The 144,179-nt window shown below is 40.9% G+C and overlaps 2 protein-coding genes across 4 annotated transcripts; both read left to right on the top strand.

The window, feature by feature from the left end:
* Positions 1-71,116: 71,116 nt before the first annotated feature.
* BOD1L1 (biorientation of chromosomes in cell division 1 like 1) lies at positions 71,117-124,349 on the top strand. 3 transcript variants are annotated; one of them, XR_010024433.1, is made up of 27 exons: positions 71,117-71,449; positions 77,834-77,958; positions 82,399-82,589; positions 83,051-83,662; positions 84,281-84,430; positions 86,737-86,903; positions 88,152-88,263; positions 88,887-89,025; positions 90,068-90,140; positions 92,371-98,458; positions 100,380-100,444; positions 101,610-101,694; positions 105,109-105,146; positions 106,445-106,505; positions 108,253-108,323; positions 108,988-109,060; positions 110,216-110,295; positions 111,564-111,648; positions 112,001-112,074; positions 113,113-113,188; positions 113,268-113,302; positions 114,327-114,372; positions 117,494-117,543; positions 117,641-117,725; positions 118,116-118,269; positions 119,479-119,576; positions 123,744-123,826. XR_010024433.1 is itself a non-coding variant. In XM_063107698.1 (26 exons), exons 1-26 carry the CDS (start codon positions 71,216-71,218, stop codon positions 123,859-123,861), a joined length of 9,087 nt encoding a protein of 3,028 aa, XP_062963768.1. In that variant the 5' UTR covers positions 71,117-71,215; the 3' UTR covers positions 123,862-124,349. The 3 variants fall into 3 exon arrangements, 2 of the variants coding, with proteins under 2 accessions (XP_062963768.1, XP_062963769.1); XM_063107698.1 differs by lacking the exon at positions 119,479-119,576 and having other exon boundaries at positions 123,744-124,349; XM_063107699.1 differs by lacking the exons at positions 113,113-113,188; positions 113,268-113,302; positions 119,479-119,576 and having other exon boundaries at positions 123,744-124,349.
* A 16,058-nt stretch (positions 124,350-140,407) lies between these two features.
* NKX3-2 (NK3 homeobox 2) lies at positions 140,408-142,839 on the top strand. Its single transcript, XM_063107216.1, has 2 exons — positions 140,408-140,873; positions 142,304-142,839. Exons 1-2 carry the CDS (start codon positions 140,408-140,410, stop codon positions 142,837-142,839), a joined length of 1,002 nt encoding a protein of 333 aa, XP_062963286.1.
* The last annotated feature ends 1,340 nt before the right edge of the window (positions 142,840-144,179 follow it).

Genomic DNA, 144,179 nt, shown 5'->3' with positions numbered 1-144,179 from the left:
TATTTGGCCTGTAGGTTTACATAACTCCTGCCATGTCCTCATGTGTCTAGATGTAGTCATATCTCGGTGGAAAGAACCCCAAATTTAAGTTTACAAATTAAAGACAGCAACCCTGCCACACACTTGGCACAACACAGAAATAGGGCTCAGCCCCTCCCACATTGCTGACAGCCTTATTTCTAAACTCTTCATCAAGACCCAGCTTACTCTCTGCTTGCCAACCTATCCACAATTTAATCCATTTCTGATTCATCATTTCTCATCCTTTCATGACTTCATCCTAACCCAATCCTTGGAACTGTTTTCTGGCTTTGACCTTTAGCTTGCCCCTTCATCCGCATTTTGGAAACTCCCTCTGGCTACATTGTTGTTCAACACCCTTTGGTCACTCCCAAAACTGTCGCTACCTTTGCTGAGACCATCAGCTCTCTCTAGACTCAGGTTCTCCCTAGACCCAAGAGTGAGTTCTAGGAGAAAAAAAAAAATTAATATTTGTCTCCCAAAGTATTAAAAAGACCAAGATTAGCTCAAGTATATATCCATGGTATTAGTTTTTCCTATGCTCTCATAACAAATTACCACAAATGGGGTGGTTTGAAATAACAGAAATTTATTTTCTCACAGTTCTGGAGCTAGAAGCCCAGAATCAAGGTGTCAGTCAGGCCATGTTCCCTCCAAATGCTCTAGAGGAGAATCCTCCCTTGTCTCTTCTAACTTCTGGTGGTTGCAAGTAATCTTTGGTGTTCATGGACCTGAATAACTGCATGGTTCCAATCTTTGCCTCAAACTTCACATGTTCTCCATGGATGTCTGTCTGTGTCTCTGTTTTCTCTCCTTGCAAGGACACCAGTCATAGGGTTAGAGCCCATCCTAACCAAATATGACTTTATGTTAACTTATTACATCAACAAAGACCCTATTTCCAAATAAGGTCATTGATGAGGTTGCAGGTGGACATAAATTTGGGAGTATATTATTGGGCCCAGTATCCTAATAAGTGCTGATTCCTTTCCTTATAATGTCAGGAGAAATGATGGGCTACATGATGTGTATTAGAATCAGGTTTCTTTAAATACTGTTTGATAAGTCAGTGAAGTTCTTCAACTCTGGTGCCCTGAGACACCCTCTTGTCAATACATATTGTATATGCTTTGGGGTACCTGAGGCAATCACCCCAATTTGCAAGTCCCAGAATTGATTCTGGCAGCATCATCTCTTGCATTTGTTGTGAAAATATGGTCTGTGCCAATCACACCCCAGAGTTCTAGGGTGAATCAAACCCTACATACTCCTCATTGCTTTGCCTTAGCTAGACTTTAAGCACCTCGAGGGCAGATACTCCATCAGATCAATGATTGATGTTTATCCCCCTCATAGCAAATGCTCACTAATGGCTCTTGAATTAAATATGTTACATAATACCAATAACAACATTCTAACATTCACTGAGAGCTTACTATGTTCTAGGTTAAAATTGTCCCATATAAATATAATGCAAGGCACATATGTTGTTTTCAAATATTTTAGTAGCCACATTTAAGAAGAGTAAAAAGAAACAGGTAAAGCTAAGTGATAGGTAGGGCAAAGAGCATAAAGAAATATCACGATTTGTAAGAATGAATATGCTAATAATAAATTTAAAAATTTTAAATAAAAGAAACAGGTAAAGCTTATTTTAATAATATATTTTTAACCCAATATCTCTAAAATATCATTTCAACCCAATATATTCAAAATATTATGATTTCAATATTTTAAAATTCTTAATGAGACATTTTACATTATTTTTTTTTTTTATACTAAGATTTCAAAATCCAGTATGTGTTGTATATTTGCAGCACATCTCACTTTGGACTACCACATTTTAAGCACTCAGTAGCGACATATAACCAGTGACTGTCATACTGGACAATGCAGTTCTAGACACTATATCAAACACTTTACAAGTATTACTTATTTAAACATCATGACAACATGAAAGAAAATATTATGTATGTCTCAATTTTTCAGATGAAGAAACTGGGATTGAGAGAGGTTACATAATTTGCCCAACATGACAGAATCCATGATTGTTACAACCAGGATTCAAATGTATTTTTTTGGTAGAACCTATGCTCTTAACTACTGCACTACATTACCACCCAACCTGGGTAGATGGATGAGTAGATAAATGTAAAGTTATTTTGAGGCTTTTCCTTGTATTCGGTGTTCTTTATTCCCTTTCTCCCTGGTCCTTCCACTTCAACAAGAAAGCACACACACACATACACCCATGCACTGAACCAATATTTTTCAACCATCCTCAAATTAGTACTACCTTTTTCAGAATCACCTGGACTCCCCAGTTTCCTGGACCTACCCTAATATGATTCTCATCCAGTAGGTCAAAAAGAGATCAGGAATCTATGCTATTAATTTCCCAGATTAGGATTCCCATTAAACCAGTGCTCACAACTTTGGCTAATGTTAGGCTACCTAGAGCTTTAAAAATCCCATGCCCAAGCCCCATCCACAAAAAGTCTGATATGCATAGTCTGGAATGGAACCTGAGCATCAGTATTTTAAAATGGACAGCTGGGACTGAGAATTTGCACTGAGGTTTAAAATCTACTCTGAGCCATGCTTCTCCATTCCTACCCAGTCTAGATAATTATGCATGACAATGTCTAGAAGAATCCAGAGGAATGAATTTAAAACTGTTAAGCTGCCAGGTGTCCAGGTGGTCAGTTAGGACAATGAGCCAAACTGAGAGTAACAATCAATTCTTTATTCACTCACTACCCAATGCAAGCAAGAGGAAAAAAGAGGTGCTAGCTCCCTGGTGGTCCATTTCTTCCCACAGAATGGCACCAGGTGGGGGGAAAGTGGATGTAGCCCAGATGACAGAGATGGTCTCACTACTGAGAAGCCCTGAACAAAAGTCTCCTTTCTCAAATGGACATATCAGCTAGGAAAAGAAAGCAGGAAGGACTAGGAGTAGAAAGGTATTGAGTCAAAGCACAGAAAGTCCCTCAGCCAAGGCTCTCAACAAGGAGGCTTCAGAATGGAGGCGCCTCTTAGGAATGCAGACATGGCTGGCCCAGGGGGAATGAGTCCTCAACTGCATCTGTCTCCAGAAAACTACAATGCATAGGTTGTGTACCAAGTCTGATGTGGGGAGGGCAGCTTGTCCCCATGAGGCCTGCCAGGCAAAGCCTTGTAACTGCCCGGTGGTCAGGCCTGAAATATCACACATAACATTTTGGGCTGAACTTAGACTCTTCAAAAAGTCAATAGTCCAACTGTATTGGACACCAGGAGTCAATTTGTAAGCCCTGAATTCTCTATGCAAATCTGTTTTGAAAAGCAAGCCTGCATCTGACTATTGTGATAAGGCAAAGCTGGTCATCATCGATCCACTTTAACACCTTGACTGCCTTTTACAGAGACAATTGACTCCTTAAACACCCAGGACAATTGACTCCTCTACTTACTCCAAGTACCCATTAGGGTTTTGGTTTTTTGTTTGTTTGTTTGTTTTTGTGACAAAAGACAGAAAACCGATTTAAACTAACTAAGACCATAAAGGAAGTTCTCGTCTCAAGGAAATAAGTAGTCAGACCAAAGGCAAGGCTGCCTTTAAGCATGCTCAAATAGATACAGAGGTTCAAATATGGCATAAAGAGTCTTTCAAAAGTTCTTTTTGTGCTGCATCATGGGGCTTCATCTACAGGAGAGCCTTTCTACAAGGCATCAAAGACAGCCATCAGAGCTGGCCGGTTATCTCAGTTGGTTAGAGCATGGTGCGGATATCACCAAGGTCCAGGGTTTGATCCCTGTACCAGCCAGCTGACAAAAAAATAAATAAATAAAAGACAGCCACCAGCAGTCCAGGCTCAACCTTGTGCACAGGTAACAGTCTCAGAGAAGAGTGCCACTCTTTATCTACTAGTGACCACAGAAAATTCAAACAAAGACTGTGATTGTCTCCTCTAGGGTCACATGTTTATTGCTGACCAATCACTGTGGCATAGAAGGCAGAACCACATCATTGTCAACCCACCAGAAATACATGGAGAGAGGGAGGATAGTTCCCAGAAGGAAGAGATACAGAAAATAAAAAAAGAGACAATTAGACTACACGCCATTAAAGCTATATGTGAGAAAATAACTTTAAAAACTTGTTTTAAAACAAAAACTGCTGTATTTGCAGACCCTGTGCTCCCGAAGAGCACAAATCACTTCAAAAAAATGGTTTTTTATCCCAGAATATTTTAACTAGAATCAAGTCATTAACTCAAAAGACAGATGAAAAGAAAGAGAAGCTTCTTCTCCAGTACTGACTATAGAAAAGACCCAAGCACTAGATCAACTCATTGAAACCTCAAGACCATGGTCAGGCAAGATGGGAAAAATGGAGCCCAAGAAGATAAGGTACATGTCCAAGAACCCAGAACTAGCACATAGCAGGACAGCTCTTGCACCCCAAATCCATTGTCTCATGAAAACATGATGTTGTTATCTTACTATGGCCAGTTGGCTGTGTTTCCATAACACAATCACATCATTATCTCATTTCATCCTCACAACAGCCAGTGAGGAAAATGAGACAGAGACTATTCATAGCTATTTGACAATACTTCCTTGAGGTCAGTCCCTACAGATATCTGCTGTAGACTGGATGCCCCACCCCCACCCTCAACCTCATTGTATAATCCTCACTGTAACTGTCGAGGGTGGGAAAACCTATTGTGGTAATTGAAAGGAGGGGCCTTGAAGAGGTGATTAGATTGTAGGACCATGCCCTAGTGAGTGGATTAAAAATAGTGGTCATGGTGTGGTTCTGACGGCTTTAAAAGGACAGTGCATGAAGAACTGTTTCTCTCTGCTCCATCATTTTTGTAATGTGATACCCTGCCATCACTGAAGTCACCACCAAAGAAAGCCTCGCCAGTTATGTTCCCTGGACTTTGGACTCCCCAGCCTCAGAAAGTGTAAGTAATAAATTTCATTTTCCTTCTAAGTCACCCAGTTCCATGTATTTTGTTATAAGCAACAGAAATGGACTAATACAATATCATTGTAGTCCCAGCCATCAGGGGAGAAAGATTTAAGAGCACTTACAAAACATTCCTGGCACCTCTGTACATCGTACCAGCCATTCAGGAGAGAGGGCAGTGACATTACTGGCTCCTCCATCTTTCAGTGGTATCTCTTAGGGAGAAACAATACATGCCCTAAGCAGCTTCCCTCACTTCCCACTCACCTCCCACAGAATGTCTCTGGAGGACACTACAAGACTGATCGCACCCAGGGCTATTTGCATCCCTAAGCACACTAGCTCATTACACTTGAGAGTGATCAAGTTTCTTGCAAAACCAGACTAATTTGATCTACTTTATGTAACAGAACTTGGTGCTTACATTTTGCTACTAGACATTAAGGAGGAAATACTGGACAATGGAAAGAATTTGATCTTTGGAATCAGATACATGGTGGTTTGAATCCTGTCTAGCTTCCAGCACATAATAGGTATATATGTCAGGGTCTTTCCCTTTCCCGTCTGGTAAGTTCAATTCAAATGTAACATAGTGACAATCACAATAATAAGCTGAATTTTCAAAAAGAGAGAACAGAACTGTGGTTACTAGAGGTGGGAAAGGGGGAGGGGAGGGGAGTTAGCAAGAAATTGGTTAAGGGTCACAAAGAATGATTATGTTTTGTAATGATGAATATACTAATTATCCGATTTAATCATCACGTATTGTACACAGGTATTGATATTCAACTTTGTACACAGGTATTGATATTCAACCCCACAAATATGTATAATCAATTAAGCTTCAATTAAAAAAAAATGTAATGTAATAGAAGGAAACTTGAACTAGAAGCCAGAAAATTTGTATTCCAGTCTTCCCTCTGCCGCTAGATTACTCTGTGACCTTGTTAAGGTGAGGTAGCCTCAGTGTTCCTTGGCTTACTCATTCTTCAAATGAGAATAATAATGCCAGCCTTGCTTACCTCCAGACTATCCTGGGGATTAAATAAATGAATGTTCATGAATTCATTGTGAAAAGTGTAAAGAGGTACACAAATATTAGGGATCACATTGTGCCACACTCCTCATCAATAATCTCTGAAACAGCCTTTGGAGAGCATGCATGCTGGCAGAAAGAAATGCAAAGTGGCTATTTCACTTTGCAAGGTCACTGCTGTGCTACGGGCATTGACAAGCCTGAGGAACGTGGAGGTCGAATACCTAGGAAATCCTTCATGCAACAGAAGATTTTTGTCAGCAGAACTGAGTAGAATGTCAAGTCACAGACGGTTCCTTAAAAGTATGGTTAACTCCCTGGTCAACATTTCGAAGCAATTTAGAAAAGTCATTGCAAACCATAGACTCCTAGAAGTATAGACCTGGAAAAGTCCAAATGCTTCATTTTGCAGTTGAGGAAATTGAGGCCCAAATTCACACAGTTAATTTCAAATCCACAGTTCTTTCTAGTATGCTAAGTATTTCCTTGCAATATAAAAAAGGAATGAAAAATTCCCAAAATTCCAAAACACTTTGTTTAAGTAAAGGTGTTACGGTACAGAACCCTTCAATCTGTACCCAAGAGGTGGCTATACCACTATTGGATTTGGAAATTAGGTAGAAAAGGTGGCAAGATGGAGAAGCCTTATAGACAGCATAATTTATAAAATTAGTGTGGCATATGAGGCCTTTCAGATGAAAGTAACCACAGACATGCCCATCTTTTCATGAAATAAACTAAAAGGAATAGACTGTTTCACATTACAGAACATCTCTTAAGGTTTCCATTAAATTTCAAAGCTGCTCTGCTTATTTAAAAGAGTTCGGGATTTTCTGAAATGACTGACTAATTTGAACTTTCCTGGTACTTTTAATATGACCGTGTAAATATTTTCCTCCAGGCTGGAAACAAGAGTTTTGTCACAGAAGAATTGTCACAAGAATAAGGGAGCTCCTAGAATACGGGCCTTGACTCAGCAAGGAGACGGATGTCTTCTTTTTCTTTATTTGTTGGGACACTATGACCTTATCAGAATACTAAGATGTTTATGTTCACCAAAACAAACAAATGTAGCTCACAGAGGGCATGCTCATAAAACACCTGTGTGCTCTTCCTACCTGCAAAGCAAACACTTAAATTAGCTCCTAACCAGTCTCAGGCCTGATAAATAATTAGGAGTAATGCCCCAAGCTTTCATAAATGAAGCACAATTGGATTTGTTATGTTATAATTTGAATTATGTCCCCCAAAAAGGATGTGTTGAAGTCCTAACCCCCAGTACTTTATAATGTGACCTTATTTGGAAATAGGGTCATTGCAGATGTAATTAGTTAAGATGAGGTCAAAGTGGAGTAGGGTAGGCCCTTAATCCAAAATACCGGTGTCCTTATGTAAGAGAAGAGACACATACAAGGAGAATGCTGTGTGATGACAGAGGCAGAGAAGCAGCTGCCAGCCAAGGAATGCTGAGGATTGCTGGCCACACCAGAAGCTAAGAGAAAAGCATGGAACAGATTTGCCACAGAGCCCTCGGAGGGAGCATAACACTGCCAACACCTTGATTTCAGACTTGCAGCTACCAGAACAGTGAAAGGATACATTTCTGTTGTTTTAAGCCTCCCAGTTTGTGGTACCTTGTTAGGGCAGTCTTAGGAAAATAATACACCTTCTAACTCCAAGAACAAAACCCAGAACCAGGACAAAGAATGCAATTCAGCAGGAACGTTCAGTACCTCAAACGTGGGCTTGAAAAATGGTCTCTCCTGCCACCTGGCTCTGGAGATAGAGAGAAGCAGGAAGGCCACCTTTACTGCTGACCTGGCATCATAAGAATAATTAGCAAATTACCACAAGGTGCTTCCGGAAGGTGATTCAGATGCCGCTGCCGTTCGGCCTGAAAGAGCAGCGCGCCTGGCCAGCCAGGCTGCTAATGCATCACCTTCCGAGGAAATGATGCTGTTTATGAGCAGCTATGACTCCAAATTGTTCTCTACAGCAAAGCACGTCTTTTCTGCACCAGGTACGTTCATATTTGGCTCACAGAGAACAGTCTTAGGTGTGGCATGAAGGTCACATTCATTTGAGTAAGTGGATGTGACAGCTCCAATCTGGTTCCAAAGCCCAAGGGCAGCCGGTCTGCCTGCCTGGAACCAGGAAGCTCAAATATGCAGCCTTCCAGAAAGAGACCAGTATCCAGGAAGTCCAGCGTGCAGGACCCAAACCCTCAACGCTGGTAACCACAGAGCTTCACACACCTGTAAACATCAAGAAAATGAAAAGTTTCTCTAAATATACCTTGTTCTATATATGTCTGTTAAGATGCTCCCAAATTTCATCTTCAGCTCCTCATCAAGTTCTAATAATCAAATGCACCCATTCCTTAATTTAAACCCAAGTATTTTTATTTTGTATAGAAATATGTATGTGTAAGGGATCATCCCGTGGCTATCACTTGAATTTTCATTTTCTATTGTTCATTGAAAAGGTAAACATTGACCTTGAATATAAGAACAACAGGGCAAGCCACGCAGGGTAAATGACAGTCCTCACTACCTTCTGTTGACTCCTTTGACATTCCAGATACCATGCTGAACTCTTCAGATATACTCTGTCTTTTGATTCTTGCCCAGGGTTATGAGTTAGGGCCTATTATTATTATTCCTGAATCACAGATGAAGAATGAGGCTCAGATGGTTTACGTGAATTATCTATCCAAAGTCCCACAATAAGTTAAGGCAAATTGGAGACTCAAGCAGAGGTCTGTTTGCTATCAAAGTCTGAACGCATATCCACTCTACCTACACTGCCTCATCTTTGAAAAAAAAAAAACTCCAAAAACTAAGTCCAATTTGTGGATTTCAACACTGAGGGAATCTCTATGGACCTTAGGGACATCTCTATCCACCTTTCCCAGGGCAGGTAAGGATTTGTAAAATTAAACTATTAAGTGCCATCTTCCAACAATGAACACGCTGCTTCTTTGCCCTCTCTGGCTACGCTTAGCATGTGCTCAGCAGATACTTTTTCTGCTTCAAGAAGATGTTGACCCAGCAAGATAACTGTAGTTAATGATAATGTATTGTATACTTGAAAATTGCTAAGAGATTAGATCTTAAATGTTCTTACTACCAAAAAGGTAATAACTTTGTGAGGTGATGGATATGTTAATTAGCTTGATTGTCATGATCATTTCACAATGTATACAGTTATCAAAACATTACATTGTACACCATAAATATATACAATTTTTATATGTCAATTATACCTCAATAAAGCTGGAGAAAGAAAGAAAAAGAAGGAAGGAAGGAAGGAAGGAAGGAAGGAAGGAAGGAAGGAAGGAAGGAAGGAAGGAAGGAAGGAAGGAAGGAGAGAAAGAAAGAAAGAAAGAAGGAGGAAAGGAAAAGGGGAAGGGAGGGAGGAAGAAAGAAAGAGAGGAAGGGAAGGAGGGAGGAAGGAAGGAAAAGAGGGGAAAGGAGAGAAGGAGAGAGAAGTAACAAAAACTAAAAAAAAAAAAAAAAAAAAAAAGAAGGATGTTGAGTGAAGCCAGTAGGGTGGGTGATAACCTAAGCCAAGCAACGTGAGAAAGTCGTGGGGTTTTTTGTTTGTTTGTTTGTGTGTTTGTTTTTACATACATGTGGCTTACAACATTGACTTTCAATAATTGTGTAGAATGCATGGTTTTTAAGATGAGATTGGTAGCAAGGGGAGGAAGCACCAAATGAGGTGGATTCTGTACCCACTGTGGGAACAAGAGAAGGGCCAAGGAAGCCCCTGGGCAACAGTGGTAATTAAATCAACACAACCAGAGTGCAGAACCATCCTTTATTTCCCTCGGGAGGGTCTGTGACCCACGGGGAGAAAAATCAACTGAGCTTTGAATAAAAAGCAACTCATTTAGGATTGTTGGAGATCTCTCCCCTCCCCTTTGGGACGTATAAAACATCTCATTCACCTGCTTTTAAATAAAAAATGGGGAACTTTATTCAATAAGTGCCACAAAGATTAAACAAGTTTGGGTATAACCATAGTTTGGAATAGTATGTTTCATGACAGTCACATTTCTAAGAACATTTAACGCCATGAGACAATGTTAAAAGGAGAAGTTCAAGCATAAGCAACAGGATTCAAACGTGTCTCTACCATAGATTCCTATTTTTTTAAAAGGAATGTAATTCCTATTCATTTGAATAGAAAAGTGATTGGAAGAAAGTATACCCAAATTATTAACAGTGGTTATCTCTGGGTGAAAAAATAGCAGGTGATTGTTATTTTTTTCCTTTTAGTTTTATATTTCTATACATATTTTACAAGGGCTATGTAATATTTCATAGTGTGAAAAAAATCAATATTTTTAAAAACTTCTCTCAAATACTTAGAATATTGGGCGTTGAATCCCAAGAGCCAAGTTTCTGCTTCGACTCTACTTCAAACCCCTTTCCTAGCCTATGCCTCAGTTTTCTCATTGGTAAAACTCAGAAGTTGCACTTAATATCTAGGGTTCAGTGCTTCCATTGTACATTGCATCCAATTAGTGAATGCAAGTGAAAGGAAGAAATGTGGAAGACATTGAAGGAGTAAGTAGATAGAAAGGAGATCAACAGAAAAGAAGAAAAGATGTAGAAGAGAAAGCTAAGAACAGAGGAATACAGACAAAGCAGGTGTGAGCTCAAGATCTTTGAAATGAATGTAGATTTTAAGTGACTGCCTGCCTGCTATATAACAAGGCTCTGCGTTTAAAAGCCACAGTACTTTGAACCTTCTATTACTCACAGATCTTCATCTGCTTTGTTAAACTTTTAAACATCTCACAGATTGATTTTGCCACATAAGCCCACCAGGATAGAAATTAATCTTTATGCTAAGGCAAGAGTGACCAGAGGAATGTAATGAAATCAAACTGAAATCTAGATCTACTGCCCCAGGCCAGAAATGACTTACCCTTGAAATAAAGCAATTATTCGTGTTATCTGCCCACTTCACCTTTAGCCCTTGGTTTATGTGGAAAACAATTCAGTTAAAGATGGTACTGATTAACTCCATTCCACCAAACACTCACAGGTCCTTTCTCTCCAGACAGCCAGGCACTAGTGACCTGTAGACAAAACTTTCCTCCCATCTAAGCCGACAGCTATCATGGCCTCAATATTCCCAGAGGCGCAAGGCGGGAAACAGTAATTTTCACTCTGCTGATAAAATTGGGATCTCCATTTTCTGTTTTTCTTATGTTCCTCACAACATCCAGCTGTTTGAAACACAGAACACACTCAATAAATACCTTAAATCTAGAATGATCATAATGTTTCAAGCCTAGAGAACTTCATGGAAAATCAAAAGGCCACTCAAAGCAGGAAATGAGGTATAGCAGATCTTTAGAGAAGCCATAGATTGGCTGGGCCATTGTACTATTGAAAGAATATTTTCTTTTCTTTTTTTTTTTTTTTTAAATAAAGATGACTGGTAAGGGGATCTTAACCCTTGACTTGGTGTTGTCAGCACCACACTCAGCCAGTGAGCTAACCGGCCATCCCTATATAGGATCTGAACCTGTGGCCTTGGTGTTATCAGCACCACAGTCTCCTAAGTGAGCCACGGGCCGGCCCCTGAAAGAATATTTTCAATGTCTTACCTGTACAGGCCACTTTAGAGTTTACAACCATCCATAACCTTGGTGTAGGCAGGACAGCACTGATTTTCTAAATATACAGGGGCCACACAGATTTCAATATTATATTCAGGGAAGCTTAAGTTTGAATACTCTCCTCATAAGATTTTGCTTATTTCTGTAAGAGGCATTGAGGGCAGTGGTTGAGAAAGCGGGCTCTGGGGACAGATTGCCTGGGTTCAATTCTGACTCTGGTATATACTAGCTATTTAACTTCCCTATATCTCAATTTTCTCACCTGTTAAATGGGGGATGATGATGGTACCACAAGGCATCATCATGAAAATCAAATAATTAAGCTCTTTATCTAGTCCCTGGCATAGTTCCTGAAATTGTTTTAAGGAAATAGAGCAATCACCAATACCTATTTGAATATAAACATGTGCTCTGGTCTGAATGTTTGTGTCCCCCCAAAATTCATATATTGAAATCCTAATCACCAAGGTGATGGTATTAGGAGCTGAGGCCTTTGGGGAGATAAACAGGTTATGAGGGTAAAGCCCTAATGAATGGGATTAGCCTCCATATAAAATAAGCCCAAGGGAGCTCATTCACCCCTTCTGCCATGTGAGGATACAGTGAGAAGCTGGCAGTTTTACAGCCTGGAAGAGAGCCCTCACCAGAATTCAACCACTCTGGGACCCTGATCTTGGCCTCCAGAACTGTGAGAAATAATTTTCTGTTGTTTATAAGATACTGAGCTTATGGTATTTTGTTGTAGCATCCCAAATGGACTAAGACAATGTGCTTCTAATTTTCCCCTCTTCCTGGTTCCTAAGAATTTGAGAAGACAAGTATGCTTTGCAGACTAGTCAGCATGTTCATTATTCACATAAGAAGGTAGTTGAGTCCAAATGTCTTTCAGTAGGACAATGGACAAATTGAAGTATATTTATACAGTGAAATACTACCCTGCAATAAAATTAAAAAAAAAAAAATACTACCGCTATGTGTAATAATAGGGCTGAAATCACCATGATACAGTGCTACAGGACAAAAGCCAGTTGCAAAAGAGTACATAGTATCTGACTCTGTTAAATGAAGTTCAAATCAAGGCAAAATTAATCAATGATGACTGAAGTCAGAATTGTGGGAACTGGAGTGACCAATTGTCCTGTTTTGCCCAGGACTTTCCCAGTTTTAGCATTGAAAGTTCCACAGTCCCAGGCAACCCCAGTCTCAAACTATAACAACTGGTCACCCTAGTGATTACCCAAGAGGAGGAGGCTATAGACTAGGAAGGGTCACAGGGAAAACTTCTGGGAGTGGTGAGGAGGCTGCAAATGTGGAACTTGATTTGGGAGATGGTTGTATGCTGTATGCAGAAGTAAAATTCATCATGCTGAGCATCAAGGATTAGAGCACTTTATGCACTTTACAGTATGTGCACTATCCCTCATGTCTGGACTAGAGAGGGTGAGCAGTTGTAGGAATTAGAGAGCCAGCAGTGGAACAGATGGGATCCCAAAGGGGTGTTTCCCTCCCAGGCTCCCTCCATCTCCTCCATCTCCACCTTCTCCGTCCTTCCCTCACACCTGACCACCGGACTCCAGGTCTTGGCACCAGACCTGTCCTCAAGGAAGGGAGAGTAGTTAAAGGCACTGGAATTCAGCAATCCATGGCTTTTGTTCATAGTTCAAACCAGTTGTGCACCCTGACAGCAGCACCCTACTCACAAAGCCCCTGGGGCTACACTCCATCCAGACAGGCCATCCAGGACCACCTCCTAAAGTAGTCAACCCTCACTTCTTCTGCCCCTGTTTTCTCTAGCTTCAGTCACCTTTTCATGAATCTCATTTCCACATCTGCCCAGCCCCTACAGACTGACTCTTCAATCAAGCTGTTTTGCTCTCTTAAGCCAGCTTAGCCCCAGGAAGCTTGCAGAACAAATAGAATCTGATCTCTAAAACATTCCCAGTGCTACCATAGCTACTGCTCCCACAACTAGAGAAATTTCTTGGTGGTCTTAAGAATCCATCCCCCATCCTTCTATTTCCTTCAAGTATTGGGCTAGGAGTGGTTAGTAAATATGTGGCATACATGCTTCCAACCCACCCTACCACACCCTCAACAGATATCACTAGTCGATACTGACTTTCCTCTTTGAACATGGATGAGGTCTTGGTATCCTCATTTACTGAAGGCTCCCTGTATGATTCACGGAGAAGAGAAGATGAAGCCTATTTGTTATCCTCACACTGGGTTCTGAGTACACAGGGGGACTTTCTTGCTTTTGTGCCTGGCCAGAGATGCCAAGGCATAGACAGTACTTCCCCTCTGGCCACTCTGACCAGTCTGTCTGCTACTCAGAAATGACCTGGACACCACCCCCAGTGGCATTAAATGAATTTGGCCACTCCTCCAAGCAGTGGGTCCAGTCCTGATAATTCCAGGTCTGATTTGTGATCTGCCCAACTACCCTAGTGGATGTTAATTTGTCACTGGGACAGGGCAAATCAAAGAATGTTTCTTGTTCTTCTTCTTCTTTGATTTTTTTATTATTTATATTATTTTTACTGAGGTACTGATATCAATAAAATGCACTAATCTTAGGTGTTCAGTTTGATGAGTTTTGACAACTGCATACCCTCATGCAACTACCACTAAAAACAAGGCATAGAACAGTTTTCACCTCCCAGAAGTTCCCTTGCTGGTGGAACATTTTTCTTCATGGTGAAAAGCCAACAAAAAGTTATCCCTACATTTCCTGCATACAAATAGAGTCAGATTCCTAGCTGGTTGTTAAATTGCACTCCTGCAAGGAACTACTCCAACTCCAGCTATAAGCTCAAACAGTGCCTTGTAATTTTCTATCTAAAACAAAGAAAACTCCATTCCATTTCTGAACTATTGAGTTTTATCTCCCCAGGCTCCACTGACCTTCTGAAAGTTTTTTATATATTTTCATATATCCTGGTTTCTCCACTTATCTTATTTATTGAAGTACCAGTTTTTCAGAATACACTGTGCAAGTCCTTTTACAGCATTGCACAGCAATCTTATATATTAGTTATCATGGTAGGAGGGCTGTAAACTCAGGAGACAGTGGTTGGTATAGTGCTGGGGACCTGCTGTAATATTTTTTGTCTCATTCTCTATAATATCATGCATTATTATAGTCTGTGACTAAAATCCATGGTTCTTGACCTATAAGATATGAGATATGCTCCTCATAACCTTTTCATTCTACTCCAAATTTGTATCAAATCCATCAACCTCAAGAAAGGAGAACTGTCTGTTAGAAATGTTAAAATATTAAAGTGTAATTTACACATGATAAAGTGCATGGATTTTAAATGTATAGTTCAATAAACTTTGACAAATGTTATCACCATTCCAATCAAGGTATAGACCAGCTCGTCATTCCAAAATGTTCCATTTTGCCCTTTCCAGTCAATTGCATCCCCAAGAGTCAACTGCTGTTCTACTCTTACTACCACAGTTCCGTTTAGCTCATTCTAGAACTGCATGTAAATGAAATCATACCGTATGTCCTCTCTTGTGTCTAATATCTTTCTTTCAACATAATGTTTTTAAGAATCATCTGTGTTGTTTTGTGTACCGGTATCCTGTTCCTTTATATTGCTGCACAGTATTCCATTGGACAAATAAAAGCAATTTGTTTATTGTTCTGTGGATAGATATTTAGGCTTTTTTAAGTTTGGGGCTAATATTAATAAAGCTGCTATAAACATTCCTGTAAAAATGTGCATTATAATATTATCAATAATAGCTAAAAACCAGAAATAAATATTCAACAATAAGGGGTTGGTTAAACCAGTACTAGTATAATAATACAAAAGAAACTATGCCATCATTCAAAATTACATTTACTAAGAAGTTTTTGTGGAATGGAGGCAAGAAACAGAGCACACCCAGGGTCCTAAGGCCAGAGCTGAGGGCCAGCCTCCCCTGCCCAGATCATGCAGGCAAGAAACAGAACATGCCCAGGGTCCTATGGCAGGAGCCAAGAGGCAGCCCTCTCTGCTGGAAAGCAGGCAAGGAGCACGCCCAAAACACCACTTCCTCACAGATGGCCCACCACAGCCACCACCACAGTCATAGCTGCCACAAAAGTGGCTTGACGCCACAGCAGTAGCCACAGCTACCATGCAGGCAGCCCACTAGACACCCGACTGCAGTGACCCAAGGAGAGTCACCAGTGGAGACTGGAGAAAGAAGAGGACGTCTCTCTCCTCAAAGCCCACTCCAGCGTAATAGAAGCAGCAACTGCTCTACCATGCCCCTGCTTTATATCTGACTTTAGTAATTTCTGTCTTCTCTCTTTTTTTCTTGGTAAGCCTAGATAAAGGTTTGCAAATTTTGTTGATTTTTTTAAAGAATCAAAAATATGACTAATAAACAATCAACATTGATGTAAAAATTTTAGTAAAACATTAACTTTACATAATTCTTCTAGGGTATAATAATCTTCATATATATTGTGTAACTTAAATATGTAACTATCATTATTTTCTTTGACAGACTTTGTTATGGGAGATTGAAATCAAGGTCAAAACTCATTTCTCTTTATGAGGTAAGTTTTTTTCCTTTCTTCATTTCTTTTCTGCATCTCTTCTCTTATGACAGTTTTGAATTTTCTAAATCAGGTAGTTAAGGACACTTCTGTTTTCAAGAATTCATCATAATATGTTTCTATATTATTAAATTTTAAAAAAGCATTAGACAAAATTAAACACACTGGCTATTACAGTTCTGTCAAAATATGCATATGAAAGAAGACCCTGACACCCAAAACAATCACTGCTATGTCAGTGTGATGGGATTATGGTGACATTTTTGCCTTGTCTAAATTTACCAACTTATTGTAATATTGTATTTTGCCTTGTACAATTACAATTTTTATAATTAAAAAATTGTATACTCAAAATAATTAAATAAGGTAAGAATTTCAGCAAAGAGAAAAAATTTTTCAAGGAATGGAAAATATTTATAATAGAAGGTTAAGGGAAAAAAGCAGAATGCAAAACACTAAATATAAAAATATAAAAGTAGAATGCAGCATATTCTTAACTCTATTGTTTATATGCATATGAATACATAAATTTTTATTTTTTTAATAAAAATATACCAAGATATTAATGAGGGAAAAAAGAAATGTGTCAGAGTGAACTGGCTCTCACTATGAGAAAGATAGAGTCATTTTGCCAGATGATGAAAAATGTACCAGGTTCTGTTGTTCTAGATATTTGTCAATTTCTGTGCTTAAGCAAATTAAAAAATAAATAATTTCCAGGTATTTCTATGTGCTATCCAGCAGTGACCTCAAGAGCATAAATGTGAAAGATTCATCTGGAAGGAGACAGACCTAGGCAAGAGCATGAAGGAAATAGCTATAAAGACCTGTCCCTGCTGCTTCTCCATCCCCAGTACAGGATCATTATTCAGGCCCTCTTTACTTCTCCATAGACTCCTAACCCTGCCACCAGTCTCTCACCATCTCCACCCTCCATACCATTGACAATGTGATCTTTCTAAATCGTTCTCTGATCAAAGAACCTGATGTGTAATTCTGCAATGGCTTCCCCATGCCTGCAGAATAATGCCCACACTCCACCACGCCGTTGGGGGCTCTCCATGGAGCAGCACCTACCTCTCCACTGCTCCTACCTCTGTACCCAAGTGTTCCCTCCTGTCATTCTACAGGCCATGCCCAAGATGACTCATGTTCTCCCAGATCTCCTTACATTTGCAGCTGCTTTATCCTCTGCCTGAAATTTGCTTCATTCCCTCTCCTCCTAATTGATTGCACATCTTCATTAATTAACTCAAATGTCACCTTCTCTGAAACTCTTCCTGATCACTTCTGAATAGCCTGTGTCTGCTCCTCTGCATCCTGTAATCCTCTGTCATAGCTTCTTTGGTGCTTCTGTGTCCCCCAACTCCAGGGGACACCATTCACATTGAATACAATAAGAGAGGGACTCCCTGCAGTTGTGCACTGAGACTTTGCACCTGAATCATTTGTTCATCTGTCTCTCACCCTTCCTAAGCCCTCTATAGCAAACCTTTCACTTATGGCCACAACCACAGCTCTTTTATAGAGCCCCCTCCTCTGCCTATGAGTCCTCATGGTCTCTTCTGGATCTGCCCATTTTCTTTGAACCAATTCACTCCTTCAAAACAATTCCTTTTAGATTCCTCAAACAACTGCAGATAGAACTGCCATACGATCCATCAATTCTACTGCTGGGTATATACCCCCCAAAATGGAAATCATCATGTCAAAGGGATATCTGCACTGCCATGTTTATCACAGCTCTATTTACAATAGCCAAGAGTTAGAATCAACCTAAATGTCCATCGTCAGACAACTGGATGAGGAAAATGTGGTATATATACACAATGGAATACTATTCTGCCATAAAAAAGAAGGAAATATTGCCATTCACAGCAACATGGATGAACTTAGAGAAAATCATGTTAAGTGAAATAAGGCAGGCACAGAAAGAGAAATACCATATATCCTCACTCTAAGAAAAAGCTAAAAAATAAACATATAAATTTTTTTAAAAAAAAGAAAAGTAAAGTAAAGAAAGAAAGATAGAACAATCATAATAATGCACTGAACCTTCCAAAGGAGAACTGAGGTTACCAGAGGTGGGAAGTGTGGGGGAAGGGAGGAATTGGTAAAGGGTCATGAAAAACGATGACATTGTATATAGTTGAACACAATAATTATTTTGATTTGAGCATCACATATTGCACACAGGTATTTATATTCAACTCTGTAACCCAATCAACTATTTTACAATAAAAATAAAAAATAATAAAATAAAAACTCCCTTTGCGAACCCTATGCTTTGGGATTTGAAAGTTTTCATTTTTCCAGTAGTCCTCAAGTTCAACTTACCTGGGCCACTATCATTGATTCCTACTGGAGCCATCTGACAAGGACAGGCAGAACCACCCCATGGGTGGCCAGAGTCCCAGGCCCCACCGCAGCCATAAGAAGAATTCCACCATACAGTAGGCACTCAAGAAGGGTTAGGGACCCCTTGTCTTAGCTTTATCAACCAGAAGGTAGGGGTCTTTAAAATCTTCTCTTTCCCCAAATTGACTAAGTCATGTGGTTGTGCATCATAAATAGTTATTTAATGTTTTGGGGTGAATGCATTTGTAAATTAATAACTGATATGGAGCTAAGAAATATTATTTATCATTCACTGAAAACCATGCCTTCTTAAAATTATAAACAAAAATTAAACCAAAAGGTTATTTTGAAACAAAGAATCTATGAGCTATTTTTGCTGATATTATGCACTTTCTGCAAACCTGGGAAGAGCTGCTAACCAAAAACCTGGAAGAAGTAATCATATAAATGCCCATTTTGGTGCCTATTAATTAGCAGACACATCTTTTTGACAGGGAGCATTCTCCACAGTGAGTTAGATTGCAACTTTTCTTCAGTTTAGTGTTGTGGATTCTCAGTTTATTTCCAGAGACACAAGGATAGTAAAATTCCAAAACCATGTATTAAAAGCAGATGGACCATTGGAGAGAGGAGGATAGAAAGAGTGGGGTAAGGAGGCTTTGGTTTTGCTCCTGAATGTGGAAGAGCATCATTCTCTGCTCTCGACCTTGGTCCTGCAGCAGCCTTGAGTCTGCAGCTTTCTGGGACAGCCCACAGCCCTAGGGAATCAATCTGCCTGACTGAATTTTTCTTCATTTAAAAAATAAATAAATAAACTTTCCCTTTCGAGACCTCTAATGGCCAAGTGAAATAACTTGTCTCTTGCTTTGGAGTTCACATACTGCCAGGTAATTGTAGGTGGCTATGACATCTGCCCACAATCTTTGGTCAAGTTTCAGATCATATTCAGTTTTTAATCTTTCATCATAAATCAGTTCTTTGGGCCTTTTAATCACTCTTGTTGCTGTGTTCTGAACTGGTTCTAGGGTAATAAATCAATTAAGAAATGTTTGCAGTGTTTTAAATTATAAAAAGTATGGATAAGAGCAGCAGCACATTTAAAAGTGAATCTTGTGTTCTAGGTGTGGCCCTTGTATGTATGGGGGCTTGTCTCTAATAAATTTCTCAGTAATCTCACTGAGGTTGACTGATTGATTTCTCCTTTGATATTTCTCTTATTTCTAAGAAGCAGAAACAAATCATATTTCTTTGAGATACTTGTTCAGGTTGAAGGACAAAAACAACCTTATTTCACTTCAGGAGAGATTGTATTTGGATATAAAAACCTGATGGCTGAAAGAAGAAAACAAAGACATGATTAGCAAAAGGAGACTATGAAAATCAATGAAGACTTTCAGAAAAATAAACAAAGCAGCAAAAAAAGAGTACTCCTGAATTAAGACTAGGGATAGCGAATAGGTCTCATCTTAAGTACCACTTCTGAACAATTGGTGTTAGTTGCCTGTAAAAATAGTTTTAGGAAGTGTGGAGGCATGTCCAGGCTCAGTGGGCAAGCATTTTGATCAATTAACAATGTCTGCCCTGAGTGTGGAGGAGGCATGTGGAGGCATGCATGTTACCTATTTGCTATTAGACATTAGACAATCTGAAGGTAAGATATATAGGTGAAGGTCTGGCACAAGACAGGCCTTCTCCTGCTCTAAAAGATTCCAGATTTTGATTGAAACAACCTCTCTGAATGCTGTACATTCCATACAGGACATATAGCCTATCAGCTGACATCAACCCTCTGCCTACTCTGTATAGATACTAAGCTCTTGGAGGTGGGGAGAACAGAATACACTGCATTTGTATCAGACCGTACATTTACAAACATGTGCATCTGTGCTGTCTTATTTTACACTCATTTATTTTCCAACAACCATTTATTGTACTTACTAGGTGCCAGGTAGCATACTATGAGCTAGATGTAATTGGCAAATTGATAAACAAAATAAATATTGGCCTCTCCGGGGCTTATGTTATCACAGAAGATAGGAGGGAGGAAGTATGGACTCCCTTCTGAAGATGCAAAAACTGATGCTCAGATAACATATACAACTATCCTGTGAAGAAAAATGACACGTGGAGGGACCACAACTCCAGCCAAAGCTCCCAGTATAATTTCTCTCCTTTACTTAGTCCTGGGTTCCTGCTCCATTTTTTCATGTAGATCCTCATCTCAGACTGACTGCTTCCTGATTCCACCGCTCTGATGATTCACTTATCTCCTGGACAGTGTTGACCTTCTGGGGCTCCATCTGACGCCATGAGGGCTTTCCTGTCATGCCCTCCACAACACCACCAACCCCAGACCCCAACAGCTCCTTCAGAGAATGGCACCCTGGGTCTGAAATAGAGAATAGGGCTTCATAAATAATCTTGAGCCAAGTCAGACTTTGACCACTACATAAGAACCAAGGTGGAGAAGAGAGGGAAAGGCATTAACAGGTGGAAGGGGTGGCTGAGTAGGAAGAATGAATGGCATGAGCTACGTGTGAAGGTAGAAAACCATAAAATGTGCATGTTCAGGAAAAATGAGTAGACAGGTTTGGTTAATCCAAAGAAAAACAAAATATTTATTTAGTGCTTATGTGCTAGGTGCTTTATGGAAAAATTATTTCATTCAGTAATCCTCACAATTGTAAGAGCTAAAAAAAAAAAAAAAAAGCATATTTCTTCCCTCTTTATGCACAGAGTAACTAATAGTCACTGCAGTCAAATAACTTGTCCAAGGTCACAGGCTAGTAAACGGGAGAGCCAGGATTCATGCCAGGTCTTTCCATTTCTACATCCAGAGCTCCCTCTGCTCAAAGCATTCCTGGTGGGGTGTACAAGCTACTCAGTGCATAAGAGAATGGGATTTGTGAAAATAGACATCAAAATTAGGCTGGAGAGAAGAAAGACTATGTTTGCAAATTTAACATTGTTGCTTTTACCTGCTCTTGCCTGGCATGTGATATGTTAAAAGCAAGATAGAGCCAACTTCTTATTAACAAAGCCAAGTCTTCTGTCTGCTACAAAAAGGATATCCTTGACTCTTTCTACTTCAAGGAATGTTAAAAACCTGGAGGTTCCTCGTAGGTCTTCTATGTTCTCCTGCTGCCTTTTCTGTATGGCCGTTTCTCTCCCTACCCTTTTGCCTATTGCTGAAGACACTGCTGCTTGGCTTCTCAATCTCGACTCCCCCCCACTCATTTATCCTACAGAACCTCAAATTCATTTATTCACTTCCACCCTCCTCTGTAAAGCCACGTGCATCAGAGAAGATAGAATATTTCCCCAGCCTCAGCAGGTGACTGCTGCTTCATCTAAGCCAATCATGGTGGTCCCATTGCCCTTAGTAGTGTTGACTTAGGTGTGAGCATGTGATGCAATTGTGCCAGCAAGATATGAGGGTGAGTCTTCTAGATAGCCTCTAGGAGAGGCTCTTCACTCTTAAGGAAATACAAGGAAATGGCCTCTACTTCCTCTGGATACTATTTTATCTATTTGTGATGCCTAGAACTGTGGCAGCCATGTTGCAAACATGAGGAGACTAGGCTAAGAACAGACCACCTTTGCCAATTTGACAATGTTGTTCTTGCCTGACATGTTGCATTGGGGGTAAGATGTTGACTGCACTGATTCACTATGCATGATAGAGGCTTTCTTTGGGGGTTTTGGCAACTAGGAGGTTCTGAAATGGGAGTATGGGCTACAAAGGAATGAGACAGAGGGAAAACAGCATAAGAAGTACCACTATGATTACTACATGGGTACTATATAATATCCTTTGAGAGAAAGGATGAAATAATGGAATTAAAACATAATTTTTGATTGTTGAACTATGCTTCTTGAATGTGATAGCATTCAGAACCACAATGATCACAGCTTCAATAGAATTAAAACAAGCCAAAGGGGAATGAGCCACAACACAGGAGACAGCAGTTATTTGCACATTTGTTGATTTTGTGAAACTCTTCACTCTACAAGAGGGGTCAGTGAACTAGAGCCCTAGGGCCAAATAGAGCCTGCTGCTTGTTCTCGAAAATAAAGTTTTATCGGAACACAGTCAAATGCATTTCTTTATCTATTGCCTGTGACTGCTTGTGCGCTGTGTCAGAGTTAAGTAATTGCAGAAGAGACTGTACAGCATGAAAAGCTGAAAATATTTTATATCTGGCCCTTTACAGAAAGTTTGCTGACCTCTGATCTAGAAGAAAGAGAACTAACTGAACCAACAGACTGAATATACGAACAATAGCCAGCTCATATAAAAAGAAAAAGGTCATATGAACCCAAATGAACTCTGTCCTACAACCTGCAGCAATCAGCCCAGGAAATCAACCCACTGTCTACAATAACCAGCCCAGGAAACCAACCCGTTACCGTCAGTAATCAGCCCACGAAGCCATCCTGCTGTCTATGAGTCAGGAAGTCAGACAATTACCTCTAACAATTGATCCCAGAAGTCAAACAATAACCCTTGTAATAGTTGGCCCAAAACAGCCAGGACTTGATTAGTAACTGACAGCTTCCCTAATTTTTGTCCCTGCTTCCAACTTAGGACCAACCAGCAAAAAGCAAAATACACCTCTAACCAATTACTTAGGATGGTGCATCTAGTGTGCCACCTCCAGCTTCCCTAGGCCAACAGCCTCCAATCAAAGCACACCTAAGCCTTCCTTTTTTTTCCACTATGAAGCTTCCCACCCATTTGCCTGCCTTTGAGTCTATGTAAAGTACAGGTGACAGCAGCTGACTTTTTGCTTTAGCAAGCTCTGAGTAAATAGCGTTTGCTTGTTCTCATTTGGTTAGTCTTTATATATCCCCACAGAACTTGGAGTCAAAGGATCTGAGTACTAATCCTGGATCGGCCACATATTCCATATGTAACATGAATAACTCATCTTACCTGTTAAAACAAAAAAATTAAAGAGGCAGTGTCCCTGCCAATAAGTAACTCATGGGCCACATATGCTTTAAGGGTGAGATTATTGCCATAACTGAAGTAGGTGCAAAGGACAGAGTCAGCTCTGTGGAAAGAGTGACAGATTGTATCTGGGTCATGTATCTAGTAAATGTCTGGCATCAATTAATTAATCAGTTATTATCTTTGATCACTATTAATATTGTCATTAAGAAAATGTCTTTCCCTAAATTCACAGATTTCTTCCTTTCCAAGCAAAACTGTAAGCCACTTACTTCAAAATATGGACTAGCCACTTATTTGAAAATCCAATCCCACAAAAGGCTTATCTGTTAAAGTAATGTCTTAATGGATCTCGATTCAAACAGAGCCTTTTACTCAAATTCTTTTCTTAGATTTCCATTAATGGAAGAATTTGAGTTTGTTCAAAGCACTGTCTAGCTTGGTTTGTGGATGCTTAGCAATTTTCACAAATGATACACTTCTGGATGCTTTGAATGTCTATAATCTTTTACTTGATTTACAGAATGCAAAACAAAACACTAATTGTATAGAACTTTCACTTGCAGTCTCGTCAAGTGCCATAAGTAGTACTGTCATAGTTTCATTGTCCATGAGCATTCTATAAATGTCTTTATATAAGTTCTAAGAATGTTCATTATTAAAATGGCCTTTTAAAGCCATGGTTTCCATTTGCTAAAAAAGCAATATACAAATATTTGGTTTGGACTTTTCAGCTTTAATTCAAAAGTTATATTACATATTAGCAAAGCCAACGTTGTAAAATCTATAATATTCCAGGTTGTCTTTCTATATGCAAGTTGAAAAGGACACTGGACACTTGATGTTTACTGTTGGGAGTCCTGGTTTCCAGTCTGGAATCTACCCCTGATTGTTTGGGTAAGCTCCAGAAAGTAACCTCACGTCTTTGGATCCCTATTTCTTCTCTTGTAGGCTATCACTAAGGATAATTTCAAAGCTAAAAATCTATGATTGGTGACCTTCATGAACTTTAAGAATCAGTGGAAAATGACATTTTCCAGATGCTCAACTGGATGGCTTCCATTCTGGAGGAGGCTAAGCTTGTGGAATGTCAGCAAGGTTCACCTCAAGCAAGAAGCATTGGATTGAAACTGGAATCTAGGAAGACTATCCAATTGGTATTCCCAGACAGAACAATGCTTCATTAGCATCATCAGCAAACACTGCAATTATTGAAAAGGTCAGTGAGGAAATGGCCTTGACTCAGCAATTCATTGAAAAGGGCCGAGCTAAATGCTGGGGATTGGGGTAGGACACAGCCCTTCCAGATGCCCACAGGAGGTGGGGAGAGATATGGTTTGCAAATGAACAGAGACCATTGACTTTGCCTTGATCTCATTATATGACCCCTTTGGAAAAGAAATGGGAGTATTCTTGTTCCTTGCAAAAAGTCTACAATCAGGCTTCCTGGGTTCAAATCTCCACTTTGCCACTTGCTGTGTAATTTTGAGAGTTATCTAAATGTCCTGTGCCTCAGGTTTTTCTCATCTGTAAAACAGGGATAAAGGTACATCTTACCTCATGGGTTGTTGGAGTTTGGATGTGTTGTCCCCTCCAAAACTCATGTGGAAATTTGATCCCCAATGTGGCAATGCTGGAAACTAATTGAGTCATGGGGGAGGATCCCTCATGAATGGGTTAATGCTCTCCCTGGGGGAGGGGGGATTAATGAGTGAGTTCTCACTCTTTTAGTTCCCATGAGAGCTCATTGTTTAAAAAGACCCTGGCACCTTTTCTCTCTCTCTTGCTTCCTCTCTCTTGCTTCCTCTCACCATGTGATCTGCTTGTACCTGCTGGCTGCCTGCCACTTTTCCACAATGAGTAGAAACAGCCTGAGGCCCATGCCAGATGCAACTGTCTTAGAATCGTAAACCAAATAAACCTCTTTTCCTTATAAATTACCCAGTCTCGGGTATTCTGTTATAGCAACACAAAACAAACTAAAACATGGGGTTTTCTGAGGATTCGTAAACATATGTAAAGCACTTTTTATAATATCTAGCAAATTATAAGTACTCTTCAAGTGTTAGTAATTATTAACTATTTATTGAGCATTGTTTAAACAGTGTATATGCATGATGTCATTTAATCCTCACTAAGGTAGATCCTATTATTCTCATTTTATAGATTAAAGAAAGTGAGGCTTTAACAGCTTAAGGTTGGATATTCGCACTAGTCAGTCTGCCTATAGTGTAAGCACTAACATGTGTAAAATATTTGGTGATGAATATGATATATAGCTTTGCTTTAACCATAGCAGGTTGCTATTTCACGTTAATATCCACAGTAATACCTATCTTAAGGTATAATTATTGGCGAACTATAGTTTCACAGTATGTGATGTAAATATTTTCATTTCCCACAATAGGGCTAACAAAACACTATAAGGTGTATCTAACAATGTACAGCAATCTAAATTAATAATGATGAAACAAACAAAACAAGCTGCCATTTATGTTTAACAGCTGTGAATAGCAGCATGTGAAAAGCACAACCAACAGTCCACCCTGATGATCTGTAGTAACTAAGAGAACTTCCAGAGAATAGTGGAGTGCTGCAGGCTGGATTCAGTCATGCACAAGAGCTTCATGAGGCTGCCCCACCATTGGCTGAATGCCAATTCCAGTTTTCCACAAATGTCAATCCTGGCAAGTTTCAATTTTTAAATGCTAAATTTAATTTCCCTTAATGATTCACTTAAAAGGTAGAAGTGTATGACAAGGAGGGAGGGAAAGAAGGAAAGCCTGTGGAATGTCGCATTATTCACCAATAGGAACTGAAAAAAGGATGCTCTCTGAATTTTTTTAAATCTGTCCTCCCAAAGTCTAGAGCACAATTCTGACTAAGTTTGGCTTTTCTACCCATGGCACTCATAACCTCTGTAATATCATGTCATCCCAAAAGGAGAAATCCCATGGGCTTTATCTTAAGATTCCTGTCACTTCCACTTCACCAACCAATTAGTAGCTTATAATTAGATCCAAATTATAATTCATAGCTCCCTATGAGATGAAATGGTCAGTAAAGTACGACAAGAACGTGTCAGGTTTTCTTGCTTTCAGCCAGATAAAGCTTGTAGCGGATATGTGGAGAGTTGATGTGAGCCCCCATGTCTTACCCCTGAGCTAGTTTGTAACTTAGGCAAGAGAGACATCAATTTGTCTGGAGGTTCACATGGCTTAGGGCCCATTTAAGAACATCGCTACTGTGCATCTCTCTTTACATCCTCACCCTAAGCCCTGCTGGCCTGCGTCCCCTCTCTGACCCTCTGATTTCCATGAGTCTCTCAGTCTTTTCTTTTTTTAATACAGAATACCTCCCCATGTCATAGGTATATTCCCTTTGTTTCAGCTTATACCAGTATTGAATTCCAGTCCAATTCTTTGTGGCTCTAAAATATCACATCTACCACCTTTTGTCATTAGTTCTTGTTATTTCTTATGTTCTGCTCATTTGGATGGAGATTCTGAGACTATAACTCCTTTAAATTTGTTCTTTCCTCGAAGTCCTCAGGCACCATCTGCACCTCCATTCTTCTCTCAGAGTCATACTTATTGTCATCCAAAACAATTATTTTCATGAGTGTTTCTTGCTTTCCATCTGTATTAGTTTTCTAGGGCTATTCCACAAACCTGGTGACTTAGAATGACAAAAATGTATTGTCTCACAGTTCTGGAAGCTATAAGAACAAAATCAAGATATCAGCAAGTTTGGTTCCTTCGGCAAGCTCTGAGGGACTATCTGTTCTGGGCCCCTCCACCAGCTCCTGGTGGTCACTGGCAATCCTTAGTGTTCTCTGGTGGGTTGATGAACCACTCCAGTCTTTGCCTCCCTCTTTACCTGGTGTTCTTCCTGTGTGTCTCTCTGTGTCTTCACATGGCCTTCTTATAAAGGTGCCAGTCACTGAATTTAAGACTACTCTAACTCACTATGACCTCTTCTTAACTAATTACATCTGCAAAGAATATATTTCCAAATAAAGTCACATTCACGGGACTTCAACATATCTTCTGGAGGGACACAATTCAACCCACACCACTATCCATATCCACTTGATGTCCCTGCATTTTTGATCAGCTGGACTTCAAAATAAAATAACCTGTTCTCCATCCTCAAGAATGAAGCTAGCCCAAGAAGCCAGCACCATCTCCTTCTCTGTTCAGGATACCAAATCCCACTGTTCAACCCCATTTATACAGCCAGCCTTGCTCTCTCAGACCTGCCTCTCCATTCCAAGATCAAAGTGTCTATCAGAAGAATCAAGGAAATCCTGCCTGTGCTCTCAAGCTCTCTAGCTTTCTGAAGACCTTTACCTGATGGTCTGTTCTTCTACACATAATTAGGAGGAACTGATAATAAGTTGCAGTGGGCTCGTGGTCACACCCAAATTTACCCATCGTGAAGACAGCCATATTCCATCTGGCTGGGTTGGGTGGTAAGATGAAGACTCTTATCAGACAGACCTGGTGTCGAGCTAGGGCTGGGTCTGAAGCTCACAGACGCCTCAAGCCTATTGTCCAGACTGGGTCACAAACCCTTCACATGCCAGGCTGGATACCCAGACCCCTCACACACCAGGCTGGGTCACCAGACCCCTCACAGGCAGGTCTATGAGCTAAGTAACTGGCCAAAGGTCCTTAGAAGCCATAGGTTTGAGAGCGTGGCCATACATGGTGGACAACTGAGGCAGACACCAGCCAAGTTGTCAGCACTGCCCGTACGCACTAACTCCACCCACCCACACACAATTTACAAAGAATGCACCATACCACCCCCAACCAGATGGGCAGGCAAGGGGGCCTGATTAAATTATTCTATTTTCCCAACACCTGGGTATTGATAAGTGCTGGCTCTGAATCAGCAGTGCCATGACCTTAAACAAGATATCTAACCTCTTATTGCCTCAGATTTTATATCTGTAAAACAAAATTACTAATAGTACTAATCATGAGATTATTGTAAAACTTAAAAATAACTATGTAAAATGTTTAGCTTTATGTCTTTTATGGACTGCATTGTGTTCCCTTTCCCCAAAAATGTATATGTCAAAACCCTAACCCAGATACTTCAGAATGTGACTATCTTGAAATGGTTTTTAAAGAAGTGAATAAATTAAAACAAAGTCGTTAGAGAGGACCCTAATCCAATCTGAGTGGTGTCTGTACAGGAAAAAGAAATTTGGACACACAGAGAGAAACTAAGGATGTGCTCACACAGAGGGAAGACCATGTGAGGACACAGTGAGAAGATGGCCATCTGCAAGCCGAGGAGAGAGACTTCAGAAGAAATGAGACCTGCCAAAACCTTGATTTGGGTCTTGTCACTTCCAGAACTGTGAGCAATTAAGTTTCTGTTGTTTAAGCCACCCAACCTATGGTCTTTTGTTATGGCAGCCCTAACAAACTAACACCAGGTTCACCACCTAATAATTGCCTGATGATAGTCAGCTATTATTGTTATTGTGATTGTTATAATTAAAGTTTCCTCTAAATCTGTGCTATCCAGAATGTCAGCCACTGGTCAGATGTGTACACAGAGCACTCAAAATGTGGTTAGTTCCAGTAGAGATGTACTGCAAGTATAAAATAGGCACCGGATTTCAGATATTTAATATAAAATATGTAACTATTTCATTAATAACTTTTTTGGCATTGTTTGCTGTTAAATGGTGATATTTTGATTATATTGAGTTAAATTGGGTATATTATGAAAATGAATTCATATGTTTCTTCTTACTTTTTTATGGGGCTAATAGAAAATTTAAACTTGTCTACACGGCTGGCATCACATTTTTAGTGGACAGCAATGCTCTAAAGCCTTCCAGTGGGAACACCACAGTTCCACTCTCACCTTCTGAAGCCAACAGTGGTGTTCTCTTCTCTGTCAGCTCTTGGAAAACCTTCTCCCAGTACCAAAGCGTAGTGAAAGGAGCAGAAGTTTTGAAATCCAACCCAACTCCAGAACTGACTCAGCCTGTGAACTAGAACTTCTGACCTAACTCCTCTGAGCTTCCTGGTTCCTCCCCTGTAAGACGGAAATAATAAACATTGCTTCAAAGATGATGACACACATAAAGTGCTTAGCATTGTCCCTGGCACACAGTAGGTACACACTGCAGACTAAATGTTTGTGTCTCCTAACTCCCAATGTGACAGTATTAGGAGCGTCTTTGGGAAGCCCTCACAAATGGGATTAGTGCCTTTATAAAAGAGACCCCAGAGAACCGCCTTACCCCTTCTTCCATATGCAGTTACAGCAAGAAGGCACCATCTATGACCCAGAAAGAAGGTCCTCCCCAGACACCAAATCTTCTGGTGCCTCGATCTTGGATTTTCCAGCCTCCAAAGCTGTGACAAATAATTTTCTATTGTTTATAAACTACTCAGTCCATGGTATTTTTGTTATAGCAGCCTGAAAAAAAAAGAGACTATACAGTAAATGTTGGACCCTATTGCTGACCTCGTAAGACACAAAGTGTCTGTTCATCTTCTGTGGAGATTTGACAGGCGAAGGCTTTTCATAATGAGCTCAAGTGGAAAGAAGAAAAGTGGTTCCCCATGCTGGGGCCACCCTATTGTGAGAGGATAGTCACCCTTTTCTCCCACTGCAAACACAGACCGAAACTTATCTCAAATGTCTTCTGGGTTCTTCATCTCACCTTGACCTTCTCACCTCCATGCTGTGGCTCAGGTGTTTCAGGCTTTCTGACCTGCACTTCCTTCTCTCTATATCAAAATCCAAGCATCTTTCAAGGCATGGCTGAAATTCTACCTTCTTGATGTGATCTTCTACTGGGAATCATCTGCTTTTCTCTGCCACATCCCAGAAACCTGAAAACAGAGTCTAGACCCCCTCAATTTGCTTTCTCTGTGTTGCTGAGCACAGAACTTGACAGATACAATCTTTGTGGGATGAACTGAAGTGAACACACAACTGCAGCCCAGAGTAGAGACAGGAGAATGCCAGACATTGTCTACTTAGGAAATGGCTTCATGTTTTAAAATTTCGCAAATTCAAAACAGGAAATCCTTACAACTTGAATTTCAAGTCCAGTTGTATTCATGGGGATGGAATTCTACCAACTCTTCTGAGAAACATGTATCCCTCGGTCACCATGGGGAAAAGGCTCCTCCTCCAGGTTCTCAGCCTTTCCTGAGTGAGGGGAAAATAAACAGGTCCCAGAGAGGAATCACAGAGTTGGAGTTGGCTACAGTCCTAAAAGTCTCTGCAGGGAGATCCAAACCTGAAATGGCTCCATACAGCAATTCAAATAAAAAATTGAAGAAACTGTTTCCAGAAACAAGTTGCAAAATCTATACTTCAGCAAGCACTGCCCACAAAACAAACACAGAGGCACTGGGGACGCAACCATGATGCAGACAGGCAACACACATCATGGATGAGAGGAAGACCCCATAACCACACCGCCTGCATTCCAATGTCAGCCCCACTGCTTACTTACTGTGCAACTTTGGACAGGTTACTTAACCTTTCTGGGCCACAGTTGCCCTTTGTCCAAAAATAGAGTCATAAAAGTTAATATTAATTAAGTTATTGCCATGTCCTAGGCACTGTGCCAAATGCTTTCTGTGCAGTACAAAACAGGATTAAATAAGTTAACATATGTGAGAAGCTTTTTGTTCAGAACCTGGCTGCTATAGTCTCGATGTTTGTGTCTCCCCAAAATTCATATGTTGAAACCCTAAGCTCCCAAGGAGATGGTATGAGAAGGTCAGGCCTCTGGAAGGTGATTAGATCGTGGGGGCAGAGCCCTCATGAATAGGATTAGTGCACTTATAAAAGAGGCCCAAGAGAAACCCCTCACCTCTTATACCATGTGCAAACACAGGAAGAAGACTCTATCTATGAACAAGGAAGTGGGCCCTCACCAGACATCAAATCTGCCAGCACCTTGATCTTGGACTTCCCAGCCTCCTGAACTGTAAGAAATAAATTTCTGTTGCTCATAAACTACACAATTTATGGTATTTTTTTAATAGCAGTTTAAATGGACTAAGACAGAAAATTGGTACCAAAAATTGGGGGTGCTGCTGTAGCAAACATCTAAAAATATGAAAGCAGCTTTGGACCTAGGTAATGGGTAAAAACTGGAAGAGTTTTGAGATGCATGCTAGAAAAAGCCTACATTGCTATGAACTGACTGCTAAGGACGATTCTCATGAGGACCCTGGAAGCAAAGAAGAAAGCTACAGAGAGAACCTCAGTATTCCAGGATAATACTTAAGTGGTTGTGAACAGAACATTGGTAGACATATGGATGGTAAAGGCCATTCTGATGAGGTTTCAGATGTAAATGAGGGACATGTTATTGGAAACTGTAGAAAAAGCCACTCTTGTTATAAAGTGGCAAAGAACCTGGCTGAATTGTGTTTGTGTCCTAGTGTTTTGTGGCAGGTAGAACTTGCAAGCAATGTTTGACAAGAAATTTCTAAGCCATGTGTTGAAAGTACAGCTTGGCTTCTCTTGACTGCTTATAGTGAAATACAAGAAAATAAAAAATGATTTAAAGACAGAATTTTTCATCAAAAAAGAAGCAGAACTTAAAGATTTGGAAAATTCACAGCCTATTCTTATTGAAAGAAATGAAAAAGTGGATTCAGGAGAGAATAAGGGTGGGGCCAAACAACCTTTTGGTAATGAGATTGTTGCTATAACAGAACTACCTGAGACTGGGTAATTTATAAAGAAAAGAGGTTTATTTGGCTTACGATTCTGGGACAGTTGCATCTGGCACAGCCTCGGGCTGCTTCTACTCATGGCAGAAAGTGGCAGACAGCCGGTAGGTACAAGCAGATCACATGGTGAGAGGAAGCAAGAGAGAGACAGAGAGGAGGTGCCAGGGTCCTTTAAACAATCAGCTCTCGCAGGAACTAATAGAGTGAAAACTCACTCACTACCCATCTTCCCCCAGGGAGAGCATTAATCCATTCATGAGGGATCTGCCCCATGACCCAATCAGTTTCCAACACTGCCACATTGGAGATCAAATTTCCACATGAGTTGGAGAGGACAACACATCTAAACTCCATCAAAGATGAATATGGATAATCTAAGACCTATTGTCCAAGACCAGGGAAGACTGACCCTGCAGGCATTTCAAAGATCATCAAGGCTCCTCTTCCTTTCTCAGGCCCAGAGCTCCAGTGCCTCGAGGACAGAACAATTTCAAAGAGTCATAGGCCAGCATTCCTAGGCTACCCTAGTTGTGGCTCCAGTGGTCCCTGATATAGCACAGGTCACTATGACCATCCTTCTGGAAGGCACAGATGATGAACCTTGGCAGCATCTACAAGGTACCATCTCTGCCAGCACACTGGGTACAAGAGGAACATGGCTACCTCCCCCTAGATTTTGAAGGATGAAGCTGCCCAGAGCCTCGTGCACATGATCCAGGCAGAGGGCTGCCATAGGAGCAAGGCCACCTCAGAGAGCCCCCACTATGCCAAAGCTCAGTAGACCCATGAGGTAGGGTTGCCCAAAGCCATGGGGACAGGATCACCACCCCAGGGGTCCTAGAGGGCAGAGCCTTGAGTCAAAGAAGATTATTCTCAAGTCTTAAGGTTTTTAGCTTGCTTGGGATCTGACACTCCTTTTTTCTTTCCTATTTCTCACTTTTGGAATGGGAATATCTGTCCTGCGCTTGTTCCACTAATGTATTTTGGAAGTCTTTAACTTGTTTGATTCCACTTAGAGGGGAATTTGTCTCAGGATGAATCATCACTCAAGTCTTAGCCATATCTGATATCTAAATATCATCATATTTAGATAAGACTTTGGAGTTAGACTTTAAAGTTGGTGCTGGAAGAGTTAAGACCCTTGGGGCTATTGGGATGGAATGAATGTATTTTGCATGTAAGGACATGAATTTTGGTGGGGTGGGAAGGAATGCTATGGTCTGAATATTTGTGTCCCCCCCAAATTTATATGTTGATATTCTAGCCCCCCAGGTGATGGTATTGGGAGGTGGGGACCTTGGGAGTTGATTAGGTCACTGGGGCAGAGCCCTCATGAATGGGATTAGTGCTTTTATAAAAAAGCCTAAGAGAGACCCCTCACTCTTCTTATGTGAGGACACAGAGAGAAGGTGCCATCTATGAACCAGAGAGCAGACCTTCTGACCCCACCCCGGGAATTGGAGAGAGCAGGAGATTAACACTTATCAAATTCCAGCTGTATACACAAGGCCCATTGGTTTATCCAGGCTTCTGGTCATTCATTCCACAAATAGGTATTAAGTTCCTGCTCTAGGTCACACACTAGTCTCCCCAGTCCCATCTGCAATGAGAGCTGTCTTAAATTCTGGATTTTATCCCACTTTTGTAAGCACAACATGCCCATAAGAATGCAAGACTCAGAGCAGACCTCACAGTGCCCAAGAGGCAGGGGTACACTGCCCCTGAAGAGTAGGCCCTAAACTGTGGCTGGATCCTTTTTCCCTCTGATGCCTGATTTTCTCATAGACAACTGTCATAGCCAGAATTAAATTGTCCCAGGACCAGGACATCTGGGTTCAGTTTCATCAGCCTGCAAGTGCAGCTTGCAGCTTTGTTCTGATGGGGGTGTTGATAATCATCACCACAGTCAGGATTTGTTGTCCGTGACTTGCCATTCATTTCCTAATCAGTCATCACATTTTGTGCAAGCTGAATGCTGACCTGTTGTATTGAATGCCACATTCGGCAGCAAAAAGCTACTGCTAGGTTTATCAGGGGAAACCAGCCAACTCTTTCTCTGGCTGTTGCAGCAAGTACAGGAAACTCAGATTTCAAGGATTCCCCCTGCCCCGTTATCTAGATTGTTCAAAGATTGTTGTCCCCCTCCTCTTCTGTCTTTCCCTCCATAGTGACAAGATAACCCAAATTCCCTGAAAGCCTATGCAGCTCGATATCTAGGGTATAATTCAGCTCTGCTCCCCTACCATGCACACACTCACACACACGCACACAGAAGATGAGCCAGCAGAACACTGTGTGACCTTGTGCCTGTCGTGTCTTTCTAAGCCTTCATTGCATCTACTATAAAATGAGGAGAGTGGACTTGATTATCCTTTTCTTTTTTAAAATTGTATGACTCTAATTCCCCATGATTCCCAAATGATGGAATTAGAATTATAAAATATCTAAGATAGAAGACAAATTTAGAGATAATCCACTACAATACCCTCAGGTTTCAATCATTTCAGTGTCACTTTCATCATTTTTGCCACATCTACATACCACTATCCTATTATTCACTCAACTATTTTTCTTTAAATTGACTTTTTTTTTTTTTTACTTAGATACCTGTATTGAAAAGGGACACTTTATTAGAACCATAAACAGAGAACCATAATCATGTGCCATAAATATAATCATAACTAAACACAAATAAACAACCTGAAAAAATTCTAGCTGGGTGCTATTGCCTGCCAAAGGCCCCCAGCCTGCTGCTTGTCCCTCCCTATTGGAATGGCAGCATGCAAGTTTTAAAAGGTGCTAAAGTCAGGAAATGCAAATCAAAATCACATTGAGATACCATCTCACTCCAGTTAGGATGGCTAATATCCAAAAGACTGAGAATAAATGCTGGAGAGGTTGTGAAGAAAAAGGAACCTTCATACACTGTTGGTGGGACTGCAAAATGGGGCAGCCTTTATGGAAAATGGAATGGAGGTTCCTCAAACAATTACAGACAGATCTACCATATGACCCAGAGGAATGGAAATCATCATGTCAAAGGGATACCTGCACTCCCATGTTTATTGCAGCACTGTTTACAATAGCCAAGAGTGGAACCAGCCCAAATGTCCATCATCAGGTGAGTGGATAAGAAAAATGTGGTATATCTACACCATGGAATACTACTCTGCCATAAAAAGAATGAAATACTCCCATTTGCAACAACATGGATGAGCTTGGATAAACATATTGAGTGAAATAAGTCAGGCACAGAAAGAGAAATGCCACATGGTCTCACTTATTTATGGGAGCTAAAAATAAATAAATATATAAACAAATAAATGGTGGGGCAGGGAAGAGGACACAACAATCACAACAATTCTTTGAACTTGTTAAGACAAATGAACAGATATGATGCTGATGGGGGAAGCGGGGGAAGAGGAATTGGTAAAGGGACATGAAAATCAACTATACTGTATATTGATAAATTAAAATAAAAAATAAAAAAAAGGTGCTAAAGTCATGCTAGCACCAAAGGAGACTTTCTCCTTGCCCTACTCAGAAATGAAAAATGGCCATACTCTCTCTCCAAGGTTTGAGATGTTGTTTTATAGTGAGGCTGGGTGCCACCCAAGATCACCCCCAAGAACTCCACTTGGAGTGAAATGTCATCATCACTGTTCTTTAGGTTCACTGTTGAAATTAGTCCATCCAGTGCTCCAACTTGCTAATTTCTGCATCTTCACCATCACCATCACCTGCTACCATTGCCAGGAAACTGGGCTGAGAATGCAGGATCACTCAGAAACACACACTCACAAGCACAAAATATTACAATATTTTTAAACATCCCAGTCCCTTCCCTGGCACTTCCCCAAGTCCATGGCTCTAGGAATCTCTGACCGTGGGCAGTTCTACGTTGCTCCCTTTTCTAAAGGAATCGCTGCCCATGTTGAACAAAGAGTAGCTTCCATTGAGCTTTTGGGGGGCTCTTGAGGCAGCTTCTCTTTCTTCCTTTCCTCTCTTTATAGGTGCTATGTGGAGTAGAGAGGAGGTGATACACCCCTGTGAGAAAGCAGGTACAGAGACTGGCAGTGGAGAGATGGACAAGAGAGAGAGAGATGCAGGTAGACACTGCCTTTTGTTTATTTAGTATCTTTTAGGGAGAAAAATGTTTTCACTTTGATACTGTCTGCCTTCCAATTCCAATTCTATCATTTTCCAGCAACATAAAGTTGAGCAAGTTGCTCATCCCCTCTGAGCTTTAATTTCCTCCTTAGCAAAATGGCTCTAGTGACACACACTTCACCGCATTACTGTGAGGATATAAGGAGCTACCGAAGGTACAGTACCAGACCATAGATTAACACTCATCGAACACTCAGTCTCTTTCCCTTTCACCTTTCTTTTTTATTCCATTTTGGCACCATTCATGGATGTCCAAAATCTTCCCTCTTTCTATTTGTTTGTTTTGCCTTCTAAATTCTGAGTCTCATCTGCAAAATGAAAAATAAGCTGTGAATTTCCATAATTTAAGTTTTGTTTTCTATGACTTGATTATGGCAAGTGATGTACGGGAGCTGAGCAGAATGACAAGAGGGGAACAGAAAAGAGGGAAGAACTTTACATCAGCAAACCCAATATTCAGCCCCTTTTGAATAATCATTAGCAGCCTGCTGGAAGTTCCAAGTCCCCTAAAGATTTTTGGGCGGAGAGAGTAACAATATGAATATAGAAAATGCTGTGCATTTTGTGCACAGATTTGAATTAGAGAATTCTTAGCTGGTTTTGCATACAAAGTTGGAGAAGTGAGGAAAGACACCAAGAAAAACGGAGAAACACCTCCCTCTGCTGTCTGCACATCAAATAGTAGCACAGATATTTAAAAAAAAAAAAAAAAAAAAAAAAAAAAAAATTCCATAATCATAGAACACTCACCTCCCAAATGTTTACAAACAATTCAACATGTGATGGTATTTCAATTTGGTGAAATGTATTTTCTCATCTGAAGCTACCTTCAAAAGTTGCAAAAACGATCGTTGAACATTATCACAATTACTATGGGCATTTTATTATTTACTTCTTTATTTCAACAGAAAATATATTGACATGATTTTTAAAATCAAAATGATATAAAAGTTATAAATTGAAAAATCTTTTTTCCCTCCTCACCCATACCCAGATACTTTTATTAGATTATTATATAAATACAAGCAAATGTGACTTTTTTTTTTTTCCTTTTTAGACAATAGTTAGCTACTCAACACTGTTGTACATATTGCTTTCATCACTTAACAATATATCTTGGAGATTTTCCCATTTCCAGACTGAATAAGCTTCCTCGTTCTTTCTTTACTGATAATGTTAAACGTGGAAAGAACACATCCCCAGTAGGAAACCATACAATTCGTTTAAATTATTGCAAAATGTGAATCATTTAAAGGAGGTAGAAATAACCTCCTTTGGTCTTCATTACTCACAGACAGATACTGTCTACGATCCTTTGTAATAAACTTGTCTCCTGCCTATATTTATTTTTTCTGGTGCTCGTGCTGATTGGAATCTCTCGCCATAGTATTCACTGTGTTCCATAGCAGAACAGAGCTTTATCGTCACTGAACTTTAGAAGCTAGTGCTCAGGATTAAAGGTGCTTAATGCCACCAAGATTTCTATTAAAAAGCCCAGGGTGAAAGAAAAAGCCTTTTGCTTCAGCTGAAATGTTCCTGTAAAGGGCAAAATGGAAAATACAAACACCACTGCTTTTTTGCTGGTTGGAAACCACAGCCATTGGCACTTCTTGAAAATGGCAGGCCTGCCAGCTTTTGATGGAAGCCAGGTTTGGCTTATTGTATTAGAGAGAGATAGAAAACGGTGTCTTCCAGTGTGGATAGTGAGCCAGCAAGACTGTCAAGGTCAAAGAAAAATCAAATTATCCATAGCAAACACTGACCGTACAATTAAATTACACCACTCAGGAAAACATTTGATTTTCTGCAACTGACTTTTCCAGAAAATTCACCATCAGATCAATTTAGGCCACTCATCGGCCGTCAGCTGACCAGTTTCATTCTGTGGCCCAGCAGCCTGCAACACTGCAGAAGACACATCATGCCCACCCACATCCCCCTGGCCACCCCAGAGGTCACCTGCAGTTTCCGTGGGCAATTCCCATGCACACAAACATCTTGCCTTCACCAACCTACTTCTCTCCTCCTGAGCGTGTTTTCTAGCCACACAAACAGGCTCTGCACAGTCCAGGCATTCAGGACAACACAGAAGCACCAAGGAGTTATGATCCCCAAGAACAACCCTCAACCAACGAGTTGGTGGCTAAATGCCCAGCTCCCTTGCTTGCTTCTAGCTGGGGCAATGCCGAAGTGTGTGGCACCCAGGCTCTCAGAGGTACATACAGGTGCTCACAGTAGGGACTCACTCATCACCATACAATGTATTGGCTTTTCTCTCTACTCCACTCTCTCATTATCCTCCTGGGAAACTACACAGTATGTTAGATAGAATTTTATACAGAGTCATTAACTATGATAAAGAGTAACTGCAAAATATAAGGAAACTCTATAAAGCACCCTAGGGCTGAGGGAAAGGACCCAGGAAAAGACAAACTGGAGGGGGATTCAGACCTCTTGGGAAAAGGAGTGGTTCAGCCCACTGGATAGCAAAGAAGTGGGCTGCTTTGGCCAGGCCGGAGGTGGCTTGGAGTTGCCGCCACAAGCAAGGGCGAAGGCCAGCCTCTAGAGTGCATGTGGGGAGCAATCAACAATTGACGGTGGGGGCGTTGGCCCTGGAGCCACGGACAGGGGCCCTTCCGAATGCGTGGGCTGCAGGAAGCTGCAGAAGAAGCGGCAACTCAACGTGTGACCCTCCAAGCCAAGAGCTGCTGCGCACCGGCCGTGCGGAAAGAAGCTTAAAAAGGGAGGCTGGCGGGAGAACAGGCGACAAGCCACCGGGGCCAGAGCGTGTGAGAGTCTGGGTACCGGGAAGGGCGCCTGGGAGCCTTCGGAGCGCGCAGGCTGTGCCGGGGCATCTGCTTTCCATGTCGAGGGGGCTGCCCAAAGCTTACCACCAGACCGAGGCTGCAAAGTCACGGAAGGACCACGTTCAGGGCAGTGGCCTGCGTCACCCACCCACACCACTGGGCCCCGTTTCGTGCTGAACCTGCAGGTACCTTCCTCCAGCTGCAAGATCCTGCAGCGCCCTCTCCTGGGAAAGGCTGACATCGTGCTCACTTTAAAGGCGAAATACTTTAAGGAATTCCTTTGTTTATCACAGAGCATCTATTGAAGGGTTACATTCAGAGCTGAGAGGGAAACAAGTGATAACAAATACACCTCCTAAATACAATACACCCAAATCCTTGTCTGACGGTCTGCTTTTGAAAGAACTCAAATCAAGACAATGTCTACCAGCCCTGATTTCAATCTGGGCTCTGTGTGACCTCGAGGAAGGGCCTCAACAGCTCTGTCCCCACTTTCTCCTCTGTAAAATGGAGGTGGTAATAAACAACATCCACCTTACAGGCTGTTGAGAGAATGAAAATAATAGACAATCCACAATTGCATCTGGCACAAGATAAGGGCTCAAAGGATGTTATCTTCTTTCCTCCTTTTCAAACAAAATCGCAGCCCAAAATTCCTTCTTCCTTTCTTTAAGAGCCAAAGTAGGGGGTGCTCTGAGCTACTCTGCCCAAGACATTTATCCTTGAACATAACACCGGACAGCTGGGAGCAGGGGGCTGATTAGAAGGACACATTGCCCCTGAGAGACTGAAGCATTGAAAACAAAGGATAACAATAAACAAGGATTTCTCTGCAGAAAAAAAGTTTAAATGAAGACATTCTTCAGGAATATAATATGATAATTTCTGTTGGCACTTAAATAAATGAGCTTTAAAGAGAAATAAACAGTGTGATAATAGCTACCATTTATTGAGAGCTCACTGCATGCCAGGAATTCACAGTCATAATCTCTCTTAATCCTCACAATTCTTTAAGGTAAATGCTATTTTTAATCTCAATTTTGCAAATGATGAAGCAGACAGAAGCTTAGGAAAATGAAGCAATTTGCCCAAGGTCAGAGCCAGGATTTGAACCCAAGTCTACTTGACTCTAAGCCCCAGCTTCAAATGCTGTGATGGACAGAATTGTGATTTAGTTTGAAGAGTTAGGAGATTGTGCTCCTGGCCCATACTTTACCTCTAAATTCTCATGTTTTCCAGGAGATAATTCTTTCATAACCAAGGGGATGGTCCCCTCATCTGTAACATGAGACAGTTGAGTTAGAACTGTGGCTCTTGTGGGGTGGTACCACCCCCACATCAATCCGTTTCTGCTGCTTACAACAGAATGCCTGAAACTGAGTAACTTATAAAGAAATGAACTTTATTCCTTACAGTTTCAGTGGCTGTGAAGTCCAAAGTCCAGGGAACACATGGGGGGGGGGGCGCTTCTTCTACAGTAACACAGGGTGTAACTTGGCAAGAGTGGGCTGAGCAAGAGTCAGCTAAGCTTCTCACTTGCTTTCTTTATAAAGCCATCATAACCACACCCATGACCACCCATTAAACCATTAATGAGTTAATCCATTCACAGGAGCATAGTCCTCAGGATCCAATCACTTTCTCAAAGGCCACACCTTTCAATTACCATTATAGGATTTCCCACCCTCTTATGGAGATCAAGTCTCCAACACATGCAACTTCGGGGGACACATTCAACCCACAGCAACCCTCAAGGATATTTTGGAAATGTGGGGGGGGGGGGTTGGCAGTAGGGTAAGAGGGTACTCACTGGCATTTCATGATTGAGGAGACAGTCCTACCCAATAAAAAATATGTGTCATGTCCCTTATATCCCACAGGATATTCATATACTTGAAAAAGTCATCTGAACCTAGACCCCAGATCCATTTTACTTCTAAAACAAAGCATTATCATACAGTTGTAATATGCTATGAATTTTCCAGAGTCAATTGAGGAAAGATTGTACTTTATTTTATGAGAAATTTTAACAAGAGTGGGTTGCCATTTGGAAAATCACATCACCTACAACAATACAAAGCATGACATGAGTTAGCAGAACATCACACCTCTCTCATTCTGTATTTGTTCTGATCATGTGTATAGTTGCAAATATCTGTGCATTTCATGGGGTCTTCAAATGCAGTTGTCTTATTCAGTTTTGTGCTGCTACAACAGAATGTCACAGAATGGGTAATTTATAAAAAAAAAAAAAATACATTTATTTGGCTCACTGTTCTGGAGGTTGGGAAGTTCAAGATCAAAGGGCCACATGTAGTGAGGACCTTTTTGCTGCATCATCTCTTGACAGAGGGCAAGAGACCACACACAAGAGAGAGATGGAAGGGGGCTGAACTCATCCTTTATCAGGAGCCCACTCCTGTGATAACTAAACCACTCCCACATAATGGCATTAATTCATTCATGAGGGCAGAGTCCTCATGAGCTAATCACTTCTTGAAGGTCTCATCTCTCAACACTGTTGCACTGGAGATTAAGTTTCTAACACATGAACTTTGAGGGGCACATTCAAACTATAGTAGTAGTAGTCCCTGAGTATTTGTAGGTCGAAATACTCATTACTTACTATTAATTGCTTTTTTCCCCCTCATAGAATGTTTAGGACACCATACTGATAAAAATAAAATACATATACAGACAGGTTGTATTGTCTGTGAACTTCATTTCAAAATGTTTAAGGAAGCATTATAAAATATTTGTTTTAAAAGGGGAGACTCTGAACACAGGGAGAGAGGTTCTGACTTCTCTGTTCACTGAAGTATGACAGCCCCAATACGAAGCCAACAACTAAGATGCACAATCTGCAAATACATTCATTTACTCAAGAAAAATTTATTAGCACTGACTCTGAGCCAGAGTTGTGGATTCTGGGACACAGCAGAAAATAAGAGTACTTGTGTCCCTGATTTTGTGGAGCTTTCCCTGGAAAAAGCAAAGGCCCATGTCTTAGACTATTCCTGCTGCTATAACAAAATACAATAGATTCCCCCATAATTTACAAATAACAGAAATGTATTTCTCACACTTCTGGAGGCTGGGATGTTCAAGACCAAAGCACCAGCAGGTTTGGTGTCTGGTGAGGGCCCATTTTCTCACAGATGGAACCTTCTATGTGTCCTCATGTGGAAGTAAGAGAAAAAGGGCTCCCTCAAACTTCTTTATAAGGGCACTAATTCCATTCATGTGGCCTCCATCCTCATGAACTAATCACCTTCTCAAGGCCCTAGTTCTTAATACTATCACATTGGGGATTAATTTCTTTATTTTTTTTTTTTTTTTTTTTTTAATTTTTAATTTTTTATTTTTTATTTTTTATTTTTTTTAAATTTTATTTTGTCGATATACATTATAGCTGATTAATGCTCCCCATCACCAAAACCTCCCTCCCTTCTCCCTCCCCCTCCCCCCCAACAATGTCCTTTCTGTTTGCTTGTCGTATCAACTTCAAATAATTGTTGTTGTTATATCTTCTTCCCCCCCCCCCCCCGGTTTGTGTGTGTGTGTGTGTATGTGTGTGTGTGTGAATTTATATATTAATTTTTAGCTCCCTCCAATAAGTGAGAACATGTGGTATTTCTCTTTCTGTGCCTGACTTGTTTCACTTAATATAATTCTCTCAAGGTCCATCCATGTTGTTGCAAATGGCAGTATTTCATTCGTTTTTATAGCTGAGTAGTATTCCATTGTGTAGATGTACCACATTTTCCGTATCCACTCATCTGATGATGGGCATTTGGGCTGGTTCCAACTCTTGGCTATTGTAAAGAGTGCTGCGATGAACATTGGGGAACAGGTATACCTTCGACTTGATGATTTCCATTCCTCTGGGTATATTCCCAACAGTGGGATGGCTGGGTCGTATGGTAGATCTATTTGCAATTGTTTAAGGAACCTCCATACCATTTTCCATAGAGGCTGCACCATTTTGCAGTCCCACCAACAATGTATGAGAGTTCCTTTTTCTCCGCAGCCTCGCCAGCATTTATCGTTCATAGTCTTTTGGATTTTTGCCATCCTAACTGGGGTTAGATGGTATCTCAATGTGGTTTTGATTTGCATTTCCCGGATGCTGAGTGATGTTGAGCATTTTTTCATATGTCTGTTGGCCATTTGGATATCTTCCTTAGAGAAATGCCTACTTAGCTCTTTTGCCCATTTTTTAATTGGGTTGCTTGTTTTCTTCTTGTAAAGTTGTTTGAGTTCCTTATATATTCTGGATATTAATCCTTTGTCAGATGTATATTTTGCAAATATTTTCTCCCACTCTGTTGGTTGTCTTTTAACTCTTTTAATTGTTTCTTTTGCTGTGCAGAAGCTTTTTAGTTTGATATAATCCCATTTGTTTATTTTTCCTTTGGTTGCCCGTGCTTTTGGGGTCGTATTCATGAAGTCTGTGCCCAGTCCTATTTCCTGAAGTGTTTCCCCTATGTTTTCTTTAAGAAGTTTTATTGTCTCAGGGTGTATATTTAAATCCTTAATCCATTTTGAGTTGATTTTAGTATACGGTGAGAGGTATGGATCTAGTTTCATTCTCCTGCATATCGATATCCAGTTTTCCCAGCACCACTTGCTGAAGAGGCAGTCCCTTCCCCAGTGAATAGGCTTGGTGCCTTTGTCAAAGATCAGATGGCAGTAAGTGTGTGGGTTGATTTCTGGATTCTCTATTCTATTCCATTGGTCAGTGTGTCTGTTTTTATGCCAGTACCATACTGTTTTGGTTATTATAGCTTTGTAGTATAGCTTAAAGTCAGGTAGTGTTATGCCTCCAGCTTTATTTTTTTTTGCTGAGCATTGCTTTGGCTATTCGTGGTCTTTTATTGTTCCATATAAATGTCTGAATAGTTTTTTCCATTTCTGAGAAAAATGTCTTTGGAATTTTGATGGGGATTGCATTGAATTTGTATATCACTTTGGGTAGTATGGACATTTTCACTATGTTGATTCTTCCAATCCAAGAGCATGGAATATCTTTCCATCTTCTTGTATCCTCTCTAATTTCTCTCAGCAGTGGTTTGTAGTTCTCATTATAGAGATTTTTCACCTCCTTGGTTAACTCAATTCCTAAGTATTTTATTTTTTTGGTGGCTATTGTAAATGGGCAGGCTTTCTTGATTTCTCCTTCTGCATGTTCACTATTGGAGAAAATAAATGCTACTGATTTTTGTGTGTTGATTTTGTATCCTGCTACTGTGCTAAAATCATTTATCAATTCCAACAGTTTTTTTGTAGAGGTTTTAGGCTGTTCGATATATAGGATCATGTCATCTGCAAACAGGGACAGTTTGACTTCATCTTTTCCAATCTGGATGCCCTTTATTTCCTTCTCTTCTCTGATTGCTCTGGCTAGTACTTCCAACACTATGTTGAATAGGAGTGGTGAGAGTGGGCATCCTTGTCTAGTGCCTGTTCTTAAAGGAAAAGCTTTCAGCTTTTCCCCATTCAGGATGATATTGGCAGTGGGTTTGTCATATATGGCTTTAATTATGTTGAGATACTTTCCCTCTATACCTAACTTATAGAGGGTCTTTGTCATGAATGAGTGCTGAACTTTATCAAATGCTTTTTCAGCGTCTATAGAGATGATCATATGGTCCTTGTGTTTGAGTTTATTAATATGGTGTATCACATTTATTGATTTGCGTATGTTGAACCAACCTTGCATCCCTGGGATGAATCCCACTTGATCGTGATGAATAATTTTTCGTATGTGTTGCTGTATTCTGTTTGCTAGTATTTTAGTGAGGATTTTTGCATCTATATTCATCAAGGATATCGGCCTGTAGTTTTCTTTTTTGGTTATATCTTTACCTGGTTTTGGTATCAGGATGATGTTTGCTTCATAGAATGAGTTTGGGAGATTTGCGTCCGTTTCAATCTTTTGGAATAGTTTGTAAAGAATCGGTGTCAATTCCTCTTTGTATGTTTGGTAAAATTCTGCTGTGAATCCATCTGGTCCTGGGCTTTTCTTTGTTGGGAGCCTTCTGATAACAGCTTCAATCTCCTTTATTGTTATTGGTCTGTTCAAATTTTCTACGTCTTCACGGTTCAGTTTTGGGAGCTTGTGTGTGTCCAGAAATTTATCCATTTCCTCCAGATTTTCAAATTTGTTGGCGTATAGTTGTTTATAGTAGTCTCGAATGATTCCTTGTATTTCAGATGAATCAGTTGTAATATCGCCTTTTTCATTTCTAATTTTTGTTATTTGAGTCTTCTCTCTTCTTTTTTTTGTTAGCCAAGCTAATGGTTTGTCAATTTTATTTATCTTTTCAAAAAACCAACTTTTTGATTCGTTGATCTTTTGAATTGTTTTTTGGTTTTCAATTTCATTCAGTTCTGCTCTGATCTTAATGATTTCTTTCCGTCTGCTAACTTTAGGATTGGATTGTTCTTGTTTTTCTAGTTCTTTAAGGTGAAGTGTTAGGTTGTTCACTTGCCATCTTTCCATTCTTCTGAAGTGAGCATTTAATGCAATAAATTTTCCCCTCAATACTGCTTTTGCAGTATCCCACAGGTTTTGGTATGATGTATCATTGTTTTCATTAGCTTCAATAAACTTTTTGATTTCCTGCTTGATTTCTTCTTGGACCCATATGTCATTAAGTAGAATGCTGTTTAATTTCCATGTGTTTGTATAGTTTCCAGAGTTTTGTTTGTTATTAATTTCTAGTTTTAATCCATTGTGGTCTGAGAAGATACATGGGATAATTCCAATTTTTTTGAATTTATTGAGACTTGATTTGTGACCTAATATGTGATCTATCCTGGAGAATGATCCATGTGCTGATGAGAAGAATGAATATTCTGAGGTTGTTGGGTGGAATGTTCTGTAGATATCTGCCAATTCCAATTGGTCTAGAGTCTTGTTTAGATCTTGTGTTTCTCTACTGATTCTTTGCCTAGATGATCTGTCTAATATTGACAGTGGAGTGTTCAGGTCCCCTGCTATTATGGTATTAGTGTCTATTTCCTTCTTTAGGTCTAATAGAGTTTGTTTTATAAATCTGGCTGCTCCAACATTGGGTGCGTACATATTTATGATTGTTATGTCTTCTTGATGGATCAGTCCTTTTATCATTAAGTAGTGTCCCTCATTGTCTCTTTTTATGGTTTTTAGTTTAAAGTCTATTTTGTCAGATATAAGAATAGCCACTCCAGCTCGTTTTTCTTTTCTGTTTGCATGGTAAATCTTTTTCCATCCTTTCACTCTTAGTCTGTGTGAATCTTTATGGGTGAGGTGGGTCTCTTGTAGGCAGCATACAGTTGGGTCCTGCTTTTTGATCCAGTCAGCCAGTCTGTGTCTTTTAATTGGGGAATTTAAGCCTTTAACATTAAGAGTTGTTATTGAAAGGTGTTGATTTATTCCTCGCATTTTATTGGTTGTTTGGTTGTCTTAGGTGTCTTTTGTTCCTTGCTTTCTGATTTACTGTTTGGTTTCTTTGTTTGTTGGTTCCTTAGGTTGTAGATAGTGTTTTTGTTAGCTTGTTTTCTCTTCATGAATGCCATTTTTATTGTACTAGCGGGTTTTGATTTTTCTTGGGTTTTTATGGCAGTGGTAGTTATTTTTCAGGAACCAAACCCAGTACTCCCTTGAGGATTTCTTGTAAGGGTGGTCTTGTGGTAGTGAACTCCCGCAGTTTTTGTTTGTCTGAGAAATATACTATTTGCCCATCATTTCGGAAGGATAGCCTTGCAGGGTAGAGTATTCTTGGCTGGCAATCTTTGTCTTTTAGTATTTTGAAAATATCATCCCATTCCTTTCTAGCTTTTAGGGTTTGTGATGAAAAGTCTGATGTTAACCTGATTGGGGCTCCCTTATAGGTGATTTGACGCTTCTCTCTTGCAGCTTTTAAGATTCTCTCTTTGTCTCTGAGTTTTGCCAATTTGACTATGACATGTCTTGGAGAAGGCCTTTTTGGGTTGAATACGTTTGGAGATCGTTGAGCTTCCTGGATCTGAAGATCAGTGATTTTTCCTATACCTGGGAAGTTTTCTGCCACTATTTTGTTGAATATGTTTTCAATGGAATCTCCATTTTCCTCCCCTTCTGGAATACCCATGACTCGGATATTTGAGCGCTTGAGGTTGTCTGATATCTCTCTCAGATTTTCTTCCATGTCCTTGATTCTTTTTTCTTTCTTTTTGTCTGCTTGTGTTATTTCAAACAGCCCATCTTCAAGTTCAGAGGTTCTCTCTTCAACTTCGACAAGCCTGCTGGTTAAACTCTCCGTTGTGTTTTTTATTTCGCTGAATAACTTCTTCAGTTCAGCAAGTTCTGCTACATTTTTTTTCAGGAAATTGATTTCCTTGTATATTTCCTCTTTCAGATCCTGTATACTTTTCCTCATTTCATCATGATGTCTAGCTGAGTTTTCTTGTATCTCATTCAGTTTCCTTAGAATTATCACTCGAAATTCCTTGTCAGTTATTTCAAGGGCTTCTTGTTCTATAGGATCTAGAGTATGAGATTTATTAACTTTTGGTGGTGTACTTTCTTGATTTTTTGTATTTCTGGTGTCTTTTTTTTGGTGTTTATTCATTGTGGCAGGGGGTTTCACAGTCCACCGGTTTAAGACTAATGACTAACTAGGATGTTGCTGTGGTTGCCAATTTGGTATGGCTCCCGCCGTGACTGCTCAGTTGGCCTCTAGTGTCTTGTGTGTGTGGTTGCCTCGGGTCTTGGGCTTCTCCGGGGAGCCACCTTTCTGGTCAGCTTGTACTCTGCTGGGCTGGTGGATCACGTACCACAGGGTGTGTGATCTCTGTTGAGCTTTCACTTTCTGTACAGGACTTCTCCCCGTTCCGTGTGCTCTGGCCCAGGCTGTTAGATCGTGCAGTGGCGACCCCACCGGGTGTGTGGTTCCTGTCGAGTCTCCGCCTCCCTGGCCGCACGTCTCCCCCCTCTGTGCACACTGTGCTGGGCTGGGGCGTGTCTTCTGCACCCCTCGTCTATCAGCTGGGCCTTCAAGACCCTGCTCAGCACCGCCTCGCCCAGGAAGTCTACCAGGTTTCTGCTAGGCACAGACGACCGGTCTCTCTGGGTGCCTTTGTAGCACTGTGTAGATCTTTCTCGGGTCTTGTTCACCTTTGTATCGCCCCGGTATAAACCGAGTCTAGTGCCCGCCTGCAGCCTGCTCTCCGGCAGGTTCAAGCGGACCTGGGAACTCTCCTACCACACTATTCCCAACCAGAAATTCGTTAGGCTTTTTTCCAAACTGGTGGTCGCAGAGATGGTATCTGCCTCCCAGTAACAGGAAGTTTACCGGGGCGGAGTCCAGGGTGTGGTGGAGTGACAGTCGGCCCGCCCGTACTTCCTAGCCCTCCCAAAACTGGTCGGGACGCCCCACACCCCCAGCCCTGCCAGAGAACCGCGGAGGGAGTGGGAGAGGAGGTCGGCCCGCAGGGTCCGGAAAGCCCCGCGCCAGGCCAAGCAAATGGGCTCAGTGATGGCCGAGCAGGGCGGAGCTGCCCGCACCTGGGAAAATGGAGGCAGCACCGTGGCAGTGAGTGGCCTGGTGGTGCAGGCGGAAGCCGCGTGGGCATCCACCCCCCCGAACAGAGTTGTGCCAGGGATCACTCACAGTGCTGTGCCAGGTCGGGCGCTCGCTCTGTCTCTGGTTTGTTGCCTTCCGTGTTCTCGGCGCTGCCGCCTCGGGCTGTTCAGTCGCGGCGCCGCTCGGGCGCTCCCAGGAATCTTCTTTAATGCCGGCCTGAAACCTCAAATCCTGAATAGGGCAGCTGGCCGCCTTCTTCAGCGCGGCCCCGGTCTCCGGGATCCTGGCTGCATCCACAGCAGCCCTGGCGCCGTGTTCCCTGTTTCAAGACTCACTTTTGCAGCTAAGAATCAGTTCTTTTCCTGCTCCACACTTCAAAGCTGTTGCCTGTAAATGAGGCAGCCTCTCCTGCCGGGGGCAAAGTGGCGTTGAGCCCCCACGACCGGCCAGCAGCAGCAGTCCTCCCTTAAGAGATGGCCAGAGGAAGGTCCACAAGTTTCCCGGCTGCCTGAGGCCCAGTGGCCACCTTTTCCACCTCAGCTACTCCGCGCCAGCCGCTGCAGCCGCCGCCATCTTGAAACCGAAAGCTATGTCGGGGATTAATTTCTAACATATGAATTTTATGGGAACACCAACATTCAGACCATAGCAACTCATATCTAATAAAGTTAAATATTTGCCTAACCTATGGCCCTGTAATTCCACTACTAGGTATATACTAAACACAAATAAGGTCATATACCCACCCAAAGACATTACAAGAATGTGATAGAAGCTTTTTTCATTGTAACTAAAAAAAATACTGCACAACCCAAATGACCCTCAAGAAAGATGGATATTGGGCACGAGTGGTAACAATCAGCTTCGTACCCCATGAATATTTATAACCAATAAAAAAATAAAATAAATAAAAAAAGAAAGATGGATAAGTGAATTATGGTCTATTCATTATTCATACAGTGAAGTACTACACAGTAATAAAAAAATAAAAGAACAAACTACTAATACAAAAACATGGATAATTCTCACAGGCATTATGTTAAACAAAGATACCAGACACAAAGTGAAATTACTATATAATTCCATTTATATAAAATTGAAGAACAGTTAAAACTAATCAATGGTGATAACAGAATAGTAGTTTATCTCTTGGTGGAGAGATTACTAACTTAGAAGTTACACAAGAGAAGTGTCTGGAAGGGTAAGAAAGTTCCATGTCTTGGTCTGAGTGATGGTTATGCAGGTGTATACAGGTAATTAAAAGGACTCCATTGGAACACCACAGTTAAAAATGTACTAGTCAAAAACAAAAGGCCTCTGGAATCAGACAGATCTTGGTTCAAAGCTCATTTCTACTACTTGTTGCTTTGTAAGATCCTGAAAAAATTGCTTAGCTGACCTTACTTTGTAAGACCTTGAGAAAATTACTTACTGAGACTCAATTTCCTCATTTATAAAATGAGAATAGTGTGAAGCAGGTTCACTGTGCACTAGTTACCAACTTGTCTGAGTCCAGTGAGGTAGAACACCTACACACATAAGTTACATTAAGCAAATTTACTACTTACAGATAGGCAGCAAGGGAGAACAGAAACCTAAGATTCATTGTGATCCAGTCCCCTAAGGTTCAGAAAAGCTGCCTGGGGTGGATGGAGTCTCATTTGCATGTGTCCCATTTGCATCGCATCTGAAGGACCCAAGAAAGCAGCTCATCCTGGATTTTCTTCCTCAGGATCCCATGAAACACTGGGCCAATGCACTGAAGGACATCTTGTTTCTTGGGGGATCCAAAACAGAGCTCAGAGTATTCCAGCCATCTCCCCTTGATCTCAAGATGTTGCATTCCTAGCACATGCTACAGTTATTCTTGAGAACTACAATTTAGAAAGTGAGGAGACTTGGGTTGGTCCAAGGCTGCCCAGAGAACTGTCCTGCAAATAGTAATTCATTCCTCTCCAGTTTGCTGAGAGGATTCAAGACATAACACATACAGAAGTGCCCACCACTCTCCTTGTGCTCATTAGCTATTTGTTTCGTCTAGGAGAATTTCACACTCTAAGAGCTTTGACTTCCTCAAATGAAGGCTTGTTTCAGCGATGGCAAATATGTGATATTTGTGTTCTCCACTGCCCCCTCCTGAGCCTTAGAGGACATAGCTAATCAATTATAACTCTTCCCTGCTGACCCTTAAAATCCATCTCAACGCAGTACTCCGAGGCTGCATTACTCCATGAGAGCTGGCACATGAAATAAAACTTATTTGCCATCCTGACCTATGTCATGTTCATCCTTGCCTTGTCTGTAGTATCTACTACAAGGATTTGTCAAGCTTGAAAAAAATGAAAAAAGATCTGATTTTTTTTTTTTTTTTTTTTTGGCAGCTGGCAGGCACAGGGAACCAAACCCTTGGGCTTGGTGTTGCAAGGTGGTGCTCTAACCAGCTGAGCTAACCGGCCAGCCCAAGAACTGATATTTATTTAGCATCTAAAACTCAACACACTCAAGCTGGGGATTTTTTTTATACAGTGCCTCTTAAATCTTCACACACACACACACACACACACACACAAAATCCGATGGGGGGAGAAAACATGATTCTTGTTGAACGATCAAAGAAAGTGAGACTCAATCTTATTTAAGTAAGAAACACCAGTCCACAGTTCATAGATAGCTAAACGAAGTTCAAATCCAGGAGGTCAGTGTGGCCCCTCAGCAAGGTCTATTTACCACAGTATGCCACACTAATCAACTGTAGACATCCAGTGCATGTTTAACATTAGAAAATAGATATGCAATACCAGTGTTTTTCCTCTACAACTACAGTCTAATCATCCAGAACTCAGAGCAAAATAGACATGCATTATACCATTAGGAGTGAGTTAAAAAGATAATACAAGAAATAATTTCATGCCAAGAGGAAATAAAAATAAGAAGTCTGATGGTTAAAAAGGATCAAGACAAAATCAACAGACTGTAGGACAAAATTTACCAGCTACTAATTCTGCAGATTTTCTTTTTCAAACACAAGCACATTAGGTATTCCACTAATGGAGCCAACAGTGCCTTCTCTAATCCCAAATGATGCAGATATGCACTCTCTGCAGGGCCTTGTTTATCTTGTTTTCATTTTGGTTTGTTTCCTACCGGTTGCGTACACCTCATCAGAAACTGAAGGTGGGAAAACAGAGCTGTCCCCTATCAAAATGGAGCTCTCTGGCAGGGAGGATTGAAAAGACCCACTGGACACAGATCCCCATGCCTGTGAAGGTCAGTTTCGAATCTGAAAATACACACTTTAATGCCTTCTCTCCTGGTGAAGGTATGACCACAGAGAGGAAACAGGAGAGAAGACAGGGAGGAGGAAGAATGCTGAAATGTCAGAACCAGGAGGGCCTGTGGAGGTCATTTGACCCATTTTCCCAAATCACATTGGCCATATTCCTATATCATCTGTATTAATTTTTACTTATTCTCTTCTGTCAAATAAGCCCACCGTTTAATTAAATTTAGCCTTATCTTCAGCAATATCAATGAGATCACACATTTGATGTGTTAGTTATACTTTTTCCTAATAAGTATTAAAATGAATATGGTAACTGTTGAAAATTTTAAATGCTCATCCATGTATCACATATCAGCTTTCTAGGCTTCTTTTTTTCTTTAGCAGTGGGAGTGTAGTGGTAATAAGGATTTTAAAGGAAACCCGGTCTATCCAGTACATAAACTGCTCTGATGAAAGCTGGACAGGGTGGCTTGGAAATCCAGTCTCTTAACAGCCACATTGCTGGCCCCCTGCTCCAAGCCCCCAGAGGTCCCTTGGCTTAAGGCTCAACAATAAGCATTTGGAACTCTGTTCTAGCTCCAGCTTTTATTTTACAGAGGAGAAAACTAAGGCACAAAGAAGAGAAATGATGACAAGAGGTTGTACATGAAGTTATTGCAGAAATAGATCTTGAACCTAGGGCCTCTGATGTACATCTGGAGATCTTTGCACTACCCTGTGCCCTGGAAAACATTCAATCTGGGCCAAAAAGATGACACATGGTCTCTCCCTTCATACTTGTTTGTTTAAAGCAACGTTTGAGGTGAGAGAAGAAGAAATCTGTGGCTAGAAAGGAAGGCACTGAAGTGGAATTTGGACAATTATAGCTGGGTTGCTAATTGGTCACCTGCAGTTCTACTCTCACCCCACCCCTGTCCAGTCATCCTCTCCAGCATCTATTCTTGGGACCTTTCTCTCTAGGAGTGTCCAGAATCTATTCCCACATAGAGTAAATTTGCCTCTCTAGCTTCTTTAAATCCCCTCCCCACCCATCCTGTTGCCCCACACAACAGAGGCAGCATAGCCCACCCTGCTGGTGATGAAGTCTTTCTCCTTCAAAGTCTGGATAGAGAGTCATAAATAAAAAATCTTTTGTTTTTTCTTGCCCACCAGATTTTAGCTCAAGATGAGGAATCATTTTACAACAGCCAGAACTTCCCAGAGGTGAGTTGGCCACTCCTGGCAATGGTGTGGCTCCGCCACTAGGGGGTCTCTGGAGGATCTACCATTGGGAGATTATGGTCTCAGATAAGGAATTGTGCTGGCTCACCACTAACACCCCCTTCCAACTGTGACGTTTTCTAATTCTACAGGGGTCTTGTGGCCTTTGGGTTACAATGAGGAGGATTAGGAAATCTGAAGCAGTTTTGCAAAGTATCTTTGATTGAGAAGCATCTTTGACTCTAGAGCAGGAATCTGCAAACTTTTCCTGTAAAGAGCCAGAGAGTACAGAGTTTATGCTTTGCAGGTTGTATGTTCTCCATTGCAATTACTCCATTGCAATGTTCTCCATTGCAATTACTCAGCACGAAACCAACCATAGACAGCATACACACAAATAAGTGTGATTATATTCCAATAAAACTTTATTTCCAAAAGAGGTGGCAGGTGAGTCTTACGTGACGCAAAAATAAGTTAAAAACAAATACTGGTAGCAGGCTAGATTTGACCTGCTGACTATCATTGGCTAACCCCTGCTCTAGAGGAAACCTGCCAGTCTGGATAGCTCCTCCTCCCTTCCTGCTTCATTCACTCAACCCCTGACCCCAATCAGTACCACTTTCTGAATATTTCTCATGGCCACCCATAAGAGAGACAAGACAGCCCCCCTAGGTAATGAAAACCACACTGTCCATGGTTGGCACCTGAGGGAGGATCCCAAAATTGACTTCATGCACACATTTCTTAAAACATCAATGGTCATGAAAACCCCTGGGTGGAAGTGTTCTAGCCTTTCCACCAAAAGAACTGTTGTAGGTTTGGGGGCTGCTAAGTACAAGCCTTCTCCCTTCTAGATTCCTAACTAATAGAGAGCAGACCCAAGGAACCACATGAGAGTCAAGATACACCACTGCACTTTCCTAAGGTAAGGCAAGAACCAAATAACTTCAATATTTAGTGCTTTTGCTTTACTGTGCTGGAGAACGTGGATGAATAGAGACCTTCTCCAATTTTCTCCTAAACTCCTGAAGACCTTTAGGTCTATCCAGAAGAAAACTGGAGCTCAAGAACCAATCCAAAGACCACCTAACCAAGAGCAGCTCTCGTGAATGGCTCTCACAACTGAAGCAGGGGGGAGAGAGAGAGAGAGAGAGAGAGAGAGAGATTGTGACATGGGGCCCATAGCCCTGTATTTCAATCCAGAGCCTCATCGCCCTAGTTAATGTGACTTATCTTACTGGTGATATGGTGAGAGCCTGAAATCCACTGGACTGTACTGACCAGAGGTCAGGGCCACTACACTGAATATAGTACAGGGACAGGAGGAGGTGGCGATGGTACACTCACTGCCCAAAGGGGCATCTCTAAAGAGATGCTGATTAGCTTAATTAGTAACAGTGACAATAATAAGACATTACAAATTGAACTTTTCACATCTTATCTCACATTTTATTCTCAACAACACTGTGAGAATCAATCCTATTTACATATAATGAGTTAACTAGTGAAGACTGAATCCTAAAATTGGTTAAAACTAAGAAAATTTGGGTGTTTTATGTGTTCATGGTGAAAACTGGTACTTACCTTTGGGGCAAGAGGTCCCTTTGTTCTGTACGTAATTATTTCAACAGTCCCTTTTGAGTTAATCCTATGCGAAGTAAGTTTGTTCCTACTCATTGGTTTTGGGATAGAAACTTTTTATTGGAGATGAGACTTGGAAAGAGCCTGGGTTTAGAAGAGGCTGATAGATAAACTAATACTGGATTCTCTCTCATATGCTTTTTTTTCACACACATGACTCTGCACATACATGTAGAAAGAGCCAAGAAGCCTTCTGGGAGAAGTTTGGTATTTACCTATGTATTATGTTTATTAAAACACATCTGGTAGACAAGAGTAGACCCATCTCAGGACAGGTAGTGGGGAGAAAAAGAATAACTTCCAAGAGGAAAATCACCAAGAAGAAGAAGGGGTGTGGACTGGATAACCCAGGCCTAGGTTGTCGGAGTACAGTGTTGGTTTTTGGTGGTGAGTGAATGACGCTGTATGTCATTGTGATACTGCTCCTTGAGTACTGGGTGATGCCTTCACAAACATGGCTGCACTTGTGTGAAGTGAAAGACCTGACCTCTTATGGGCTGTGTCCCCGATAACCCAGGCCAATTCTGAAGAGTATCCTTAACAAGAACCCAAAAGAAAGGCCAGGGTCTGCTGGTCTCTGAGGAACCATTGCAAGGGCTGGCATTTCTCCAGGCCATAGGTGCTGCCCAGCTTCAGCAGGGGGACAGGGTCCCAGGGATTGTTCTTCTCATCTGCAGAGCACTAATAGGGGTTTTGAAGCATTCCATGAAAGGGCTCCTAAAGACAAGGGGTGAGAGGTGACTGCTCTGCTAATCTGAGCAGGTAGAAGATTGGTGTCATAATGTTTCTGTTCGCAAAGTAGACTCATTCTGTATATATGAGTTGCTAAGGTCCAGGAACTTCCAGATTATAAGCATGTGGGCCAACTGAGGCTCAGAGAAACTTAATAAGAGGAGCTCAGCAATTCTTAGCATTTGCTACACACAGAATTACATGGGGAGCCTCTAAAACAGACTAAAGCTTGGGCTGAAACCCAGTCCAATTGAATCCGTCTTCTGGGTTTTTTGTTTTTGTTTTTTTTTTTTGTCTTTTTCGTGACCGGTACTCAGCCAGTGAGTGCACTGGCCATTCCTATATAGGATCCGAACCCGCGGCGGGAGCGTCACTGCACTCCCAGTGCCACACTCTCCCGAGTGCACCACAGGCTCGGCCCTGAATCAGTCTTTTGGAGTGGAGCTCAGGAATCAACTATTTTTGAAAAGCTTCCCAAGTCAATATAATATGTAGCTGGGTTGTGAAGTACAAGACTAGCTCAAGATAGATAAATGAGAGAGAGACTCCAGAGACAGAGACACAGAGAGAGAGAGAGATCCATTTTGTGGATTAGGAAGCTGGGGGTTCAAAATTCAAATGAGTATCCCAAGGTCATTAAGCTGATAAGTAGCAGAATCATATGTCAAATCCAGGTCTATTTGACTGTTGACCCTATATTGATTTTACTTTATAATGTTGTCTTGAGGATTCTGCAAAATGAGGAAAAAGAATCAAGACAGACAAAAGAAAAGAGAGAGATACACATCTCTCTCCCCACCAAGACTTCAGTTTCCTACCTGTTAAAAACATCCTTGCAGTAAATAAAAGGGGAATCTTGCACAAGGACACAAAATACTTTGGGTGTGTGTCAGTGAAAAGCCATCCAGGCCAAATCAAGACATTTCAAGACAGGTTTCTTCCCACACATACCCCTCCTCTCCACCTCCTTTTAGCTGGAAAAAAAAAAAATTGTCAAGCTTGGTACACTTGGGGTATTACTGAGAGGCAAGCACTGGATAAAGGGAGAAAGTCTGTGGCTGGTATGTCTTGGAAGGTAGCAGAATTGCACTCGTATCTGGTGGTGCTTCCAGCCCACATGGAACACAGGCAGAGAGAGAAATTTCCTGAAATTTTAACATGAGTTGATTAAACTGGCTTCAGTACATCTATGGCACTGATTCCATTCTAATAGGGAGTGTGTGTGTGTGTGTGTGTGTGTGTGTGTGTGTGTGTGAGAGAGAGAGAGAGAGAGAGAGAGAGAGAATGAGAGAGCCACCTTGTGGGGTAAATGGTGCCAGCCAGGTTGGTTCAGGGTCTTTAAACATCACCAGAGAGGCCTGCATGAACTAGCACTTTGCAAGTGCCCTCTGAGTGTCTGTGATTATTTAGTAAATGATAACACAATGATAACAAGAGCTAACATTTATGGAGAGCCTATACACCGAATCCTAAGCAAATACAATAATGGGAATCATCTTGTTTAAAACCCTACCTCCATCCCCACATATACATTCACACATGCTGAGATTGGCAGTATTATTCTCATTGTAGTGATGAGGAAACTGAAGCCTAGGGACAAGGATAACTGACCAGCCCAAGTCACAAAGCAAGTAGAGATGGAGCTGGGATTCAACACTAAGGGGGAAAATGATTGTGAGCCTTATTTGCTACTAGGGATGTGGGGTCTGTGTGACTAACAGACTCTTGGCAGTTTGTGCCAAGGGGAGAAAATGCAGGCAGAAAACAAAAGCCTGTCCTGTCAGCCTCCTCTCTGTCTTTCCACGTCTTCTCCTTGACTGTAACTACAAACATGGAGAAACAGGGGCACTTGCAGCAGTATACCACCACGTGTTTAAAAACTGACTCCATGGGGAAAGAAAGCCCTGATTTGTGGCATTTGACAATTTCTGTAGAGTAAATACTTTCACAGTGGCCAATTTGAAGCTGCCAAGTTGGCATCAACTATTTCACAAATTTCCTGAAAATTTGATGAGTTGATTGAACCAACTCCAGTACATCTATGGAATTGATTTCATTCTATGAAAATAATGCTTTTTAGTTAGAAGTAGGGACTTTCCCCATCCTTGAGTCCAAAAGAATCCAAATTGTTTTAGCATCCTTCAGTGATCTCAATCAGGTTTTTTCTAACAAAAGCAATGAGCAATTTACTTCAGTTCAGCAGATCCGCACAATCTGTTTGAGTTGACAAGTGTAAGTCACTAATGAATTAAAGTCCTGGGCTGGACAAACTGAAGACCCAAAGAAGTGACATTCTAGACCATAAGATTTAATGGATCTTGTAAACTGGAGAAAAGGTCCATATAATTCAGGAGTGGGTTCAAATTAGTGAAAGAGAAAATTAGAACTTTTAAAAAGTCGAAAAGCAGAGTGACAGTGAAAATAACTACATATATACACGAGGGTACTTCAAAAAGTTTGTGGAAAAATAGAATTAAAAGATAATGCAAATCTTTCCATGAACTTTTTGAAGACCCCTCATATCTTGGGGAGAGAAAAGGAAACTCACAATAAATTACAGAATATCAGTCTTTAAAAATCAATATAAAATAAAATAGATAATAATGGGGTTGCAATAAAAGAAAGAAGAGTATGATAACTGGAGATTAAGACCTCTTGGGTTCAGATTTTCTCTGTTGTTTCTTAGAATGCTGAGTTAAGTTTGTTCTTCAAGGAGGAAGTATAGTGGAGTGCTTAAATACACAGGCTTTGGATGAAAATCTGTGGCATTATCAAGTTACTCTATTTCTAAGCCTCAGTTTCCTTGTCTGTAGAATGAATTGAGTGGGAACATTTACCCACATTTTATTTCAAGCTTGTTGGCAAGGGAAAAGACTTAAAAATAAATAAATAAATAAATAATAAAATTTAAAAAAACAGTTCAAAGATTTTCTCATGGGAGAAAAACAAAAGTGACTGTGACTGTAGTGGATTGAATTACGTCCCCCCAAAACTCATTGAAGCTTGAATTGTGTCCCCCAAGTTTTATGTATTAGAAACTTGGCCACCACTGTGACTGTTGGAAGGGTGGGAAATCCTTTTATGGTAATTGAAAGGTGCAGCTTTGAAGAGGTGATTAGATTGTAGGACCATGCCATAGTGAATGGATTAAAAATGGTGGTCAGGGATGTGGTTCTGAAGGAAAATGAAGGAGGTTAGTCTCCTTCTCTGTTCTCTCTGCTTCCACCATCTTGCAATGTGAGACCCCTGGAACACTGTCACTACTACAAGATGAACTTTGGACTTCCCAGCCTCAAAAACCGTAAGCAATAAATTTTGTTTTCTTTATAAATCACCCAGTTTCAGGTATTTTGTTACAAGCAACAGAAATGGACTAATACAGTGACTTAATGAAAATATTCAATTAGAGCTTAATAAGAGAAATGTCTAAAGATTATTAGGATAACGTAAGGCTTGAAGAGTACTATACCTTTGAATGTTTGGTTAAAGGTTATAGGACATATCTAAAGACTAACAGCAGAGTGGAGCCAATCTAACTTCCCAGGAGGAATCTAAATCTCATTAAAGTCTGCCAGAAAAATACTCCAGTGCTTTATCAGGAATGCTAGATGCTTCCCAAAGGGGCTGAAAATCACATCAGGCCACAAAGCCTGCCCCAGCTAAGGTTTGGGATGATTTCCTCTCATAGAAATGATCACAAAGGCTGGTGTGAGGATTAAAAGAAATGGTAACAATAGCTAACATACACTGTTTATCCTGTGCCAGGACCCACTGCAAGTACCTTATATGTTATAAAATCATGTCATTCACCAGTTCAAAATTCTCTAGGGGCTTTGGTTGCACTTAGAAAATACATTTCCTATCCTTGTTTTCAAAGCCCTACATAATCTAATTCCATCTGCTACCATCCTACCCCTTGCCCAATATCCTCCAGCTGCAATGACCTTATTTCTGCTCCTCAAACACATCAAGCTGACTCCTGCCCTCAGAACCTTAGCAGTAGCTGTGCTTCCCACCAGGGCTGCTTCTCCTCATTTTCTCATAGCTGACTTTGATGTGACACTGATATCCAAGAAAGACCTACCCTAACCTGCTAGTTGCTAACCAGTTACACTTCATTCTATCACTCTACTTAATTTTCTACAGAGTACTTACCTCTGCCTGACATTTTATTCACACATTTGTCTGTCTGATGACCAGCAGCTCCACTAGAATGGATGCACTGTTAGTGTAAGGGCTTCATCTGTCTTGGTAACCTGCTTTCTCTCCCATGCCTAGTATAGTACCTGGCTCATAGGATCCCAAAACATATTTGTTGAATGAATAAATGATCTCAATCAATCTTCCCTAAAGCCCCATTGTAGCTCTATTATTCTTATAATTTCAAAAGTAAGAAAACAAGGCATAGAGAAGTTGATCAATTTGGCCATGGCTGTAAAGACAGAAAACATCAAAACCGAAATGCAAACCCACTTGTGCCTCCAAAGCCCCCAGGATTCACCTCCTCATCCTCATGCCTCTAAAAATAAACTTCACTCACCCTTCCTGGTTTATACTTCATATTTAGTCTAAGAAATAAAAATAAATGTGCCTTTGCTTTAGACTTCATTCATTTTAGTTCCTCTGCCATTTATTAATCAAGGCATTCTGTTTTATGTAAATTAAAATTAAGAAAACTGCCCACTTGAAGAGTGAACATACCTATGTATGAACATATTTTTTTATGACCAACTCTGAAAATTAATCTGCTTACAACTTGTTCATTCCTTCCTTCCCCTCTGCCCATCCAGTGTTCATCATCTCTATCAAAACCAGGTTCAAGGCCACCCTCCCACAGTGCTTCATTGAGTAACTCAGCCCATCCCAGCCTCACTTCTATAAATGTACACATCATTTTATACTACTTTGCCCTCGTTTCTACTTATCCAACTATTCCTGTTTTATTTTGTATATGTATTGTGTGTGTAATAAGCATGTTTCATCTTTAAAATTAGCATATTGGCTTCCTGAGACTAGGGTCCATGTCCAATGGGCTTCTGCAGTGGACTGAATTATGTACCCCCAAAATTTAATGTGTTGGAGGCTTGGTCCCCACTGTGACAGTGTTAAGAGGGTGGGAAGTCCTATTATGGTAATTGAAAGATTGGGTTTTGAAGAGGTGATCAGATTATGAGCATCCTGGCATAGTGAATGGTTTAAGGGTGGTCATGGATGTGGTTCTGAAGGCTTTAAAAAGGAGAGTGAATGAGAAGGTTAGTGTCTTACCCTGCACTGCTTTAGAGTCACCTCACCAGATGTGTTCCCTGGACTTTGGATTTCCTAGCCTCTGAAACTGTAAGCAATAAATATTGTTTCTTTATAATTTGCCCAGTTTCAGATATTTCTGTTATAAGCAACAGAAATGGACTAACACAGATTCCTATTCTAGGCAAATCTACAAAGGACCAACAAGATAGTACATAAAGCCTGTACAGTTGCCTAATAATAGAGAACATGACTATATAAATAAAAGTTCATTTTCTTCTCTCTTCCTTCCTTGCAGACCTGTTGAAAGGCCTGAATTTGGAGAATAACACAAATACTTTTTCTGATGCAAAACAACTTAACCACCATTGTAATCTGTTCAAAATATGTACCACCTCAAAGTATGCACTTCCAGTGACTTAAAATAGTACATATTCAAATTTATGTTCAATCAAGAAGAAATGTGGCTGTTATTTAGCCTTTTTTTAAAAAAATGGTTATCTAAATCTCGCCTTTCAATCATAGTCTCTTATTCCTGTCACAGAGTGGTGAAAAACATTTAAACATAATCTCCTTACTTAAATCCAGAAAAGTACAATTGTCAATTTAGTATTCATTGTCTCAAATAATTACTTTACTGACAAGTATTTTTATTCAATTTTCTCTCAAGAAGAAGACATATCTTCTTTTTTTCCAACTAACTCTGCTACCTGTTGAGGCACATGGTTCAACTAAATGGAAATCATTCTTGAATCGTATCTTTCTAGCAAGAAAATTCTTTCTTTTAGAATCCTCACCCAGTTCATGGCCCCTCTGGAGTAACAGAGGCACTGATGTCAAGCTAAGTTTCAGTCAGTTTGTTTACCAAAGGGGTAAACATTGATGGACATTGATATTCAATAGGCTCCTGTGCACACTGCACCATTTCTCATAATCCCTTCCCATTTTAGTACCCTCCTGTTGTAACAATGCACATTTCACATTAAACAACAGGACTTTATTACTTTGGATGTTTTTTGGAATTTGTTTCCCATAATCCAATGATGGGAACAAATGTAACTGGGCCTCAGGAATATGTGCAGTACAGGCAGGGCATTTGCTGTCCATCTCTCATCTGTGCTTCACTCTGGGCTGGCAGATACTTTTTTTCTTTTCTTCTGTGAACTGGATCTATCCACATGGCAGAGGATCCAGTTGTTGACTCCCCCAGAATTCTGCTTATAGCATGGCCACCAGAGAGATACCAATTACTTTCAAAAATCCCAAGGAAGGGCTCTAATTGGTCCAGCTTGAGTCAGGTACTCATTTCCAGACTATTTAATCTTGTCAATAAACTTCTGTCTTTTCCTGGTTTTCTACAAGGAACTTGTGTTATCAGTGTAATCACTACAACCTGAGTTAAAAATATGGCCAGTAAAATTAGACGTTACCTGAGATACACTAACTGGTTACCCAAACTGGTCCCCACAGCAATACTGCAATTTGTTGACCACAGTGTGGGACTCAGCCTTCAGTCTTGCAAGGTCAGAAGATGAATATCAGTATACAAAGAACAGATCTGAATCCCAGGTGGCTTCACAATTAACTAAGCTTTTAGAGTCTTAGGCATAAAAGTCATTCATGGGGAGATATATAACCACCAAATATATTTACTGACTAGCACTTTTTCTTCCTACAGGCAAATGCAAATGTGACGCAAAAGTTTCTTAATAATCACACAGCCACAGAGTCAGAAGAGGAGTAAACTAGTTGATCTTAATGGCTGGCACCCAATAGCAAATGCACGCTCTTCGTAGAGACAAGGTCAATTCTTGACACACTGGATCCCTCCCTTTTATAGGTACCATGCCAGCCATTTCCCCTCTGAAAAGATTCTTTCTTCAAATGTAGAATACTATCTTAACTTAGGTACACAAATTGTCGTTTATAATCACTATTTGGCTATCCTTCCCAGACTTTCCATAATGGATTTGGGGAATCAGACAATATCACTCATTTCTACAGAATCTCCTTTCAATTTCTACTTTTCCTGATTTCATTCCTAGAGGTGTTACTCTTAGTTTTCAGAGCATCATGTAACATCTAGAGTATTGAAGAATCACATGTTAAGGCTATTTTTAAAATAAATAATTTTCTTGAAGACTAACTCTTCTAAATGCAAAGTTTCTTTCCATTTTTATAAGTATATAAGGCAATATCTTTTATTTCAAGCTATCTGTAACATTGCCATCCCAATTTTCAAAATAGCTAGCAACTCAGTAACATTAATAGACACTGGCTACCTAACTTCATAATAAATCTTTCATAAATCAGATTGCTATCACTACCAGGAGTTTAAATTTTAAAAGCAAAGAAATATGAAAAAAGTAATGTTACCTGCATAAAAGGACTAGTCTCTTATCCAAAAAAAAAAAAAAAAAAAGTTCAACTAGAAAGCATGGAATAAAAACATTACAAAATGACAATCACTTAAGAAACCATAAATGGCCATCAGGATTCCCCATTGATTTAAAATACCTCCTCCAGCCAGAAGCAATTTTTTACCACTTAGCAAATCTACATGTGTGTTAATGGATAGTTTAATATTAATTAGTGGCTACATCACATGATATTTCTAGCAGAAATGAAATGTATGTGCCCAAATTCCACCCATTCTTAATAGTTCATTTTATCTAGGCGGAATATTACAAATCAATATCATTTATATGACCTGGTTTAGTCTTTCAAAATATCCTGTGATTTGGGTATTATCTCCACTGCTCAGAGAAGCAAATTGTTATCTAGTGTAAGGCAGTTCTCTAATACAGGCTTCCCAACTCCAAGCCACTGCTCTCACAGCCACACTTTTGCTGACTTCTTTGAGTCTGGGGGTTGGCTAACTTCTTCTATAAAAGGCCAGATGGTAGAAATTGTAGGCTTTGCAAGCCATACTCTGTCTTAACTCTGGCATTGCAGCAAAAGCAGCCGTAGACAATAAGCAAACCCAATGAGTGTGGCTGTGTTCCAATAAAACTTTGTTTATTAAAACATACAGACTCGATTAGGTCTGTGGGCCATAGTTTGTCCAGTTTAATGTTTGTCAAATGCTGATTCATTAGCATTTGTTAAATACATTTGTTAAAAACAGAAAGTCTCAGGCCCTGCCCCTGACCTACTAAATCAGAGACTCTCAGGATAAGACCTTGTGCTCTGTGTTTTAACAAGCCCTATAGGAGATTTTTATGCATGCTAAAATTTGAGAACCACTGTTAATCTTCCTGATTACTCTACCCACACAGAACTCTCCTATCACATCAAGTATTAATAATTAAGGTGACTGATACGTCCAACTTCGCCAAAACACCTCCGCCCACCTCCCTCCACACCTACCTCATGATGTCTCTTCTTCTGTGGAGTTCCTACCCCAATATCCTGGGGCTTACATAACCTAGTCCTAGTCCCTGTTGCATTACTGCTATCTTGCTGTCCCAGACCATCTTCCTTTTCCCCACCAGCTAGGACTCTGCAACCTCTTGAATTCTGCAGCTCCTCAGTGTTACACAGGCTCACACAGCCACTACTCCCAAAGCTCCCCTATTCTCAGCCGTTCCCAGACTGGCAGGGAGTGAGGAGGTTTCTGGTCTCTGCCAAATGTCCCAAAATCACACTTCTTCCTCTCCACCTTACCATTCCCCCGTACCACCCTCACTTCCATGCCCTGACTCCAGAGCAAATGACAATTCTTTTCAGTTCTTTCAGGGGAAAAACCAATCCTCCTCCTCACATTAACATTGCATAATGCTCTGCCCAACCACCATGTCCATGTTCACTGGCTATATTATACTACAACAATGACAAAAAAGGAATAGCTGTGACCATGGAGTTTGCTTTGGAAAGGCAAATAATACATCTTCTCCTCTCCCACTCCTCTTAAAAAACTGTTAATGGAGTGTTTGGAACCCTGCCTAAGAATGTGTTCTGATTTCAATGAAAAAATGAACTTCAAAGTTTCTGCTGGACTTTGGATTAATGGAGAGTCATTCAGGAAATGGTATTCATCAGCCTCTTGATTATAAAAGGCCTAGTCAGGAATGGGGAGGCCATGAAGTGGGGATGCTATAGGGATAAGAGGGAAAGGAAATAACTCTGCCTAAAAATCAGATGGGTTCCCAGGGGTTAAGAGATCACCAATGATTTACTTTCATTGGATAAGCCCCCAGAAACAGGATTTGGAGGATTGGGTAGGAGTGGGTGGAGCAGGCTGGACTGTACAAAAGAGAAGAAATCCCAGGGGCCAGCCACTTGGCAGGAATCTGGTACCAAAAGATACAAATAGCTACCAGTAATGACTGCCTTCATAACTCACCATTCCCCTCATTCCAAAAGGGTTTGTAACGTTTGTTTGACTAGACTTGGATATCAAAATGAGAGTCAATCACATTGAGGGAGAAAGTACTTGACTCTTGTTGGGATGTTCTGAATTCAGACATACATACAGTGGGGTAGGACAGTAGAAGAGTGATGGCCTTTATTTGCTTCTTCTTTTGGAAGACCTCATCTCTTTCTTGCCCTAACTATCATCAAAAATTGTATTATTCTTTCTAGAGACTACCAGGAGGAGAGAACCAAGCAAAGAGGTCATGAATAAGAAATGCTGACTGCTTAAAACAGATTTTTAAAAAATATTTAAATGCATATTTTTTGGTTTGGGGTTTTTTGGTTTTTTTTGTTTTTTGTTTTAAGTATTTACAATACTCATCCCTACAGCCTATCTTCAGATGGAAAGAAAAGCACCTTTGAACAGCCAAAGTAGTACAAACCAGTGACCTGGATTCTTTTCAACGTATCTAGAAAGTTTTTTGAGGCTACAAAATTGTTCAAGTTACACTGTATCCAGTATAATGTGTGTACCCCACAGTAACTTAAACAATGGATACAAATATTTGTTATTTCTTTTAGACTCTGTGTGTTGTTCAGTAAGGCAGTTAACACATTGTAGCAAATCAATTATGGATTGTCTATTTAAATTATAATCAATTCTCACCTTACTACATTTTAGAAAATGTTGAGGATTTTCTATAGGCTGTTCATGAAACAAAAGTATTTACTAGCCACTGAATCAATTCATTTTTAGCAGCAAACAAAATATTCATTATTTTTTTTAAAGTTTGGTCATTATGCCTAATCAAATTTGTGGAGTCTTGCACCTTTTATCATACTATACACTTACAAATAAGAACTTATAAGTTGTAAATAAAAACAACTTATAAGTTTGCAAACATATTGTACCGCATTGCTGGTAATTAAGTAAAGGGAAACGTTATATTCTTTTGTTTGTGTGTGTGTGTGTGACCGGTAAGGTAAGGGGATGGTAACCCTTGGCTTTGTGTCGCCCGCACCGTGCTCACCCAGTGAGCGAACCGGCCAGCACTGTATAGGATCCGAACCCGCAGCCTCGGTGCTCCCAGCGTGGCACTCTCCCGAGTGAGCCACAGGGTCGGCCCGAAATGTTATATTCTCATCTGGTGTTTATAACTAATTTTGGAAATGGGTGAAACAACTTATTTCACACCATTTTAATCTTGATCGCTTTTAGTAATAAATCTTTTAAGATTCATTCCATGACTTTATCTCACTGCAGTCTTCAGTTATATTCCTCAAAACACATGACACTTTATTTGAATTGAAACAATGAAGTCAAACTGTTTCTAATGGTAAGTAAATCTGATTTGGCTAGTTTGACAACGAAAACGGTTATATGATAAACATTTTCCATGCTTGACAAAAATTTTCAACTTGAATGAACTAAATCTGCAGCTGCATGGTTTAGACAAAAGCATAATTCACCTATCTGATAACAAAAAAGCATTTTATCCAAAACTACTTACAAAATGAACAATGTTTAGATTTTCCCCAAACTTGGAGTATACCAGGCCAAACAAAGTACATCTCACTTAAAAAAAAAAAAAAAAAGGTCTAATTCATAGTCATTTGATATCCTGATAAAGCCTATCTGATGTATTAAGGATAAGGACTAGATAAACAAATCCTTTGGCAAGTCAGGTGATTTTCAATTCTTTGCTTTCAATAAAATTGAAAGAGGACCTAACTGAAAAGTCAGCTCACATATCATCAAACCGAATTTTTTGAGGTCAAAAATTATATGGCATTGCAACAACTCGTTCATTCGTATAAAAAGAAGAGAGAATATCCAAATTACAAAAATTAGAAATGAAAAAGGTGATATTACAACTGATACATCTGAAATACAAGGAATCATTCGAGACTACTATAAACAACTACATGCCAACAAATTTGAAAATCTGGAGGAAATGGATAAATTTCTGGACACACATAAGCTACCAAAACTGAGCCAAGAAGATGTAGAAAATCTGAACAGACCAATAACAACAAAGGAGATTGAAGCTGTTATGAGAAGGCTCCCAACAAAAAAAGCCCAGGACCAGATGGATTCACAGAAGAATTTTACCAAACATTCAAAGAGGAATTGACACCAATACTTTACAAACTATTCCAAAAGATTGAAACAGAGGCAAATCTCCCAAACTCATTTTATGAAGCAAACATCACCCTGATACCAAAACCAGGTAAAGATACAACTAAAAAAGAAAACTACAGGCCAATATCCTTGATGAACATAGATGCAAAAATCCTCAATAAAATACTAGCTAACAGAATACAGCAACACATACATAAAATTATACACCACGATCAAGTGGGATTCATCCCAGGGATGCAAGGTTGGTTCAACATACGCAAATCAATAAATGTCATACACCATATTAATAAAATCAAACACAAGGACCATATGATCATCTCTATAGATGCTGAAAAAGCATTTGATAAAATTCAACATTCATTCATGGCAAAGACCCTCTATAAGTTAAATATACATGGAAAGTATCTCAACATAATTAAAGCCATATATGATAAACCACTGCCAATATCATCCTGAATGGGGAAAAGCCAAAAGCTTTTCCTTTAAGAAGAGGAACTGGACAAGGATGCCCACTCTTACCACTCCTATTCAACACAGTGTTGGAAGTACTAGCCAGAGCAATCAGAGAAGGGAAGGAAATAAAGTGTATCCAGATTGGAAAAGATGAAGTCAAACTGTCCCTCTTTGCAGATGACATGATCCTATATATCGAACAGCCTAAAGCTTCTACAAAAAAACTCTTGGAGTTGATAAATGATTTCAGCAAAGTAGCAGGATACAAAACCAACACACAAAAATCAGTAGCATTTCTATTCTCCAATAGTGAACATGCAGAAAGAGAAATCAAGAAAGCTTGCCCATTTACAATAGCCAAAAAAAATAGAATACTTAGGAATTGAATTAACCAAGGATGTGAAAAATCTCTATAATGAGAACAACAAACCACTCCTGAGAGAAATTAGAGAGGATACAAGAAGATGGAAGGATATCCCATGCTCTTGGATTGGAAGAATCAACATTGTGAAAATATCCACACTACCCAAAGTGATATACATATTCAATGCAATCCCCATCAAAATTCCAATGACATTTTTCTCAGAAATGGCAAAAAACTATCCAGATATTTATATGGAATAACAAAAGACCACGCATAGCCAAAGCTATGCTGAGCAAAATAAATACATCTGGAGGCATAACACAACCTGACTTTAAACTATACTACAAAGCTGTAATAACCAAAACAGCATCTTACTAGCATAAAAACAGACACACTGATCAATGGAATAGAATAGAGAATCCAGAAATCAACCCACACACCTACAGCCATCTGATCTTTGACAAAGGCACCAAGCCTATACACTGGGGAAGAAACTGCCTCTTCAGCAAATGGTGCTGGGATAACTGGATATCAATATGCAGGAGAATTAAACTAGACCCATACCTCTCACCATACACTGAAGTCAACTCAAAATGGATTAAAGAATTAAATATACACCCTGAAACAATAAAACTTCTTAAAGAAAACATAGGAGAAACACTTCTCCTATGTAGGACTGGACACAGACTTCATGAATACAACCCCAAAAGCACAGGCAACCAAAGGAAAAATAAACAAATGGGATTATATCAAACTAAAAAGCTTCTCTGCAGCAAAAGAAACAATTAACAGAGTTAAAAGACAACCAACAGAGTGGGAGAAAATATTTGCAAAATATACATCTGACAAAGGATTAATATCCAGAATATACAAGGAACTGAAACAACTTTACAAGAAAAAAACAAGCCACCCAATTAAAAAATGGGCAAAAGAGCTAAATAGGCATTTCTGTAAGGAAGATATACGAAGGACCAACAGACATATGAAAAAATGCTCAACATCACTCAGCATTCGGGAAATGCAAATCAAAACTGCACTGAAATACCATCTCACCCCAGTTAGGATGGCTAATATCCAAAAGACTGTGAACGATAAATGCTGGCAAGATTGCAGAGAAAAAGGAACTCTCATACATTGCTCGTGGGACTGCAAAATGGTGCAGCCTCTATGGAAAATGGTATGGAGGTTTCTCAAACAATTGCAGATAGATCTACCATATGACCCAGCTATACCACTGCTGCGAATATACCCAGAGGAATGGAAATCATCAAGTCAAAGGTATTATACCTGTTCTCCAATGTTCATCGCAGCACTCTTTACAATAGCTAAGAGCTGGAACCAGCCCAAATGTCCATCATCAGATGAGTGGATATGGAAACTGTGGTATATCTACACAATGGAATACTACTCGGCTATAAAAAAGAATGAAATACTGCCATTTGCAATGACATGGATGGACCTAGAGAGAATTATATTAAGTGAAACAAGTCAGGCACAGAAGAAGAAATATCACATGTTCTCAATTATTTGTGGGAGCTAAAAATAAATAAGTAAATACAAAAAAAACCAGGGGGGGCAGGGAGGGAAGAAGATATAACAATTACAATTCCTTGAAGTTGATATGACAAGCAAACAGAAAGGACGTTGTTGGGAGGGAGGCAGGAGAGGGAGAAGGGAGGGAGGTTTGGGTGATGGGCCACAATAAACAACCACATTGTATACTGACAAAATTTAAAAATAAAAAATAAATTATATGGAATTGCAACAACTCCTCCATTCATATAAAGTAAGTTTGTCAGGGCATGCAGCTACAAAAATAAGAAATAGGCATAGAATTGATGCTCAGCCCTTCTCTTAGTAACGTGACATAGCCATCCATACATGCATGAAATTTAAAAAGCAACAATATCCATTTCACCGACATGCATTTTCCAATAACATTTACATTCTATTTAATAATTTTGAAAATGTGTATAGCATTTATGCTGCTTTGATTGGGTACTAATAATTTTAAAGATAACTCTGTCCAAAATGAGTCGATTTGTCGGCTGTGTAACCTTGTGAAATCTCCTTAGTCGCTCTTCCGAGATTTACAAGTCGGGGACAGTAGTCGGACCTAATTTAGTGTTTTTCCAGAATGAGTTAATTAACGCATGTAAAAGCACTTAACGCCATGCCCCGCACACAGTGCGTGCTATATAAACGTTACCAGTTATTATCACAGTAATCAACAGCAAAACCCTTAAAACCAAAAGCCTGTGAGTTTGTCTTCACAGATAGGAAAAGGGGACTGGAGGGATTGGGGTCTAGTCCGCAGGTGCCCTCGGAAAGTCACACAGGACGTCCAAGGGAAAAAGAAGTAGGTGAGGGGGAGAGAGACAGGACCGCGCGGGAGCTACCTTCTGGGAAGAAAACTGGGCAGGATCATAGGCTGAGAACGGAGGGGGTTGGGAGAGTTTAGAATAGGCAGTTCCACGTTCGGATCACATTACAAAAGTCTACGGATGTCGCCCGCTCCGTGAAACATGAGTAAGAGCGTTACGCCTGAACGCCATTGTGGATGGAACGGAGCCAGCAACTCACTCCCCCGCTCTGGCCTGCGCTCAGCAGGCGCCCAGTCGGCCCTAGGGCCCCGGATGTTGCGCGGGTCGAACCCACGACCGCCCTGGACTGCAGACCTGGGCAGGTGGCCTAGACGCCGCAGCCCCCCTCAACCTTTCTGTCGCCGCTGCCACAGCCGCCGCTTCCGGCTCAGCCCAGCCTCGTGAGGGCGCCCGCGGCCTCAGGCAGCCGGAACTGGCCCCTCGCGGCTCCCGTCGTCGGGCCTTCCATGCTAGTCACCGCCTTTTCCTCCCTTCCCCCGGTTCCCTTTCACTTCCGGTGTTGCTCTGGATTCGCTGGTTCCGGAACAACATCCCGTTGGCTTCCCTCAGGCGGCGGGACCAGTGCAGCCGCCGCCTCCCAGGAGCGCCTCCCCGCCCGGGCTCGCGCCCTCCCCGGCTCAGGCCGCCATGGCCACCAACCCGCAGCCGCAGCCGCCTCCCCCAGCACCACCGCCTCCCCCGCCGCAGCCGCAGCCGCAGCCGCCGCCGCCGCCGCCCGGCCCCGCGGCTGGCCCCGGCGCGGGCGGCGCGGGTGCAGGCGCCGGTGACCCGCAGCTCGTGGCCATGATTGTGAACCACCTCAAGAGCCAGGGGCTCTTCGACCAGTTCCGCAGGGACTGCCTGGCCGACGTGGACACCAAGGTTCGGAGCGCGCGGGGGCCGGGGGTCTCCAGGGGAAGGGGAGACCGCGAGGGCCGCCTTCTCGGGCGGTGTCTTGCATCCGTGGAAGGGCTGGCGGCGCCTCCACTTTCCCAGTCTGGGCGCCTCTTGAGCCTGCCTCTCACCGAGTTCTTTTCGCAGCCGCTTCTCTTTGGGCTGCAGCAATGTGCCAACCCCTGTGCCAGGCACGGTGTGTTCATTCATTCGTCTATCCTTTCGTTCGTTTTAACCGACTAGTGTTTATGAAGTACCTGCTACGTGCCAGGCACTGTTTAGGCGCTGGAATTATACCGGTCTGGCGAGCAAGACTAAGTCATTGTTCTTACGAAGACTGGTTGGGAAACACTAACGTTAACAGCGCTTTTTTGTACCTATTCTCATCTCCCACGACTTTTTTTTCCCGGGTTGACTTTGTATACAAGATATTTTTGCCTTCTCTCTTGAAGGTTCCTGAGCGGTAAGGGCCATGTCCTTGTCCATTGGCGAAATCATGAATTGATCATTGAATGAAATTATTTGCAATGTGTTTTGCTGGACATGGGGGGAGGGGTGCAAAGATAAGGAGGTTAACCTGGGCAGTGAAAAGGTGGGTTGGGAGATCGGGACATGATTTTGGTTTCTAGCAGTGACTGCCTGGTTTAGGTCGCTTAGGCCAAGTCACTTTTCTGAGGTGAGAAAGGAGTAGAGGAAAGGATGGAGAAGAGGTGACTGAAGTAGATGAAGGGCAGGAATGAAGAGCGAGTTCAGGAGAGTAAGGGGGATAGGGGAAAGGCCAGCAAAGCAGTTCCCTGTCCAAAAAGAGTTAGGGGCTGGGAACGGGAAGGGGCTTGTACCAAATGTCAGAGTGAGAGGGGCATTAGCAGGAACAGGTAAACTTAGCCGGTTTGTAAAAGAAAGAGCAAAGGACACCAGGAAGGAGCAATCAGTGAGATGCAAGGAAAACCAGTGGAATCTGGAATTCTGGAAGCGGGTGAAGAGGGGAGCCTGTTGGAAAATTAACTGGGTTTTGTGTGTGTTTTGTTTGGTTTGTGTGTATGTGTATGTGTTCTTTTGGCTTAGATATGGGTAGGTCCATCGATTGGAGTTTGATGGAGTGAGGGTTTTCTCATAGTATGTTTGGCTATTCTGAGGAGCCTTGTTTCTTTGAGAAAGGGGTGTTTACAGCATCCACAGGTTCTTCCCAGGCTTTGAGGTGAACTGCACACTGTTCCACTGTCTTCTTTGGGAAAACTCTCCTGGAAATCTGGAGATATCTTCCCTTATAAGGACTGTAGTACTGGCCCACTATGTAGAATGTGCTTTTTCAGGGTTTTGGAGTTTTTACACCACAGCAAATTCAGTTTACTTTGGGCTGTTTATCTATTTAGGAAGCATATAGTTTTCTTACTTCGTTTTAGGGGATGTGCGCAGTCAAATTTTTAAAAAAAATAATGCCTATTGCCTTTATTATTATTACTATTTCACGGGAAAAGATTAGACATGGCCTGGTAAACATTACTCAAATAAACTGGTTATTTTTATCCAACAAGTAGAGGTTTCACTTTGCTGTTCTCAGAAATCTGTGAATCTGTGTGTTATCATTATGTATGCACATCGAAAATTTTGATATACTCATGGGTGGCTGCAATATTTAAGACTCGACTTTTTCTTCTTCTCATCCCCAGTAAGTATATTGTTGTGTATCTGTAATATCCCTGTCAGACCTTCTCAAAGAGGAGTTTTAAAATCCTTCTTGGGAGAAAGGAGGGAAGCACAATTGCTTTGACACTGTAATGAAAGCTAGGACTTTCTCCCAAGAAAAATGCACATGTACACATTGAAATGCTGTTTTAATAGTTCGAAATGAATGACTGTATGCAATTTCATGTTGTTCATCCTACTACATAGTTTCAGGGAGTTCAGGGACCACAGAATAAGATTCCCTGCTTTAATGTTTGAGGCTAGAGAAAAGTAGAACTGAAATGATATCCTCCTTCCAGACAGAAGCCACCCCTCAGATGCTCACATGAACTCTCCCACAATATCTGCCCATCTCTCTCTCCCCCCCACCTCTGTACCTGCCTCTGTTGTGTTGCTTGTTTTCCTCCATGACTGTCTTCTTCCTTCTTCCCTGCCTTTCTTCCTCTCCCTTAGCTGACAATTATGTATATTTTAATTTAATTTAAAATGTTTGTTCTAGAGTAGTATTTTATTTTTGTTATTATTTGGGGGAGGAAAAGACTAAGTTTTAAAGTCTCAAAAAAAAAAAATGCAAAAGCCAGTTTTCATAGGAGCTTAACATTCATATCAATGTGAATGTTCCAAAGTGGAAATAAGATTCCCTGTTCATACAAAGGGTCATCACTTTAATGGAATCCTTGGATTTCATCTACCGCTTATGGTGTGGTGCTTTTGATAATTGAAAGTCAAGGACTGATCTGCTTTCTTTCAGAAAGTCTTACCTCTAGCATATAGGATTCTAACATTACTTGGATTCTGTCAGTCACATACATATTTAAGAATCAAGACATTTGATACCTACCAGGTGCTCTCCAAGAGCAAAACTGTCATCCAGCCTAGTATGTTTAAACCAGGTTGAGAAGTACCAAAGTCTGCTGCTAATCCAGAAAACCATAGAACCCCCACCCCAAACTGTCCTGTGGTCATTGATAGTCCTTAACCAAGAGAGAGATCCAGCTGTAGCAGACAAGATCAACCCTTCCCATTCAAAGAAGTAGAAACTTGGGCAGCCCCAAGATCCATCTAAGGCTAGGACTCCTCCATTGTTGACTATTAGTTCACAGATCTCTGGAGCAAGTGTAGTGGTTACAAAGCCATTCTGACTCCTTTGCACTGATTAGCACGTGGGCAGTGTGAGGAGGGAAGATGAAGAGGCCCATCATTCTGTTCCAGGCAGGGAGCTCAGCAACGAAGTAAGTATGGCACTTCTCTCCCCAAGTAATAAGTACTGATTTTTGGACACTTTCTCATTTATAAATGACTCCTGGTCAATTTATTCACCCAAAAGACATTCACTGAGTAATTCTTATACTCCAGACTCTATTTTAAATGCCAGGGATGCATACAGCAATGAACCAAAAGATCCACTGTTACCAATGCTACATCCTAGCAGACAAAAACAGGCGATAAATAATGGGTGATGGATTCTATGGAGGGAAAAAAAAAAAAAAAAAAAACCCAGCAAGGTGAGGGGTGGAAAGGATTCCTGTTCTGTTTTGAGTGAGTTGTTCAAGGAAGTTTTAATAAGATGATATTTGAGCCATTACTGAAGGAACTGATGGAGCTCTGCAGCTATCTGGGGTCGGGGCATTGCTGACAGATTCCTAGGAGTGCAGGGGACATGAGGGAGAAACTGCTGAGGTGGAAAGTGATAGAGGTGAGGTAGGACTGTCCCTCCCTTTCTTCACAGATCTGGCAGGCTTTGGAAGGCATCCTAAGAGTTTGGCTTTTACTGGAGCTGAGGAGCCTTTGGCAAGTTTTGAGCAAAAGAAGAATATGATCTGACTTCCATTTCAGCTGGGTTGACCATGTATAATTATTAATGAGGTTCCCTTTTATGCTCAGTCATGATCTGGTTTGGACAATAAATTATATGGCTACCCTAGTTTTAGAAGATTTACTCTAACTACTTTGTTGGGAAATAGACTTCTGGTAAGCAAGAGTAGAAGCAAGGTCAGTTACCGTAATCTAGATAGGACATCAGATTGCCTTGGACCAGAGTGGTAGCAGTAAAAGTAGTAGGAAATGGTCAGATTCTGGGTGTATTTTGATGCTAGAATTTGCTAATGGTTTTTGTGTGGGGTAGAAAGGAAAGGAAGGTGTCAAGGGTGACTGCAAGGCTTTTGACCAAAGCACTGTGTATTAGTCCGTTTTGTGTTGCTTCTAACAAAATATACAGAACTGGGTAATTATAAAGAAAAATGAAATTTGTTGCTTACAGTTTCTGAGGCTGGGAAGTCCAAAGTCCATCTGGTGGTGGTAACAGTGATCCAGGGATCTCACATTGCAAGTTGGTGGAAGCAAAGAGAGCGAGAAAGACAAACTCTCCTCTTCTTTTAAAGCCCTCAGAACCAAACCCCTGACCACCAATTTTTAATCCATTCACTACAGTATGATCCTCCAATCCAATCACCTCTTCAAGGCTTCACCTTTCAATTACCAGAATAGGATTTCCCACCCTCTGAACAGTCACAGTGGGGCTAAGTTTCTAATACATAGAACTTGGGGGACACAATTCAAGCTTCAGGGAGTTTAGGGGGGACATAATTCAATCCACTGCACACTGGAGAAGAAAGAAGGTATATATATTCCTAGAAGAATATTTCTCATTGCATCTCAGTGAATATTTCCTTAGTCACTCTGAAAGGAGAGCTTGGAAAACAAGGAAAATTACCTGTTGGGTACTTCAAATTTGAGCTTGTTATGGGGTTACTGGAATGCTAAATGCATTGTGATGTTTGAGCCTAATAAATGTTTGATAGATTGGAGAATACTGGAAAGAAAAACTATGCTTTAGAATCATTGGGGAGAATTAGTTTTAGTTCACATTTTGGATAAATGGAGAGGGACGTGAAAAATGATCATGAGACTTTTTTTTGTAGGATAGAAAATAGGTATTATCAAAAGTCTAAAAATTAATAGTAAAGAAGGGGCATCACATAGGGATAAACCTTTATCACTCTGTGTTGGAGATAGTTACCCAGTCCTCTAACAACTAAGTTTTAATTGCTTATCTGCTGAGTGGTGTGATAGACTGTGTGAAAAATGATTAAGGGAGGTGGAGAAGCAGGCGTACCCTTAAGAGAGGAGGTATGTATTCCCCCCTTCTCAAAATACAGTGCAATATGAGAGTTATTCAAATAGAAGTAACTATAGAAGACAGTAAACATGGACAAAAGGCACCAGAAGTCTACCTTCGGTGTCAGGATGACTTCACAGATAGGGTGAACTCTGAAGGTAAGAAGTTTGCCCAATGGACAAATGGTAGGTACAGAATATTAAAGACATGAAGATTTATCACTGGAGTATAAACTTAAGGTTTAAGGGTGCAAATGGCAGAAGGTGAGGCTCTACAGCTTTGCTTCAAGTCATTCAAAACTCTCAAGCTCATCTACGTTAAAAGCCATATAAAAGAAAAATATAAAGGACATGAGTGGTGGGTGATGACCTCTGGGAACTAAGTGCAGTTCTGAGTGAGTGGTCACACATTCCTTCTAGGCAGTGTCTTTCTGCATAGATATGATATGTGTCCTCTCTCCCTGCTCCCCCCATATCAGGGGTTCTCAGCCTCAGCACTACTGGCATTTTGAGCTGGATAGTTCTTTGCTGTGGGGGGCTGTCCTGTGTGTTGTAAGATGTTCACCTGCATCCCTGCCCTTTCCCCACTAGATGCCAGTAGCACACCCCTCATTGTGACAACCTAAAATGTCTCCAGCCATTGCCAAGAGTTCCTCTGGGGTGTGGGTGGGGGTGCGGTGGCAGTGAAATCTCTCCTGGTTGAGAATTACTGTCTTACATCAGATTTAATGCCTAGTTCAGGTTGTTGTCTCTCAGTAATTTCTCTTGGATGCATGCCTTTCAGCCCATTTCTGCCACCCCAGTACAGAGCTTCATCACTCTAGGTATTGAATACTTTCCTTAGTATATTTTGTTTCTGTTTACTCTTTCACTGTAGGGTGACTAATCATAAGCTATCGTATCACTCTGCTCAAACATGCAGTGGGTTCTTGTTCTCTACCCCATAATTCCAAACTTCTGGTACAAGTACCCAAAGCCTTCCATTCCAGCACCTGGTCCCAACCTGTGCCTCCAACTCCATTTCTCTGCTTTTTGATATTCTCTTCTCCAACCAAATGGGACTACAAATTTGGAGGCTTCCCAAATGATCCTGACTATGTGTTTTCTCATCCACTTGCTCGTTGCTTATAATTGTATCTGGAAAGCTGGCCATTCACAATCCCAGCTACTTTATGAAACTTTGAAACTGATTTTTCCAGCTCAAATGCCACATTCTTAATGAAGGTTTACTTCCCCTCCTCCTCTCCCTTTCTTGGCTTCAAATCATCCAACAGTATCATTTATATGTATCTTATCTTCTAGTTCTTTGTTTGCAAACAGTATGTGTTCTTTCTTGCCTTGTATTCTTCCTATCTCCAAACACCGTCTCTTAGACAAAATAAGCTGTATTTGAATAAGTTACCCTGAAGCAGGAGTGTCATAAACTGTGAAACTTTGTACTACATTCATCCTATAAGCTAAGAAATGTTAACACTGTTAAAGATACTCAGATTCCTGAGGCTGCCAATATTGATATTGTATAACAGTAAATATTTTTAACACTTATGTTTGTTTGTTTTTTCTTTCTAGCCTGCCTATCAGAATCTGAGACAGCGTGTTGACAACTTTGTTGCAAACCACCTAGCAACCCACACGTGGAGTCCCCATCTCAATAAGAACCAGCTCAGAAACAGTATTAGACAACAAGTCCTGAAGTAAGTCTCAGAATTAGAGTTACTAGGCAGGTTTTATTTAAAATGTCACAACCTACTTTTCCTGAAAGCAGAGACGTTACACAGAAGGTTGTTCACCTAAAGATGTTGGTCGTTTTATCAAGTTTGCTATGGCTACTTCATGGGTGCAGTATAGTTTTGGAGTATCGTCTAATCACTTCACATTCCCCCCATAAATTTTAAGTTTGCTTTTTCCTATAGAGCTCAGGAAATATTTGGAGGAAGGAAATAATAACATAACTTAAAAATATCTATATATAATATTAATAGATGGTAAATACCATAATATCCTGTATGGTTACATTCATAACTATTAAGATCACTGAAATTAAAATATTTCCCTTGATTTGAGGTGCCTTGTATCTTCTAATACAGTCCTCTGCCCTTTTTTTGCATTTTATTGAGACTTTAAACTCTGCTGTTCAGTGATATAAGAAAAAAAAAATGTGCCCTTCTCAGAGCCATTTTGAGTGAACAGAAGATAAAGAGAATGAGAAGAGCTGGAATGTTTAGAGAGGCCTAAAAAATAAATAAATAAATAAATAAAACAATTTACTCCTGTTGACTGAAATTAAGGCCATCAAGGAAAAAATAGTTCGTAAAGTTTTTTGGGAGCCACATGTGAGGATCGACCCAAGATGTACCATCATACTACAGATTCAGAGAATTGCTCCAAAGTTTATTACAAATAAAGGTTTTATAGACAGAAAAAGCTGAAGAAAGTAGAAGCAAAGAACAAAAAGAGGATTGGTCATTTCCTTATAAGGTGGGAACAGAGAGATAGAACAATAGGAAAATAACTGATTAGTTAACATCAGGTTCCTTGTGGCTATCTCTTTTGTGTAAGGATTAAAGCACAGGGAACTTCATTATCATGCCTATTGAAGATTTAAGTTGGCCTGTTTGGGAAATTGGCTGTTACAACCTAAGTGACATGGAACTTAGCAGGGGTGACTCCATTTTGGTTTATAGTCTGTCTGTTGGGGCCTAGTGCAGGAACTTAGTCCAAAACAATGGCCTCCAATAATTTTTATTTAACACTCCAAAAAAACTGATTTACAGTCTTATACTTGTTCTTGAATTTAAATATTTGCCAAGACAAGAAGACCTTCTATCCCTGCTTCACCCCACAAAAAGGGCGACTAAGTTATTTAAAGAGTGCCTGGTCTTCCTCCTTGACAAATATTTACGTTCAAGCACATCTTTGAGAATAAAATGTGGATTTTAAACAGTAAAATAAATCTCTTTTATATCTGCCACTTCTTAATTCCCTCTTGTCCCATAGGAACTGCTCAATCCTTTATAGTGTGATAGTTTCTTTTTTCTTTTTTCTTTTTTTTTTTAAAGATGACCGGTAAGGGGATCTTACCCCTTGACTTGGTGTTGTCAGCAACATGCTCTCCAAAGTGAGTGAACCGGCCATCCCTGTATAGGGATCCGAACCCTTGGCCTTAGTGTTGTCAGCACCACACTCTCTCAAGTGAGCCACGGGCCGGCCCCTCTTGAAACATTTTAAAAGAGGGAAAACAGCCATCTTCTGTCGGGTAATTTAGGCATTACTCTTCCTGAGACATCTGTAAATTTTCTTCTAGCTATGTTATTTATTTTTAAATGAACTATTTTTATTTAAATTCCATTAGTAAAGTTTTATGTTACTAATAATAACATTTAAAAATATCCTTAAACAGATTATTTAGTTGTGTTGAAACTGATGAGTATAGGGGTGGAATAGCCTCTGTAAATATGATTTCAAACAGGTTTTCATGCATATACTTTGAGAAATACTGCATTGTCTGAGTAAGTTTGAGCCATCTGCAACTGCCATTTTTGCAGGACAGAAATGACCTAATATCAGCAATTTCATATGGTTCAACTTAATAGCTAATCTGCTGACTCATTAGAAGGGAAAATTTTATTCTACGAGGCATTCATTTGTACAACAGAATCTGAAAATCCTAGAGAGCTCTGAATAATGATCTTAACTGAACAAAATGTAAAAGGAAGACAAGGAAGTAACTTTAACCAGGAATATGCCAGCTGCTGGCATTTTGGCTTTGTCCTTGAACCAAGGGCTATAACTTCTCCCCACTTTAGTGAGGCAGCTGTGGCCACACCTCAAGGCAGTGAGCCCACTCAGAGTAGTGTGATCATTAGCACTGGATTCCATTTTTATTTAAGATCAGAGCTGACCTTCAGTGTGAGAGAGAAATAAAGGAGAAGTGTTTTGTTTGTTTGTAGGACTAGAGACTGGAACATAGTCAAACAAAGAGATTGAAGCAATAATTTGGGGCAGATGGGTTTGTATTAGTCCATTTTTCTGTTGCTTATAACTGAATCTCTGAAACTGGGTAAGTTATAAGAAAATGAAATTTATTTCTTACAGTTTTGGAGGGTGGGAAGTCCAACATTCTGGGGCACATCTGGTGAGGGCCGCCTTCTTGGTGGGAACTCTGCATAGTCTGTAGGTGACACATATTATCACATGGCAAGAATGGCAAGTTTTATGTGCTCATTTGCTCTCCTTATAAAGTCCCCAGTCTCCTCCCTGATAACCCTTTAATCCATGAATGGATTAATTCATTCATGAGGACATAGTCCTCACAATCCCATCATCTCTTAAAGAACCTACCTTTCAAGTATCATATTGGAGATTAAGTTTCAGCATGAGTTTTGGAGGAGACAAGCATTCAGACTATAACACAGTTTTATTTCTTTTATTTTATGCCTATGCCTTTGTACTTGTGCCTTAAATCAAAACATTTTTAAGATTGTTTTTCCTTATTTTCCACCTGCTACATTTTAGACACCTCTAAGATGTAACAGTGTTCTCAGGATTTGTATTTTCTTTTATCTTAGAACTTTAAAAAGCAGGTAACCTACTTTGTGCCGTGTTGGCTCATTTTTCTCTATGGCCTACATAAGTAGAATTATAATTTCACAAGATCACAAGGTGCCTCAGGAGGTAAAAATCTAATCCATCCTCCACTCCACAGAGCTGCATTCAAAAATAGCATTTGTGAACTGTAGAGCAAGACGCTTCCTCACCTATTCTACAGAGACTGAGGCCTAGAAGCTGGAAATGACTACCACCTGAGTCTTCCAACATTATCTCTGATACTTCGACTTCTCTACTTCTTTTTTTAGGGAAGAAACAAAGTTTAAGTGTGTTTCTTTTTTTTTTTTTTTTTTGTCTTTTTCGTGACCGGTAAGGGGATTGCAACCCTTGGCATGGTGTCGCCCGCACCGTGCTCAGCCAGTGAGCGCATCGGCCATTCCTATATAGGATCCGAACCCACAGCATGAGCGGCGCTGCGCTCCCAGCGCTGCACTCTCCCGAGTGCACCACGGGGCCGGCCCTAAGTGTGTTTCTTAAACAAATTTGTATTCTCTTATTTTGCTCAGATGCCTTTGTGGAGAAGTGCATTTACAGATATTGTCATCATTGCTCATCTTTCTCTTGTTTATGATATTTCTTTGACTTGGAGCATCTTTCTTTTTCTTCTCTTCTATAAAAATCAACACTCACCTCAAATGTCTTTTCTTTTTAATGAAGAATTTCCAAATGACCTTGGACATATCTAATAATTCCTCACTCCTGTCTTTTCCTACAATACATGGTGTGTACTAGTGCCTGTTGTCTTGTATTTCACCTGTTTGCGTCAACCTCCCCAACCAGAACAGGGACCAGGTCTAATTTGTAGCTGCCCAGTGGCCAACATGGTGCCTGTTGCGTAGAAGACACTCATAACATAATTGTTGAATCAATAAATCATCCAGTTTTTATAGCAGGAAGATAATAAAAAGAAAGCCAGAAGTCTGAAGCTTCAGTTTTATTTTCCTAAAGTTTTGTGGGGTTTTTTTTCAATTTGATGAAATTATACTTTGTGTGTGTTCTTCAGTTTTCCTGGAGACATTGATACTTGTAAAAGGCTTACCTTTTTCTTTTTTTTTTTTTTTAAAAAGGTTGCAGAGTCCATAGATTTATTATATACCCAGAACTCAACTTTAGTGATCATTTATTTCTAAATACTGTGGGCAGGGTAGGGTAAGATAAGTATCACCTATATACCTGGGCTTTTGATAGTGTACTGCACCTAGTTCTAAGGGTGTTTTGTTTTGGTTTTGTTTTGTCTGTTTTAGTATTTCCAACAGTGACACAGTGGTGCAAAGTTTACAGACTTTTTTATAGTATGGTATATCTAAATGCCACAGTAGCATGAAACTTATTTTCCATTGCCTATTGTTTCTATGTATCCACATGAACAAATTGGGGCAATTTAAGGTTGAATATATATTTTATATGTGTGTGTGTGTGTGTGTGTGTGTGTGTGTATGTAATAGATACAGTTTTATTTAAAAGGAATTAATGCAAATAATGCAAGATTATTTTTTCACCTTTCTATAAATTACCCTGTGTTTCAGATCAGGAATGTTGGAGTCTGGTATCGACCGAATTATTTCTCAGGTTGTGGATCCAAAGATCAACCACACATTCAGACCTCAGGTGGAGAAAGCTGTGCATGAGTTTTTGGCCACATTGAATCACAAAGAGGAAGCAAGTGGCAGCACAGCTCCTGATGAGGAGAAACCAGACTCTTCCATCATTTCACAAGGTGCTTTGATTTTACTCTTGGTCAGTTCCATTGCTTTTCTTTTTGAACTGAGTACCAAGTTAGAGTTTTTTGGCTCTTTGAAACATTTCTCTATGTGGCTACTCTAGTGAAATTATATTTACTTTAAATATCACCCAAATTTCTCAGCTGGCACAATTAGACTAATGGGGCGTGTGTGTGTGTGTTATAATAGAGGGAATTACTAAAATAATTAGAGAATATATTCTTTATTGGGAACTAGACTATTTTCAGATTTGCATGGTGCCCTTACTAAGATATTGTATTAGAGAGAGAGATTCAGAATATGTATACTAGTTCCTGGTACTTGAAAGTCTAAAAGCATACAAATGGTCTGCACAGCATATATGTTGTATAAAGATGACAGTGGCATATAACATTGATTCCACAGAGGTGTTTATCTTCTGCATGAATTTATTCTAAAACCTGTCTTTTCCTCTAAGGTGTCCCTGCTCCAGGGCCCAGTGCTAATGTGGCCAATGATGCCATGTCAATCTTGGAAACCATAACTTCTCTTAACCAAGAAGCTAATGCTGCCAGGGCTTCTACAGAAATGTTAAATGCCAAGACCAGTGAGAGAGTATCAAAAAAACTCCCATCTCAGCCAGGCAGTGACACCAGTACTGAAAAAGAGAGAACATCAGAGGACATGGCTGATAAAGAAAAATCTGCCCCTGACTCTGGAGGAGAAGGACTTGAAACAGCCCCGAAGTCTGAAGAATTTAGTGATCTCCCTTGTTCAGCTGATGAAATTAAAAATCACACAAAAGAGAATAATAGTTTACTTCTGCTCAGTAAGGATGTTCAACAGGAAAGCAGTGACCAAAAAAATAAAACAGACAAAGGTGAAAAGAAGCTAGACAGCAATGAAAAAGGAGAAAGAAAGAAAGAAAAGAAGGAAAAGACTGAAAAGAAACTTGATCACTCAAAAAAGAGTGAAGATACACAAAAAGTAAAAGATGAAAAACAAGCAAAGGAAAAAGAAGTAGAGAGTTCAAAACTTATATCAGAAAAGAACAACAGTAAAGTTAAAACTGTTGAAGGGACAAAAGAAGGTATATAAATATTTGCAAGAATCTAAAATAGTTTAAAGAACAAAGAGTGTCTATTTTAGGGGGGAGAGAGAGTATCAAATTTTCCTTTAAATTTTTTTTCCTTTTCTTTTTTTTTGTGTGTGTTTTTATTTTTGTCTTCAAATTTTAATAGATTTATTTGATGCTTTTATTTCAAAATCCTGAAAACATTTCTCCTTCGCTAAAAAAAAAGAGCAATAAACATTTGTGTATTTATTTTCTGTACCAATGTATCTGTTCACAGAGTAAATTAACAAACTGTAAACTTTAAGTTATAATTTATTCACATACATTATTCTAAGCAACTTAATTCGTAGTTGTATATCCTAATCATGGAACTATTAGGTAGTAAATATTTCAATTATTTACTTAAAATTTGCTTTTGTATATATCATTTACATTGGAAATTGGTAGTTTAGTTATTTTTATAGGATACCAGTTTATCTTTGTACTTTCTGGAAACAGCTCTACCTTATTTGATAGTTGAACATCTTTGACATGTATTTAAAGCAGAAAATTTTAAATGTAGTTTAGGAATTGGGTTCTGAGTATGTTCTTGTAACAGGATGATTTATTTTCTGTTTTCATTTCTTCTTGAAGATTGCTCTTTGATAGATTCTGATGTGGATGGACTTACAGACATCACAGTTAGCTCTGTCCATACCAGTGACCTTTCATCTTTTGAGGAGGATACCGAGGAGGAAGTTGTAATGTCTGATAGCATGGAAGAAGGAGAGATTACATCAGATGGTAAAACATTTTACTTAATAATGCTTCTGCGAAGCTTCCCGTCAAGCATTATTTGTATATTCAGAGGGCTATATCCTGAAAGACATGTGGTGTAGTGGCAAGAGCATGGGTCTTTGTAGTTGGAAGATTTGTTTCTGAGTCCCAGCTCCAAGGTTGTCTGTCTGAGCAAGCTTGGTAAGTTACTAAACCTCAACAAGCCTTGGTTCTCCATTTCTTAACTCCATCTCCTAGGAGTATTATAAGATTTAGAGGAGATAATGTATATGAAGAAACTTTTTATTTGTGTGACATTTGGGTGAGCATAGTTCATAATACTTCCCTCACTTCTGGCACCAATTATAAATTCAGACGTTCCCAAGATCACCATTACATTCAATAATTCACAAGAAGGACTCACAGAATTCACTGAAAGCTGGTATACTCACAATTACAATTTATTACAGTTAAGGGACACATTAGAATTAGCCAAGGGGAGAGGCACATAGGACAGAGTCCAGGAAAGTTCCCAACAGGAGCTTCCGTTTGTCATCCCCTGTGGAGTTGTGGACAGTGTTGCTTTGTCGGCATTGATGTCTGACAATATGCACAAAGTATTGCCAATTAAGGAAGTTCACTACAGCCTTGGTGTCCAAAGTTCTTATTGGGGCTACAGCATGTCGTCATGGTTAACTACCCTTGTGGCTTATCTCAGTCTTCACCTTCTCTGGAGGTCAAGCTGATACTTCATGACCCAAAGCCCCCACCTTAAACCACGTTGTTAAACTATTTAGCTTGACCCAAGACCCCTAGGTCTCCACTTAGTCATGGCATTCCATAGGCTTAGAGATGATATACCAGAAGCTAAGGGCAAAGACCAGACCTCTTTTTGGGCAAGGTTGAATTCTTTATTATTCAGTTTGTTTTTCAGCTAACCTTTCCTACGCGCTTACTATTTTCAAGCACTTTGCTAAGGCCTTTCTGTGTAATGACTCCTGTAGTCCTCATAACAACCCCAGAAAAAAGGTACAGAGACAAATTCAGAGAGAGAGAGAGACAGAGATAGAGAGTCTTGTCTAAAGTATCTAGTGAACACCAGTGCAGATTTCAAATCCAGGTCTCTTAACCAATACCTCATGCTACTCTTTACCACGTGATTAAAGTTCTGTTTATGACTTTTTTTAAAAACTTAAAAATATTGAATTTTATTCGCAATTGCCTGTAGATAGCACTGTAAATTTGCTGCTGGCTTTTGGATAGGATACTTAGGGAGAAAATCATAGAGGAGAAAAAGTAGAAGCTTTTAACACATACATTTCTCAGTTTCTCTCATCTTTTACTCTTTTCTTTGAATTCATGAAAAACTGAATTACCTACCCCAAAAAGCAATAGTAGCACTGCCTAGGTGGGAAGTAGTAGGAAGTGAAAACCTTGTTTATTTTTTTCTTCTTCACTTTTTGCTATGTCAAAGAAAAACAAATCACCTTCCTAATGTGGAGGGGTTTTAGTGTGTACTTAGCGTGGGACTAGTTATTGATTCCTGCCTTTCCCTAAATGGGAAACTCACAGTTGGTCATTAAAATCTCAGGTTTACTTTAAAGGACAGCTTTGAGTGAATTAGTTCAACTTAACAGTGGTAAAGCACTCATTCACATCAACTTCACTGACAAATGAGAATTATCTGTTTGTTAAGAAAACGTTGTTTAAAAAAATCGGGAGGGGGTAGCATTAGGCTAAGATGGTTCCAGTGCCTTGGGCTCCCACATTAGCAAATTGAAGCCCAGTGTTAACTTAAGCTTAACCAATCAGTGACTGCCAATTAACCTCTAAGTAGGGACTTTCCAGTGGATCATACACAAACAAGATAAACACCTAGCTGTAGCCTGTCCAGTAATTTCAGTAATTTATTTACTTTGCTTCTGTGTTTAGCCTGTAAAAGCCCACTGCTCACTCTGTCTGTGGCTCACTCTGTTAAAGGGGAGCTCTCTGAATCTCTTCTGGTCTGAGAGCTGCCAAATTCATGAATTGCTCTTTGCTTAAATAAACTGTTTAATTGAAGTTTTTTCTGTTAACGACATAAATAACTTTGTCTGATTTTTCTTTGCCTTCTTCCTTTATGGGCAAGAAGCTGATTGTTAAGAAATAAATTAAGATACGGATTAGAGCTTTTAAAAATGTCTGTTTTTGAATTTTCATGTACTGGTATTTCTTCTTTGGGCCTATAAATACACTTGAACTATATTGATACTGCTTTTGCTGCTTGTACAGCGTAATGTTGATTGCATTTCTAATTCACAGAAGCACTCCTTTTTTTATTGACTTTCTTCCAGATGAAGAGAAGAATAAACAGAATAAAACAAAAACTCAAAGTAGTGATTCTAGTGAAGGAAAAGCAAAAAGCGTACGGCATGCTTATGTTCACAAACCATATCTTTACTCGAAGTACTATAGTGATTCTGATGATGAACTTACTGTAGAGCAGCGGCGACAGTCTATTGTAAGTTCAGTTGATCTATTATTATTTTACCTACTACATCAGGTTGAGAAACCTGAATAATTTGTGTGCACAGTACTGGTGTGCATACGAGCATAGATATATAGGCTTTGCCTCAGGAACTTTGTCATTTAACTAGGTTGAACATACATAGACATGTGACAGGGGTGTTTGTGTCATCATTATTAATAATAGTGAAAAACTGGTAACAATCTAAATGTTTGAATCGAGTGTGGATTCGGTCACACAAAGATATGCTATACAGCCATTAACATAATATTAAGAGGGAAATTCAGTCCACATATTTCCTGAATTTAAAAATGCTTCTAATTATAAGATGTGCCACTGAATTAATAACAGCTTTTTAGAGAAAATTACCACCTCATTGTATATGTACATCACTTTCAAGATGGCTTACAATTTCAGAAACATTAAAATTAGAAAAGTATATTTGGTTATGCACCTGCTTATGATTTTTGGCACTTTTACTTTGCACTCTGGCCTGGAAAGGGATGGTGGACGTAAAACAGTGATTGTGAATTCCCCGTGGTTTAAAATATGACAGCAGAAAATCCCAAGTCCGGGCCGAGCCCGTGGCGCACTTGGTAGAGTGCTGCGCTGGGAGCGCGGCGACGCTCCCGCCACGGGTTCGGATCCTATATAGGACTGACCGGTGCACTCACTGGCTGAGTGCCGGTCACGAAAAAACGACAAAAAAAAAAAAAAAAAAAGAAAATCCCAAGTCCAAAGCCTGGGTCCTAAGAGTATACCAGCAAGTCAGATGTGTTATAGGACTAGCCCGTCACTTGAATCTGCATTTCAACTTTTTTCTTTAAGAATAATTGAAAAGTTATGGACATGTATCTATATACATTTGATGTTCACAGATATTTTCATAGCTATCTTTTTAATTGAAGCACCCGGTTTATTATGCCATCTTTTCCCAAAATAATACCTTTTCCATTCTTTAAACTAATGGCATTCTGTGAAAGAGTAATGGAAAATTTTTACATCTTTTTTTTTTTTTTTTTTTTTTTCTGGTAGCTTCTAAATCAAAACACACTCACACAAGGGTGAACACACACACACACACAGAAATGTGTCTATATATAGTGTACATGCACTTTTGCAGAGCCCACTAATTTGTAAGAACATCTGAGGGGCAAACTATTTAAATGTTTTCTTATATATTTTTTTTCAGAGTATTTTTGCTTTTGCCTGATAATCTGTCAGGATATTTTGTGGTTTTAGGCTAAAGAAAAAGAAGAGAGGCTTTTAAGGAGGCAAATTAATAGAGAGAAACTTGAAGAAAAACGAAAGCAGAAAGCGGAAAAGACAAAGTCTTCAAAAGCCAAGACTCAAGGTATAGAAGATGTAAACTTTTAATATTTTAAATTATCTTATTATACTTCATTATTTTCCAGATAGTCTTATATTACTTATGAGATATGAATATAAAATAAAATTATCTGTTCTCATGTGGAAGATTTCCTTTTTAATCTGATATGTTTAGTCATTTTTCTCTCTTATCGTATTGCTATATCTAAATATTCTATCAGGTACCAGCTTATGCGATTTGTGTGTTAGCAACTTATTTTCCAGTGTGGTTGAATGAATTATTACTGGAAAATGGATTGTTAACACATGGGTAATCAAGTATTGCTGGTGATTTTAATGGAATTAATCAATGCTTTATGTTAACTAAAATGTCAAACATTTGTCTGGAATATTGCATTGAATAAGCTGAACTCCCCCTGGGCACTAATCCTGTGTAATATACAAATATACACACATAGATGAGATCATTTGAAATAAAAAAGATAAGATTTCTTTATCTAAAACATTATGTTTATTCCAGCACAACTTAAGTATATTAAAGCCATTTTGCATTTTAGTAACGATTAGAAAATCTTAATGAGGAATAAATACTATACCATTTTTAAAACTCTCTTCTGAAATACAGTTTATTGATTGCTTCTTTCCTAGGCAAAAGTAGTGTGGAATTAGAAGAATCATCAACAAAGAGTTTGGAACCTAAAGCCCCCAGAATTAAAGAAGTCCTTAAAGAACGTAAAGTTTTAGAGAAAAAAGTAGCCTTGAGTAAAAAAAGAAGAAAAGATTCAAGGTACATGTTATATCTGGGTGCGTTTCCATTGTAACACTCTCCTGGCATGATTTCAGAACAGAGGCATTGAAAATGGCAGCAAAGAGTTGTGTCTTGTGTATGTTACTGCATGTTTAGGAAAGACCTTAAGGTTTTATTTTTTAGTATCATAATTCATTGTGTTAATATCTGTAACATTTCAAGGAAGTGTATCTTAATCTCATTTTGGGTCCCAGACTTATTTTGACAATCTGGAAGCTTTAGATCCTCTCCCCCCAAAATGTACATGCATATAAACATAATTATCCCTTGAGTTTCAGAGAGTTTATAGACCCTCTAGAGATGCTCTGCAAGTATTCCTATTCTAAGCATTCAGGAACCACCTATTTACAACGACTGTGTTCATGTTTCAGTCTTCCCACACAGTTCTTTTTACCAGTATCCCATGCCTCTTCCCCTAACCCAGAGTCTGAGCCAAATTCTTTGTTTTAACACTGTATTATTATTGTTAATTCTGTAAGAATTTGAAAGCCAAAGAGACCCTTGAGAGTAGCTATGAAGTCATGTGAGCCATGGGCTACAGTTTTTTTGTTCCATCAAGTTACAATTATGTGAATTTATCACAGACTTTAAGATAACTGAATCAATAACTTGCAGAATTTAGTGAGGGAAATCAGGTCTCAAATTTCTTATTATTATACTTTGTTCCTATTGATCTGAATAAATAAGACTGTCCTGTTTACTGAAAAGATGGTAAGATTTTCAAAATGTAATTATAGTGCATAAAATATTCATCTTCAAGCAATGAATCAGGAATTTTTGTTTCAGTTATATTTTCCTTTAGTAGTTTGTTTCCTTTAGTAGTTTTCAAGAGTAGTTTGTGCCACATTTGGGATAGTGTTCTCTGTTCACTAAGAGTAGGATTTCAATTGAAATGTAACAAGTCTCCATTAAAGAATGGATCAAGTATTTATAGTAAAGGAAAGCATTTTTCTTTTTAACCATCCTGAGAAATTCTTACATTTGATTCAAAGTTCACATTTGACTTTTTTCCCTCTCTTAGGAACATTGAAGAGAATTCCAAAAAGAAACAGCAATCTGAAGAAGATTCTAAAGAATCCTTCAAAACAAATGAGGTGTGTCTTAATCAATAAAATCCCGTGTCAAATGCTGTTTTGTTAGATATAGGCTGTTTAGTCCTTTGGAGTGAAACAGAATGTGATTTGACCTTTTCCAAGTTAAATTTTAAATATCCCTCACATTCAGCATTTTTGAACCTCCCATCCTATTGTGGCCTGAAGTCTCATTTTGGTGAGTCAATTGACATGATTTTTTTTTTTTTATCTAGGTAGTAGCTTCTTTTCTTCTCTTCCTTTCCCCACTTCCACCATTTCTTATACTGCCAATAACAAAATTGCTAGTAATTATAATAAAAAAGGTAAGAAGAAAATACCTAAAATCCCTCCACTGTTAACAAATCATCCATTTTGTTTCTCTTTCATTCCTTGTTCAGGTGTGTACATGTGTACGTAATTTTTTAGAGTAGAAGTAATCTAGCAAAATGTTTTTAACGTTTTATTCATTTCATGTCACCTTGTAAGCTTCTTATTTAATGATCGAATTATGTTATATTGAGTGGATATACCATGATTTATTTAAGCATTTCTTTATATTTGAGCACTTAGGTCATTTCTAAGATTGGACCATTTTAAGTAGTAAAAATGTGTGGAATGAATACATTTCTTTCCCTTTTTGGATTATTTTCTTGGAATAAACTTTGGCTTTCACTGGGTTTAAATCCTTATTTACACAGCCATATTCATAATTCTGTAGCTGAAATAGCTTAATATTTCAAGGGGGAAGCTAATAACTTAGTGATTATTTGTTCATAGCCAGCAAATATTTTTAATTTCTTTATACAGAAATTAGAGGCATATTTAGAAGGAAAACCTGATGAATTATTATGGCATATTTTTAAATATTTAACTTTATTTTGTGATAAATTTCTGTGAGAAATAATCTCATAAAACTTTATTCACATTAATTGTTTGGAATTGTTTATTGTAAAAGTGGGTTGATGCAAACTGCTGTTAGTTTTTTCTTTGAGGAATTTAATTTTAAAGTGTTTATTAAGGTCTTGCTATGTCCTGGCCCCTATATAATCAGTACAAAGATTAATATAGAAGTAATTATTCTCATTCTTTGTGCTCTTAAAACTGCACCTCCTTAAATTTCAATGTAGAAGTACTACATTAATCTTTATATTGTACTACATTAATCTTTGTATTGAAACTTAAGGAGGTACAGTTTCTTTTGTTTTTTTGGTTTTTTTGTGGTTTTTTTTGTCTTTTTCGTGACCGGTACTCAGCCAGTGAGTGCACCGGCCATTCCTATATAGGATCCGAACCCGCAGCGGGGGCATCGCTGTGCTCCCAGCGTCGCACTCTCCCGAGTGCACCACGGGCTCGGCCCAAGGAGGTACAGTTTTAAGTTGTCACAGAGGCACAACGATCTTTCCAAGGCCTTGCTCATTATTTAAATGTGTATAATTATAGATAGCAGTCAGCAAGTCTTTATTAAAGTAGATTTAGTCTGTACCTATTCAATAATATTAATAATCTACTCAGTGCCAAACCATCAGGTGGAGAGGAAGATTTAGATGCTATGTATCAGTATCTTCCCTTGAATATATAAACATACATGCATGTGCGTGTGCACGCACACACATGCACACATTACATATGATATTGTTACTCTTACTATGAGTTATTGTGTTAATTTGAAACTTCATAAATAGAATATCATCTAAGTAGCCTAAATTCATGACACTTCCAGAAATGATTTTGGTTTCTAAATTAAAATATAGGAAACCTTTATTTCAGTATAAAATTTTTAAATTGTCTTCATCATCATGTATTATGATTTTAAACTGAAAGGAACATTGGACTGTCATTCATTCAATTTATTAATGACTACTAGGCATTAGAGGGCTCTGGAGATTCAGAGTCAAATACATAGATGAATCACAGGAAAAATTCATGGATGAATCTCAGGAGGAATAACTAGTCTCTATAAAGCTGCATGTAATATAGTGGGAGGAGTACTAGACATAGAATGAGATCATCTGAACTCAAATCAAGCACAGCTACTGGTTGCCTTGGCATTAACTTATTGGATCATGCTGAGCTTTGATTTGCTGATGCATTAAATGAGGTTAATAATACCTACCATAGGCTGCTTACAAGGATTAAGTGGTGTGTAACATATGTGACAGCACTCAACATATTAAATTGCACCCAAATGTTAAATTTGAATCTAAAAATTGATTTTGGTATTTCTCATATTTTAACATTTATTTTCTTACAGCATTGTGAAAAGGAAAAGGTGTCTTCTTCAAAGGAGCTGAAACATGTTCATGCAAAAAGCGAATCAAGTAAACTTACCCGGAGACTCTCAGAGTGTTTGCATTCTACTGATGAAAACAAAAATGAATCCAAAATAGAAAGAGAACATAAAAGACGGACATCTACCCCTGTTGTGGTGGAAGCGGCACAGGAAGAGACTGACTCAAGAGATGGAAAAAGGCTAGTAGAACGCTCAGAAATTGGCACAGAAGAACCCCAGAAACAGAAGACCACACTTAAAAATGAAAAGCATGTAAAGAAAGATGATTCTGAAACACCACATTTGAAAAGTCTACCTAAGAAAGAGGTAAAATCTTCCAAGGAGAGGACTGAAAAAGAAAAAACTCTGTCAGAAGACAAATTGTCTACAAAACATAAATATAAAGGTGACAGTATGCATAAAACAGGTGACGAGACTGAACTTCACTCTTCTGAGAAAGGATTAAAAGTAGAAAATACTCAGAGGCAGAGTCAACAAACAAAGCTTTCCTCAGATGATAAAGCTGAAAGAAAAAGTAAACATAGGAATGAAAGGAAATTATCAATTTTAGGCAAAGATGGAAAGCCAGTTTCTGAATATATTATAAAAACAGATGAGAATGTTCGTAAAGAAAACAACAAAAAAGAGAGGCACATGTCAACCGAAAAAACTAAGGCAGAACACAAGTCAAGAAGATCAAGTGATTCTAAAATTCAGAAAGATTCTCTAAGTTCCAAGCAACATGGTATCACGTTACAGAGAAGAAGCGAAAGTTATTCAGAAGATAAGTGTGACATGGACTCAACTAATTTAGATAGTAATTTAAAACCAGAAGAAGTTGTTCACAAGGAGAAGCGAAGAACAAAGAGTTTGTTAGAAGAGAAACTTGTGCTGAAGTCTAAATCAAAAAGTCAAAGCAAACAGTTAAAAGTTGGTGAAACAGAATTACAAGAAAGTGTCACAAGACAAGCAGCCACTTCAAAACCAGAGAAGAACCCAGATGAAAATGACTCAGAAAAACAGCGGAAGTCTAAAACTGAAGACAAACCTTTTGAAGAAACTGGTGTGGAACCTGTATCTGAGAGTGCTGCTTCTTCAGCACACGGTACACAGAAAGATTCTAGTCACAGAGCTAAGGTACCATTAGCAAGGGAGAAATGCAGGGGCGATAAAGACTCAAGCTCCTCCAGACCTGAGAGGAGGTTGTCTGATGGGCACAAAAGCAGAAGCTTAAAGCATAGTAGTAAAGATGTGAAAAAGAAGGAAGAAAATAAGTCAGATGACAAGGAGGGTAGAGAAGTTGACAATAGTCATGACAAGGCCAGAGAGAACACTTTAGTCATGGAAAAGAAGTTAAGTAGAAGGTGGTGTGAAAATCGAAGAGGAAGCTTATCTCAAGAAATGACCAAAGGAGAAGAAAAATTAGTAGCAAACACTGCTAGTACTCCAAGTAGTTCATCCCTTCAGAGACCAAAAAAAAGTGGTGATACCACATTGATCCCTGAACAAGAGCCAATGGAAATTGATTCTGAGCCAGCTACTGAAAATGTATTCGAAGTATCTAAAACCCAAGACAGCAGCAATAATAGTTCTCAGCAAGACGTTGACTCTGAAAATGTTATGAAACAAAAAATTACTGCCACAGTTTTAAAGGATGAATTAAAAACTTCCACAGTAGATTCAAAAACAGGAGCCTCAGCCTGTAAATCGTGGCGTGGAACAGGAGTTACTAGCAATCCTGAAAAGCACGCTGACCATAAAAGCACCCTGACCAAGAAAGTGCATATCCAAAATGCTGTGTCCAAACCAAATCCTGGGGAGAAAGAACCCATTCAACGAGGAACTCAAGTGAATGTAGACTCTGAAACTACTCATAGAATGTTACCAAGTGCCTCATCAGAAAATGATAGGGTACAAAAGGATTTGAAAAGCACAACCAAACCTGCCGAAGAATGTGCTGTTCCAGGAGATGCTGCTCTTGAACATTCCACAGATTTAGACCCCTCACCATCCTTAAGTTCAGTGACTGTTGTGCCCCAGAAAGAATCTCATGATTCAGATACTATTCCTCCAGTTGACAAAAGAACTGTGTTGGAAGGTGACACAGCCAGCACCTCCCTTGTGGATCACTCTGACATCCCAAACCAAAGTTTGACTGTTAGAGAATCAGAGGTCCCAAGGACAAGTGACAGCAAAGAAAGTGGTGAAGTTTCCACAATAGATGCACCAGGAAAGGCAAGCATCACCAGCAAAACACACATTCCAGAAGGTTACCAGGTCACTTTACTGGACAGTAAACAAGGAAAAGTAAACACGCCTCTCAGTAGCAAGTTAACAGATATGGTTGAAGAAAATGAGAATGTTAACAAAGAAGCTGGCTTGATGGACATTGCCAAGAAAGAGAGTGACTTCAGTGCAGAAGCCAGTTTAAAGCAGACAGTTGGAGCCACAGTAGAAAATGGCAAGAAGGTTGGCATTGCTCTTGATCGTGTGGTAGGCATGAGTACAGAAAAAGATGCTGAAACTGACGAACTTAAGCATGATAGAGGTCCAGGAGAAATAAAAAGCATATTAATTGGTGTTGAAAGAAGGAACGAGAACAATGAGGTAGATACCAGTGCTGGAGGTGACACTGCATCCTCCATTTTATGCCAAAGGAATGGAGAGACTGAGAATGTGGCAGTTGGGTCTGGTAGAGCCGAAAAGGCTTCTGTTGCCACCAGTACTAAAGGGAAGGACAAGGGTGTCACCTTAAACCCAGTAAAGGCCGGGGATGCCACGACCACATCTTCAGAAACAGGAGAGAGTGAGGTGGCTTTGCCTTGCACCAGCATCGAGGCAGACGAAGGCTTCATGACAGGTGCACGCCTCAGCAAAAAGCCTCTTCGTGTTGGGGCGGAAGCCAGTGAATGCACTGTTTTTGCTGCAGCTGAAGAAGGCGGGGGTGTTGTCACCGAAGGATTTGCTGAAAGTGAAATTTTCCTCACAAGCACCAAGGAAGGAGAAAGTGGGGAGTGTGCTGTGGCTGAATCTGAAGAGCAAGCAGCAGCCCCAGTGGCTGCCCCTGCCATTCAAACCAAAGCCAACGGGAATAATGTTGTGACAGAGGAAAAGGATGATGCTGTCACCAGTGCAGGCTCTGAGGAAAAATGTCATGGCTCTTCAAGTAGAGACTCGGAAATACTTGAAGGAGCTGTTACTTTTATTAGCGAAGTTGAAAGTGATGGAGCGGTTACAAGCGCTGGGACAGAAATAAGAGTGGGATCCATAAGCAGCGAAGAGGTTGATGGGTCCCCAGGAAATATGACAAGAATGGGCCCCAAAAAAGAAACAGAGGGCACTGTGACATGTACAGGAGCAGAAGGCAGAAACAATAACTTTGTTATCTGTTCAGTAACCAGGGCGGGGCCCCAGGAAGAGCGCAGAGTTACAGGTGCAGATGTGGTCCTAGTAGATAACGACGCACCACCAGCAACAAGTGTCAGCCAAGAAGGAGATGGTTCAGTGAATGATGGGACAGAAGGGGAGAGTGCAGTCACCAGCACAGGAATAACGGAAGAAGATGGAGAGGGGCCGGCCAGTTGCACAGGTTCGGAAGACAGCAGCGAAGGCTTTGCTATGAGTTCTGAATCGGAAGAGAATGGAGAGAGTGCCACGGGCAGCATGGTCGCCAAAGAAGTCACTCATGTACCACTGGTGGCCGCTGGGCCATGTGATGACGAAGGCATTGTAACCAGCACAGGTGCCAAGGAGGAGGATGATGAAGGGGAGGGCGTCGTGACTAGCACTGGAAGAGGCACAGGGACCGGAGAAGAAAGTGAAGGGGCACTGATCTGCGAGAGCGCAGAAGAGGACAGTCAGATCGGAACTGCGGTGGAGCATGTGGAAGCTGAGGCTGGAGCCACCACCGTGAATGCAAATGAAAGTAATGTGGATAGCATGAGCAGTGCAGAGAAGGAAATGAAAGACACAGAAATCTGCTCCAGTGCCAAAGGAATTGTAGAAAGCAGCGTGACCAGTGCAGTTTCAAGAGAGGGTGAAGTGGCACCAGTTCTGGAAGGCTGTGAGGGTCCAATGACTAGTGCAGCTTCTGATCAAAGTGACAGTCAGCTTGCTAGGAAAGAAAAAGTTGAAGACACCACTATTTCCACTGGCCTGGTAGGGGGCAGTTGTGTTCTTGTATCGGGTGCAGTCCCAGAGTGTGAAGTTGACCACACATCCCCAAGTGAGAAGGAGGACGAGGGCATCATCACCTCCATAGAAAATGAAGAATGTGATGGCCTCATGGCTAGTACAGCCAGTGATGATATTGCCCACCAAAACAGCTTAGCTGAGGGTGAAAGTCAAGGCAAAGGCTTGATGATTTCCACCAGTACAACAAATGATGACACCCCTCAGGTAAGCGCAATTATAGATGTGGAAGAAGGTCATTCGGGTGCTCTGAGAACAGAAGAAGATGTGAAAGGCACCAGAGTAAACGTGGAAGAGTTTGAGGCCCCCATGCCCAGTGCAGTTTCAGGGGATGAGAGCCAACTCACTGCTAGCAGGAATGAAGAGAAAGATGAGTGCACCATGATCTCCACAAGCATAGGGGAAGAGTTCGAAGTGCCTATTTCCAGTGCAACAACCACCCAGTGTGTGGAGAGTCAGCGGCCAGCTGCAGCTGTTGAAGAAAGTGCTAAAGGTCTGGTCTTGGTCAGCACCATCGACTTCGAGGTGCCTATGCCCAGTGCACCCACAGAAATTGGAAGTCCTCTTGCTTCCACCAGCAAGGAAGAAAAAGATGAGTGTGCTCTCATTTCCACCAGCATAGCAGAAGGATGTGAGGCCTCTGTCTCTGGTGTGGTTGGTGGAAGTGAAAATGAGCGCTCCACTGCAGTCGTGGAAGAGAAAGACGGGAGTGCTGTCATCTCAACAAGCTCCGTGGAAGACTGCGAGGGCCCAGTGTCCAGTGCCGCCCCTCAAGAGGAAGTCCATCCCTCGGTCACACCAGCAGAAGAGATGAGCGACACGGCCATGATCTCCACAAGCACCTCTGAAGGGTGCGAAGCAGTCATGATTGGGGCCGTCCTCCAGTATGAAGATGGGCCTGCTGCTGCAAGACTGGAAGACTTGAATGACGCTGCCGTCATCTCCACCAGCACGGCAGCGTGCCTGCCGGTTGTTGCCAGTCTCAGCAGACGTGAAGACAATCAGATGACTGCAAACAACCCAGAAGGAAATGATGACCTGTCAGCCGCAAGGGTGAGCAAGTGCGAGGTCCCCATGCCCAGCCTGATTGCTGAGAATAACTGTCCTGAGCCATTTACAGGAGACAAAGAAGTGAGTCCCCTGATGGCAGTGGGCACCAAGGAAGTGCATGACAGGCCACCAGCCCACGAGCCCTCTGCGGGGCAATGCCAGCCAAGTGCTATGTATGCAGAAGAGGGAGAGAGACATGGCAAAGACTGCCCTGGCAAAGCACCAATGGGCACTCTGCGCCTCATAAGTACAGAAGAGAAGAATGTTTTGTTGAGCTCCAGTCAGAGAGAAGACCAAAGCCCAGAGGCAGGCATGGCAGCAGGCAGTAGCACAGCAAGTTGTTCATCAGAAAGGAACTTGGAGAGAAGTGCTAACTCATCCGTCCATCTGAGAGGACCAGGACAGAAGTCTGGGCAGGTGGCTGAGGACCCCTCTGTCAGTATTGGCTGTTTGGCAGCAGTAAATACCAATGCTGAAACAGCTGACCACATGCCACCTGTCAAAGATGCTGCAGGTGAGCATTCCTCGATTCCTTCTGACCAGCAGGGGCCTGAGGACAACTTGGAAACTACTACCACCAAATGTATTACTGGCCAAGAGTCAACAAGCGTTCCTTCCCACACAATGGTCCTTCCAGCTGCCTACCACGTAGCTCTGTCAGCTGTGAGATGTAAGCAGGACTTGACTACAAAGAGTGGTCAGAGTAGCAAATGGACTGATCAAGCATCCACTGAAAAAACCGGAGATGGTAATGGCATGGGGAAGCTATTCCACAAAGAAGGAGACCTCGAGGGCACTGTTTCTTCTGAAGAAATTTTGTGTGACATAGGTGAGAATGTTTCTAATTGCAAATTTTAATTTACGAAGATGACTGTCTTAACAGTGCATTTAAGACAATCTTCCAAAAGATTGTTTTGTTTCCAGAATGATAAATCAATATAAGCTTTTTGTGTGTCATAATGTTGCAAAATAGTTCATTGAACTTGAGGGTTGATCTTCTCTAAAAGGTAGTTGTGTGTAAAAGTTTAAAACCATTTCTCATGTGCAAGGAGAGAAGAGGCAAGAGGCTGAGGCGTGGGAAGGCAGCTGCATGCTATCTGTATAACCGTTGCGAGTTACTAGACCTCTTTGACTTAGGTTTCTTGTCAATCAAGATGAAGAATACCTTACCACAACCTTGGAAAATGAGTATTTTTTTATCAACCTCATTTTACAGAGAATTTAAACAATGTGCCTGGCACTTTGGTGACTCTTAGAAAAAATATGTATATATAATTTCTGAGCCTCAGTTTTCTGTTGTATAAAATGGGAATAATAGTACAAAAACAAACATCATTCTGACCCTCATCTGATTTATTAATGATTTGCAGTAGGCATCAGTTCAGTCCGCTGGCTACTTCTAATCAAGGGAGCACATTATTATTATTTCTTTTAACTGAGTTTGTTGTACAGTTAAAATGAATTAGTTTCTGGTTTAAGATATCTGAAAGAGAAGGGAAACAGGTTTCCTTTCGACAGATTTCAGAGTGACGGTCTTTCAGATATAGATAACTTTCAAAGGTATAATCTAAGTCATTCATTATACCATCCAACTTCCTGTACTTATACTAAGTACTACTGTACTAGGCCCTGAGGATGCAACGATAGTCAAGATGGGAAGATAGCTGTGAATCCAGCCATATATTAGAAGTGGACAGTGACACTGTAGGGTGGCAAATGCTTAGGATGTGCTTAAGCACAGGATGCTATGAAAACTCAAAGCACATGGGCTAAACTTGAAGGGGATAGGGCATGTTGACTTCTTTTCCACTCTGACTCTATAAATCAATGGCATCATGGACTTTTAAACTGAAACAGTCTGTAGCTGTCATCTAATGCAGCCTCATGAAGCTGAGGCCAGTAGATATAGTGCTGTTCGTTATAGGGACATAGAAAGAGGAGACATTAAGAAATGTTCCAAAATTGAAATAAGCACCTTTAAGATTTCCCACTGAATTTATTTTGGGGTATATTGAATTTTCTGGAAGTTTTTATGACTTAGTCATTGCTATAGCTTTTTAGTCCACCCTCCCCTCTTTTTCTTCCGGAGGAGCAAAAATAGAAGGGCATTTAACAAGGAGAAGGCTGCATAGTCTTGGAAAAAGGAAGGCTTTTCTTGAGATGCTTATTGTTAGCAGGTGAGGGAAACTGGAAAAGCCACAAGCTGCAGGAGGATGGGAGAAAAAGAAAGAGGCAAGACCAAAGGAGAATTGAGTCTTTCTCTACCTGAGAAAATTCCATTTTCTTTCTGTCCGCCTCACAGTTTTTTAGCTTTATATTCAATTTTGCTGTGTCTCCATGAAGCAAGTAAAGTGAATCTGTTCATAAATCACCTTCTTTATTGAGAATATGCCTCAGTGACTTAGACTATTTTCTTGCAGTCACAAACTTGATGGAGATCCCTGCAGAAAAATACTCGGAAATAAGATGTCTCCACAGACAACATTTTATCTTTCTCTCTGGCCAGCCATTATACTGTGCAAGCAAGAAACAGTTTCACTCCCCAAAAATGAGTAAATGATCTCTGCCTTTTATCCAGATTCTTTTCATACAGCGTATTCCTTTTTATTGTTTTATACTGACAGCAAAGTAAACCAGCAAAGGAAGGTGGCATGGAATGCCAAATTACATTCTATTACCTTTAAATTCAGGATGTACTCATTTTTTGCAATCAAATTCTTAAATTTGTGTAATGGTTTGAATTTCATTAGGCAGTGAAGAGTCTTCATCGAATGTTTTGGCAGGAGTGGAACTAAAAGGCAACTTGAAAACTGAGGTATGGCTGATAATTCAGTTATGTTACTGTAAGTGGTTAAGTATCATTTCATGGTATGTGTGCATATATGTATATTTAAGCAGTAGATAATTCCTTTTCTTATTGTACTTTTGACAGTATTATAATTGCCATATCCTGGGGGAGGCAGGTGGGGTAAAAACCTCAATAATCTTAGTAAATAGTGCCATCATCAATTCCATTTACTCAAGCCAGAAACCAAAGTGTCACTCTCAGTTCTCCATGTCACGCCACATTTAAGCCATCGCCAATTCTTACAGGTTCCATTTCTCAAATATAACAGGAATCCATCTATTTCTGTTTCTACAGCTACCACCTTAGTCTAACGCACTACTTCAATAGCATCCCTATCAGACTTCTGCTGCCCCTTCTTCAGTCTGTGATTCACACAGCTTTGTGGGTAGTCTTCAAAAACATAAGTTTGGTCCTGTCATTGCTCTGCTTAAAATTTCCAGTGGCTTCCCATAACACTTAGAATAAAATCTACTTTTTTAATCATGGCCTGTGTGCCTCACACAATTTAGTTTCCATGCCCCCTGTGCAGCCTGCTTTTCTGGCAACCTCTCAGTGCATGTGACAAGACAGTGGTTACCATGGGGGTTATATGCATGCAGGGGAAGCACAACTTGCCCATCAGGAGCAATGGGCAGACAGACGAGAGGGCTTGCCACAAGGATATTTGTGTGGAATTGTGGAAGCAGAACAGAAGTTTACCAGAAGAGAAAGAAAAGAAGGAGACTTCCAGGCAAAGGGAGTTGTGTGTATTAGACCCAGAGAAGGGAGGGCCCATGGTGTGTCCTGGCACTGCAGTGGTTTAGGGTGAGCTGTGGTGAGACTTGAGCTGGCAAAGCAGTGGGATCTGATCAGGAAGGGCCTTGTGTGTTGTGCTAAATTAGTTTTACTTTTTAAAGCAATGGGAGAGCCACTGATGGATGAAATATGGGATTGGATTGATTTTTCTTTTTTTTTGCTGTGTTTTGATTTTAGAGGCTGATGTATTCATTTTCAAATTTGGTGCACTTAAAAGTAGACTTTTATATTGTTTCAAGATGCTGGGGGTTTTTGTTTAATTTACTTGCGGTTAGTTTTGCCTTCTTATTATAAAAGAATCAGTTAACTTATTTTTATGGTGCTTTGGATTTTTTAGACGTTTGTGCCTTCAGAGGAAGAGAAAAATCATGAAATTCTAGCACCACCAGGAAGTCCATGTGGGGGAAAGCCAAGTGGAACAGGTGAGCTCCTTTTAGCCATTGCTCACATTGTCTTTTCCTTGTGTGTGTTTTTACCTTTCATTGCAGTCTAAAATCAATAGCTATTCATAATAAAACACCAACAGGCTATGTGAATTTGCCTCACACTTTTTAAAATAGGTTAGAGAGAATTCTTTACTATTTCACTTTTAATATATACTTTTTCTCATTAAAAGTCAAACAGTTTTATTATGTAAAGTAGTTGTTCAAATCTGATATCTCCAAATAATAAGGGCAAACAGAGTTGTTTTGGAGCAAGTGTTTGCTGTATCCCAAATATGTTTCTCTGTGCCTTTGCTCCTTCCATGCACTATCACAGCTCATTTCGAAAAGGCTAGTCTGCAGCCCATATGCCCACTTTAAACCATTCCCTTGGCCTCTGGCTTTTGCCCCACAGACAGCAGTGAAACTACTCTCAGCTTGCATAGCCTCTTCTCAGTCTCTCTGTGCAACATTCTTCATTGATTTTTAGGGGAGATCTTTGATATCAGAAGGGATTAGGGCAGCAGCTCTCAAACTTTTGGGTCTCAGGACCACTTCACACTGAAAAATTGTTGAGGACCCCAGAAAACTTTTGTTATATTGATTATATCTGTTGACATCTACTAAATAAGAAATTAAAACTGGGAGAGTTATAAAGTAAATATTAATTTACTATTCAATATAAAACTCACTGTAAGTTAACGTAAATAACACTTTTTTTCATGAACAATAGCTAGATTTTTCCAAAACAACAAAATTTAGTGAGAAAAGTTACATTGTTTTATATTTTTGCAGATCTTTTCAAGTCTGGCTTAATAGAAAACAGTGGGTTTCTCAATCTATCTCCACATTCAGTCTGTTGCTGTTTGTTGGTTGAAGTACGTGAAGAAAATCCAACATTGTAGATACATGTTTGGATTTTAATAGCCTTTTCAGGTACATCATGTGGCCTCTAGAAAACTCCATTGTGCGTTCATGAGTCTGTAAGGCAAATAACATTTTAGTATTAATATAACTTAGTTTGGCTCTTGTGGATCTTTTAATGGAAGGCCTCAAGAACTCCTGTGGGTGGGAGTGCTGGACCATACTTTGGTCCAGTATAATTCACATACTTTGAGAACCACTGGGCTAAGAAAATGGAAGTGAGAAATATTGTGACAATGGAGTATTATTTCTAGTTTGCACTCTAATTTTATTACATTTTTTACTATGTACATTATTACTCTGTTCAGATATATTATTGTATGTTTTCTTCTGTTCACACATTAACTAAGAAAAGAAGTACTAGGAACTTTAGATTATGTGACCAAATTTAAGCCAGTTTTCTTTTTTCTTTCTTTCTTTTTTTTTTTTTTTGGCAATGTTGAAATGTCCATGCAAGTCTGGTGGAAGAGTCAGGGTGATTTTGGTTGCAAGTATCAGAGAATCCTAGAAATATTTGCTTAAAAATGATTTATTAGCTCGTGAAACTGAAAAATTTAGGTAGAGCATCATTCAAGAGCATGCTGATATCCCCAAAGACAATATCTAGTAGAAAACCAATTTCTTATCTTCTCTCTTGTCCTCCCACAGAGGATTGCTTTCATATTCATGGCCTCTAGAAAAATAGCTTTGTCCTATCATTCCTGGCAGAAATCCTGAGACTTCTGATTCAGCTTAGGTACATTTATTCACCATAAACTAATTACTGTGACCAGAGGAATGTAGCTTGCTGGTTGACTTAAATTAAATCAAGTGCTCTGTTCCTGGAACTACATGGTGCCCCAGACCACAGTCTGGGCTCTTGGGGAAGGTGCCAGGAGGGCAGCCATAATGTCTACTGCAGTCAGTTCAGCTCTTTAAATTATTCCCCTGACAAACATCATTAAGCCAGGTGATTACTAGGGAAATCGAGATGGAAATGACTAATAGAAATAAACCAGTCAATCATTGAGATGGATGGCAAATGAACAAGGTTCTGTAATAAAAATACATACATGTCTGTGGGGTCAGCTTTCCTGGATAGGGCCTTGGGGAAGACTTGTGTTAGCTGAATCAATCTCTATTTCTCTCTCTCCTTCAGTTATAGAAAGTAAGATATATAGAAGTGCATAGTAAAGTTTCTCACTTCCCATGAGTAACCGTCTTCAGTACAATTACATATTTTAAACAGAAATGAAATCATAATATTTATATTATTCTGTAATTTTCTTTTTTTCACTTGACCATATATTGCAGGCATACTTCATTGTCAGTGTGTACAGATCAACTTACTTTGTTTTAATAGCTAAATAGTAGTCCATAACATGTTTTCCAGTTTTTTACTATCATAAGTAGAGTTGCAATGAACTTCAGTGATATGAACTAGATATGCATATCACTACATGGGTTTCCCCAAGTATTTCCAAAAACGTGAATGGGGGTGGGGGGGTTAGAGAATATATGTTTTGAATTTCAATAAGCGCTTGTCACTCCCTTTATTTGGAGCCAAATATTGAAGAATGAGAAGGTGTGCATTAGGTGGACAAGGCAAAGAGAAGAGCAGTGGGGTGTGGTCATTCAAATTTGAGGAGTAGTGTATATAAATCCTCACCCCTGACTTTCTAGGAATGATCAGTGAGAGGGGCCTTCTTAAACAAAATCTTCTGAAAGGGCCTCAGTAGCCTCATAAGCGGAAGTATCAGCCGTTCCTGGGAGACCACACCAAGACTTGGTAACTCATCCATGCTGACATGTTAAATTCTCGAAGATGACTATCTATTCAAAACTTGGACAGATACATTATTAGAAATGTTTATGGGGGTTTCATAGTACAGATAACTAATATCTCATTTGTTAACTGTCAAGAAGGTAACAGTTTTGGATTCTGAAGTCCTTTGTTCCCACAGTTATATTTCAGATTGCTTTGCTGTGTTTAGGTACAGTTCAATAAGAGATCTACTTACGTAAAAGGAAGTTGTTTAAAAGAAAAATGTGTGTTCTGTCATTGTTGAGTAGAAACAGTAGACCTTGTACTTCAACTTTCCAAAGATTATAAACAGTCCATTGCTGTTTGAGGAGATAGGATCTAACTTTTCATGTGATGGCATTATTTTTAAATGAACCAGTGTTGTACTGTAGCTTAACAATTACATTAAGGTCTTCCACCTTATTTCTAAGCTTCAGATCACCAACATAGTTAAGTCACTATAGTGATTTAATGGACCCTTGCCATTCTTGTAAAAATGCAGGCAACTTAAATTTCTATTGTTTTTCTGATAGAATGACAGAACACAAATTACAAAAAATAACTGGTAAGAATTTTATAATTCACAAAGTCGACTAAGCCACCTACCAACATAGTCCTATGTAACTATTCTGAGAATCTTTAAATTTGTTTCTCTGGAGTTCAGAAACAACTTTCAGTTCCCTTATATCTCGTTTTGTTTTGAACAGCTGAACTACAGCCTTTGTTGGTGAAGGAATCACTAAATGTAAGTCTTGTAACACATTTGATATTATTGTCGCTGGGTTTTTTTATTTTGTTTTTCTGAGCACCATAGGGGAGGCAAAATCCAGTAGAGGCACTGTCTGTGCATTTCTCTTTAGGAGACAGGAGCCTGCCTGGTAGCATGATGTCCGCTCAAGTTCAGCATACTAACAGCAGCTTTTACTTGCTTTCTTCCATATTCACCTATATCCACTGATGAACTCTGAACTTTCTATTCTTTATTATTATAATGGGATTTGAAAATTGGATTGTGATATCTTAAATCACCCTGGTGCTGTAGACAAAATAGATTTTCATTTGAGAATTAAAGTTTACTTTATGTTTTTACAAAGCTTTTCTGAAGATATATACATATTTTTTCCCAGATGTCTCTCTCATAATCCCTTTTGTGCTTGAAAGAGCATTGTTTTTGATTTTTTGACTTAATGTATATATAGAGAAATATTACATCATATCAGGAATGGACATTTTGTAAAATTTTGCAAATCACAAATGACCACATTCTTTTCAGTGCCCCTTGAGGAATGGGGACACTATTAAGGCAACTGTGGGATTAGAGTGCTTACCTCATCTCATCAAAAGACCCTGTTGTGTAGCTAGAAACTCATATACCATCTGCTGAATAAGGAGGAGAAAAGCCTCACTTGGTGAGGTTCATATTTGCTCTACAGTAGTTAAAAAGATTCTAAATGTGGCTGAAACCTACAGAACCAGCCAGTATGTGCTCCATTTTACCTCATTTCCCTAAAGCCTCCAACAGTTGCCTTTTCCCCAGCCAAGCACAACCATCCTTTCCAAATATGCACACAATTCTGTAGCTAGGACTACAGATACTGTAGAATATTCTGAGACTTTCCACTCAGTTAAGAAGAAAAAAAGTAGGATTGACAAGATTTCTCAAACAGGAAATCTTATGACAGAATCCTTGAGTTTTTAAATAAAATCATGATGGATCTTTGGATGGGAAGGGAACTCATTGAATTCAGAAAATTTTTCTCTCCCTTATTTCTTACTCTTTCACCATCACCATCTTAAAGACAAGGAAAATAAACACAGTGGGTTGATAATTTGTTAAACCTGAGATTTTTTTCAAAAGGAAGATGCTGTATGCTCCTGAGCTTCTGGGTAAAATTAAAAAGAGCATGTACTCTAGTTCTTTTTGGCATTTGCACAGACAGCCAGTTTATGTGAACTACCTTCTCTCTCGCTCTCTTTTTTTTTTCTGCCTTTAAGCTTTTTTGTGAGACTATCCGTAAATAACCTTTTATATTGTATATTTAGGTTGAAAATTCAACCTCAAGAACAAATGAAGAAACTCATAGCAAATTTTATAACGAAGGAGGTAAGTTAATGAATTCATAGTAGTAATTTTAATATTAATTATAACTACCATTTGTTGAGTGCCTTCTGTGTGCCAAGCCCTGTGCTGATTACTTCACAAATTTTCCCTTATTTAATTCATATAATCCAGTAAAGTGAATGTTAACAGCATCACATTTATAGTTGAGGTAACTGAGGCTTAGAGAGGTCTGGTGACTTGTTCAAGGCCATGCAGCTTATAAGTGGTACCATGCTTTAAATAGCTACCAGAACTTTGCCAGTCACCTCACAGCAGACTCAGCTAATGTGAATACAAAATGTGTAGTACCTGGTGATGTGTAACATGTATTGACTTCTGGCAGGCCGTCTCAGTAAGGTAGCAGGTCAGGGCTGTCACATTCATGCAGGTCTTCTCCTAGGGGTTAGGTCTGGCAGCCACACAGCCTGTGCAGGCTACCAACTTCAGACGGCTATTTCTCAGACAGAATGTAGCACTTTGTTGGTTCCTACTATTCTAAGAATCGGGAGAGAGGGAGGCTCTCTTCCTCCCTAGTTGCTCTAACGTATTGCACTACGTTTCAAACAAGAGTGAAGCAGCGATAGCTATATGAGCACCCGTGTACCCACCACCTAGTTTTTCCATGTCTTGAAGTTTAGTATATTGCTTCATATATCTTTTAAAAAATGTTACAAATATATTGAATTCTCATTTACTCCTTCCCAATCCCAATCTCTTTTCCTGTTATTCCACAAACAGTATGTAGTGTATGTTTCCTACTTTTGATAAATTGTATTATATAAACCATCTCCACCTTATTTGCTTATTCAGCAATATGTTAATTGCGATTTAATATTTTATTGTATGATTATGCCACAGTTATAATTGTTTGCTTCTTTTGTTGATGGACATTTAGGTCTTTTGCAACTTCTCCCAATTATCAAGAGCTACTATGTAGGCTCTTGTACCTGTTTCCCGGTGCATGTATAGTGTACCTGAATGTCTAAGTGTGGAGTTGCTAAGTGAAAGCACCTCTTCAACTGAATGTGCCACATTGTCCCCAGGTGCTATACTAGTTGTCACTCCATGCCATCTCCTATATTTAACATTGTTAGACTAATGAATGTTTCCTAATCTCATGACTATTGTTTTAGTCCGTTTTGTGTTGCTGTAACAGAAATACGTGAGACTGGGTGATTTATAAAGAAAAGAGGTTTATTTGGCTTACTATTCTGGGACAGCTGCATCTGGCACGGGCCTCAGGCTGCTTCTACTCATGGCAGAAAGTGGCAGGCAGCTGGCGGGTACAAGCAGATCACATGGTGAGAGGAAGCAAGAGAGAGAGAGAGAGAGAGAGAGAGAGGAGGTGCCAGGGTCCTATAAACAACAAGCTCTCACGGGAACTATGATATAATATTTCATTGTTTTCCTTGGACACTTCTTAATGCTGTGTTGCTACATGTGCTGGGTGTGAAAGGCCTTGATGTCTGCTATCTAAAGTCCAGTGTTGTGACCCAGGACATGCTACTTCCCTCCTTGAACCCCACTTATCACATCTACAAATGGAAAACATGAAACTTACCTGACAGCTTTGTTAGGAGGATCTCATCAAAAATAATTTATGAACTATCTGCTGCAGTGCCTTGTATATAATAATTAGTATTCAATAAAATTACCAATTCAGTTTTCTTCATCCCCTCCACGTTTAAAATTAAGTATTGAAATGAAAAACTATTTAAGATTATTTTCCTTTTTTGTATTTACTACTCAGAGATGTCCAATGATAGAAAAGAGAACACAGAAGCCAAAGGAGGTCACAGTGTTGGAGTAAATCCTAAAGAGGTGAGATTTCATTATAAATACAAGCATTTTATGTTTTATACATAGTATTTTCACTTGTGCACAAAAAAAGACTTTAGAAAGGCGTTACTTCTTTGTATAAATTAAATATTGAACAGATGTATTAAGAGTTCTGCATATCACTTTTACCTTTTTATGTTCTTATAATGTTTGAGTAATTTGGCAGACCCTAGGATTATTGGAAGTGTCCATGTTATACAATCAAAGTGTTTTTTCATGTCCTACCTTTGATCAACTATAACAAGCCCATTTTTAATGGGCCTCTAAGAGTAGAAAAACACTACCAATTAAATTATGACATGCACACATTGTAAGACATAGCTTGACTTCAGAGATGGTAAAATGGAAAAAAAAAAATTTAAAACGTGTGTTTTAGAAATGTTGAGATATAGTTTATAGCCAGGAACAGATTTGGATGTTTTGTATGGATTTACATTCAAATCTAAAAAAAGACTCAAGCTTGCAAAGTTAATCTAATCCAAGTCTAAATGTCAAAAGTGTTATTCTAGATTTTTTTTTAAAATTTATATATCAATTTATTCCAAAGGCTAGAAGGTAGTATAATCTTAGTAGTATAATCTTCCCCCATTTTAGCTGATTTGAATCCAGATTCGATTACCTTTAATATATTCATTCTTAATTCCAGGTTGAAGAAGAAGAGAGGCATATGCCTAAAAGAAAAAGAAAGAAGCATTACCATTCTTCAGAGGATGAACTGGGTATTTAGAATATTATGTTCCTGTTTAGACATCTTTGAAAATCATTATTTTCATATCCAAAGGAGTGGGACAATAACATAATGAATTCCTGAAGATAGTAACTATTTACTCCACAACTCTTAAGGCTAATTTGTTTCCAGACTGGTTTGACACCTCCAGAGTCCTGGACCTCGATCTAGAAACTAGACTGTTTCCTGCAGAAGACCCAACCCCTGTAATTCATACAAACACAGGCTCCATCTGTGAGGGACATGGGCCTGTGACCCAGCCAGGTGCCACTGAGTTCCGTGTTTTATGCCATAAGCAGATGCCCTGCAGAGCTAGTGAAGCACATTTGTCAAGGTGCATAGAATTCTCCTTCTGTGCTTCTTACTGTTTATTTTCTCATGGTTTGTAATCTTGCCATCCAATAGAACTTTCTGCAGTCATGGAAATGTTGTATATTTATTTTGTCAGAACAATAGCTACTAGCCACATGTGGCCAAATGTGGTCAGTGTGAATGAAAGACTGAATTTTTCATTGTGTTTAATTTTAATTATTTTAAATTTCAGTGGCCACATATGGCTGGTGACTATCATATTGGACAGTGCAGGAACCTTTATACTTTAATACCTAACACAAAGTAGAAATTCAATAAATACTGAGTTCATACTATATTTAGATACTATCCATGGTATTTTATATACATACCCATTTAATCTTCACAATTACCCTGTGAGTTAAGTATTGTTACCATTTTATAAGTAAAGAAATTAAGGTTTTGAGAGATTATGACTTTATCTTCACCAAATAAATTGATTCCAAAGCCCATGGTCTCAATCACTAAGCTATACCTCTTAGGTAGTAACTTTGAAGTTAAAATATCTCTGGGAACTCTGTTATGCACTAAGCCCTTTCCATAGTAATTGCTAATTTGTTGGTTTCATGTGAACATTTGGGGATATTTTTTTTATTTTATGTTTTATTTTTTTGTCTTTGTCAGGGCTAATGTTCAGTGCTCAAATCACATGACATTATAAATACATTTAGAATTACTTTTGGCTTCACTGTATCACAAGCCTAAGAATATCTCAAACTGTCTTAAAATAGAACTATGCATTTCATTTTTCATTTAGCTTTTATTCCTTTGTGATTCTGTCCAAACTGATATACAGATGATAACCCAGATGTCCTGGATTCCAGAATAGAAACAGCACAGAGGCAGTGTTCTGAAACTGAGCCACAAGACACAAAGGTATTTTTTCCACATATTAATTTTTTATTTGAGAGTAACCTAATTACATCACTATAAATATTTATTATAATATTTTTTTCATTTTAGTGTCCCTTTTATAAAAGGTGTATATTTTTTAGTCTCCCCCTAAAAAAACAAATGTTGCAGTTTATTATTCTTAAATGACAAGATTGTATTAATATCACAGTTCAGATGGAATCATTATTTAGGTTTTTGTTCAGTGGTATTATTGACTTCTTGAAGTTTCTAGATGCTTTCTTCCAAAGTGTGATATGCTTTATCACAGATATACTTGCACCAAAATATTGACCCGTATTACTTTAAAATGTTAATACTCTATACCTTCTCTCCAGTTTATCTCTTGCCCCTAAAATATAATTAGTTCAAGGATTGGTTTTACTCATTGCCTTTTTTACTGTGGTCTTACTTTTACCTTATGACTCAGGGAAGCACTCACAGATTTGTGTTTCTGTCTCTGCCCTCTCTTTTTATCTAGGCCCAGATTTCCCAATACCTCTTGCATGTTCTTTCATTTCTGAGGCTCTAGTATTAGAGGGGAAGTGGGAGGTGGAGGCATGGCATTATAAACCCTTTTGAATTTTGAACCAGGAGAATATATTTCTATTCAGAAATAAGTAAAATTTAAAATAATAAAAATGGAGATTTACAATTATTTATAATGGGCCATCAAAGAAGTAAATTAAAACTTTAATTTTTTATATCTCATTCTATTTTATCTATTTTTGTTTACATACTATTAGTATTATACTATAAACATTTTGGTATTCTTTGCTCATAACTTTTTTGCAACCAAGGGTAAATAATTTAGCCATTGAGACATCACTGCTTTAAATCAGCCCAGCTGGATACCCAGAAATTCTCTTTGGCAGTTTCTAATCTATCTCTTTCCCCAAAAGGAAAAAATCTGTAGCCAGTTCCTATCAGTTCTTCCTTTGGAGTTTCTCTCAAAAACACAAAGTCCAGGATGAGGGAGAAGAAAGGCAATTTCCATTTTGCAAGAAAAAAAAAATGCCTTTCTACTTTACAGTTGAACCTTTTCTCATGCTTTCTGTCTTCAAAATTTGTATTGCTTTTTATAGTCTCAGTAGCACCAATAATTGTTACTTCTTAAAAACATTTTCCAACAAACTATTCCAAAAGATAGCTAGGAAATTTGTTTCTAAAATAGAAGGGAAAACTTTAGGGAGGGCAAATGGAGGTAGGGTTAGGTTTGAAAAAGAAACTTGTCTTGTTCAATTTCTCTGTAGGAAGAGAACTCTGGAGATTTGGAAGAATTACCTAAAACAAGTTCTAAGGCAAACAGCACAGCTTCAAGGGCCGTGGAAGAAAAGGGTGAGTAAGGTGATCGACCGAGAGGCTGGGCCTTCTGTGCAGCCAGGGTACCCTCTCCGTGCCTCCCCAGCTCCAACTTCTGCTGTGCTCACTTGCTTTCTCTGTATAATACAGTACCTGGTGCTTAATATTAATAGGGCTTGGGACTCATTTTTAATTTGGATCCCATGCTACCCAAAGTGTGCTATTTATCAGTTCACCAAACTCAGGCTTATTAATATTGATGGTGGAGACATGAACATGCAGTGTGTGTACATGTGTGGCTGCGACTGTGCAGGTCACCTGGGTGAGAAATCTTGGTGAAGGCTGACCATGGTTGCCAGCAGTGAACTGAGCTCTGCCTTTTCCACAGATGAATATAGCAGCAGTGAAACTCCTGGTGAAAAGACAGAGCAGAACGAAGAAGACAGCATAAAATCTCAGGAAGTAAGAAATGTTTTTCATATTTATTTGTTCCCAATTATTTAAGTACTAAAACCAAATTAGATGTGTTAAATACTGTTAGCTAAAGTATTTCTTAAGTACTTTTGAAGGAGTTCTTTTCTTTTTTTAGTGCAGTGGAATACCATTATAGACACTGTATTTTATCAGTGTCATTATGATTAATTTTCTTCTCTTCATCTTCGTTTCATCAAAACATTTATATGAGACCTACTTATGTCACGGCCAGATAGGATCAGCCCAAAGCTCTACATCATAGCAATGTTAGGTGCCTAGCCTGGCAGCTTAGCACTGCCAGGGCAGACACCAGGACAGTGCAGTGAACAGGAGGCCACCTGAGCTGTGGTGTCTTGCCAGGATGAAATGGGGGCAACAGCAGCAAGGTGTGCAGAAGGCACACAGGTGGGGAGTGCCCAAGGGGTCCCAGTTTTATGAGGCAAGGTCGTGGATTCTGGGAGGCTGCAGGAGCAGACAGACCATCCTGCCCTGCCCTCTCTGGGCCCGTTTGGATTTGCAGGGACCCCATGGGGCAGAACCTCAGTGGCCTGAGACAGAGCCCCATAAATCAAGGAACATGACCTGTACACCAGCCAGATATTCTAGATAACCATTGCCAAGTTTGCCAGTTTTTTAATGGTTCTTTTTGTTTTCTCATACTTCTGTATGAGAAATTTAGTGGACTCATTTTTTATAAGGGATAACATTTGATCACAAGTAACTGGGACTAAATCCCAATTTAAATGGACATACAAAAAAAGTAACACTTACTTCCATTACCTCATTGTCTTATAATCCTCATGACTATGAATTCATATGACAGTTACCAGTATTTATCAGGTTAGAGAACAGTGGTGAGAGAAATAAAACATTAAGCCTAAAGGCACATATTTTTTAAGTGACAAAGCTGGGATTTGAACCCTTTTGGGAGGGAACTCTAAATCTCATTTTGAGAAAACAAACTATTTGTATAATAGACTATACAATTACTCTTTTATTGCTGGTGTTTTTTCATTTCCCTCTTAGGAAGATCAGCCGATAATTATTAAAAGGAAAAGAGGAAGACCTCGTAAATACCCTGTAGAAACAGCTTTAAAAACGAGTACGTATTTGGTGTGTTTTCAGTTCACACACAGGACATCTTCAAAATGATTTTCTAAGTGAGTTTTTTTTTTTTTTAGAAGAAGACTCCAAAACAGATACTGGCATTGTCACTGTAAGTAACTACAAAAGATGAGAATTCAGTATTTTTGCTCATGACCTGGAAAGGGTATACTGCAATATCTACTATTTTGAACTGCTTTATTTTTTTAAGTACTTGAAAAGCTTTAAAATACTTTGAATAACCATTCAAATGATATTTTGATTAGTAATATTTTCATATAAACAATTATTTTAGTGTTCTTTAGTCTTAGTCCATCTTCAGTGATGAGTTTATGTAAAAATTATCCAGGGATTTACCTTCTTCTGGTCACCCTTGGTTAAAATATAGAAATTAGCTATTTTCGTAATTTTGAGATAGTGGCTTCTTTATGGAGACCTCTGAGTGTCTTGTCATCTTACTACTTTCTGTGGAATTCTTTTTGTACTACAGTGTACACTGATTTTGGTGCAGGAAAATCCTCAGTGATGCTTCATCTTTTTAAACATTATCTTTGACTCTGAAGTATATACCCAATATAATCATTTTTGCATGCATTTCAATAACAGCATTATAAAGAAGAAAAACATATGTCCACTGACCTAACAAAAGCACATAGGATTCAAGCCTCAGCTTTGCCACTTACTCCCAGACCTGTGTGTCGGGGCCAGTCATGTGACCCTCTGGAGACTCAGTTTCCTTGGACATAAAGTAGTATCATGATACCTGCAGAACTTGTAGAGTTATTATGAGGTAACAAACCACACATGAATCTACTTACTGACACGTAAAGTGGTTTGCGAATGTTGGGGAGCATTAACTGTAGTGGCTGAGCTGCCTCGCCTCCTGTGCTCATCCTCCAGCGTCACAGCGTTGCAAGGGGGAAGCTGGGGAAGAGGCTTCCTGGAAAGACCATGTGTTCAGAAGCGTAGGCATCCATGTTTGCTAGGTATACTTAATCATCTGCAGAAAATAGGTCCCAAACATTCTGCCTGTGTAATAAATGGAGGTCCTAAGCCTTTTACATTATTTGTTGCTTTTCTATGTGATGATGATAAACTGCTGATTTTAATCTTTTTGTTTGTTTGTTTAAACTTAGGCAGAACAATCTCCACCCAGCAGCAAACTAAAAGTGATACAAACAGGTACATACAGCATTCCTCTATGTATGATCTCAGGAAGGGGTAGGGGATGCTGGCTGTTGGGGAAGGTTTTATACTTTCATTCTGTTTCTCATTGAAGTGGGTGGCCTCCTCGATAAAAACTGTTGTCCTATAAGATACTATTCCTATTGGCTTTTTCTGTGATCTAATCCATTCGCAGTTTAAGAAGCATGGGAAGCCTTCATAGAGGCAGGTAAAAGCAACAAAAAGCCAAATAACAAAGGCATTCTATTCATGGAAATAATGCACTGCAGTGTCCATGCCATAATTTGCCAGATATGTTTAGGGAAGAAATAGATGAGCCCAGGGATTGGACACTGTTCTCGGGAATGCAGAAATTCAGCTTAAGAGCCTGTTGTTCTCAGAGGAATAATAATTTTGAAAGCACTGTGCAGCTTACAAAGCCCAGGACTCAAGAGATGAAATTGTTTTGAGTGCAGTCATGCGTCCCTTAATGACGGGGGTACGTTCTGATAAATGTGCAAACATCATAGAGTGTGTGTAAACAAACCTAGATGGTCTCGCATATTGCTGCAACACCTGTCTTATATGCAGTTTGTCATATGCCAAAATGTCATTATATGGCACATGACCGCAATTTTCTCCTCATTCCAAGGAAAAAAAAATATTCCAAGATGATAATGATTAGCTCTGTGTGGTGATATGAAGAGAGCATTCCATATTATTTGTTAAGGCTGCTTGCATTTTGTAGATTTTTCACAATATGTAAAAAATGTTCTAGATTTTTTACAATATATTAGTTTCAAGGTTTAAAATGTTTTACATAGAAATAACAAGAGCGAATAGTGGGCTTTAGAGGCTTGATGTATGCAAAAAAGATGAATGTGACAGCTATTTTGTCTCAAATAAATAGCATGGTCAAATCAGGAAAGCACATATTCTTTTTTTTTTTTTTAATTTTATTTATTTATTAAGAATATTCATGAGATACAAAGCTAATTGTCCCCTCTCCTGCCCATGATGTGAGGGCCAGATTGATACTGGGGGCATACCCATTACCAGAAATTACTTTTGTGCCCTTTGTCCCCTCCCAATTATCCCCCAACCTCCTTCCCAGTTTGTAGCCCTAGGAATGTTGCCTCCCTCTGTTAGACCACGGCACTACTGTGGTCTTTCTTTCCTTCCTTCCTTTCTCTCTTAGCTCCCACATATGAGTGAGCACATGTGGTATTTATCCCTCTTTGCTTTGCTTGTTTCACTCAACATAAGTTTCTCCAGGTTCATCCATGTTGTTGCAAATGGGAGTATTTCATTCTTTTTATGGCAGAGTAGTATTCCATAGTGTATATACCATAGTTTCCTTATCCAATCATCCATTGATGGACATTTAAGTAGGTTCCTTATCTTGGCTATTGTAAACAAAGCTGCGATAAACATGGGAGTGCAGGTGTCTCTTCAACATGATGATTTCCGTTCCTCTGGATATATACCCAGAAAAGGGATTGCTGGATCATATGGAAGATCTATCTGTAGTTGTTTGAGAAACCTCCATGTTGTTTTCCAAAGTGGTTGTACTAATTTACAGTCCCACCAACAGTGTAGGAGTGTTCCCTTCCCTCCACACCCTCACCAGCATTTGTTATTCACCATCTTTTTGATTATAGTCAGTCTAACTGGAGTGAGGTGGTATCTCACTGTGGTTTTAATTTGCATTTCCCTGATGACTAGTGATGTTGAGCATTTTTTCATGTATCCGTTGGCCATTCGTATGTCTTCCTTTGAAAAATGTCTATTCAGCTCCTTTGCCTATTTTTTAATTGGGTCATTCATTTTTTTTACTGTATAATTGCTTGAGTTCTACTTATATTCTGGATATTAGTCCCTTGTCGGATGCATAGATAGCAAAAATTTTCTCCCACTCTGTAGGTTGTCTTTTCACTCCGTTGATTGTTTCTTTTAGGAAAGCACATATTCTGATGAACAAGATAAAGCAATTTTTTCCACATTTAGTTATGTTTGATCTTGTGGTCATACTTCAGTTTTTCTTGTCTCTTGGCAAATTTCTTGCCTCTTGGTTTGTTTGTTTTTTAAAAGAGGGGAGATTCTGCTAATGTTTCGTTTTTAAGCAGTTTTTATTCATAACTTTATTTTAAATCCATACAAGAAGAAATCTTTGTAACTAGAGTGCCCTATAAAGACTCCAGTTTAAGCTATGTTATTATGTTTGGGGATTGTTACTTGACAGTAGTTTTCTGAATCTGGGTAAGGTGACCAACTTAAGACAGGTTTATTTGTTGGCCTTTTTGTTTGGTTAACTTTTCCATCTTCATTAATATATTGAATTTGCAGAAAAGGGTAACAACTACAGTGTTTATTATTAGTAAGGACATTTGAGTTTAGGGGTGTGTAACAAGCATCTCCATAATTTTAGCTTCAAATAGTACATTGAAGTAATCTTCATTTTTCTTACCAAGATACATTCTCAGAAAATTATAACATCTACAGAAAGCAAATACTAAAAAAGAATAGGCAAACATGACTTACAAACAAGCTTATAATGTGTATTTTTTTAATACTATGATTTAAGTATTTGGAGTCAAAAGAATTCCAACTGTCACTTTACTTACTATTTACAGGACTCTAAACAAACTACAAAGTTAAGTTTACTCAAGCCTGATTTTTCCAAACTATAGATTGGGATTGTAATACTTAGAGAGCTGCACTGAGATTTAAAAGAAGTATATCATCCTAGCTGGAGATACTGGTGCATCTTGGGGGCTCCCTGCATGCCCCTTTCTGGGTTCAGAGTATTTGAGTTGAAAGAGACCGTAAAGGTGGTCTAACCAACTCATTGTCTTACAGATGAAAAAACCGAGGCTCAGGGAGTTTAAATAATTTGCCCAGCTGACAAAGCTTATTTTTTGCAGATCTGAAATGAGAACTTTGGTTTCCTGACTTGCATTTTGATGTGCTCTCTGCTAGGTATTCTGATTGTTTGCTTGATTGATAGAAAACAATGATAAATTGAATAACAATGTATTAATTAACACTGGTACATTGACAGATAACAAGCCATACTGACTGTCGAAATTTAATTTTGTGGTAATAAAGTGTTAATGCAAAAATTTCCCTTTTCTTAAAGATGAGTCCAATAAAGAAACAGCTAACCTACAAGAAAGAAGTATAAGCAATGTAAGTGTTAATTTCTTATTAAATATATGTCCTTTAGAAATAAACTTAATAAATGCTCAATTGACTACCCTTTTGACTTTAATTTTATTGCTTCTAGGATGATGGTGAAGAAAAAACAGCGGCAAGTGTGCGGCGGCGAGGAAGAAAGCCCAAACGTTCACTCACTCTATCAGATGATGCTGGTGAGTCTTACTATTTCAAAATCACCTTTTTAAGGGTTTTTCTTTGGATGAGGAAAAATCCCGTGGGGTACAGCTAGTATTAATATTACATAAATATGTGTGAAATAGCTCTAATCCCTTGTCAGAAATGGTACATCCCAGATGCTTTTCTCAGCACATGTCAATTTTTTATGAATGCTGGCTGTGAACTGCATAAGTAAACTGTACCAAATGTGTTTGAGATTAAGTTAAACAGTTGTGAATTGCAAGTGCTGAAACAAAAAGGAAGTGGAAAACCACTTCTTCTGCCTCCAAGTCCCTAATATCCTAAGTTTTAAACTCCATGACTCTCTCCTTTGGAAGTGTCTTTGGGAATTGTATAATCCAGGTGTTACCCTTCTATTTAAATAGAATCCTCAGAGCCAGAAAGAAAACGCCAGAAATCAGTTTCCGAAGCAACAGAGGACAAGAAAGACCAAGAGTCTGATGAGGAAGAGGAAGAAGAGGAGGAGGATGAGCCCTCAGGAGCCACCACAAGATCCACCACCAGACTAGAGGCTCAGAGGTAATAGGGGCAACACAGAGCTGCTAATGACCTTCACCAGCTTCTCCGTTAGAAATCAGCTTCTGGTTTCATGGGATTCTCTTTGAACTGAATCGCTCATGCCACAGGGGCAGCTGTTTTTGTTTTTTGGTTTTTGTGGGTTTTTTTTTTTTTTTTCATTTTGTCCTCAGTAGAGGATACGTGCTCTCTGTCCTCTGCCATTCTGTTTCTTCTTGGAGAACCCATGTTCTACCTTAAACCATTTTGAGGGATCATTTCAGTCTTGGCTTTATACGCCTGCTTGGTGGAACCCATTCAATTCTTTCACAAGTATTTTTTGAGCATCTGCTACATCTCAGACATTGTGCTGAGCACCATGAGTGAATACAGAGATACAATACATAAAACACAGTCCCTACATGCAGCTTTACACTAGTGAGCGGGAGAAATCAGACACACACACTGTTGTCACATGCATCTTACCAGCACTATGTAACAGGTGGATCATAGGAAACTGCCCAAATTCAACCATTTTTAACTTACATACATGGTAATTTCATGTTTTCCAAAGCATATTCTCTGAAACCTTAGTATAGCTAGAAGGCTCTGGGGAAAAAAAGAGTTCCATGGTAAAATGAGTTTGGGAATGCCAGTGAATTCTCTGCCCTTCTTGTAAGTCACAGCATACATTAAAATATTAAGTGCTTGGCAAAGTCCTAAAGGAAAGAAACCTGTTTAACTTTGTTTAAACAAGCATTATTTGCTGATTATCCTCCCCCCTCACTACTCCCTCCACCTTGGCCTGTCATTGTACCTGTTAACATCAACCAATGTTCCTTTCCCCACAGCACATTTTGAGAAATGGTGCGTGACGACATAGTCTCATCTTAATGGTTAAAAACTTTTCCAAAGCAAGAATATTTTTCATTTTTAATTTGATTCACAAACTGTTAATTGTGGTATCATCTCCTATAATTTCATTATCTAAGATTAACCAAAAAGTTCAAGAACATTTATTTCAAAAGTATCACATATTAGTACCTGTCACCACAATATAATAGTGTCTTGTATTTACACAAAGACTTAAAAATCAACCTGTTTCTAATTCCTCCAAGCTTGCACATTATTAGCCATATGTGCCATGTTTGATTTCTCAAAAGAATCAGATTTTAGAGCCAAAAGACTCTAAGCTCACATGCTAAAAGTAAGGGAGTCTCATTTGTTTTTTAGGTGGGGCAACTCAGATAAATAGAAGAGAAGTCACAGAGTCAAGATTCCTGCTGATAGGAGAGGGTGGGGGTGCTGGAGGCCAGCACCCCTGCATTCAGGTACAGCACATCCCACCAGTACCACCACCTCCCTCTAAAACAGTCATGGGAATATCATCCAGTACAGGAGGGCTCAACTCAGAGAAAGTTCCATAGGCTTTCTGGCTGTCTTAGAGTGAGTGTCTAAAAATAGCTATCCAGTTTGCCATTTAAAATTAATTCTTTAAAAATAAGTCTTATTTGACTTATATGGTTCTCTCTTTAGTGTAGATTTCTTGGTATCGATTGATTCCAGGGCTGTGGTGTCTTGTTATTTCACAGATTCTCAGGGTTGGATGGGCTCTCGGTCGTCATCTAGTACTGCTGCCCATCAGTGCCTGAACCACTGCACCAGCAGCTCCTCTGAAATGGTCTTCCTGCTTTTGCATGTACCTCCGTGGCAGGAAAAGCCACCTCTTCCTCGCCATTCTCTTTCTTGTGGTCTGTAGAAGCCACTCTTCTTGTAGCTTCTACTCTTAGTTCTAGTTCTACTCTCAGGGCCTTCTATATAATTTTTCCTTAAATATTTGAGGACAGCTTCCAGGTTTTCTTTTCTTCTTTTGAGCCCTCATGATCCCCATTTGATCTCCTCTGTTTATCTATATTCTCTTTAAGAAGCAAATATTCTACACCAAGTGTGGTCTAATGCATCCAGAAGAGGATTGTCCTGCCTTATTTTCTGGATACTATTCTTCAGTATGCATCCAGATCACTGAGTTGACCCAGGTTGAACCATTTACCAGCTAAATAAGCCCTTTTCCTTAGAGTTTTTGCTGGTAAGTCAGATTTTCCCTTATCTGATTCATGTGCAGTTAACAATTTGGACCTTAACATTTAGCCTTTTGAATTATACTTTCATGAATCTTGGTCCCTTATTCTACTTGGATAAGCTATTTTGGGATCTTTATTTTGTCAGCTAGTATATTTTCTATTTTTCACAGATTCATCATTTTCTAAATCATTATAAAATGTTATGAAAATATTATAAAAGCAAATATAGAGTCATGCAAGCAGAGTTAGTCATGGATGACATCAGGGACTACCTATTAGCAACAGTCAAGAAAGCCATCATTTTCTGCTTTTAGTTCCCATTGCTCTGACTTACCCACGAGGAGCCTCATAACTTTCTAAGCAGTCCCAGGGCCTAGAGTATTCAGTGCTATCATTGCCCAGTGTTTCTATAATCTTGTTTCAGAAAGCATCATAGCAAGTCATCTGCACGTGCAACATCCAAACTTGGCAGCCCAGAAACAGTTTCTCCTAGAAATCGCCAAAAATTAGCAAAAGAGAAGTTACCTACCAGCGAAAAAGTTAGTAAATCTCCCCTATTAGGAAGGTAAGTCCCTGCTTACACTTCAAGTCATTTTTAACCCCCGAGACTACTTTTGGCACAGTGATGCTTTCTTCCTAGTTTCCCTTAAGATTTTTGTCTCACCAAATTATTGTTTTGGGGGATCATTGGCTTCCAAGAGACATTAGAAGAGCTGCAGAAGGAGTCTCAGTGACCTCACCACACAGCCCTGCCCCACAGGTTTGTCCTTGACATCTGTGGGCCTTATCTGCTGACTCTTGTCCACTACGACCAACGGTGAAGCATGTTTCTTCCCGAAGGCTCACAGATCGAACGCTTGGTTAAATCATCACAGCATGTTAAAACCTGTAATAGCCCCCAATCATTTCTGTTTTAGCCAGAGCATTGGAGAGGTGACATGGTAACAAAGTCAAGCACCTTCTTTTGGGCCCGGCCACAGCCAGCTTACACTTCCCACTGCAGCCTGATTGATCCCAGTGCTTCCCACAGGCTGAGCTGAGTCCTACTTCCTTGCCTTTGCTTGTGCTGGTGAGGAGTTCCCTCCCACCAGCCCCGCAGTAAACCAGCCCCTGCCGTCCTTCAGGCCCCCCTTCTTCAGGATGCCTTCCCACCTGTCTCAGCACATCTTCATCTCTCGTTCCTGTTGCCCTTCCGGTCAGTACTGGGCAGCTGAGATGGCATATGCCATTGCTTTAGGTATATTCATTTTGTTTCCCGCTCTGAGCTTTAAGTTTCTTTCTTGAGATCAGGAACTTGTCTTACTTTCTGTGCATGACAGCATTCAAAAATAAAAGACTTCACTGTATCCAAAAACTACTTGGACATCTCTTATCACATTTCGATCTTCACAGCATGCTTGTTATTTACGTTTGCATTTTTATCCCCATGTTATAGAGAGGAAGTGAACTAAAGTGCCAAGAACCTCTGCATAGATTCTCTCATTTAATTCTCATTAAGTGAAATGTAGTATTTATCCTTATGTTGTATACAAGGAGAGGAATCTCAGGAAGGTCTGGATGCACACTTCTGAGAATTGAATGTGCAGACAAATCACCTGAGGCTCTTGTTAAAATGCAGATTCTGAGTCTGTAGGTCTAGGGTAGAGCTTGAGAGTCTGCATTTCTAACAAGCTTCCAGGTGACCATTGTCACAAGTCAGAGACCACACTTGTTGGAAGGAAAGGGTCTGGACAACCTACCAAACTCACACAGCTAGGAAGAAGCAGTCTGACTCAAAGTTTCTGTTCTCTGCTATGTGGCTTCTAACACATTGCTGGTTCACAGTAACTCTTCAGTAGATGGATGTTCATCATGTGGCTGAAGGCTACCATAGACACGGTTTGAAATGGGTTCTTAACAGCTCTGCTTTTTAGCCATTCTCAACACATGCATAAGTACATTATGCCAAAACCATATCTTCAATGATATTTAACTCAGTTTGAGTTTATTTACTTCTGCTGTCAAAGGAACAATAAGCAAAAGATGTCTTCATACCAATTACTTCCCATTTTTCGCCTGCAATTTTAGTTTTCCAAGTTTTTTCATTCATTGGTACAATCATACTTCTTGCTTATCATGTGTTGCTTCTTGTTTGCTGTTGTGCTAGGCACTGGTGTTAGAAAAATTAACAAATCTTAGCAGCTGCCCTAGAGAAACATCTTGTTTAATGGGAGAAATATATGTATATAAGACTAACAAACCTTTTGACGGCATCCCACAAGGAGAGTATATTTTACAATATAACCAGTTCTCCCATTCCTGCTGCTGTAACTGAAACAAAATTTTCGAGTCAAAGTTAATAGATGTCATATCAGTGATATTTTCTGTTGTGTTCTATACTAATACGTTATATATATTATAGGTGTTCTATATTAATACATTAATATATGTGGTCTATATTAATCCATTAATGTTGTTTTAAAATACTGACTATAACCTGAAGTTTGGAAAAAAAACACAATGGATAAGTTACAATGGTAAGTGCTGTGGTGAAGATCCAAAGTGCCATGCGGCTTCTGGGAAAGAGCAGCTTTGTGATGCGGAAGGCTTCCCAGAGGAGTGACCTTTGAACTGGGGCTTAAAAATAAGGAAGTTGGTCAGATGGATGGTATAGGGTGATTAAAAAAAAAAAAAAAAAAAGCCAAAGCATGAATATGTAAAAAGACATCATATGTTTAGAAATAGAAAGACTTTGGCAGGACTGTAGTCCAAGATGGTGCAAAAGTAGAGGGCAGATTATAAAAGACTTTGTGTACTGTGCTCTGGATAACTTTATCCTGAAAGCATCAAAGAGCCAAGAGGGATTTTATGAATCTCCAGGACAGTAGTATGATTAATTAGACTGTCTAACAAATAATTCTAATTGCAGACTGGAGAAGAGGGAAATTGGTTAGAATGCTTTTCTAAAATTCCTTTGCCTTTTCTAACATTGTCAGCTATTTTCTGTAATATTGTACTGTGAAACATGATTTTGCACTTAGTCAGTCCTAGGTTACAGTCCTGCTGTGTTCTTGCTGGTTTCCACTTGAGACAGTGTGTATTGGTAGGACTAGCAGTTGACTTCTTTATTTTATAGATAGAAGAACTAGAGCTCAGAGAAGGAAGTTGACTAAGGTTAGCACTAGAGTGTGGTAGAGCTGGAACCACAGCACAGGCCTCCCCTCCCTCCTCCAGGGCTTTGTGTTTGTGTGTGAAGTTGTCTGCAAATAACCAGTTAGCTCAAGCTCTTTGGTAGCTCCTTTTCCTGTATGAATGTTACTGGGGTTTTCTCCTCTTAGCTATTTAGTACAAAACACTTCCATTTTTAAAGGAATGCACAAATTACTTGTAGCAGCTGCATTTAACTCTCACCATTGCTTTGACTTCTGTTTAATGCAGATCAAAGACACAGCTCTCTCCTTCTACCAAGCGCAAGAGAGAAGTCAGCCCTCCTGGGGCCCGAACAAGAGGTCAGCAGAGAGTGGAGGAAGCCCCTGTGAAAAAGGCAAAGCGATAATCCAGACCACCGCTGACTCTGGCTTGTTGAGGAACACAGTGGAGAGAAAAGGGACAAGGCTCAGTGACCAGTCTTTTTTTTTTCAACCAGGAAAAGGATGTGCATGTGCTATAAGTTCCTAGGTGCAAGCTTTTCCTTGTTATGTTTTAAACAGCTTTATAAACTATTGTTCATAGAAGATATGTACATTTATTTCAGATAAATGAAAGTAAGCTTACTTTGTATCTGAATTCAAAACAAAGTAGTTGTATATTTTAACATTTGAAATTGGGATTTCCTGATGTGTCACATCCTAACGCAAACGCTTCCAGCCCATCAGACACCAGGCTGCCCCCTGGTAATCTGTGTATAGTATATAAACATGTAAAAATAGGTTGTATTTTACTCTATGTATGATGCTAATCAATGAACACTTTATTTATTTTACAGAGAAAACTATCTGTGAACTTTACTATATATCTGTTTATTTTATTTTATTATTTTTTTTTTAATAAAAAAAGGGTTTTAAATGCTATGCAGTCATTAGTAGAAACTTTTTTAGGACTCTGCCTGCCCTATAACTATCTGAATATGATCTGGCAGAAATTCTCGCATGTATCCAAGTAAAGTAGTCTAGCTAAAGAAAGGTTCTCCATGGCTTTTCTGTTCACAGTTGTGACTCTGTTTTTTAAGAATGTAACTTGTTTTTAGATTTTACTTGCATCTGTGACTTTACTACCAGCCCCTCTGACATTAGAGATTCTGGTTCAGGTAAAGTTACGTCCTGTCACCTGCAGTAGAAACCCCTCTATTGCTCATTCCTTTCCTCTGTGTATCCCAAAGCTTCTACCAGTACTCTTTCCATATTGTCGTTTTCAGTGAAGAGAAATGCGTTAAAGATTAGGTCACTCCTGTCTGTCTAGCTTCAGGATTTTAAGTTGTTTTATACACAGTTATTTCAGGATACAAACCGGCTTTATTGCCAGGTGTTTTTTTAAACATGTTTTAACTTCCATATGAACAAACTGTCCAACTTAAGTTTTTCATATAAGATTATACTTTTCTTAAGATCAAATTTGTCTCTTGCAGTGCTGTGATGAGTTGCCAAATAACTGAGATTATTTTAAAATGTTTTGTTCATGTTCTTGTTTTATAATTAAAATTTACATTCAGTGTGTGTGGGGTTTATTTTTTGTTGTTGGTTTTCGTTTTTGTTTTTTACTCTTAATGTAAGGTGGATATATCTGTCATTTTACATGGTTTCTTACTGATATTTTATATATAAATTATAAAATGTTTCCCAAAATTTGAGTGGTAAGAATTTTTTTTCCTGTGTTTTAGAATTCCTCCCCATGAAAACTGTTTCCTCTCTCTAAATAATTGGTCTTAGATACATTTTCACATTCAAATATGAGTCAGTGATGGGCTCTCTTGGTAGATTGAACTTTAGATCCAGAAAGGACCTTAGAGACCAGGAATGAGAATTTCTCATTGGTTTTTATATGGATGAGTTTTAAGCAAAGTTTGAAAATCTAAAGTGATGTGTCTTAAAGTCATTTGAGGGTAGGAGCCAGACTAGGTTCCAAGGCTTCGGATCCCTCAAGTAACAGTCTTTGCCCTGGTCAGTTTTAGGTTGGTTCACCAGAGGTACCTGCCTGAAGATGTATTCTCAGTGTGAAACCACCGTCCATTGTTACTCAGATTGGAAATGCTGGCTGTGGGCATGACCCTGCAGGGACTGAGGAGTCGGGGTGTGAGGAAATGCTCCCTCTTAAGAAGATCGGAACTAAATAGTGGCACTGCATAAGGAATTTTCTGGCCAGGAAGTCAGCTAGACCACTTAGTAGCTTCCAGTGGTTCTGAAGCTCTGAGAGGAGATACTGCCTGATCAGTGGCATTGGAACTATGTGGGAGCAATTCTTGGTTGCCACGATGATTTGGTAATACTAGTATTTAGTAGAAGGAAGGAGGTCAAGGACGCAGAACATCCTACAATTCACAGGAGAATCCCCAACTCCAAAAAATTGTTCAGCCCAAAATACCAGTAGCTTCCCCCCACTGAGAAACACTTGCAGAACGTCTCCAAATTTGACATTTCCCTGGTCTCAGTTTAGACACCACTGCCACCACCTCACTGCTTCTCCATGAACACCCTGAACAATAGCTCCTCTTTCCCATCACAGAGCTGAGTCCAGGCCAAGACAATCAGGCAAGATGTAATGAAGGTAGCAGAGCATCCCAGGACTGAGGGTGGCCTGGCTCACAAACAGTGGCTAATTCCAACTCAGTTGAAGTCGACGATGCACAACAGCAGCCCTTCCCTTTCTGCCACCTGACCCCCAGCACCTAGCCTTAAACTGTAGATCTTACTAAGGCTCGCCATAAGCACCCGTTAGGAAGGACCATCAGGTAACCTCCTCTTCCCAGTGAGATCTCACAGTGAGTTGGTTGCAAAGCTGAAACTGAACTCTTCTCACCCCTGACCTGGGTTCCTTCTACTGAAGCCCATAGGAGGGACGCATTGCTCTTTCTGCCTCAGCAGCAGACTCACTGCCCTTGGGACCATAATGCAGTGGAGCACTCCCCCAAACGTCTCTGCCACTGATGAAACCTAGCTGATCTGAGGTCAAGGGGCGATGATTCTAACTGGAAGAAATGCTAGAAAAGGTCACTTTATTTTTTGTTTTGTTTTGTTTTGTTTTTTATTGTTTATCTTATGTGCACCTTCTATTTCGTAAAATTACTGCTTAGCAATCTTTGTATGATTAAATCAAGAACAATATGTTTTTCATAATACACTGACAGGCACTTTTCTCAAGGGAAGAAAATAGTCTTATAGCCAACATTTTTTCCACTGAAACTGCTGTGGTGGGAAAACACACATTTGTCAAGCTCCTACTCTATGCCTAACACTAGGGATGCAAACATGAACTCAAGGCTCAAGGGTTGTCAAAGCTCCAGAAGCAAACAGCTGGGCTGTACTGAGAATGGTGTCTGGTCACAACACAGCAAGGGGAAGAAAATTACCTTCCTGAGAGCTGCAGGGCAAAGGGCTACCTCCTGGCAGACAAGGGAAGGAGTTTATTTTTTAAAGTATAAAATGAAATTTCAAATGAGGTTGGAATGTAGAGAAGAGAGCATTTTAGAAGCTGAGGAGCAGGGAAGACTGGGGACAATGATGGGTGACGTTTTTACCACCAAGTCAACCTTTCAGAAACTTCTGGAGACCTACGCAGACAGTAATAACTATTAACATATCTCTACATTATGTGACACAAAACACTAGTTCCAAGAGATGCTTCCTCACGCTATAGCCCTTCTTGGAAAGTCACTGGGAACATTAGTACACACAAATTTGAAGAAATCATGAGAGGAATATGGCTATCTTTCTTTCACCCAGAATCTTCCAAGGTTATTAAACCTTAGAATCCTGGCTCCCCGCTCTTCCCCCTGCTAACACACACACACAGAGAAACTTAACATTCACAGAAATTAATGTTGCACAAAACTCTGCAAACTCTTGCCTCAGAGTTCCATAACAGCCCTGTGAAGGACTCTCAGACCCCGTTTCATAGCTGGGAGAACTGCAGCTCAGGATGTGGCATAACTTGCCTAAGAACACACACGTGAAGCCTGATGGCACCGGAAGGGTCTCCTCTCCATTGCTAGTGCCCGCAGAGACGCAAGTGAGCCCCAGCTCGCCCTTGACACTCTCTTAGCGGCAAAATCTCACTCTCAGTTTTCCTAAGTAATAATACTTTGGTTATAATAGAAATTAGCAGGAAAAATTAAAAGGAAAAAAAAATCACATGGAGTTCCACAAGTCAGATGTTATCACCATTAGTAGTTCAACGTGTACTTTTTAAAAATATGCCCATCTCTTATCCCAATCACACCTTCATTCCCTAAATACAGGTTTACCATTTGTTGTTTTGTCAGTTTTATTATCTAGATATACACATCCCAAAACAATATTTTAAGTTTTGAATGCTTTTGTGCCTTATATAAATAGAATCATATTTTATGGACCATAAAATATGCTTTTTTCTTTTACACTGTGTTTTGGAACTCATCTTTGTTAACATGTGTGGCTCCAGTTAGTTCGAGCTCACTGCTGTGTAGTACTCCATTGAAGGAATATATCACGATGCACTAAGCCATTCTCCTGTTACTGGTCTTTGGGTTGTTCCCAGGTTAAACGATGCTTCTACGGATGTTTTTGTGAAAATTCTCTAAGGCAGAGTTTCCCAAACTTATTAACTTCTTTGTACATATTATATTTGTAAGCACATTGAAGTAAGTGGAAGAACAAGGCTGGTTTCTGCCTGAGGATTCCATCTGCCTGTGACCCAGAGGACCAGGCTGCCCAGTCACTTTGATACTAGGGCATTAATTTATCTTCCCACCTGTACCCATTTTCTACACTACATCCTGCTTTCTGCTCCAGGATACAATTACTAATTCCTAGGGTAAGCATATTTTCAGCTTTGTGAGGTAATGCCAAAAGGTTTCCCAAATGCTTGTACCACATTGTACTTCTGCCAGCAGTGTTTAAGAATTATTTCTCTTCCTTGACATTTAGTACTATAAGATTTCTTGGTTTTTTCCTGTCTAGCTGGTGTAAAATATCTCCTTGTGTTCCTTGTTTGCACTGGTTATAGGAAGGTTGAGCTTCTCTTCATGTGTTCATTTTCCATTCTTATTTTCTCTTCTGTGAAATGCCCGTTCATTTCTTTGGCCCTCTTTCCCATTTGTTTTTGTATTTTTCTTTTGACTTGTAGGAGTTCTTTATACAAACCTTCATGTATATGCGTTACAAATACACCCCTCCCCCAGACACACACATACACAATATGTGGTTTATCTTTTCAGTCTATTGCACTTTTTTGGTGGGCTGTTTTTAATTTGAATGTAATTGGTATAAATTAATTTTGTGATTTAAGACTTTAGCACTTTTTGTGTCTTAAGACTCAAGATCAAATAGATATTCTCGTAAAAGTTTTAATGTTTTGCCTCACATTTAGGGCATGGAGAGAAAAGCCAGAGCCTTATTAGCACATGATTCTGGCGAGACATGTACACAAAAAAATCTAGGTCAACCTCTCCCAGGCACCTCTATATTTTAAAAGATGGTCCAAGGCCAGAAGGCATCTCACTGAAAACAACAGTCAACCTGCTTCCTGAATCATCGCTCCAGTGTGGACTGGCTGCCATCTCATCCTGGGTTCTCCTCTGACCATTGTCCGCTATACCCTTTACTTCTCTCCTCTCTTGGAGTTCCTAATACCTGTATTCCACATCTTCCTTTTGCTTGTTTACTCTCATATTTTGAGGAAGCATCAGTAGCATTCTGAGAAAGGTCTCTGTTGCATAGAATGAAATAACATAAAGGATCAACTGTCAAATCATACTCATGACTCAGAGATCTTACCCAGCACCAAGCTTTACTAATAATTTCAAGGATATAAGTAGTTGCTAGTTACAGTACAGGCCTAGGACAGCCAAGCTACTTCCCAGGCTCTTTCTCATCAGGATACACATGGGCCCAGATTAACACATGAGGTCTCTAAAAAATTCTGCAGCTCCATTATTTAGAAGGAAGCCATTTCAGTCATGGAATATCTGTACTTAGATGGTCACAAAGCTTGTGTGATATTTACCAGGGAGTCATGCCCCATAAATCAATAGATTCCAGGTTTTTTTGTCTGTTTGTTTGCTGCCATAAGCAATCCTGGACAGAGCAAGGTACGTCTGCTAAAACCATTCCATAAATGGCATCTCCTACTAGCACATACCATTAGTTGTTTGTCTGGAGGCCTGTCATTAGCAAGATTACAAAGATTCGTAAATCTGGTCACCTTTCTTTCCCAGGGGCATCACCTGCTATTGGATAAAAGGCCTGATTTTAACCATATTCTTCCTACCAGATTACAGAAAACAACTTTTAGACCTTGTTTCAGTCATGATTCAGTCAGCTATTAGAAACTGCACCAGTTATTTTAATAAGTAATTGCTATGGTTTGAATGTGTCCCCCAAAGTTCATGTGTTGGAAACTTAATTCCCAATGCAACGTGTAGAGAGGTCGGACCTTTAAGAGGCAATTAGGTCATGTGGCCTCTGCCCTCATGAATAAATTAATGTCATCATGACAATAGTGGGTGTTACAAAGGCACCTTTGACCTTCACTAGCTTGCTCGTGCTCTCTTGCCCTTCTGCATTCCACCATGGGATGACACAGCAGCAAGACCCTCACCAGATGCCAGCCCCTTGGTCCTGGACTTCCCAGCCTCCAGAAGTGTAAGAAATAAATCTCTGTTCTTTATAAATTATCCAGTCTTTGGTGTTCTGTTATAGCCACACCAAATGAACTAAGACCATAATTTAATAATGGGAATTAGCTTAAACAGCTATTAGAGAACTAAAAAGCAAAAGCATTAACACTGAGTAATACAGAGTAACTTCAGAAAGCAGCCAGCACCACCTCTGGGCTTGGGGAACAGAAAAGACTGAGGTTATTAGAAGGTCGAAGGAGAAGCCCTGCAGAGCTGGAACTCAGATCTCTGAGAAGGGATGCTACCCGGTTGGTGCTGGTGTCTCTGAGAGAGAACAATGTGGCCTGTCCTAGGAAGGTGGGAGAAAAATTGGAAACTGGAACCGACTGTAACTGCAATCGGCTGCCATTGCTGGGATGAAGAACCGTTGCTGGGTGATGGTAACAAAAGAGTGACAAAACAGGAAAAAGCAAGACACTTTTCCAACTTCTTCCTTCTAGGCATCCCTTAGTTGTCCTGTTGACAAAACTTAACAGGGAGTCTGCAGGCTAAGGAGAAGTCTGGTTTACAGAGTCCTAGTCCCAACACCAGAAAACAGAATACAGAGGGGTGGACTTGGAGTTAAGAGATGGTAGCTTAATAATAAGCACAAGCCACACTTCTGACTCCTCGCACCCATCCTACCCTTCTATACATATTTAAACTTCAATATAACAAGACCAGCTTTGTGGCTAGTGAATTTCCTTTATTCTCTAGTAAGCTCAGCAATGTACTTTAAGTGTGCAATTCAAGAATGTAATTAATCTAGCATCTTGGTGTTTTGCTGCAATAAGGCCTTTATAAATACCTAATATCCATGCTATCTAAAGCGGAAACTCCAAATACATTTTCTGAATCCTCTGCCGAAATCATTTGTGTCCTCATTTACTCAGTTTATATCTCCTGAAGGATCAGCCCCTCAGTGTTAGCTTTTAATAAATGCATTTCCTATGAACACTAGCAGAATCTGTTCAATGCTTTTGTAAAATGTCATCATTTCAAAATGAGATTATCATTAATGCTCAGAGTTGTTTTTATTTGCAGAAACCAATTTGTCAGTCTTCGACAAATCTTAGTGGAAATAGTCATCTAACTTTTATTTTCAATCGAAAAAGTCTTCAACAAGTACTTGCCTTTTTTATTTTTGGCTCATGTGTCCCCATGTCTCTCAAACATTATTGTTAATTTCATCCCTGTCATTTTGGGTCCTCTGGCCCTTCAAAAATTTCTTTCCCCAGTAAACACTGTTGGAGTCCGAAAAGGGTATATTTGATCATTTTGGATTACTAAAATTAAAAAGTAAATTAAACTTTCAGTGAAAGTTCTGTCTCAATTAATTTGTCCACCCTCCATCCCCAGGGCCCCTACTTCCTTCTGACCTGAATGTGGATTGATTCTAGAGAGGTGACTTGGACTGAAGGTGCCTTTGCTTGTCTTTTTGATACTTTACTAACAAGCCTTTTTGAAGTTACAGGAAACACATGTCTCTATCCCCGGTTCACCTGCATTTGTGTAGGGATTCCTCTGAAGCCTCCTCAACCTTCTTCCTTTGACAGTTCCCAGGACAGCTCGGTCCCATCTGTTCATCTGACATTCCATTAAGCCCGTGAGCTACCACAATATCCTGTTTTCCCCTTCCTGTTTCTAGCCACACTTACTCAGACAGAATGACAGTTTGCTGTAATTCCTTGACATAAATCTCTCCAGTGAGCTTTCTCCCCCTAATTTAAGCCCCTTCCTCTGAAAGCACAGCCCTCTGGCCCTTTCCCTTTCAAAACCCTGTCCAAAATATCCCATAATGGAAACAAACATCTCCAAGTTAGACCTCAGAAGATGATTTAACAACAACAAAAGAAACTAAAATATGTTATTTGTGCTAAAAGGCTGAGGGAACAGCTATGTAACTTAGACTGATGGTGTAACTAACACATGTTTTACAAAGTAGTCTGTTCTAGCAGCCATCTTAATGTAAGTGGCTTTGCTCTGGGTGACCTGGAACAAATCACTTGGCCTCTCTACGTCTCAGGTTCCTCATCTGTAAATACAAATTTTGATATCTGCACTGCTGACCGCATAGTGTTGTGCTGAGGATAAAATGAGATCATTCATTCGATAAATATTGGCTAAGCACCTACCATGTGCCAGGCCCATTCTAGGCACTAGGGACATGACAGTGATGTCACTTAAAACATTGTGTTTAAGAGATTCATCCAAATGACTGCATGCAATTGTAGACTGTTCATTCTCATTGCTGTATAGTGATCTATTGTGTGAATATACCACACTTGATTTATCCATTCTGCTGTTGAGCAGTTGGGTAGTTTCCAGGTTTTTAAATATTACAAAAAAAATGAGGCTATAAACATTCTGGCATACGTGTGCATTTCTGTTGGGTTGATTTCCTTTTAGTCTTTCTAATTGTGTCAGAGTCTCAGATTGGTGCTAGCATGCTGTACAATCTATGTGGCCCTTGTCAATGTGTCCTTATAACAAGAGAGCCAACCTCAGCCCTGGAGGTTTCAGCACCTCATTGTATCTAGCTAGAGCTGACAGACATTGTTTTATCTGCATTACATGAGGGTACTTCAACAAGTTCGTGAGAAAATAGAATTAAAAGATAATAAATCTTTCCATGAACTTTTTGAAGACCCCACATATATAATTTTAAGATTATATATGGCAAGAGGTTACTGATGAACCGTTTATATATTTAGGATGGCCACTATCACAAAAACAGAAAATAAGTGTTGGTGAGAGCGTGGAGAAGCGAGAATCCTTGTGCACTGGAGCGGGAGTGTAAAATGTTGCAGCTGTTATGGAAAACAGTATGAAGTTTCCTCGAAAAATTAAAAGTAAAATTACCATATGATCTCATAATCCTATTTCTTGGTATATATCCAAAAGAATTGAAAGCAACGTCACAGAGAGAGATTTGCACACACATGTTCGTTGCAGCATGATTCAGAATAACCAAGAAATGGAAGCAACTCAAATGTGCAAGGTTGGATGGGTGGATAAAAGATAACAATGTCTATATACAATAGAATATTATTCAGCTCTTAAAAAGAAGGAAATCTTGCCACACGCCATAATATAGATGAAACTTGAGGATATTATGTCAAGTGAAATAAGATAAACACTGTGTAATATGAAGTATCTAAAGTGATCAAAGTTATACAAACAGAAAATATGATATAAGCATGGCAGTTGCCAGAGGCTGCAGGGAGGGGAGATGGGGGTCTGCTCAATAGGCATGGAATTTCAGTGACGCTAGATGAGAAGGTTCTAGAGACCTAGTACCCAGCAACGTGGATATGCTTAACCCTCCTGAACTGTACACTTAAAAATTGTTAAGATGGCAAATTTTGCTCTGTGTTTTTTACTACAATTTAAAGAAAAAATAATAAGTGTTGGTGATGATGTGGAGGAATTGGGACCCTTGTGCACTGCTGTGGGGAATGTAAAATGGTGCAGATGCCATGAAAAATTATATGGTGGTTCCTCCAAAGATTACCATATAACCCAGCAATTCCATTTCTGGGTGTATATTCAAAAAAAAATTAAAAGCAGGGTCTCAAACAGATATTTGTAAACCCATTTTCACTGTAGCATTATTCACAATAGTGAAAATGTGGAAGCCACTCAAGTGTTCATTGACAGATGAATGGATAAGCAAAAGTGTGCTATAGGCATCAAACAGAATAGTGTATCCGGTATGAAAAAGGAAGGCAACTCTGTCACCCACGACAACATGGATGAATTTGGAAGACATTATGCTAAATGACATAAGCCAGTCATGAAAGGACAAATATTGAATGCTTCCTCTACACAGGCGCCTAGAGTAGTCAAATGCATAGACACAGAGTAGAATGGCGGTTTCCAGGGGCTGGGGGAAGAAGCTAGTGTTTAATGGGTACAGAATTTCAGTTTGGTGGTGATGGTTGCACAACAGTGTAAATGTACTAAATGCCAGGGAGCTGCACCCTAAAAATGATTAAAATGCTAAATTTCACACTATGTATTTTTTACTTTGAAAAGGTTTTTGAAGAGAATCCTGCCAGAAGAGATGCCAGTTCCGGCCATTCCGGCCATCCCCAGCGCCACCTAATCCAAGCCACCATCGCCTCTTGCTTGGACTCTTGCACTAGCTTCTACTTGGTCTCCCTGATGCTCCATTTATTATCCTCACAATCTTTTCGTTATAGAACAGCCAGCATAATCTAAAAAATGTAAATCATAATCAGTTACTGCGTTGCTTAAAATCTTCCTATGGCTTCCCATCATACTTGCATTGATTTTTCACATTTCTGGAGGCTGGAAAGTCCAAAATCAAGGGCAGACCTTGTGTTCACAGACAGATACCTTCTTGCTGTATCCTTACATGGCAGAGAGAGAAATAGGGAGAGAGACAGAGAGCAGGAGAGAGAGAGAGAGAGAGAGAGAGAGAGAGATTTCTAGTAGGGTCACTAATGTCACTCATTAGGGCTCTACCGTCATGACCTAATTACTTCCTAATACCATCACATTGGGGGTTAGGATTTCAACATATAAATTTGGGGGGACACAAACGTTCAGTACATAACAGACGGTTCCCACCTGAGGCTTTTGCACTAGTTTTTTCCTCTCTTTGAAAATCTTTCCTTTGGTCTTGACAAGGCAACTATTTCTGCTTTGACTCTCACTCCCTGTAAAGTAGCCCCAAATTGCCCTCTATCACATCACCCTCTTTTAATTTTCTTTCACCATCTGATGTTTTCGCCACTGTTTTATTTAGACATTTGTTTATTTGTGGTATTACTCCACTAGAATGGGAACCTCTTTACAAAACCTTGAGCCCCACAACCTAAAACAGTGCCTGAGACAAAATAGGCATTAGTTGGAAAATTTCCCAGGAAGAACCTGACATAACACTGTGATATACACAGTGTCTCCCAGGATAGTTTCCTAGAGACAGAAATACAATAAATCCAGAAGGCTTTCTCTGTATTTCACAGACATCTCAAACTCAGCTCAAGCAACAGCGTAGAACACCTTCTTTACCCGCTCAAGCCCGCTGCTCCTCCTGAGCTCCCCGCCCCCGCCCCCCACTATAGACAACCCAGATGAGAAAAGAAAACCCGAAGGACAAGATAGGTTTGTCTGCAACGCCTGCACTTTCTGATGCTGAGGGTGAACTTCTTTAATTACCATCATGAATAAATTAGCATCCGAAAAACATTCCTATGGCTCTAATAAAACACACAAAGCTGCAAGTGCCCTAAACCATCATCCAGAGAGAGCACTCGTTAAATACTGGCCACCGGTGGCCTGCAGAGCCAGCGCAGAGGAATCAAGGTGGGTTACGAGGCAGGCCTGGAGATCTCGGGCCCTCCCACTGCAACGACTTCCATCTAAAACTGATCCCATGTCCCCGCCTGGCCCCAATCCCTTCCTCCAGTTCTTGGGGGAGGTGGGTCTTTAGTGGGGGTTCTGTGTCTGGGTGAAGTTTTAAAATGGAACAACTGCGCGACTAGATCACTGACAAGGTGAGATTGTGGAGACATAAAACTGGGAGCAAAAGCATTCCGTTTTGTGAAGCTTTTTTTTTTTTTTTGGAACTCCAGTTGTCACACTACTTTTCTGTATAGGTATGTCACACATCCCGAAGGGGTGCCCGCTAGGTGGCGCGCGTTCTCCACCGTACCCAGGCGGATTCGGGGGCGGGTGCATTTGTTTTTAATACGCTGAGAGGTGATCTGCAGCTCTGGCTTTTTACATGCAAGAAAACTAACCTCCAAAGGCGAAGTGTTTTCCGTGGGGTTGCTTTGCTACATCACATCCAAGAGCATAGTCTGACTTCTGAATACGATGAGTTCCCATCACTTGGCTGTCTCCCTCTACACATGGTTTAGTTTGTTGATTGATAACAAAACGGCGTGTTTCCTTCTTTTTACATAACGACCTTAGGTTTAGATACTCAGGCCTAGGCGTGCTTTATGTTCAAGAGCACAAAATAGAAGAAATGGTTAGATTGGCCTACCTGAATTTTTTCTATGATTTCCTTAATTCAAACAAAGCTCCTGTTCTGATGAATGAGTAATTAGAAATGTGTAAGGTGGGGAAATTTTCGATGAGAATAAAGCTGAAGATTAATAAGAAAAACCCGATAGGGCGCAAAATCCAATTGGATTTGGCATCAGACAAAGCCATGTTTGAATCCTGACAGCCACTTGCTTATGGTCAAGTCATTTGAACTCCGTGAGTCTGAGTTTCTACATGTGTGAAACAGGAAAATAATATTTCCTACTCATCCCGCCCCCAGGGGTGTGTACATTAAATAAAATAATAGGCTTTGTATCCCAGCACATTGTCCGTGAGTAATATTTGTTTAAATACAAAACTACGTTGGCCAATAATAATAATACTTCTGTCTGCAGTCTCATATCCCTGGACCATGTGCATAAACAAACAAACAAACAAACAAACAAAAACAAAAACAAAACAAAAACCTCTGCTGAAGACTGATCGCTTAGAAACGCAGGAGCCGGTATCTGCTGGCGGGAAAGCGAGGTATTGCTTGATCCTTGGGAGGTGGACAGCCTGGAGCGCTCTCTGGAGTCTGCGGGTGGGGACAGACCGTCTGTCCCCAACCTCTGCCTGGACCTGGATCTGGCGAGTCTCCCACGGCATCCCCTCCGCTCTCGCTTGCTCGCTCGGTCCAGCAACGGCCGCAGAGGGCAGCGTGTCCAAGCCCTTGTTTTAAAGCAGCGGAAATTAGAGAAGGCAGATGACTACTGCCAAGGTCACCGGCGTCTGAGAGACTAGCCCCGCGGCCGTGGCAGGGCAGCGCTGGGCGCGCGCTCCGGACTCTCGCTGCGGGGAAGGGGCGCTCCCGAGGCCTGAGGCTGGCCAGGGCGCAGGTGGAGCGCGGCAGGGGCGTAGCGCGCGGTGGCACCGCGGGGAGATCTGGGTGGGTCCGGGCCCCGGCCGCGCGGGCACGTGCGCAGCAGCTCCGGCACGCACCCGGGGACCGCGGTCTCCCCCTGCCCGCGCCCTCGGTGCTCCCAGACGCATCCCACTCTCCGCCCGCAGCCCGCCGAAGCCTCACCGCCCACCAGCGCGCAGGGCCCGGGCCGTTCCGGGGACCAGAGGGCCCGGCACGTAGGGGGCGCACAGGGACCAGCTGCGGTGGAGAACAGGATGGGGAGAAAGAAGGCGAGGAGGGGGCGCGACTGGGGCGGAAGGCGCGGGCGCGAGGAGAGCCGGGCACCTCCTGGAGGCCTCGCCGGCTGCCCGATCCGGCTTCCCAAGTCCGCTAACTCCCGGGGCCGGCCCGGGCTGGATCGCGGCGCCAACAAAAGGGCTACGCCGGGAGGAAATCGCCCTCGATGGGCTGGAAGCGGTGCCCGGGCGCCCCCGTCCCCGCCGACCTCCGGCCCCCTGATGGGTGCTGCCCTGCCGAGCCCTCGCCACGTACCCTTCCTGGCCAGCCTCGATCCCACACGTATCCCGGGATATCTCTGTGCATCCGACCACCTCTGCTCACCGTCCAGCAAAGAATTTCATCCCCACCTGACCCCTTATTAGGAATAGATTCTCATTGTAGCTCACGACCCGTGTGTTTATCCTCAGCCAAACACCCGACTCCCCGCCCTGCCTGCAGTCACTCAGCAGAACTACAGACGGACTCAGCCCCGCGGCTGCCCGAGATGACACCAGGAGCCTCGCTCGCCGTGCGCCTCCTGGAGACACGGGACGCAGCTCGTTCCCTGCACCCCCGCACACAGGAGAAGCCAACAACTCAAAGTCACCAAGACGCCTCTTTCCAGGCTTTGAAAACCTCTGCGCAAGCCTGTGGCAGGGGCATATTCAACTGAAATTTGGATTTATTTATTAAAAAGGAATGGGCCGGGGGGTGGGGTGGAGGGACAACTAAATGGTAAACATTTTAAAATAAGTCTTTGTGTAGCCCTGAACTTACTCCAACTGCTGGTCGTTCCACCCCCAAACGTCTCTGCCCGCCTGTGTGTTTGGAACTCACACCAAGTCCTGACCCCACAAAGCCATAGTTGTATGGGACACACCGTCCACACCTGCCCAGCCCCTATTTTCAGGGAAACCTGTGTCGATCTCCTCCTCGACCCGCCCCCTGGAGAGTAGCAACTTGTGTATAGACGTTCCCAACGCCACTGCACGGGGGTGGGGGCGCGGTAATTTAAAGAGCAAAGTTGTTGGGGGGGGAGAGAACACAATTTCTTTTGAAACCTCATAAAGCATTCTGTTCTGTGCCTGTCCCGGCCTGAAGAGCATCCCTGTCTCTTCCACTTGCCACATACTGACACCAAATTTAAACATCTTTCCTGCAAAACTGATAGGATTGTAAAGAGCTATGAAGGGCAATGAACTTTTCAAGTGGGAGTTTTTCCCCAGGTACATTACAAGGTCTGAACAGAGCAAGAAAGCATCTTGTGGCTGAAATGCTAAAACTACAGAGGTTGCAAAACCTCATTCTGAGGCTGAAAACTATGAATAGTGGGTGAATTTCCTCCTGCGGTGCACAACAAGAACAACCAAAAAGAAAGCAACAGGGGGAGATATTACATATTTTAATGACACCAAAAACACTAGTTACGGCAATTTACTAAATAAAAATCACAGTCCTTTAAATTTATTTAATGGTTCAAGTTTGTGCACTTGGTATTAACCCTCTGGTAAAATTTAGAAAAGACAGTAAATTATGTTACTGTGCAATTTTTTATTTTAAAAGATGTAACAAACAACATGTTTTGATGTACCTACAATATTTGTATTTCTTAGCTTAGTTCTTTCTATTACGTAAAACAGTGCATTTCTTGTGTTTTTTTAAAGAACATTAAATGTCAGTTTTGGATAACTCTATTATGGTAATTTCCGGATATACTTTTAAACAATCTCTTCCTAATCTTACTCAACTAACAAGTAACAGACTATTTAAAGAATAAATTGAAAGGTTTCTTCTTCTTGCTGGTGTAAACGTTAGTAAACTCCAATTAATTCACTCCAATTAAATGCCTACGGAAATGACTGCACAATTTCCAGAAACCCTCCCCAAATGCCTTGCAATTATTCGCCTGACTTTAGTTCTAATTCCTCTGTAGAAAGCAAACCAAATCAAAGACAGCGAGGAAAGAAAAATATTTTTAAACTGATTTTAACTAACTGGTTATTTCAGCAAAGAGCGTTAGCAGTGAGGAAGCCGTGACACTGTAGCGGGGGGGAAAGATGAATTTTGTTCTTGGTGTTTGTTATCCTTCCTAGAAAACAGACACCACAGGAGTGGTTTATAGAACTGCGTTATCTTGGATTTTCTTGGCAGGTTTTGACTCAGCTTAGTATCAGGGTTCCATCAAAGCGCTGAAATAGGTGGATCCACCTGCCCAGGTAGGAAACGTGGTTTCGGGGTGGGCGAGCCCCCTTGCTGCTGGAGGATGCGTCAAGGAGGGAAGGGGTTAAGTCAGATCCTGTCTTTAGCGGCTCAACTTGCCCAGTTTTGTCTGTGAAGTCAACGTCGCCCAGCTGGAGCCAGCCAATGGACGGCCGGGAGCGCCGGGACAGCCCAGTGAAGGGGCGTGGCCCGAGGCTGTCACTCAGCGCTGAGGAATGACACCCGGGCGGGAGGGGGCTACGGTGGAACGCAGGGGAAGGGAAGGGAGAAGAAACAGATAAAACCGGGGCAGGGGGTAAAAAGGTGCCCCGCGCCTCTCGGAATCCAGCGGCCTCCGCCACCGCCGCCGCCGCCGGGGGTGGGCTCCGGAAGGGTCAGGCCAGCGAGGAAGGGCGAGGACGAGCCGGGAGCACCATCCTGCAGGCGGGGAAGAGACAGAAGCGCCAAGAAAAAGGGACGAGGGCCGTGCGCCCCCGCGGCGCTCCGGAGCGGACCGCGGCCGCGGAGGAGCCCCCGCCAGTCCTCCCCCACGGTCGGCGAGGAGGCAGACCCCGGCCCGCCCCTGAGGGCGAGAAGCGATGAGATAATCCAGCTGAGCTTCGAAAGCAGAGCGTCTGGCGCTGGATTCGGGGGAGGGGGTCTCCAGGAGGGGTGGGCCTCGGAGGTGGGGGTGAGGGTCGGCGCAGATCCCGGGCCGGAGGGGGCGGGGGCTGCCGGGCCGCGCCGGAGTGGGTCGCTCGGGCCTCGCACAGCCGGCTCACTTGCGCTGCGGCCGCCCGCGCTCTCTGCCCGGCTCCGAGCTGCCCAGCGCCCCGGCTGCCCGCCAGTCCGCCGCTCCGACCGGCGGCGCAGATGGCTGTGCGCGGCGCCGGCACCTTGACGCCCTTCTCCATCCAGGCGATCCTCAACAAGAAAGAAGAGCGCGGGCTGTTGGCCGCGCCGGAGGGGCGCCCGGCGCCCGGGGGCACAGCGGTGGCAGTGGCCGCGGCGCCCGCTGTCTGCTGCTGGCGGCTCTTTGGGGAGACGGACGCGGGCACGCTGGGGGGCGCGGAGGAATCTCTGCTGGCGTCTCCAGCCCGGGCCAGAACAGCTGCGGGGCGGACTGCGGAGAGCCCGGGAGCCTGGGACTCGGACTCGGCGCTCAGCGAGGAGAACGACGGCCGGCGGCGCTGCGCGGACCCGCCGGGGGCCAGCGGGGCCGGCCGCGCGGGGGGAACCGTGGGCCTCGGCCAGCCGGTCTGCGAGCTGCCCGCCTCCAAGGACCTGGAGGAGGAAGCGGCGGGCCAGAGCGACAGCGAGATGTCGGCCAGCGTCTCAGGTCTGCTGTGGCTTCTCGGGCCGGGGGCCGGGTTGAAGGGATGGATAAGGAGGGCAACCACGCCGAGCAGGGTGGGCCTGGTACGGGCATCCTGCACCCGGGGGCTCCGGAGCTAGCCAAGTCCCGAAGTTCTGCGTGCTGTAGCGGCTGTTCTAACTCAACGGGAAGTGAGCCTGCGAAAGGGCCGGGAAACTCAGAGCCCTGAGTCCTGAGCCAATGTTCCCTAGACCGGGTTGGGAGAGAGCCGCTGCACCCTGCGCGCGGGGAGTTTGAGTTCACTTCCAGTGCCTTCGTCTGTACCTGTCCCTAAGTCCCCCAAATTAGCGAAGGGGAAGAGCTAGAGGGGCAGAGACTTCAAGTAGCCAGTGCCAGGGACCGGCCCCACAGTTCAGGGACTGGTAAGGAAGGATGCCCCCAAGTGCGCCACAGCCAAGGATCTGCAGAGCCAGGGCTTTGGGAAAAGGGCTGGTTTGGCTTTCCCAGACGCCGAGGCTGGGAGAGCAGAGCTGGGCTGAGGCTTCAGGAGCTGGAAGCAAACCCAGCAGTCAGCTGAAGGCAGGGGGGGATGATTAAGATCATCCCGGATGCAGCCAGGAGAGGGGCGGGCACGTCGCATGGTCGGAAAGACCCCCGTACTCGCCCGGGTTGGGTGCGCGCTGCTTTAGGCCTCACGCTGGCCCAAAGCAGGCCAGAGCTGTGGATCTCTCTGAACGGGTGTTTCAGGGACAGTGGGGAAGAGGCCAACGAGCTGGTGTCAGATCAGGGTCCGAGGACTCTAGGACACCCCTCCCCTCTTTAACCTCCTGCCCTCAAGTCCCAACCTTCCTCTCATTTTCTTGTGAAGAGAGGGACAGAAGCTCACCCAAGGCCTTGGCGCAGACAGTTTCTATACCCTTTGCAGCAATCCCAGGCGGCTGGGGGGCAGGAAATTCCAAATATCTCTTGGCCCTAGGATCCCTCCCTCCACCTTCCTGTCACCTGCACCCGACGCGCGCGCGTGTGTGCGCGTGAGTGGAGCGAGGCGGGTGGGCCCGAGCGGGAAGACGGAAACGCAGCCTAGAACCCCAAGGCTCCAGGCCGAGAGCTGAGAGGGCTAGCGGGGTTGCTCAGGCCCAGTGCCTCACGTTACCGAGAGGAGCCTGGGGCCCAGAGAGGGTGGAAAGCTAGTTGTCATGGGCGGCACAGCGTTGGCACAGCGGCCGAGTCCGTCTCCCGCATCAGAAGAGGCCTGGGTGCGGGAAGCTAGTAGGACAGGGTTCTAAGACTGTTCTTTAGGGCTGGCAGCCTCCTGGACCTCACCACCGCTTTGGCGGCATCAGAGCGTATCTCTGTCCTACCTCTCCCCACCCCCTGTGACCCTGCTGAGGCCCAGCCCCACCTCCTCTGCGGTGCTCACAGTCTCTTGTTTCTGTTCCCACCGGTGTCCGCAGGCGACCGCAGCCCGAGGGCCGAGGATGACAGTGTTGGCCCCGGAGGCGCACGCGTGCCAGCGCTGTGCAGCGGCGCGGGCGGCGGGGGCAGCGGCGGACAGACCTGCGGCGCCGAGGAGGAGGAGGAGCCGGCGGCGCCCAAGCCCCGCAAGAAGCGCTCGCGGGCCGCCTTCTCCCACGCGCAGGTCTTCGAGCTGGAGCGCCGTTTCAACCACCAGCGCTACCTGTCGGGGCCCGAGCGTGCAGACCTGGCCGCGTCGCTGAAGCTCACCGAGACGCAGGTGAAGATCTGGTTCCAGAACCGTCGGTACAAGACCAAGCGCCGGCAGATGGCCGCCGACCTGCTGGCCTCAGCACCCGCTGCCAAGAAGGTGGCGGTGAAGGTGCTGGTGCGCGACGACCAGAGACAGTACCTGCCCGGCGAGGTGCTGCGGCCACCGTCGCTCCTGCCACTGCAGCCCTCCTACTACTACCCCTACTACTGCCTCCCGGGCTGGGCGCTCTCCACGTGCGCGGCCGCCGCGGGCACCCAGTGAGCCGACGTGGGGTGAGGCCGCTATGATCCCCGCGCCCCAGCTCAGGACGGCTGTGCAGGTTGTACTCCGTACAGGGGCGCCCCGCCGCGGGGGCACGTGAAGGATGACATCCAGCTGTGGCTCGGCTGGCCAGGACTTGTGCCCTGGCAGCCGGACTGAGTCTGCCCGGAGGGGGCGCCCTTTTCTAATTTGAACAGAGGCACCCTCTGGCCTAGGGGTCCTGCTCAGCCCTCGCCTGCCTGGAAGCCCCTGGTCACTATTTATTACCACGAAAATGTTGGGATTTGGATTTGGATTGTGTCTGCCTGGGGATGGCGTTTCCCCAGAGCGGGCACTCCTGGAGACCACGTCGCACGAGTCCCCAGCATTTCAGGCCTACCGGGAGCTTCGTGCGCTAGGCCACACTAGTTCATGGTATCCATGCTACCAATATATGTGTATCTACATATCTTTTATTGGGGGAAATTGCATTTGTAACAGAGGGTGCGGAACCCTGGCAGCCCCAGTCAGCCCCAGGCCAGGGATTGATTTCGAGCATGAACGGTTTGGTTGGGGGACCCTCCGCTCCACCCTTCCCGAGTGTCGGATTCGGGTGGTGGCGCCCGATTGGGTGCTGAATGTCAGGAAGGGAGCCCCCGAGGGTGCGGCAGGCCAGGAGGGGTCCCCACAACTTCCCTCTCAGAAGTCCAGGGCCGCGTCCAAATGGGGAGCGCCTGGGAGCCCCCCGGGAGGAGAGAGCGCACCCGGGCAGCCCTTCGCAGAAACGTTCCTTCATTTCTTTTAATTTTGTAAAGGAGGAAAAGACTTGTAGCACTTTTCAGTTGTTTGTATTCAAATGACGGTTATTTTTGTATTCAATGTGAATATCCCCGGCCAGCCTTTCCTGCGTCCCCGCAGTGCCGGCGCCTGGCCCTCTGTCCCTACCTTACACGGACTCCTGCGCCCTGGCCTGGGACGCCCCCGTCTGCCCCTAAGACAGGTGGTCCTGCCTGTCGTGTCAGCCTTGCCGCTTTTTGCCTCCTTAAGGGCACTGTGCACTCAACTAGAGTATTAACTGTAAAAAGATTTGTGAAGTTCGGAAGCTCTATTCGCTGTATTTTTTTTCCCCTCTAATTTATAAACTTTTAGTTTAAGTTGCCCTCCTGGACGCCGTGTTTTTTCTGAAACTCTCTCCGTCCGGCTTTAAGGGAACCGGGAAAGCGGGCGGGAAGGAGCTGGGCTCGCCTTCCAACCTCTTCTCAGGGTCGGAGGCAGGACGCCTGCCCCTCCCGGGAGCTGCCCTGCCGCCCACCCCGCAGGAAGGGCTGGAACTGAGCCGGCGTCGCGGGTGAATCCCACTG

The sequence above is a fragment of the Cynocephalus volans genome, chromosome 9, assembly GCF_027409185.1.
Source record: "Cynocephalus volans isolate mCynVol1 chromosome 9, mCynVol1.pri, whole genome shotgun sequence".
NCBI lineage: Eukaryota > Metazoa > Chordata > Mammalia > Dermoptera > Cynocephalidae > Cynocephalus > Cynocephalus volans.
Note: the sequence above shows the minus strand (reverse complement) of the source record. Positions and strands in the feature narration are given on the sequence as shown.

Coding starts and splice junctions, on each gene's coding strand:
- BOD1L1 (XM_063107698.1), top strand. CDS start 71,216: ATGGCCACCAACCCGCAGCCGCAGCCGCCTCCCCCAGCACCACCGCCT. Junction 88,264..88,886: donor TTCAAAAGCCAAGACTCAAG/GTATAGAAGATG, acceptor CTTCTTTCCTAG/GCAAAAGTAGTGTGGAATTA. Junction 98,459..100,379: donor AGAAATTTTGTGTGACATAG/GTGAGAATGTTT, acceptor GAATTTCATTAG/GCAGTGAAGAGTCTTCATCG.
- NKX3-2 (XM_063107216.1), top strand. CDS start 140,408: ATGGCTGTGCGCGGCGCCGGCACCTTGACGCCCTTCTCCATCCAGGCG. Junction 140,874..142,303: donor GATGTCGGCCAGCGTCTCAG/GTCTGCTGTGGC, acceptor CGGTGTCCGCAG/GCGACCGCAGCCCGAGGGCC.